This window comes from Tiliqua scincoides, chromosome 5 (assembly GCF_035046505.1).
Source record: "Tiliqua scincoides isolate rTilSci1 chromosome 5, rTilSci1.hap2, whole genome shotgun sequence".
In the NCBI taxonomy this organism is placed as follows: domain Eukaryota; kingdom Metazoa; phylum Chordata; class Lepidosauria; order Squamata; family Scincidae; genus Tiliqua; species Tiliqua scincoides.
In genome coordinates this window covers 67,120,012-67,241,907 of record NC_089825.1, presented here as the reverse complement: position 1 = coordinate 67,241,907, position 121,896 = coordinate 67,120,012, and the positions used below count along the sequence as shown (strand labels likewise).

The 121,896-nt window shown below is 43.0% G+C and overlaps 1 protein-coding gene across 8 annotated transcripts; it reads right to left on the bottom strand.

Moving 5' to 3' along the window:
* Positions 1 to 19,786: 19,786 nt before the first annotated feature.
* On the bottom strand, positions 19,787 to 109,172 carry IKZF1 (IKAROS family zinc finger 1). Of its 8 annotated transcripts, XR_010794514.1 has the most exons (9): positions 109,031 to 109,172; positions 87,329 to 87,382; positions 75,518 to 75,637; positions 43,976 to 44,230; positions 36,697 to 36,864; positions 35,468 to 35,593; positions 28,280 to 28,414; positions 22,222 to 23,480; positions 19,787 to 22,179 (listed from the first exon to the last, which is right to left on the bottom strand). XR_010794514.1 is itself a non-coding variant. In XM_066627722.1 (8 exons), the coding sequence occupies exons 1-8, from the start codon at positions 109,170 to 109,172 to the stop codon at positions 22,774 to 22,776; spliced, it is 1,707 nt and encodes a 568-aa protein (XP_066483819.1). In that variant the 3' UTR covers positions 19,787 to 22,773. The 8 variants fall into 8 exon arrangements, 7 of the variants coding, with proteins under 7 accessions (XP_066483819.1, XP_066483820.1, XP_066483821.1 ...); XM_066627722.1 differs by having other exon boundaries at positions 19,787 to 23,480; XM_066627723.1 differs by having other exon boundaries at positions 19,787 to 23,480; positions 28,310 to 28,414.
* Between the last annotated feature and the right edge of the window lie 12,724 nt (positions 109,173 to 121,896).

Below are 121,896 nucleotides of genomic sequence, written 5' to 3'. Positions count from 1 at the left end.
CCAGAGGCGAGCGTCTATCCAGCCCACGGCCAGCCTCTTGTCCCCTGAAAGCCCCTGGCCCACTTTGCCAAACATGACTGGAACTATGCTCTGGTTGCATCTGGAGAGTGTTCTAAGGGCAGAAAGGCTGAATGAATGAGCCCATTCATTCATTTATTCACACATCTAAGTTCCATCTCTAATTTATTTATATAAATTTTATATTTAAATTTTTTTTCCAGCCCTCAGTACTGTGCCAGACATTTGATGTGGCCCTCTGGACAAAAAGTTTGGAGAACTCTGCTCTAGATAGTTGTGTCTACCTAGAAATACAGGCGCAAAGCCTGCTGGAGCAGTGGGCCGCAAACATGACTGCTTAGTACAGTGTTTCTCAAACTGTGAGTCAGAACCCACTAGGTGGGTCGCGAGGCCGTTTCAGGTGGGTCTCCATTCATTTCAATATTTTATTTTTAACGAATTAGACTTGATGCTACCATGTTAAGTGACTGCATTTGGGAAAATGTTACAGTCCTGTACTTTTAACAAGCTACTATGTATATTCCTTTAACAATGATAGTCAATGGGACTTACTCCTGGGTAAGTGCGGGTAGGACTGCAGCCTAGGATTGTTAAAAATGTTCCTGCTTGATGATGTCACTTCCGGTCATGACATCACTTCTGATGGGTCCTGACAAATTCTTATTTTATGAAAAGGGTCCTGGTGCTAAATGTGTGAGAACCACTTAGAGTGTTGTGTTACAGCAATTGGGTGGGCTTCATCTAAGCTGCTTGATGGAACTGTAAGAGTGGGTCCGAACTGGGACTGCTTTTTCTGTGCACAGCTTCCTGGGTTTGGAGACCACTGACCTAGTGTAACATTTTTGCTCTTAAACATTTTTTGCTATTTAAGGATCATGACAAGAATTTTACAGTTTGCCACCAGGTGGAGATATTTTCTCAAAGAAGTGTTGGCTGGCCCTTAAATGTTTATAAAGGCTGTTCTTTCTGCTTTCAAACTTGAAAAAAATGGGAAGTGGCAGGCAAGAGTGAGAGCAACACACGATATCTTTAGACATGTTCTGGAAGACTGTCCTTCAGTGAAGCAAGTGAGGGAAAGATAAAAGAATTGCTTGATGGAAGGAAGCCATGTGTTAAATGCAGGCACTCAGCATGGAGACTGATGCAAGTAGAGAAGGGGTAGTTTGCCAGAAAAATTGCAAGCCTTCTTCCCTATGATTTGGGCTGCAATTCTATAGCACTTTCCTGGGAGTAACTCTCATTGAACACAATGGGGCTTCTGAATAGGAAGCAATAAGGTGATATAAGCATTGGCTCCTACAAAAACTGCCCCTTCTCTAGCTATGATTAAAAACGCTAACAAGGAAACATTTGTTGGTTATTCCAAAGAGGGCTTCCCCTTCCATCTCCTCTCATCCTCCTGAGATTCCAACCAATTTACAGAGAAAAACTTCAACCAAAAGCTACTTTTATTGCTGTCTCTCCTATTCGCTACAAGCAAGGGGGTGAAGATGGCAGTCCTTTAAAGCATAAAACCGGGGGGGGGGGGGCAGACAGTGGAGGGCTCCTCTGGGAGCCAATCTAGAGCACTGACTCTACTCCCCTAAGACTCAAATCTTTCAGATCTTGAAAATCATGTGAGTTTTCCTTAGTGTTGGGGAAACCCAGCATGGCTTGAGTCGAGTCACCGCCCCCCACAACTTGACTTGAAAAAGAGTCATAACAGGGGCACTTTCCGAGTTGCAGAGTCACCCTTTGGTGACTCTAATGGACTCAAGTCGAGTCGCCCCCCCCCCTTTTAAAAAGTGGAAAAAATGGGGCTGCTGCCAGGCAGTGTGTGTGTCTGTCAGAGCTCTCTGAACACTCCCCTGCTGTCCCCACCCATTTGTAAATCGGGCAAGGGGGTGGGAGGGACGGACAGATGGTGAGAGAGCCAGGAGAGAAGCTGCAAGAGGGAGGAGGAGGAGGGTCATTAGTAGCAGCTGGGAGGTTTACCAGAATGACCTGATCCTTGCAGCTCTACTCAGAAGTAGCCCCACTTTAGCCATTCATTCAATGAGGGTTGCTCCACCTCCTGCCCTCCCTCAGGAAATATGAGAGTGCGGATCCTTTGTCCAATGATCACCCATTCCTTCCTTCCTTCCTTCCTTCCTTCCTTCCTATCAGAGATGGAAAAAGAGAGCCCAGTCCTGCCTCCCCACTCCTGCTCGCATTAACCCTTTCCTGCTTCCTGGCTAGAACTCCCTACTGCTTGCCATCAGAATGCTTGCTCCACAAGGTTTTCCACGCTGCAAAAACAGTAAGCAGGCACCCCAGACACAGGCAGACTTGAGTCAGCAGTCGGGGGGGGGGGCCCTGACTCGAGTCTTTTTCAGAGTCATTGATTCATGAGTCGCCGAGTCAGCAAAAATCATGCATTTTCATTACTTGAGTCAGAGTCACTGACTTGAGTTCCCAACACTGGTCATGTTCTAAAACCATGTGATTTGGAACTCAGAGTAAAAAGTGAAAAAGGTATTTGGTGTATTCGGGGGCGGGGGAGGAATTCAAGGAAACCCACATGGGTTTTGCATCCAAACATGCAAATATTCATTGCACATTTGTTCTGGGCCTAAGACATACACCCCATGAGTCACAGGCATGCACTTTGGGGCTCATCTACTATAACATGCAATACATGTGGCTGTCCTTGAAAAGCTTTCAGAAACGACAACAGCACTGGGCTCTGATACGGCCCTGTCCTGGGTCTCCTCCAACCATGTCTCAGATCGTGGTGGGACGTGAAGATGATGAATGCAGAGAGTGGGCAGATCAATGTTGAAGGGGATAGTCTTTCAGGTACCTTAGTCCCAAGCCACACAGGCCTTGAAGGATTACAATTTACCTATTTAGAGTAAAAATAGTATTATTTTCCTGGTTTTTATCAGATTTATTGTTTTTAATCATTTTTTATTGTTCAATTGTCTTGATATTCTTATCAGACTTGAGAAGTTTGGGAGTTTTATTATTACTGGAAGTGTTAAATGTTAGGGTGTGTTAAATGTTTGTGTGCAAGCTGCCTGATAATGTTATTTGAAGAGTGGGATAAAAAACTGAATTTAAATAAATTTTGCAAAGTCAGACATTAGGCCATCTAGGCAGCTGCCCAGACCTCACAGGGGTGCAGTACTGACCTTTGAGGGCACAGTTTTATGCAGATTAGATTTTCATTAACCCATGTGTCGCCCAGGCCCTGACAACTCAGGTATTCTTGGGAGCAAGGGTCTCCTTGGGAGTAGGGAGCTCCTCAAGAGTAGAGGAGCGACCTGAGTGCTGCCTGTATCCAGCCCCCAGGCTGAGGGTTTCCCTGGGAGAAGCTACAGCAACTCCCCTACCCTTAATTGGCCTGTCAGTTACCTTGGATGGGTGGAATCTGTCCCTCTGTGTAGAGCTGGGCCCCAGGAGGGACAAGAACAAGAGGGGGTAAAGACACCCAGGGAAGGCAGCTGCAATACTCCCAGCTGTGGGGTAACCCCAGGGGACAGCCTCGCCCTGCAGTTGTGGGTTCAAGGGAAGACCCACCTAGCCGAACCCAGCTAGCCTGTGAGGCCGCAACCCCATGCCCCAGGAAGCCTCAAGGCAGACGTGAACCTCTTCACAGGGCACTAGCAACCCTGCCTGGGCAGAAGGACTTGCCTGCGGCAATACTCTTGTTGGACTTATGAACTGTTGTTGCACCACAAGCTGGGCCCCTTGTGGTGCAACAAGGGGTCTGATGAATGCAAAGGCAATTACCCGAATAAACAGCCTCTCTCAAGCAAGTAAACTGTCTCTGTGGTCCATCCCTAGGAGGCGTAAGTCATCTCCACCCCATACACCCTCCCAGTTAGAGCCAGACCCCCTGGGGGGAAGGCAAAGTCCCTCCATGGACATCATATCATGTAAAAAATGCAGCTGACAATTTATAGTGTTTTATTTTAAAATAAATGCCACAACAGTGCTATGCAATGCAGTTAATTATGGAGTCTTAAAGGGAAAAAATGGGGAGTGGGTGGGTTTGCAAGTAGTTAGCCTTGTCTAGGGTACAAAATAGCCTGGCCATACTTCCCATTATTTATTTCTTCTGGAAGTGGTGGGAAGCCTACCCTATTTCCCACTATGTGGGACAGGATATTGTGATACTGAAGTTGCTTTAATGCTAGTGCTAGTAAACCCTTAGAAATGAACAGTGTGTGTGTGTGTGTCATCTGGACAGAGCCGCTGTTCTATTTTATGCATTGTGCAGCCAAATAAAACACCCCTTTTGACTTGGCACATTTTAACTGGCATTGAAGTCAGCCAAAGTTATAAGGGGCAACTGTTCTATATGTGAATCAGGGAACAGGAAATTTTAGCAGATGTTCAATGTGCAAGAAAAAATAAGAAATGATTTGCATCCAAAAAAGGACAGGCTATACCACAAAGCAAACAGAGCCCAGTAGGTAAAGAGCATAACCAATTGTCCCAGGGAAAGTCACGTGCTGATTAGGAAGTGTGGGTGTGCATGAAAGTGTGCAATAGCCATTGCATCAGACATGATAACAAGTAGGGCTTCTGTTGAAATTCCTACAAATGCCAAAGGTACAGGTAGTCCATCACAGATTCTGGTTTCTTAAAGACCAAACTAGACAAGATGCATAATGTGGCATTGTTTTTCTATTGTTTGGAAGCTTTAATCTCTCTCTCTTTTTTTAAATAGCCACTGTGTAGTTCCAACCTGGGACAGTGGCATACAGAGAGGGTTAACCCTTCCCCTTTGCAATCTTTCTGAGAATCATCACCCTCCATCTTCTGAGTGTGCCAGAAGCAGAAACCTATGAGCACATCTTACTTATCATAGGGAAAAATGCCACAGAGGGGTGTTTGAAGGCCCAATCCTATCCAGCATTCCAGCACTTGATGCAGCTGTGTCAATGGGGCATGTACTTAATCATGGGGTGGGGGGTGCAGTCACAGAGGCCACCTCAAGGTAAGGTAACATTTGTTCCCTTACCTTGGGGCTGCATTGTGGCTGCATCCATGCTGGAAAGATGGATAGGACTGGGCCCTTAGTCCTCATGCCCCCTCATGTTTTACTCCTTACTCCTTTCTTTTTGATTTTTTTAAAGTGTCTGATTGTTTTTTTTAGTACCAAAAGACAGAAATGCAATGATGCATTTCTTAGTTGGCCCAAAGTGATGAGAACAAGCTTTATCTACTCCTTTTTTTAATTTTTTGGTCAGGGTCTCTTTAAAAGTTAAAGAACAAAACAGTTCCCAAAAAAATACTGTAGTTGGACAGCTAGGAATAGGACAGTTTGCATCCATTTTCCTTCCTATATTTATTTCCCTCTTCTCTCCAACTCACTTGTTAGTTACCTGCACTTAGGCTGCAATCCTAACCAACATTCCAGCACTGACATAAGGGCAGTGCAGCTCCGAGGTAAGGGAACAAACATTTCCTTACCTTGAAGAGGCCTCCATGACTGCCCCCCCCCCAACTGCAGGATGCAGCACATGCCCCACTGGCACAGCTATGCCGCTGCTGGAAAGTTGGTTAGGATTGCACCCTTAGTGTGTTGCATCCAAAGATTCCCTTCTTTTGATGCAATTGTTTTATTTATTTGTACAGTTTGGTTTTCTTTGTTACATAATGTACAGTGCAAAAATAAAATTTGTAACAGCCCAATCCAGTTGGTCTGCCCTGCTGGCAGAATGGATGTTCTGCCAGTGCTACTACTGAAAAACAGTTGTAATGCATGCTCTAGCAGTGCACAAAGTAGTGTGCTGCTAAAGCACCAGAGCCTTTCTTGTGTGCATTGACATATAGCTGCCCCCCCCCCCTTGCTGGAAAAGGTAAGTCAAAGGAGGACGCGGGAGAGGGTGGGGGGAAGACAACAGGGCAGAGAGGGAACAAAACCGAACAGGGAGAGAAGAGGACAAGGGGGAGAGACTAAGAGAGGAGGTGGATCCAGCAGCAATGGTGCAGTTCCTATCTCCTCTGGCAGCTGCCTTCCCACTCCCTTTCCTTGGACTTGCAGCAATTAAATGAGCCAGGGAGACCCATTGTGGAGCAGAAGATCTATGTATCTATGTATGTATTTAAAAGATTTCTACCCCACCTTTCCTCTGCTGAAAGCAGATGCCCAAGGTGGCTTACAATTTATAGATATAAATAAATACAATATACAATAGAATAAAAAATAGAAAAACCAAAATAACAATAGAAAATAAACTGGAAATACAATGGGAGGGGAAACACCAATTGGAGGATGGCAAAAATACTCAAGGAACTGCTATAGAGGCACAGGAGGCAGACATCCCAAATCAAAACGAAACAAAAATGTTTTAAGCCCTTGCCTAAAATGTCATGAGAGAGGGGGAAGATCTTATGGATAGGTAAGGGGATAAATCCTCTTTCCCTTCCAATGTCTCCCTATCTGCCCACCCCACTGGATAGAGCATGTGCCTTTTTGGCACAGCTGCACCAGTGGGGCAGGCAGAAGGAAAAGACTAGGCTGTAATGCAGGAATGGGGGAAATCTCCCAATCAAAGTGGCTGTCTAGGGTGACACCTGTCTCTTCATATGTTCTAGGCTGTAGGCATGTAGGCAACCTTCAGTCTCGAAAGACTATGGTATTGCACTCTGAATTCTGAATTCGCGCGTTCTAGGCTACTGATTCTCAAACTACAGAATCTGGTGTGGTGGACCAACAGTTTCCCCCCCCCCCCCAGTGTGCCGGGGGGAAAATATCTTTGCCATAAATCCATGGAAATTAACCATGGATTGGCAGTTGGTGGCTTGTGGACTGGCATGAGTCACAGACCACCACTTTGAGTAGCACTACACATAATTCCAAATATGAGTCTCAGATGCCATGAGAAAGGGAAAGATTCCAAATAGTAGAGATGTAGTTATAATTAATATAGTCTTGGAAAAGGTGTTATCTTTAAAGACATGTATGCATGGTTGAATTACAACTTCCTCCCAAAAGGGTGTTATGACTGGGAAGTGCCACATCATGTGCTGGATGTGCCCAGGCTCATCACACGCTGCCAGCATCTGGCATGAGACATCATTTCTGCAGTAAACTCACATGATTAACTTTTGCTGAATAAGCTGGACCTTCAAGTTGACTGAGCCTGAGGAATGTTTGTCACTAAGGCCATCTGCCATTCTTTTTACAAGTTGGACGCTCTAATTCCTCATTTTAGGCATCTCTCAAATATGAAATGTGTATCTGGTCACACCCTGAGAGCTGTTTGTATAGAAACTGTAGCAGTTTGGGTCGATCTTCTGCATTATACAAGACAGACAATAAAGGGGGTGTTCTCTGAGACAACATAAGAGATGCTTATCAGTCGATCTAAAGGCTTTTGTCCAGGCCTAGACTTGGCAGGTGTGGACCAGTGGCAGCTAGGCCATAGAGCAGCTTGGGCCAAAAAACCCCAAGCAGCTCCAGCTCTGCAAGCCTGGAGGTAGTGGCATGCTCATTTGTGGGTACCCTGCACAGGATGGGCCTTTTGAGTCCCTGGCTTCTCTCATACCAGGAATGCATGTGGCATCCATGGTATTCGCATGGTCAGCCAATCCACAGTGACGTCAATATTGGCAAGGAAGTACTCACCATGGGAGGTTTATAACCAATGTTACCAAGTGCTTGGGTCCCATTTCCTGACATCCGACCAATGGTCTAAGATGGTGGGATTCAAGGTGAATCCATGCTGGAGCCTGGGACAAAAGAGAGGCTTGCTACTGAAGCACATAGAGGAGCAGAAATATCCAATACCAGCAGTTCCCAAACTATGGGTTCGGGTCCCACCAGTGGATTGTTACCCAATTTGGGGGGGGGGTGGTCATGAAACTGACAGGGTAGATTAGGCTATGTGCCTCAAGGGTTAAACAAGCTACTACTTGGGGGGGGAACACTGCTTCCCAATCACCATTCTAGTCACACAACTTGACATTTATAAATCGGGTAGCAGCTGCTAGGGCAGTGGTTCCCAAATGTTTTAGCACTGGGACCCGTTTTTTAACATGATACTGTATCGGGACCTACCTAGCTTTACAAGACTTTAAAAAAATGATCTAGAAAGAAATAATGTTTTTATTTTTATTTTTATTTACTTACTTACAAGTAATATTTTATTTATTTATTTATTAAAAAACCAGATCCATTTCTCAAAATGGGGCAGCCCTAAGGAAAAGCCTCAAGGTTTGAGGGGCTTAGTTATGTGACCAAACCTTCACCTGCCCCATTATCTGTCATTGACAGACTTGGGGGGAAAAACATACCGGAAAAAGGACACTCAAACATTGATCTCTCTGTACAGGCATGCGCTGCTTAGCAACCTTCCACTTAATGATGGACTGCATAGGATGGTCAAAGCACAACAAAAAAGCTCTTAATGAAGAGTCAGGTCTCCTGTAGCTGCAGCAGAGTTTGTTTACACAACGAAGAGGCTCTTAATACAAAGAAAAGACAATCTATGTCCAGTAGCCTGTGCGGCCAGCTAGTGTCTGGCAGGGAGTGTCTGTCTACACAACAAAGGCACTAGACTGGGCTGAATGTTCACTTAATGACCTAATTGTGTAAGAATGGGGAGCAGAGAAATTGTTAAATGGTGCTCACCTGTATTAACACAAGCTTGCAAACTGCAGGAAGTCAGCTCTTTGTAGGGCAGCGTTAGGCCATGTTGCTCAGGAAGGGGATTAGAATCTGGCCTAAGTGCCAGAGGCCGGTAACGCTGGGGGGTTACCTGGGCCCACATTGCCCAGTGGTCCACCTGCCCTGGAATGTCCTTCCCCACCCTTCCCTAAGCCCTGCGTGGCAACCTGCTGTTGGTGCAAACTTACTTCCACTGGGTCTTGCGCTGGCTTCCCCAGCTTGAAAGGAGATGCAGACGTGCCTTATGGCACATTTGCAACACTCCTTGGCTGGTGCAAGAATCTTACACCAGCTAATTGAGTGCTCAGGATTGCATTCAAAGCCTCTTTTCTCCAACGACAGGTAGAATTTGTCTGTGGAAAAGTGTGGGGTGATTTCATGCTAAATAATGTTGCATACATAAAATGTAAGTTAGAACATTGACAGGTAGATCATGAAGAAGGCCGATCACGTGTGTAATAATATTCATCTTGACTGTGTTAACTCACCCCCACCTACTAAGTGATAGAGACTTCCATCTGTTCAATTCCCGATTTAACTAATCGATCTTCATAAACTTGGAGATGTCTCATTGCATTATCACATCTCAATAAACCAAGCTGCACAAGCACCAATTAAAGCATCATTTCTCAAACACTGACCTGTGGGTACTTTTACTCATTGGCATAAGATCTGATTTGGACCAGTTAATCAGATATCCAGGTGGACTGCCAAAATTATCAATCAATTCAACCAATTGAAGGATTGAAATGAACGAGTCACTGCTAAATAGAAAGGAATCATCTGCAGATTACAATTATCATATGCGCACGGTCATCCACACATATATCTTTAATCATATGCCAGTGGAAAGATATTTGCAGGCAATTATGCTGTAACACGCTCTGTGTGGGGCTACCCTCTAAAACAGTTTGGCAACTGTAATTAATAGAATGCTGCAGCTCAACTGGCTATGACTTGGCTGGACCACAGCTTCAGCAGCTACACTGGCTGCCCATTCTTTTCTGGTCCCAATTCAAGATACTAGTTCTAACCTTTAAGGCCCTCCATGATTTGGGTCCAAGCTATCTGAAAGACCGCCTCCTTCCATACACTCCAGCCCGACCTCTTACATCTCTGAGGAGGTTCTTCTACAAATTCCTCCTCTGTTCCAAGTGAGAGGGGTGGCAGCTCGAGGGCAAGCCTTCTCTGCAGTGGCACCTCAACTATGGAATTCCCTTCTAGGAACTGAGAACTAGTTCCTCCCTCATGAGTTAGGTGAGTCCTCAAAACATTCCTGGTTTGTCTGTTGTTTGGTTGCCAAGTGAATATTTGCCCTCTGCACCTCTGAAATACTACAGTGGCTTGACTGACTCCCCAAACGTATTTGCTCCCTGTAATGGAAGATCAGGAGATCACTGGGCAGATAATGTCGTGTTGACAGGGATTCCCATGTTTTGACAGTTGGTTGACAGCACTGGGAAGGGCAGGGCTTGTGTCCACAGCTGAAATTAATTAAGTCAAGATGGAGACTTTGATGGACATGGATGGAAGACATGGCTCACACCTGAGCCTCATTTTGGGTTGATGGGACACTGCAAGGACTAAAGGGGTGGCTCACACCTGAGCCTCATTTTGGATAACAGGGACTCTGCAAGAATAAAAGCAGTCCCAAAAGAAGCATAAAGAAAATGGAGGGGGATGTTGAGACTCTGACAGATCTGTGTTGGACCCATCCAAGGATGGATATGGGGCTGCTGCCAGGTAGCTACTAGGAAGATTATGTTGAATTGTGCTTTGAAGCTGCTTCAGACTTGCACTAAGTGAAGTTTGGGGGTTGGGAAAGCCTCTGGACAAGAGGAATTGCCAGGGAGTATTTGTATAGCAAAAAATGTTATTAATTGCTCTCAAACTGATAAGGGTGTTCGGTAGTTCCTTTGCACACCACAGTTGCTGTTTCTGGAGAAGGGGAGGTGTTTATTAGCCTGAAAGTGGGCATTGGAAAGGAGATGGAATATTTTGGATGGGACACATTGGCTCAACAGTATGTGTTAGGTTAGCCTTGTCTTATGTTTCTGTTTTTTATTGTTAAATTTAAAAACTTAAATGCTTTTTTGATATTTTTATTTTTACCTGTGGAGTTACTTGTACTTTTTGTTTATGGAGCTTTGTAAGCTGCCTTGGGCATTTGCTTTGGCATGGGAAAGGTAGGATATAAATTTCTCAAATAAATAATAATAATCACTTAGTTCAGTTACCTTTAGGACCAAAGTGCCTAACAGTGCAATCCTATGCATGTCTATTTAAGCCACAATTACTTAAATAGTATTTAGTCCCAGGTAAGTGTGTTTAGGATTACAGTAAGTGCTTTTTGAACTCATTGTAATGAGTTCAAAATGCAATGCAAATGAATTAAAGGAAAACCCTGATAAATGAATTAAGTACAGCATGGAACCTCCAAATTAAAGACTCACCCCTGTTGAAAAAGAGAGAGAAAAATAAGAATCTAAAGTTTATCTAAAATAGCAAACACTTTTATGCTTAATATTGTGCAAGAGTGTTGCTTCGTTGACTTCAGTGGATTACTGTATAAGCCTACTGTCCAGTGCAAATGCTTTGCAGAACGGAGAAGATTGGTGGGTAGATGGGTGGGAAGGGAGTAGTGGCTAAACGCTGTACAAAACAGCCACATGCGTACCCACAGGAAAGGCCTTACTCAACTGTTTTCCTGTTTTAAAACACAACAGGTCACTTGAGGATAGGATTGCAAGATTCCATAGAAGACAGGGCTCATATGCGTCAAAGAGTTGTTTAGAAGGACCAACGTTGACTGGCATAATTGTTTTCCGGATCAGGGCATGTGGAGCAGTGGATGATACTGTGTTTGCTAAACTGCTTCTTTGTAAACAACTCCTTCAGGGCCCAATCCTGTCCAACTTTCCAGCACTGATGCAGCTATGCCAATGGTGTGTACTCTACATCCTGCAGTGGGGGGGGGGGCATTCATGGAGGTCCCCTCAAGGTTAGAAAATATTTGTTACCTTACCATTGTTCTGCATTGGAGCTGCAGAGTTGGAAAGTTGGATAGGATTTGTCCATAAGACCCTTCAGGGAATCTGGTAGCTATATATGATCAGAAAGCTTTCTGACAGACATCCAGACAGGACAGGTAGCCCATCTCTGCTACTTTCAGAAGTTTGTAATGTCACAAGTAGCTGCACTGTCCTTTGGCCTACTTCTTGTACATCTTCTTGTAAATCTGTCTAGGCATCTAAGGTTCTCAAATATTTTTTTCATACAAGTGACCATGAAACCAAATTAGATTAGTACCAGTAGCCTGGCAAACAACAATTAGCACATGATGCTTTCTCTTGCCTCACAATAAAGTGATGAAAAGCCATCATGTGCTTAATTTCTGTGTGCCAAGAGCAGAGTCAGAAAAAGTGGTGGCAACAGTCCTGATTGCTCTGAGATGACTTTGTCCAGGTCTTCAGACAGGAACCAAGTCAGGCCAAAGCCCAGTATTAGGAACACAGACTGGCCATAGTTCTCCAGAATTTCAGACAAGCCTTTTTCTTTGTCCTGCCTGGAAATGCTAGGGATTGAACCCAAGATCTTTGGCAAGCAAAGCAACTGCTCTTCCAGTGAACGGCAGCCCATCCTCTGAGAACAACGTTACAGCCCTGCGGAAGTAAACTGCTTGCTTGTCTCATGAGAGTTGCATACTGTTTCCAATCTGTCCCACTGAAATCATTGCAAAGGCTTAATTATGGCTTGGGCCTGCCAGTGTTTTCAGAATGTCTGAAGCGGCTGATACCTGTGTGACTATCAGTTGCTAAAACCGAAGCTGGATTAGGTTTATCCCAACTGTGCATGTTTTGAAAACGCCTTTGTAGAAAATGTGCGTGCTACTGCGTGTGTGTCTGGAAATCAGTTTTTTTTTAAAAGGAGCATTTCTTTAATTGCAAAGGAAATTAGGCAAGCAGTTTCTTTAGGAGATCAGAAGCAGAGGGAAAGCTGTGGGGTTATCTTGTCCTTCTGCCTCAGGAGTGTAGCAAGTTCTTCCCTATTTTCCGGAAATCCCACCCCCTTCCCCACATCTTATCTTGTGCTACTTTTTGCCCGTTGGCATTTGTACAAATTCCTTCTTCTTTTTTTCTCCCCCTTTTAAATGTCCGTTATTTCTTATGTTGCAATCCAGCACTCTTAAACAAATCTGGTACTTTCTGGAGCTAATTTTTCCTCCCTTTTTCTCTCTCTCCCCTATTAAGGAAGCAATATAGACTTAATCAGGTTTATGTGCATCTGTGCACAGGGGTGTGTGATTGTTTGATGGACACCAAGTGAAAGAAAAGTCAATCTGCTTGACTTTGTGTTTTTGAACAAGAAAGAACTGGGTGCTTCACATGTTACACAATTCCTGAAAGATAGGAAATGGTGTGTATCTCATGAGCTATGCACAAGATTAACACAGGGCATGATCCTAACCAGGTCTACTCAGAAGTAAGTCCTATTTTCTCACTGGGGCTTACTCTCAAGAACATGTGGTTAGGATTGCAGCCAGAGTTGACACAGAAATGATACTCAGGAATTTAGGACCCTATCCAACTTTCCAGTACTGATGCAGTCATGCCAACCAGGCAGGCTCTGCATCCTGTGGGAGATGGTCACAGAGGCCTCCCCACAGTAAGGGAATGTTTGTCCCTTACCTTAGGGCTGCATCGTGGCTGCATTGTCACTGGAAAGCTGGATAGGATTGGGCCCTTAGAGTGTCAGAAAATGACTGTTTAAGTGGTGCATCCTAGCACCATCCAGCATTTTGCAGGGATGTGTAATCTCTCTAATATATAAAACATATATATATTAGAGCCACATATAAAAGCTTTCTTCTGATGGTGTGCAGTAGTAGTGTGGTCAGGAACAGAGCCAGTAAAAAGTTGGTGATCCTACCAGGGCCTCGGTGATACACTCTCTCAAGCAGGAATAATAATAATGCCATATTCTCTAATTTGGAGTAAGCTGCCTACATCAGAATTTGTTCTTTTAGAGAAGTAGCCAGTCTCTATTTGCTGTTTTGCCAACTCATTCACACAGTTAAGTCAGGTAAAAGCAAGAGGCCAGATCAGTTCATTTTCACACAAGATGCTGATTAGGTTTTGCAAAGTAGTGTGGGTCATTAAGTAAAATGAAAAAGCAACATTGGTTGTTTTATTTCAAAATTTCTCCTTCCTGTTTGGTATTTACCACTCATGCATTCTAGACAAAACATGTTCTTAGGAGTTATTAAAATATTATACTACTCGTAGTATTGTGATAGTCACTTGAAAACAGCTGTTTGGTTCCTGTTCCCATTTAGGAAATCACTACTTCCATAGTTTGGCTAATTTGAACCATGCCAGATGGTGAAAGATGTGTGTTGGAAAGGGAATGCCAAGTAAATGGTTTCCCACAAATGGTTTCAAATGGGGAACAAGTGGCTGCTGGGCTATGCATGTAACATACTGACGTACAAGTAATTGTAAAAAAGCCGTTAGCATTATGCAGGGAGTTATTTCAAGGACAAAAGTAATCCCGTTTCTTCAGTTCTACTCATTCTGACCAGAATATCCATTCTGGCATGGAGAGACACAGTGTTGAGGCCTCTACTCTACTTATGAGATGTTAATTTTCCACCCAATTTTCCACTATTGTACATCTTCCTTGCATTCTCTACATTTCCAGTACATTTCCTTTGCTTTGAGTAGTCGAAATATTGCTCAGTCATTTAAGAACTATGCCATAAAACCTATTAGAGAGCTTACAGTCAGTCTCTCCCTTCTGCCATTTGAGATGGTCTCCCTTAAGAATGGCCTCTGGTTAATTAAACATCAGTGGTGCTGCTAAGTCATTAATGGGGTTCTCCCCTCCCAAAAGAAAAAGAATCTCCCAAGTTCTCTGTACTACAGTTTAAGTTATTTGTTCTCCCCAAAGAACTCTTAGTAATGTATTGCTGTGTCAGTGGTTGGGAATCTCTAATTCTGCATACAGTTCCTGGGATTCTTTGGTTGAACCCCCTCAATTAAATTGATATAATGCCAATAAATTTAAGGTGATCTACCTCCTGCTAAGATTTTTATTATATATAGTGCAAGCCTGAATAGCTTATCTCTCTCACACACACATGTCCTACTCTTGTGCATTAATAGCAGCCTATGATAGATACATTTAAGAGGTGAAGATTTTCCACTCACTTAATTCTACATTAGGAAAAGCTTCATTGCTATGTTTTTGTGAGTCAAAGGAATGCTAAAGATGCAAGTGCAGAGTCAGTAAAAAAAAATGTTGCAACTCTCTAATCCCAAAGGTTTAGACTTTTTCTTTTTCTCTAATCCAAAGTTTACACTCTCAAAACTTATTGAGGGGTATGTGTGGTCCTTTTTTGGTTAACTAAAGTATATTATTTTGTGGGTATAAACATAATTATCAAAGGATACGGACAGATGTGAGACTGTCTCCAAGTTCACCCTTTTCTCTTGTCTTGAAATAGACAAGAGGTAGGCAATAGTGATAGTCAGGTGTCTCATGGTGGCATCTCCATTGTGATTTTGGTTGGATATGCTTGGAAATCAATATTATTCAAGCGCAGCTACACCTCTTGTATTATGACTGCTGTCATCTTGAATGTGTCCATATATGCAATATGGTTTTGCGAGAGCATCTCTGCAACCAGTGTGGTCTCCTTCCCAGGGTTTTGCCCCAATTTTGCTTGTTATGTTATTGAGATTATAAGCATAGGGAAGAACAGTGTGTTGGTCAAGAACAAGATCTTGCAAGAGTTCAACCCATCATAAAAAAGACTGGGAGAATTGCTGCAGTAGCCTTCATAGCCCAGCAAGAGGAATCTGACTTGTGGCAGCTTGCCAGACACCCATATTAGGCTATTTGGAATTTGTTGCACTACAATAGGGTCTTCTGCTCTTGTAGTTTGAAAGTTGCTGGCTTCAGAATGATCAGCAAGATTTTTGACTAGAATGTTTTCATTTTAATGAAAATGGAGAAGATCTCTGAATGAATGACATGAAGCACATTATGTTTGATGGGCAAAAACCAGGCAGTGCAAGCAGTGCTGCTTCTCTCAGCAAAGAGAGCCAGTTTTTCAACTGCAGCTGTATCTTTAAATCAGGGGTCTCTAAACTTTTCAGCAGAAAGGCCGCATCAAATATCTGGTACAGTGTTGAGGGCTGGGAAAAAAATTAAATAAAATTTAAATAAATAAATTGGAGATGGAACTTAGATGAATGAATGAACGAACGGGCTCAAATTTCCAGGATTTCTCCAAGCACCAACACAGCCCAAGAAATAACGCACACACTTAAATGGACCCCCATTCCCCCACCCCACAAGCACAACTCCAGTTGTGTTTGATCAACCGGGCCAGAGGCTCTCAGGGGATCAGAGGCTGGCTGCAGGCTGGAGAGAGGCTGACCACAGGCTGCATCTGGCCCCTGGGCCAGGGTTTGGAGACCCCTGTTTTAAATCATAGCTTGAAATGCAGACTCTAGCAAGTGGTAACCTTCATCTTTATGCCACTGTATGGAACTGGGACATGGTGATAGAGAATTGCATTGGACAAAAGACCATTCTGTCCAGAGTTTTCGGGCTGATTCTTACTCATTATAATATAGTAGGTTTATAGCTGCTTTGACTTAAAATACAGTTGTGCACCACTTAACAATGGGGATATGTTCTCTTATCTCTGTTGTTATATGATTAGGTCATTAAGTGAACATCCAATCAATTGCCTTTGTTGCACTCCCTGCCAGACACTAGCTGGCTGCAGAGGCTCCTGGAGATAGATCACCTCTTCTTTGCATTAAGAGCCTCTCTGTTGTGTAAACAGACACTCTGCTGCAGGCTATGGGAGATGTGATTGCTTCATTAAGAGCATCTTTATTGTGCTTTGACCATCGTCATGTATGCGGTCTGTCGTTAAGTGAATGGTTGTTAAGCAGCGCATACCTGGATATGGTTAAAGCTGAGCTGTATCCCTGGAAATGAGGAACAATACCACACGTCAGATCTAGGGCCTTCCTTAGTGTAAGCAACAGGCTGGACTTGTGTCATGGTCCTAGAGTTCCAATTCTGAAGAATTAAAAATGTCTGGAATACAGATCACTTTATGGAGGAATGGGCCATCACGTTACAAGTCATGATGACTGTATGCAACCTCCAATAGAGAGAGCCTATCTCTGAATGCCAGGGGGAAGGGAGTGGCAACAGGATGCAGGTATCTTGTTGGCTGTGTGCTCCCAGAGGCATCTGGTGGGCCACTGTGAGATAGAGGAAGCTGGCCTGGATGCGCCCTTGGCCTGATCCAGCAGGGCTTATGTTTGTTGCAATTCCAGAAATAGGGCTAGATTCAGAACGGAACCGCCTTCAGAGGCACAGCATTTTAAAAATATTGTTCAGATTCTGAAAAAGCATACATTTAGCTGTCCAGCTTGGATAAGTGGCACTTGAGGCTTAGTCAGCCCTGGGATTTGTTTTCAAGCCTCCTTGGGGCGGGGGGGGGGGGGCAAGTACACATTCAGCATGGGGCTTACAGGAGACAAATACATAAAAGATGTCTATCCATCTGAACTTGAAAGCCAATCTCGATTTGATGTTAAAATGACTTATCTAGTTTGGATAGCAATTAATTTGCAGTGCAAGCCTAGGCCTGTTTTCTCAGAAGCAAGCTCGGCTGTGTTGAATGGGACTTTCTGGTGTGTTTAGGATTACAGCCTTAAAATAACAGCAGTGGAGGAGCCCACACTGTGCTGGACCATGACATGGTGGTTGAGGGCCCTTGCCATTTTCCTGCCCCTAAATCCACCCTGCACATGCCCTGATCTTGGAAGCTAAGCAGGGTCAGGCCTGGTTAGTACTTGGGTGGGAGACCGCCAGGGAATACCAGGTGCTGTAGGCTTATACCATAGTCTTTCGAGACTGAAGGTTGCCAACCATCCCCCTTCAGCTACTGTCGGTTCCTAAAGGAACCTAAACTGTGAGTTATGGCTCCCTGGGGAGCTACAGAAACCAGCTAGGGGAGCCGCAGAATCCTTTACCCACCATCCTAGACAATGTATAGGATTCTGGTCAATGGCCCAGCAGGTCAAGGAAGCCACCAGTTTGGGAGCTATTGCCTAAAGGTGTTACTGCAGCAAATAGTACATATGGAGGCTCATAGTTGTCTCAGGGTGATGGTATTTTCAGTCATAAAATGACACAATAGAAGGGAACCATCCTCTACTTCTGCAGTGTGGTCATAATCCAGATTCAGCCCCCACACTGCTATTTTATGACATGTGCCCCCATCCCAGGTGATGACTGTTGAAATGCATGAATAGTTGTTCCAACCTTGGTTAGGTCACATTAATGAGCATGAGAATCCCCAACTAGCAATAGGCAAACAGGCTGAGCATTTAAATGCAGTCTGGCCAAACGCATAGACTGGGAAACAAGAAGTGAAAACAGTTGACTGCACCCAGATCCATGCAGATCACTGCAAGGGGGTAGTTTTGATACCAAATTATCCTTGTTATGCAAATTTCCTCCCCAACCGGCTGGTTCCCAGTTATGCATGGGGAGAAGCGGTGGCCACATCTGCTTCCCGTTTTGCCATTTCAGAGACTAACCATCTGTTTGGCCTCATCCCGAACAGCCTGCACTCTGCTGATTAACTTCCTCACCCAACCAGGCTAAGGCCCGCTATCAGCTGCAAGGTGTAGAAGTTTTTGTTTTTTTTTGCTTCTTTCTGAACTGCTCACAAACCAGAACCTTTACGATTCTCCCAAGGGACAGGAAGGCGTTGGTTTGTGTGATTTGCAACAGGGACAACATTGGCAGCTGCCCTCTGCTGCCCACGTGCCCTAGGCATGGCTGGGATAGATAAAAACTAGGATTCCTCCCATGGCTTTGGAGAGTTGCTATAGCAGGGAGACTCTGAAAAGCATAACCCTTTGTTAATGAGTTTATCTTTCTGTTTCTAATGCAGTAATTTTTGCTCATTTGTGGGATACAAAATCTAGATGATCATACCTGCTGCATTTCACAGAAGTGAATACAATATTCTTGGAAAGGTTCACAGAGACTTGCTTCCCAACAGTGTACTTGATCCAACTCTTGCCATGGGCAAGTAGACACTCATTGCCAACTGGTGGCTCAAAGGGGATGCCTATCTTAAAAAAAAAAAGCATTCAGCCAGTTCTTTGGGGTGTGTACAGTGATTCAGATGGGGAAATGTATCCTGATGTGTGTCTGAGTACATGTACTGTCTGCACACAGATCTCCCTTGATGAATTACACAGCATAATTGTCTTATGGGAGGGTACTAGAATGCTCTCTGGAGCAGAAGCCAATTTTCACTTGCTGCTTTAGAAACTTGCGTCTGGTGTTCCCGTTAATTTTCACAGGGATTGCACAGAGCTCTAATGGAGCTGTACAGGGACAGCGCTGGAGTGCCCTGACGGAAGCCATGTGGGGCTCATTTCACGTATGCAGCTTAGAGGGAATGTTGCCCATGTCCCACACAAAGCTATTGTCTATAGTAGGGTATGTGTGAGCCCAGTGCAAGAAGGATCTTTCCTATATAATAGCTTAATTTAAGATTGGGCTCAGATTTGGTGCATGTGAAATTATGAGTTCCTCTGAGCATATGCAAAGTGTTTTCTCTTACCCACTGAGTTTCCATAACCATTCCCACAACTTCAGAGCATGGGCATAAGGGCTTCTAATGCAGAAGGCATGAAGAATAGCCACAGAACTAGTTTCCCCTTGCCTCCGGCTGAGCTGCTTTGGGCCCCTATCCTGTGCTGGATACAGCGCAAGCCTCTTGGCTTGCCTGTTCTAGTGCAGGGTTGGATTGTGCCCTTGGGGTGTCATTGGCATTGAGAGACTTCTGGTTCCTGGCTGTCTTTTCACTCCCTCTTGTTTTTGGTGTTCCTCCTCCTTGCACACATATATTTGCACTTCTTGGCAAACAGTCAACCATATTCCTCAAATCATTCAATATGCCATGCCTTCTATTACCTAGAAGAAAATATCCAAGTACCCTTTGTTACAAAAGGATGTCTTCACCTTCAGACAAAAATTTTTACATTCCAATTTTGTTATGAAACTTGTTGCAATTCTTTTTAAATACATTAGTCTGAAAGATAACAGGGGTTACAATATAAAATCACAGCAAAAATGTGTTAAGTACAGGTATAAAAAGGCAGTGCCAGGGTAGAGATGGGATGTGAATTCTGAAAAGCTTTTCTTCATCTGCTGCTATTTACAGATGTGAGGCATTATAATAACAAACATCAATGTAAGCAATCCATCCAGTTCACTCTTCTGAGGGCAAAAATAGTCCAGATTAGGATTGGTTCCCAGAGTCCAGTTTATCAGAACCATTTTTTTTAAACAAAAGGCATCAGGACAATTTATTTTCAAACAAAACCAAGACCAAGTCTGTGAGCTTAGAAAAGAGAGCAGAAGTGATGCTTCAGCCACCTGCGGCAACAAACTATGCCTTCTGATACAGGGTTGCTTACTAATATGTTGGATCACTAAATTGTATTTGCTTTTAATATTAAGGGACTCAGTTACAACATAAATTTAAAAATCTAGAATCAAGAAATACAGCAACTCTGATAATGTATTACTTGACCTCAATATTATAGCTATGCTACATATAACCACAGACCTTTGTAAATACACAGGGGTGTCCTGTAGATGTTCACAGCTACACAAGCCAGCTTATAGATGCTTCATTTTGTGAGCTTTGTCACCTACACAGAGATCTTGCACATGTATAGGCTGCCTATTTAATCAGTGGTGACAGCAGAATCCCATGTCAAAGGAACAAATACATGATCTGCTTGCTTCTTGGAAATGAATGGAGTAGACCTTGCAGATAGGGAAGCTCTGTGTCTGCACTGATGTGCCTATGCCCATAAGGAATTACTAAACTGGAGTCAGAAAGTTTCTATGGTGACTTACTCATGTGACAAATTAGAAACAATAGTCAGAAAAGCCTCATGCTACCTGACTATGACAGTCAGATTAATAACTGCTATAAAATAGGTTGCTGGGTGTGAAGGAATGGGGTGTATGATGACATTGTACATTTCTTCAGTGACATCCAGTATAAGGGCCTTCTCATATATTGCATTTTTATGTAAACACACAGGATGTGAATGTGGTAAACAGATGTTTGAAAACAGATGCATCATATGCGTATACTTGTCCAAGAAGTGCACTTGGCTATAGCTCCTTGTTGATTGCAACAACAGTCAATGTGTGAAACAGCCACTATCTGCTACAAACACTCAGTCTAAGCATACCAGCTGGAGGGGAGAAATATTTGGAAAAGCAAAAGAAGCACTTTATACTGCAAAAATGGGCAACTGTGGGATTTGCAAATGTGGTTTAGCCGCATGATTGGAAGCCTCTCATCTCCCTGAAGAAAGAATGAAGAACCAAAAATCCCAACTACGTACTTTCCCTTATTTTTGTAGAGCAGCTTTATAGAAAGATGGTTCTTGCTTTGATTTTAAAAGTGGCTGATGAGTGCTGAGGCAGGCAGAAAGTTTATTAACCATCTGTTGGAATTGTCCGTCTTCTATAGATAATTTAACAGAGTGTTTGTATGAGAAACAGCCGATTCAATGCTGATGGATCAAAACAAAGCATGCTAGGACACATATTTTATTTAATCCAGAAAACTGGGGCTTTCTACGGCAGCATTATTATGTGGAAGCTGAGTGCCACGAAGAATGACTTCCATAAAATAGCTCTAAGGGTGCAATCCTAACCCCTTATGTCAGTGCTTTTCAGCCCTGACATAAGGGCAATGCAGCTCTGAGGTAAGGGAACAAACATTTCCTTACTTTGAGGAGGCCTCTGTGAGTGACACCCAACTGCAGGATGCAGCACATGTCCCATTGGCTGGAAAAGAACTGACATAAGGGGTTAGGATTGCGCCCTAAGGATACTAATGAATTGCACATGCACAGTAGGGTTCTTTACTTTTTGCTGAATAGCACCTCCTCTTCTTGGCATTACAAAATGCTTTATATGCTTACAAAAGTTTAAACAGTAGTTTATGATGCAGAGCAATTGCATGGCAACAGTATTACTGCACACGTACAATCCCTTGACCTTGCACAGAGGGACTGTACATGTAGGTGTTGCACACTCCCTTAGACTGAAGCAATGTCAATGAAGCAAGTCAGCTTAGTACGTGACTTAAGTTGAATTTGGAGTAGGATCTGGTAGAATTTTAAAAAAGAGACCTGTCATAAACCCCTGAGTTCTTCATGTGCACAGCCTGGATTTGACCAAAACAATTCATGCTCTTATTTGTTAATTGGTGTAAATGCTGAAACTTGGATTTCTCTGAGAATATTTAGATAAATCTCTGAAAATAATACCCATAATAAATGTAAGTCACTTTACTTGTCACTGTCTTTTACAGAGAACATTCTTTGATTCTTCTGATCATGCATTATGGATTATGCATTATGGATTATGATCTCTCCTTGTCTTGGAGAGATCATAATCCAACATACTCTGACCAGGAGGATTTGTTTGTGCTGAGACCATCAGCAATGCTTATGTGTTTTTCAGCTAATTCTAAATATGGATTATTGCTACTGGTTCTGAATGTACCAAATAATATTAGGAAGATGAAAAATATGTACGATGGAATAAGGTATTTTCAGAATATCAGCACCGAAAACATTAATTTTGCCTTTCTAGTTTCAATCAAATTTAGGTGAGTGTGTACAGATAACTGCCTCAGATGAAGGTGGCACAAGGGGGGGGGGAAGGTTTGTTGCAGGAAACAATTGCTTGCAAGGAAGGATTTCTTCTATTTAACTACAAAAGCAGCTACTTACTATATTAAAGTTCTGGATGACCCTAAATTTGCAAAAACTCCATCAATATTAATAGTATAAAACTGAATGATGTGTGCATGCTACTGGCAAGAGTTCTTTTTTGGCGACCCAGTCTTCTGATTTTGATTTTTACTGGATGCTGTTTGTAGCCTTGTGCCTTTATTTTATGTTTTTCCTGCTGTTCATGGAGCTTGCAGTAGTACAGGCAACTTCTTTACAGGAAGCATTTTAATTCATGTGGTAACGGTGTTCCCCTCTGGTGATGTGAGAAGAGAACTCATACCTGTCCGGGCTGCGGTAGCCACACATGTTGCACTCAAAAGGATCACGGAACCCATGGCAGCCCATGTGAATGGTGTACATGACATGATCTAAGAACAGGACTCTGCAATGTTCACATTTGTAAGCTTTCACTTTCTCTCCATTGCCATTGATTACTTTGAAAGCATCTTGGGAGCTGTCACTGCCTGCCCTCAAGATGTCATATTGCCTGTGTTCTTCCTTGATGGAGAGACCGTTCCGCGCGTGGGGCGTTATGTGATTTGTTAGGTAAATCAAGCCACTGCGTTCCTCATTATTGCTCTCTGTATCAGTGGAGTCTTGGCAGCTGTTGCTGGGTGAAGGGTCCCTTTCTGAAGAGATGGATTTGGCTTTTGAAAGCAAGAGCAAGTTTTCCACTGCACTGTCCTGGACTGTGTGATTGGAACGAGCCTGGCTGTCCCCAAGGGGCTTGTGAAGCTGATACATTGGGCTCATGACAGGCACTACTTCAGAGCCACCCGGTGGGGTCTGCACCAGAGGGCGCAATGATTCTGCCCCTAGATAGCTGATGGCATTGTTAATAGCCTGGTCTATGACATGGGTCTGCATCATGTCATTCTCCTTTTCATAACTGGTGGTTGCATCATAAGGAACATCAGATACACATTTCTCACCTGCAATCCAAAACAGTCAGAAGTTAGGCATGGGATTGAAATGCTCTTTAAAAAAAATTAGAACATTGACCAATTAGAACTGACAATGACACTGCAGAACAAAAGATAGATCTGCATCTGAAATAGTTGTGATATGAATGTTTCTCAATGACTGGTGGCATCTTCATGCTATTAATGAGAAAATATACACAGATGCAAATATTTTGCAATAGGAATTAAACATTTCAGCAATATCAGCACATGACATATGGCACCTAACAGCCCCATTCTATCCACAGTTTATGGTGGTGGATTGTGAGTTCTGCCAGCATAAACATCACAAACATAACTAGGCAAGGGTGTGGGGCCTGGCTGCCACTGCAAGTGGCAAGCAGCTGGGTCCACATGAACACAGATGCTGGTTGCCTACTTGTACAGATAAGCCAGGGCAGGAGGTTGGAAGGATTGTGGGGAGTGGGCTGAATGGGGTGAGAAGGGCAGTTTGGGTCCAGGACGGGGGTGAACTTGGCGGCAGCAACACTGAATCCTGACGCCCTTCCTGGGTCTGATCTGCCTTCATGGATCAACCTGGACTTGCACCAGCAATTGACTAATGTTCCCTTACCCCACCAGCTGCCAAAATCCCCCTATGAGATACAGCGGTAGCCACACTAGCACCGTTGCATTGTCCGCAGGGAGTTAGTTAGGACTGGACTGTAGACAATTCAGGTGTCCTATATGTTTCTTGTGTGATCATTGTAAGGCATTTTGAGGATCACTGTTGGTCAAAAAGCAGCCTAGTCGTTTAAAAACAAATGCTAAACTTACAACAAAATGAGTGCATCGTTCACAGGACAAATGGAACTGTTCTATGAAACTGTTCACTATTTTGGTCATTTAAGTAGCAATTAGCTTTTATTTCAGTCAGACCCTTCCTTAGAATCTCCAATAACAGATATTCAAGGTCAGACTTCTTCACCAAAATTCAAATATTAGCTTTGGGTTTTGTATCCAACCTTGTAAATTGATATTTGAAATTAACCGTGGAATAGGATACATGATACAGACTAGGCCAGTTGAACTCAAATGGTCGATTTTAACATTTTAATCATTTTTTTAAAAATCAAGTATTTCACTTCAAGCTTGCCATTCAATACGCAGCAGTGTGCCTATGTATCTGGTGCACTGTAAGTTAATACAGTGAACATCTCACATTTACATTGGCAACCTTCAGTCTCGAAAGACTATGGTATCGCGCTCTGAGAAGTGGTTCTGGAACAGCGTCCAGTGTGGCTGAAAAGGCCAATCTGGGAGTGACAATCCCTTCCATACCGGGAGCAAGTGCAGTCTGTCCCTGGTCTGTCTCCCTGGCTATGGGCCTTCCTTCTTTGCCTCTTTGCCTCAGACTGCTGGCAAAGTGTCTCTTCAAACTGGGAAAGGCCATGCTGCACAGCCTGCCTCCAAGTGAACATCTATACATTGGATATATAAGGATATTGTGAAATCTCCATATATAACATGTTTGCAAAGTATCTGGCAAGTCTACATCACCTTAAACCCTCCATTCCGTTCTGGAATTCCTTCTGTTTGCTGGTCTTCCCCTATGAGGAATGGAACTCCATATGCAGTTGAGTTGGGGGGATCATCCCAAACTACTGCCCCATTATGAAAGGATTAACACAGCCTGCTGACCTTGCACAGAGAAGGTAGCTAAGCTGAGAAAGCTCTTTCACCCACTTTGCCTCCCAGTAAAAGATCAGCAAAGATCAGATTCTCATCAGCGTCTGATGAGAAAGCAGCACAAAGGCCATAGACTAGGATGATCAGAAGCAGCAAAAGAAGGAAGTTTGATTCTTCATACCTCAACCTGCCATCATTTTTTCCTTAATCTGGGTCTTGACAGAAACAGGGACCTGGGAGATGTCCCAGGAATTTAATATGAGGACCAAATTGCATATCCCATTTCTTTTCCCCAGCCACTCCCTTTCATAAGCTTCCAGATATGTTTACAAGGATTAACACAGCTGGAAACATATTGTAAGAGACACAACTGAAGGGGAGCAGAAAGGAGGTGGTTCAAGGTAAGGGTTTGTGTCACTTCCCCCCCCCCAAAAAAAAACCTGTCCATCCCTTCTTTTTCCTTTAAAAAAGCAGCCATACCTGTATGTTTTCCCTTGTGGGGCAAATAACAGCTTCAGGGGGACAAACTTAAACAGAGAAAATGACAGGGGGGACAGTTTAACACCCTTCTTCCTCTCAGATTACTTTTAACTTTTTTTTTTTTAAATGTGGGGCATTTGATCACAGATAACCCGAGATCTCAACTAGCTTGGCCACGAGTATAAAGTGCATTCTTCTCACTCCTGACCATGAACCCCTGAGTCCCCACACACCGGAGATCATGGAATGTGGAGTGTCGCAAAGTCTTGAGTCCCTGCTTGGCTTTTGCTAGACATAAGTACTGAGTACACTACCCTATGACAGCATATTAAGATCATCCCAATAATAATGGTTGGCAACCTTCAGTCTCGAAAGACTATGGTATAAGCCTACAGCACCTGGTATTCCCCGGTGGTCTCCCATCCAAGTCCTAACCAGGCCTGACCCTGCTTAGCTTCTGAGATCAGATGAGAACAGGCATGTGCAAGGTAACAGTTGCTGCATAGATCGTCCCAAAAGAATGTCAAATCACCCAAAAGCCAGGCAGATTCTGCTTTTCGAGGACAGGAGAATTGACACTGATAGGTGAAAAATGTAGGGTGCTTTGATTGCTTTCAGATAAGGCTCCCTCCTGTTGAAGTTTAGTCTGGATCTCTCTAAATTTGTACTGTCATGATGGTATCTGCTTAGACCACACTCTGAATAACTGACAGGAAATGCTACCCTCCTAGTCTTCGTATCTAGCAGGTTTTCTTCCCTCTGAGAGTAAGGAAATGAGAGCATGAAATTTTTGAGGCTGCTCTCATTCCCAGAGCAAGACACATCCGTAACCAAAATATTCTTTGCAAACCCTTGAAAAAACTCTCCTTTCTCCCTAGTAAGGTCACAGGATACATATTTTAATGTACTGTAATATAATGGACCTGGCAAACCATTCAGGGAAAAAGAATAAAAGGTTAAGGGCACATTATTGAACTTGCAGAATAGTCCACTAGGAAAGGTGTTCATTGACTCGTACTTGAAGATGATGTGGGGAGTCTCTGCTGAAGGTAACACTATTGTAAAGTCCATAAGGTGACAACAGGGACTAAAAATTGTACCCCACCCCTGGAAGGGGGAGGTGCCTGGGGATACTCCGCTAGCCATTTCATTCTCCTCTTTTAGGAAATGATTAAAAATTGTCCTTTACAGGAAAGGGTTCTAACTTGTGAAGATACCTGAATTAGGAAATTGCACCCTGGAACCAGTGGCATAGCTAAGGGGAACAGGGACGGGGTACATTGCCTCCGGTAGCATGCCTTGAGGGGGTGTCTTATAGGCCTCCAAAAAACACTTCCAGTTTTTGCTGAAAACCTGAAGTGCCTTTTGGAGACCTCTAAAATGTTGTATGGGGACGTTAAACATTTGGGGGGGGTGTTATGGGGGTATGGGTGTTAAAATTTTTGTTCCCCTGGGTGCCAGATGCCTTAGCTAAACACTGTCTGGAACTCTGTGGTTTTAGTGTCATTTTATGACTTTTGTACTTTTTTTGTACAAAATACTTTATTTATTTGCAATGTATTTGCAAATACAAATATTGTATTTGCAAATCTCAAATGTAATGAGTATTACATTTGGATTGTTTTTCAGTGTTTTAACATCATGAAACATTATCTGTTTCACACTGTCTCATGTTTTATAGGCCACTTTGAAGGCATGGACAGGAAGTGGAGTGGAAACTGAATAATGAATTTTAAAAAATTAACAGTAATTTCACTGGATGCCTCTGTAGGATAACATTATTTATCCAACCTCTTCTGTGTACGAGACATATTCTTCTACATGCCCAAGGGCCTTGTTAATTCTTTTCTCAAGTGACATTACAAAAACAAACACATGTATGTAAATTGCATTTAATTTGTATGTCTGACTGCAAAAGCTGCATTCTGTCACCATGTAATTTTTTTTAAATAGAGATTGTGATGAGCTAAGCAGGGGAAGTCCAGTGAAATCCAGTGGGGAAAAAAGCATAAATGGGAAAACTTTTGGCAGAGAAGACCTAAGCAGGGACAGAGACTTCAATGAATGATCTGAAAGCAAACTGTTGAAACTAAGTAGACAAGGACCTGGTCAGGGTCTAGTTGAGAAACTACTAAAAGCTCCATGAAAGCACTGAGCTTTCTAAAGGAAATGGACATGAGGTGGATGGTGCCAAGTCAGAAAAATCTTCTGTGTACAATGTAGGAGGTCTTGCTTATGTCCCATATGTTCTTTATTATGTTGCAACTGTAAGCACTGTAAAGCGTTGCTGATTCAGGGTCCAATCCTATCCAAATTTCCAGCACTGGTGCAACCACAATGCAGCCCTGAGGCCTCTGTGTCTGCCTTCCCACCAAAGGATGCAGCACACCCACCATTGGCACCGCCGCACTGCCCCTGGAAAACTGGATAGGATTGGGCCCTACGGCAGCAATTCTATGAACATTCAGCTGGGATGAAGTGGGACACTGAACAGATATGCATCAGATTGTGCTATCAAACCGATGAATCCTAAAACTTTGCATCTGACCGATGCATCTGAAAGGAGCTAGGAGCTGCTTAAAGCCAGCTGCAACAAAGAAATAAAAGCAAAACTGAAAAATCCAACCATGTAAAGGAAGCAGCAAACATTTAACTCTTACCAACAAATTTCTGAGGCATAGAACTCTTACGTTTGGCGACGTTACTTGCTAGTCTGTCCAGCACAAGGGACCGCTCAGACCCCATCTTGCACAGGTCTTCAGCCATTTCACTCTGGCTCGTTTCCTCTTTCATGACTGCAAGTTAGAGGACACATGTCTTAGGCAAACAAACACAAACATGCTTCCAGATTTTGCTGAGATGTAGTCTACAGACAGGCACAAAAGAGAAGCCTCTTGGAGCACCAAGTGCAGCTGTCTTTCTGCCGATGGCACAATCTGGACAGACTGCTTGCCCGTCCATTACTTCTCAGCTCATGAATCAAGAGACGGAGACAAAAATGCACAACACCTCCATTTTTAAAAAACTGAACTGCTTTGTGCAGATTTTATTTTGGAAAAGTGGTGCATAAATATATTTTAGACATATGTTGATCACATAAATACATTAAATAACAACAAAGTTTATGTTAAGGAAACATATGTATTTATATATTTTATTCTAAAGCTGTTTCAAAACCAGGGCCAATTTTGTGGCTTAGGGGCCTATGTAATGAAGGACCCTTATATTATTGAAAAGAATAAGGCTACTGAGGACCCCAACAGAGACAGGCAGACAGAACCTATAGATCAATTATAGCTGCAAGGATGTAGTCCACCAGCTCTATATTGCCATTTGGCTAGTGCATGTTTGCAACAGATTCTTCAATTGCTATAGAACAGCAATGCCCATAAAATGCCATACGAAGAAACTCAGAAAAAGCACCACAAACCTTTTGGGCCGTGGTGAGAGACTGGTGCTTTTGAGATAGTGGGGCTGACATATTTAAACCCCCCTTTTCCTCACACCCGGACACTTACAGGTCTTATAAAATGAAAGAATGCCTCGAAGCATATGCAGAGGGCCATGGTGTCCCCACTGAGAAACAAAACCTATTCCTTACACACCCATAGATAAAAGGGAAGGGCTTCTGTGTGAAAGGGTGTCAGCATCACTTCTAGAGAAAGCTGAAACTCAGTACTTCTCATTTAGAAAGGAAGGCATGTAACTTCATTACATTTTTAAGGGGAACACCTTTTGCCTCAAATCAAACAAATACAACAAAGCCTTTCAACACCTGCTTCTGGTTGCCTACATTTTTCTCCCCAAAACCAATCAACTTCTTCAGAAAACAAACCGTGTATTTTCCTAAAATTGAAAAGGACCATTTTAGACATATTGACAAAGGATCCACCAAAGCTTAGCACTAGAACCTATTTTAGCACCTGGCTTAGGTGCTAGGCCAGGAGGAAGAAGAGGACTTCATTGCTAGGCACCGTAGATACTCGCCTATATGGCAAGAAATTTCTGCTAGTAAATCAACCTTAGATAATCTCCCTGCCTTATCTGCAGGTCACTTAGGAGTCAGGGCTGTTCACGCATGTTATGGCAGCCAGGAGAAGCCCAGAAGAAAGCAAGAAGACACAGAGGAGAATACAGAGCTTCATCCTAAGTTCTCTCCTCCTTCCCTCCAGGCTATTCCTTTACACAGAAGGGGGGAATGGCACACAGTAACTGCATAAGCACCTTGTTAACGTCTTCAGAAACAGTTCAGATACTTTCCCCCCTTTCAATCAGGCCACAGGGCAATTAGTCTCCAGGGTAAGCTGCAGCCAAAGTTAACATTTTCACTCCTCCTGAGAAAAAAGTAAGCCAGGGCTCAAGGCTTCCATTTAAATCAAGCGCACCTCATTCTCTTTGGCAGGATCACACCCCATGCTTCTACCTCCTCCTTCCATTTTGCAAATGTTTGGCAGAGGTCTAGTTTTTTAAACACCAGGCTGTAATCCTCATTTCCATCTGAAACAAAGTCTGTCAGCCCAATCCTATGCATGTCTACTCAGAAGTAAGTCCCATTCAAGTCAATGGGGCTTACTCCCAGGAAAGTGTAGATAGGATTGGGCTGTAAGCCTACAATTCAGTGCTCCTTTACTTAAGAATAACACCCATGGAAAGCAATGGACCTACTTCAATGGAAAGCAATGGACTTACTTCAATGGAAAGCAATGGAGTAAATTGGGTTGCAACTATGTGTAGCTGTGCTTGCTCATGCTCAGTCCTTGTTGCTTGTATCTCTGCTGTGAATTGAACTGCACACTCCCAGTTATGTGTCATATATTGCGTGTTATATATAGAGCCTCTGGCTTAACACACCAGGCACCTCAAAGAAGGATTTGATTAATGGTACTACTGGTATGTTGTTTACAGTGCACTTACTCTGATAGCATAACTCCATTAAGGGGAGGATTTTTAAGGTTATTATTTGTGTGTGAGAATGGGTAGGGGTGGTAGGTTGTTGACTGAAAACCAGTGAGCTATAATTTTGGAGCACATGGGGAAAATGATCTCAATAGCTGTCATTCATTTCTCTCCATCCCATGAAATAGCTATTGTATTTTAACCAGAGGGACTACAGGCAGGCAGGGAGAGGAACTAACAGCCAGCCACAATCAATACTGTACTTAGGATAGAAGAAAACAGATAGCCCCCATGTGAAAGGGACTTGTCTAGGTCTACATCCCAAGAGAATCAGCCACCAAAGTCCTCAGGTGACATTCCACAGGCTCTGCTATCTGACTACTGGCTATTTTTGAGTGGATGATTAGATTAGAGAACCAAAACAAAGATATAGTTGTCTTTAACCTTATTTGGACTTTGTTGGTGGGGCTCCACTCTTCTGCCTATAACAGTAAAGCTACTCTAGGTTATGTGATAGAGCTATGCCATGACAAAGACAGAGGTTGTGTCCCAGCAGCTTTGCGAGGGTCCCTTTCACTTGTGTCAGCACAGGGATGCTAGAATCCGATCTTGATAAGCTGCTGTCTCAGCAGGTCAAAAAATCAGGCTATAAGGCCCATCCCAGATGAGAAAAACATATGCTTAGCATAACAGTGTACTTGTAATTACAGTGTATTTTTTGCAGCATAAACCCTTTGTTCACAAAAGGCATATTCATAAAGGGAATGTCTGCTGTAGTTCATGCAATACACTTCTTTTCCTACCATGATTGGCTGGAAGTATTTGCACCACATCACATGTCCTGTCTCCCACATTACCACTATCTGTATTCCCTAGCTCTGTTCTGCAATCTATTATTTAAAGAGGAATAAAGAGGTGCATTCCACAATCTGGTGAGTACACATTCTGCTGCATGTTCCCCCTTTTTTTTACCCCGTTTTGCCCATGCCACTGTGCACCTGCAGAAACATGGTGCTGAATTCCTTTCCATATCACGTTCTTTTAAACAGGGAGGAACATATAGGACTTATGTGCTGACTCCTATGTGTCTTCTTCCAAAAGTGTCTTTGCTCAAGAGACTATTACAACAGTGAACCTCAGCAGAATATTCCACCCAGCACTTTGGAGACATACTGAGAGTCCTTTTAAATTTCTTTTATGAAATAGATATGGGGTTTGTGGCTAAAATATTTGTTGATGAACTGATTTCTTAAATGCAGAATGTGGGCTGACCAACTGTTCTTACAGGCAAATTATAGGCTGGCAGCTGGGAACAAGGACCCTGTTATTGGCCGATTATCCAGGAAGCACAAGGGTGCCTCCCTGAATGGGGGACCTGATTCTTGCTTGCAGGGGTGTCATGTCATGAATCTGAGGGCAAGAAGGTAAAATAACCCATTTCCCCATTCCTTTCTCAGATGGCCAGTGAAAGAAGAAGGCAGTGTGTGCTCACAGGTTTCCCAGGGGACAGAGAGACAAGAAAAGGTGATTTTGAGTTTTGGGTATCTAAGAGAAGGAGCTGGTAGCTACAGTAAATGCCTGGGACTCAGGTAATGCTGCGCCCTGTAACTTCTCCCCAGTTAAGGAAGTGGGGCAGGAGCATGAAACAAATCCAAATTTAGAAGATGCGAATGGAGAATGGTGCAAAAGGTAACTGGAATGAAACAAAGAAAGGTGGGGAGGTGTGACAAGAACACTAAAAGTATAGTGTGACTATACTCGGAGTCTTTTCCATTAGAAAACAGACAGACAAATTGAAACTTAAATTACTTTTTGTCCCTGCAATGATGTCATTGTCTCACAGCCATGTGAACTATGTCCCCCATTATAAACAGACAGGAGTTTTAATACAAGATTAACTGTCATGGCTTCCCTCCAAGAATCTTGCCAATTGTTGTTGGGTAAGGGTTCTTACTAGCAGAAGTATCTGCTAGCCCCATCCCCTTATCACAATAGTTCCCTAGGAAGAGGAATGACTGCTAGGCCAATATGTCTGCGGTCTAGATATGTCCTAGGTTAACGAACCAGTTAAATTGGGTACACACACACAAGCCCACTCTGTTTCACTCCACTTATTTTTGTCTAAGCAAAAGCTTTCTGGCATTCAAAAGCACATCCTGTTCCACCAGCAAAAGTTAACTAGTGAGAAAGATACTATCTTTTAGCCTACTCAATGAACCCCACAGATTAGTCAGACAAGGCTGTAGTTTCTTACCACCTGCAGCTGGTAGTTGTAGTATGACTACTAAGTCCACAACAGCCAAAGAGATCAGATCACAACATACTGCGGCATTATCACTGCTCTTCAGGATTCACCTTTCACTGTTAATAATGAATCTGTTCATCTGAAGATCTACTGGAGCAAAGGCAACCTTGATCAGAAGACAGACACCCTTCAACAGGGATGCAAGTGTTTGCTATTGGGGATTAATGCGGATAGGGCTGTAGCTTGTCAGTGGTACAGGACATGCTTTGCATGCAGAATGTTCCAGGTTCAATCTCTGATATGTTCATATTTATGGCTTTTTGAGCTGGGTTCTTTGTGGTGGCATCCCACTGTTGCTTTCCGTTTGCAGTGGCTTATGGAATTGCAATAGTCCTTCCACACTGCAGTAGATAAAGCATGTTTTTAGGACAGGGTAGACTGATTCTCCCTTCTTTACTCCTTGCTGTGATTGGTTTAGTCTGGGTATGTGCCTTTCAAAAAAAGGCAGAACAGTAGCTCTAACAACAGTCCACACCTGTGGTCACCAGGCTGCTTTATTGCTGTTCTCATCGTTAATGGATATTCACCATGAATAAATATAACCCATTTAAGTAACCGGAAAATACAGGACAATTGCTGAATTTCAACATCATTGTTAAGCCACTCTAAAGAGTAAGTGAACAAAGTGTGGCAATTCCAGATGAACCATCCAGTCTCAAAGAGTCCTTAGAACTAAGCTACATGTTTTGATAAATACAATTTAAATTATAGTACATGTTTTGATAGGATATCAGTCTTTTTTTAATTGAATAACACCTGGGGAATGCACACACCACTGCAAAACTGAAGGAGGAAGATAGGGACAGGGGGAACCATCTCATGGTTTCTGTTCTGTCCCCACACACTTTTGACATGTTTAAAAAAGCTTCAACTGGCTTTCCATTGAAGGGCCAAGTGGCACATTACCCTAAAAAAAAAAAGAGAAAGTGCCCCAGCTGTGGTCCCAGTTCTGGTTATGCTTTCTATGAAGGGGGAAAAAAGAAGAAGCTTTGAGTACTTTTATCTCTTTAAAATAAGGTGCAAGAGGGGGACGCGATTGGGAGTAGAATCAGAAGTGATTCGGTTCCCAACCCCTGGATGTGTTTTTGCTCCATTTCACGCCCTCCCCAGCTGCTTCTGCATGCCTGTGTGCATTGTTATAAATGCATTCAGATTTAACAGACTTTGGGCATTAACGGACACCCTTTCCCCACCATTCATCTGTTAAATTGAGGGTTTACTGTACCAGAATCACAGTTTCTCCCCTTGATTTAGATTAGCTCATTTCCTTCTAGTCTCCAGTATCAGCAAACTGTTGCTTTCGTTATGATCACTACTTTTATAGTTGAGTCTGTGCAACCTGTTTTTGTTTGTAAAGGGGTGGAACATCACACTGACAGGTGGAACCTGTACATTGGACATAGTCCTCAAGAGTGATATATGTGTGTAAATGTAGAACTACATGTTAAGTGTGATGCAGCTTTCACAGCCAGTTCCAAAGCTCACTCTTTGCCTATAACTCTTGGTTTAGGCTACAGAGAACCACCCCCAGCTACAGCCTTTTGCAATAGCCTGAACCTTCTCCTTGCATTCCTACAAATCTCCCTAATTTTCTTTCCTCTTTTGTCCTTCCTTGCACCCCAAAACTTTCCCTTTTTTCTCCAGAGTTCCTCTGGAAATCCCATCTCATTTACCTACAATTCCTTCTCCTCTCTTCATTCTGCTGCTTCTCCTAAGGAATTCCACTCTCTTTTCTTCTCCTCTCCTAACTGTTTTCCTTAAGGCTTAATTGCTCATGACTGTTAGTGGCAGATTCTCCCTGTATAGTTTAAGAATTAATGAACTAATTCAAAGAGTCCCAGTTCAAGCCTCCTGTTTTCGGTTTTTTGAGCACATTCCAGTAAGTGCACCTTCACCCTTCCGTATGTTTTCTTTTTGCTGACAAATTACATAGATATGCCACTGCCAATACACTGTGTTCCTGTACATGATTATTCCCCCACCCCACATGAACATGTTATTTGTTTTAAGTAATGCTGTTAACATATCCCATGTTGTAGTCTTTTTACGTACAGAAAGTCAATTCTGATGAGGGAACTGGGAAAGGAAAAAGGCCCGGATGAACTCAAGATATGTGAAGGCCTGGGCCATTGGGACATATGAGCAGAAAATGACAATAGGAGAAATCTTTGTGTCAAAGATGACAGGAACACCTAAACGCCTTCCCCTGAAGCTACAACTAGGTGAAGAGGACGTCGGAGCTGCAGATAAAACACAACTGAAAGGAAAAGCTGAAGAGAGATCCCTCAAAGGTCTACCCGGAATTGAAAGGACATTCTGGTAGGAAGAGGAAAAAGGGTACTTGCCAACAACCTCCATCTGAGGCCATAAGTAATTTGTTGGCCAGAGACAGGCCTACAGTAACCAGTTCCTCACAACCTCATAACATACTGATGATCTGATGACTGCTTCCAGCATTACCTGAGACTGCAAGGGATTCTGAGACATCCACCTCAATTCTAATGCTGCTTCATTGGTGGCCATAAATACTGGTGCCCCAATGATTATTTGGGTTATGTGCCCAGTTGAGCCATCTTGTCATGGCATCCTATCATGAAGGAAGTGCTAGGAAAGCACTTAATTGCATCTTTCTCCATAGTACTCTTACCCGGATAAAGGCCGCCTGAGAGGTTCATGGTCTGCAAATAGTTGTGACAGCGCTCCTTGTGTTCTTCCAAAGAACTGCGCTGCTTATAACTCCGGCCACAATATCCGCATTTGTGGGGCTTGCCAACTGTAGGGGGAAAATGTAATTTACTATATGAGCCAAATTAAATATTGGGTAACAAAATTCTGATAGTACCAAACACATGCCTACTGAACACCTAAAAACGGGCTCATTCCATGTCACTTTTAACTGTTGTCTTGACTGGTAGAAGAAAAAGTGAACCATAAATCAAAAGGACAAGGAACTAATTCTGATATATACGAACATTCTCATCTCTTGGCTCAAAGCTTGTGTCCAAATTAAATCAAAACTAATGCTGGTATTCAACTCAATCAAGCTGATTCTCTAAACTGTTTGGAAACTGTCACTCTGCAGTTCTTACGTATGCTCTGAGGTTTCCCCTTGGAAACTAATTAAATGCTGGGGTTCAACCATTAGCAAAGGACTCTCTGCTACTATGTTTGGCAGATACTGCCACTTCTCTGGAACAAGATAGTTTCTATCACATCCTCCAACCAGTTGTGTTTGACCAACTCATGTTCATAGCTAGATCAGCAGAAGAACCTGATTCAGTGCTTAAAACATTCAGCCCATATTCATCACACTACAGCACTTCAGAATCTTCTTCTGAAGCCCTGGAATGTGGGTCCTTCACTTAACACATTAACCAGGATCACTTCCCTTCCTTTAAATCCTTCTTCAAACTCAACATCTTCTCTTCTTTCTGCCCCGTGCTACTCAGATTCTGAGTGTGCTGAATAGGGCTTAAGACACTTTCCTGTTCTTTGACAAACTGTTGGCTCTAACTCAGGCCTGCACAACAACTAATGACCCAGCAAGGAGAACACAGTCCATTGAATGTGCATTGTGGCCTGCCAGATGAATGACAACCCTGCTGTTCATACAGTCCTAGGCAGGCAGCAAAAACAGGATCAAATAGATTGTCTGTGTTCAGCCTGAAGGGTTATGAAGAGCAAGAAGATGGGCAGGCCTACTCATAATCCAAATAAATAATACTAGTTTCAGGCATCTAAGATTGCCAGTGGACAGAGGAAACCTGAAATTAAATATCTTGCATCCGGAATCAGTTGCAGACTTAAGCACTTGATCTCTGGTCTGGCCAGGAAGCAAGCAAACCTTTTCTGCTTTTTTCTAGCATGGTCACCTACCAGAATGGGTCCTCAGATGGCCCGTAAGAGCATCTCTACGACGACAAGCGTAGTTACACAAGTGGCACTTGAATGGCTTTTCGCCAGAGTGTAACTTTATGTGACGGAGAAGGTTTCCTTTTTGAGTAAAGGATGCCCCACACTGATTACACTGGAAGGGGCGTTCGCCTACAGGGAGAATGAGAGGGAAAAATATGTGAGAACAAAACTCTTACATTGTAACAGGAGGAGGATTTCAGTGAGAAAGTTGTTTTCCAACTGGCGCTCTATGACTTCCACCGGCTGCAGGTTTGATATAACATGAGCCTTTCAGACTAAACCTGCCAGTTGCTTAACGCTTCACTGGCTGGGTCAATTTGATCTGAAAATCTAATTTTTTTTTCCTAAATCAGAATGGCACATCACAATGCAAATTCAAACTCATTTAAATAAAGTGACTGCAACATTTTGTGTTGAAGAGCCACTCTTCCTGATCAGCAGTTTTGGAATAAACCAATATCCAATTTTGCATGTTGTGGCATTTGGTGGGGTTTTTTAATGTGGCTTTTTTCAAAGGGTCTTTAAAATATGCCACTGAAGCAGCAAAATAAAAAGGAAACTCATTAAAAATGCATTTCAGGATCACAAGTTCATTTCAGCGTTACATTCTTATATTTAAATGAAAGGCACTTCATTATAACAGTTATAATAACTTCTTTTCATTTACATTTTCCCTGTATTTTCCCTTTCAATTTCTTCTCCATTACCTGGCTGTCCCTAAGCAGCCAAATCAGGAAAGAGACAGAAAAGTGTGGGGGTGAGTGCTGGGGGAGTGGACTAAAAAGAGAAGTTAAGACAGAGCAAAAGAAACTGTATCTTCTATACAGAAGTCCTGACCCCCCTTGTGGACAGGATACTTTTAATACTGAAATTGTGTTAATGCACTTTTAAAAAATCCTCAATTTTAGAAAAATCAGTCCAGTGCTATTGGTGTAATTTGCCATACATCATCTTATCTGAATGACAATAATAAGATTTATAAATGAGCTTATTTGATTATGATTGCCTTTTGAGGATGACACGCTCTTTTAGCTACACCAGGGGTCTTTGCTAGCACTGTTGATCAATGAAATAATTTTTCATTTTTCAAGATTAATAATTTGTCTTGTAAATAATTGGTATTAATTATTGAAATGTAAATATATGTGCATATCACCAAACACTCAATATAAGTGAACTCTGTGCTGAAGGAAGCAATGAAGCGGCTTACAAAAAACTAAAGTCACCATTCATAATTAGAAGGAAACGACATATTATCTTTTTCAGTCCCTGTTACAGAAACACATCAGAACCAAAATAGCCTTAAAAAAAACACAAACCAATAAACCACCCCACAAGTATACTCCTAATTCTCAGTCACAAGCAAAACCCGTCCTCAATGATTAATCAAGGCTTTAAAAGCTTGCATCAACCATGATGCAAGGCACGAACCAGTCCATTGTGTGTGCTACTGCACGAATGCACAGAATCACTTGAGGGCCCAATCAGCCCTCTTCCTCCTCCCCCTCTTCAACAGATTGTATACCAGTAATTAAGCCAAAGAGGAAGATGGTATGTGAATCCCCTGCAATGATTCCACCCTCTCTCTTCTCCCCAATACTCTAGTCCTCAAGTTACTATACAGAGGTGTAGAGCCCAAAGAAGACTGGCTCATGCTCCTACTTTTTACAAATGTTTGACATTTCTAATAATACATTTCTTCACAAAGTGTGCAAAGGCTGGCCAACATGGCAGGCAGCCCAATCCCATGGAGCACTTTGTGACAACGGAACAGAGTTCTGTCATTGCAAGATGGCTCCCACCAATGGTTGCTGACGGGTGCATAGCTGGACCCTGCCATAGCTGCTGGAACTGATGAGGCAGCGACAGGATGGGGAGGGCGGTGAAACTTGGTGAGGAGGGGGAGGAATGGAGGTGGAGAGGCTGTGAGAGGGGGTGGATCTGGTGGTGATGGTATGTGCATGATCCCATCTCCCTGGTCAGCCTCCCTACTCCCTTTCTCTCCTTGAACTTGGGCCAGCTAAAGAGGTGAGGCAGGTCTGAGGAGACCCATTGCAGAGCAGGGGGCTTAGGAAGAGCTAGGGGATTTAAATCTTCTTTCCCCCCCCCCCCCGAAGCATCCTGATTCCCCCTCCCCCCACTCCACTCAGCATGATTCTTTTTGGTGCGGCTGCACCAGGGGGCAGGAAGGATAGGATTGGGCTCACAGTTTATGTGACAAAGAAATATTTTGGACCTCCATCTTAATGGCAGAAAGAGCTTTCTGCAGGTGCATCTCCTGGTGTGTATTGGGCCATTAATGTAGCAAAGGCATCTAGCACAATTCTTGTGCAATTCTGCCAACCCAGAACGCATACAAAGTGTGTGTGCCACATGTTTGAAAGTGTCTCAAAATCTCCCTGCATCTGCAAATATAGTTGTGATGGCCACAAACACAGAAGAGACAGTTGTCTCATTTGGAACTTTAAAAAGGATTATATTAAATATATATTCTGAGTAGCTGGGGAGCTTCTCTAGCATGCTGTTTCGCAACACACATCACCCCACTCTGTCCAGCACAACCCTAACTGACATGCACAGTGTCCAACCCAGAAAAGATCTGGGTTTCCACTAAAAACAGGATATTACTTCCACTAAAAATAGGATACTACAATCTATTTCTGAGCTGTGCTTCCGTCTGCATCATATAAGAGAATTTAAGAACTTTAAAAAGACTGAAAAGTGAACTCCAACCTGGCCCCATGTATGAGTAGAATTCTATTCATGTGGGGGGGGGGGTATCCAATCAGTCCAGGTTGCTTTAGGACTTTGCTTTTTATGCAGCCTTAGGTGGAAAATATCAGGTACTTATTCTGCATATCTACACTTGGCAGGTGTGTCTATTAAATGTAATTATGGCTTTTTAACTAGGATCAGCCATTCATCACATTTGGCACTTATTATGCCAGAGTTTTATTCATTTATCAAATATTTTTTAAGAGAACGTCAGCCTATGTGATATACAGGATTTACATAAATTAGCAGCCCAGTTTTGCAAGCTATATACTGTCATCAGACACATGCTAAAATGTCACTAATAGTGCATTTCATTTCTACTTTTCATTTTCTGAGCTCAGCTGAGAAGTTGTGGGGTGGGGAAGAAAGAATGATAGCTGCTTGCTTATTATGTCCCTTTTAAGGTAAGAAAATGTAAGGGTTCACAAAGTTTAGAATTATCGGATCTAGATCACCACCTGAATAAGCAGCATATCTTTAAGGCTGCAGTCCTAAGAACAGATTTTGGATGTCAGAGAGAAAATCCCTAACGCCTTGGGTATAGTCTCCTACTTCCACTACTTCCAACACTACATTGTGGCTGCAATCCTATGCACACTTTTCTGGGAGAAGTCCCATTGAACACAATGGGACTTACTACTGAGTAGATATGCATAGGCTTGTGCTCTGTCACAAATACTAATCATAAGTACTCAAACTGAAATTGTAACAGTTTTCATTCAAACTAGGCTAACAGTTTTCAAACAGTGTCTCCTGGGGTTCCTTGGATAAATTTCCCTGAAAGCTTGCCCTCCATTACCAATCTTCCCCTGCAAACACAGGGGAAGGCAATGGTTAAATTCTAACATTCGTGTGAGTAGGATGACCAGATACAATGGAGGATAGAATGCCTATACTTTTAACCCCTGTATAGAAGAGGGAATTTTGGCAGCTGCAGCTCAACGTGGAAGGGTTTAAAAAGCTGCATCTGCCAAGTCTCTTCTATACAATGGTTAAAGGTATAGACACTCTGTCCTCTATTGTACCTGGTAACCCTGCATGTGAGGGCCCAGCAGATCATAGAACATGTCCCAGAATTCTCTGTAACACACCGGAGTCCTGTCTGTGGCATAAGTTCAGGAGTTCCTTTGTGGTACATATATCTAAAGTGCTGTTACATATATGGCCTGTAATGGAGCAATTCAGCTTCCTTTGGACACTGGCATGTGTGATTCACAGCCCAATCCTATGCATATCTACGCAGAAATAAGTCCCATTATAGTCAATGGAGCTTACTCCCAGGAAAGTGTGCATAGGATTGGGCTGCCAGTCTTATTGGGTGAAGGCATGTTAATAAAAATATGAAGGCATGTTAATGAAAACATGTCCTGAGATGACTGCCTCACTGTGCTTCATACTGGGTGACCCTGCTTCACAAAAGGCAAACAGCTGGGTAAAAATTAAAAAAAAAAAAATATATATATATATATATATAAAGTACACACATACAAAGAAGAATTCATTAATCAAGAAGCAAATTCAACGATTGGTTCTTCATCATGGGATGAAGATCATGAGATATCAAAGAAACATCGACAAAAGTGAGTCATGATGAAATAAGTCACCAAACATCTGTGTTTTGTTTGATATGGACACCCCTGACAGATACAGCTCAAAATCTGCTGGTGATTCTTTCTTAGAAAATTTACATTTTTGTAATTTGGAAATTGAAAACAAAAAATGTGGTAGGCAAGAACTCAGCATGTCACAGACTATCAAATATTATTTAAACCAAAATGTCAACACTGGTACAGATACGAAGATCCAGGGTACACACAAACATCGTAGGAAATTAGGCAAGTCATTCCTATTGCATAGCAGGAGTAATTCCTCAAAATGAACACATGAAATATTATGTCAGATTACACATATTTTCCGGTTTCTTTCATAACATTAATTCTTAAAAAAACAAAAGCAAAAAAACCAAGAGTGCTAGAATGTATACTGTTTCATCCCAGGGAGGAAATATTAATTGAAAGGAAAAACCCTATCAATATGTAAACTTTTCCTTCTGGAAATATAGAGATGCTGCCCTAAAACAGGGGTGGCCAATCTTTCAAATTTTGGGCTCCTAGACCTTTAACACTGGTGTAGAGGCAGGAATTTCAACAGGTGCAGTGTATCAGCTGTGAGACAAGCAACTGCAACAAGCTGTACCTGCTGAAATTCTTTCTTAAATTCTTTATTAACCCTAAAACAACCAAAATTCTTTCAAAAGTTTCTGAAGAGAATTCTGATAGTATCTAAATTAAAGACTGGTGATCAAACGGGGTTTCTGCCATGTGCTACACTGTTTCATCTACTTATATTTGTTTAACAGTTTCATAAGAATATTTCTGGGATGTTTATCAGATTGATTTTAGCCTGAGGAATGAAACATTTCTATCTCCTGCCTCTATCTGGAATAAAGAAGTTATTAGTTATCTGTCAAACAGTAGGTGCTCCCCTCAGTTATTCATTGTTCTGCTCATACCTTTTAATAAATTTATCTTTACAGCATCCAATTTATTTTTTTATTTTTTGTTCTGTCTTTAGCTTGCTTATCTGCTCTCTTGATCTTTTTATCAATATGATAGTAATTTCAGATAATGTTTCCTTGATGCTTGATCAAGAAACATTCTCTACTATATGTTTGTTTTGGGAAATTCACACTTGTGTAATCATCTTAATTACAAGAAGAGTCATCTTATGCTCATTATGTTGCTTGCTGAGGAGTACAAATTCCACCAGAAATCACCCTCTCACCTGTCATCACAGATATCAGAAAAGAAAAGTGTAATTTTGAAACTAAACACAAGAGGTACAATCCAACCAAAGCTAACACACTTTTTAGTCTCATTCATTTCACTGGGAGAGTTAAGCATGTGCCTGAAATTGTCAGCCCCAAAATGTAGTTTATTTTGGCTGGATTGCTTTTTACTTTGTGCCTCCTGGATTATGTCACAAAGTTCTTATTCTGACACCAGTAATGGTTTCCACAACCCTTATAAGAAACAATATAGACTTTCCAGCACAATCAATTCGTTAAATAATTTTTAGTAAATAACTTATATATTTTTAGTATATGTTGCTTTTAACTCAATTAAGCAATTAACTGTCTCTGGCTAGATGATATTGGCAGCATAATCCTATAGATGTCTACTCAGAAGTAGAACTCATTATAATCAATGGGGCTTACTCTCAGGTAAGGGTGAATAGCAGCTGAAACTATTAAATTAACGGTCTCTTTTAACCAAATAATGTGAACAAATTAGCAAGAGCATGATTTAGTTCTAGTGTGTAAGCAATGCTTACTGTGCAAGTGGATTATACCCTTGTTTTTAAGAAAAGCATTTTAAACAACATGCCTGAATCCAGACATAGATTTAAGACACTGCCATCAACACAGCACTCATAAAGAAGAGGGGAGATCTGCATTTTCAGTCTCTAATTAACCGTCAGCGCAAGCCTATGCATGCCTACTCAGAAATAAGACTCATTGAGTTTAATGGGACTTACTCTTGGGTAAGTGTGTAGGATTGCAGGCTGTATCTATTAACAGAAACTTCTTTCCACTTCAATTATTGTACTGGAAAATATGTAATAAATAATTTGCATAAAGTGGATTTCCCACATTACAGAGCTCTCAAAAATTGTGCTAATTTTGGAAATAATGGTAAAAATTGACAAAATCTCTGCTTGAAAAAGGAAGATATGAGAATACCAACAAAAAATTCTGCCCACAGAGATTTGGTTTCAGTTAGGTTTAAGATACTGTTAGAAGCAATATGATTGAATGGCAGGATAAAAAAATGGACAAAATAGAAATGGAAGTTTCTATACACATCATTAGGAACATTTTCAGTAGTCGTGGAAAAAAATAAAGTTGTATGGCTTAGCTTCACTCTGTGTGTGTGTGTGTGTGTGTGTGTGTGTGTGTGTGTGTGTGTGTGTGTGTGTGAAATGTGTTCCTTTAACACTTTTAGAAAAATTTGTCTGTAACAATATTTACACTAGTTGAACATGTTTGGGGTTCTATATTTCCATATGGATTGCAATGTAGATGGAAAGGCACGCCTCCTACCACATTGGATAAGTGCAGAGACCACACTGAATGCTTCCTGTCCAAATGTGCTTTGCATGAAGATTCCCATCTATATTGTGTGTGTGTGTGTGTGTGGTGACGCAAACACAGATATGTGCACAAAAACTGCCTCCACAAGCACCTCTCCACTGGAAAAGGGCATCTATAACTTTATGGAGTGAACCTGATTTGATGCTAGAGGAAGCCCATCTTTGTGTAAGATGAAACTGTGAAGTACATAGAAGTTTTACTTATCTGGCAAGAAATAACATGCTCTCTAGACTCAATAAATAAATATCTTCCTGTTGATGTGGCAAGTTTTTCAGTGACTTAAGGGGAAAAAAAAACTCCACTAGACCTTACCAGTGTGGCTTCTCTTGTGAACCATAAGAACATTGGGACCGATGCAAATTATCCCACAGATATCACATTTTAGCTTTCCGTTAGGGAGTCGAATGCCTCCAACTCCTGACATAGCTTTGCTGCCATTGTGTGAGCCATTCATTTTCTCTCCAGAGGCATCAAGCATTCGTAAATCCTCCGCACATTCTTCCCCATTCATTTCACAGGCACGCCCATTCTCTTCATCACTCTGTGTCTCTATTTTAATATTACTGGCTGAAAGAAACAATAGAGGGATGCCACTCAGTGTTTTTTTTTTAAACAATCAAAAATATTGTGGCAAAGTAACAATGAACACAAAGGAAAACAGTTCTCAGAATTTATAATACACTTAAGTGACGAATTACTGATGCAGTTACATTTCTAAGTGTGAAAAACATGTGCAATATTAAGCAATTATTATTACATGGATACCTCAAAGTGTCATATCAGTATTAGTGAGTCCTATTTTAGTATTGGGTGCCAAAACTGTCTAGATTAGAAAGTCACAATACATGGTGGCCTAATGAGCAACTGGTATTGCTTCTCTGTAAAGTGAGTGGATGAATCAGCCTCCATAACATGACCATCAAGTCAATCAACCCAAAAACCATGTATTGTGACCTGCCACTGCCCCCTGGCAAATCTTGCCTTTTTTCTTTTTTTTTTAAGTCCAGGGTAGGCAGCAAAATCTATTGTGCCCTGGTGGGCCACCACATATGGTTGGCAGATTGCTTTCGTTTTGGTGGACTACAACTTGTTCAGATTTGAGCTAAGGGAACTGATTTGTGCTTTAACTCTATAGAAAGGCTGGAAACAGACAAAATATTCTTTTTCTGTTTTTGTCTTCTTATCCCTTTCTCTTTTCATTGCACAAGTAATTGTGAAGACATTTGAATTACTTGCGCAGAAAAGGTGCTTCAAGTCAAATAACATAAATGGAAATGTTTCCCCTTGCAAATCTGAATGCACTAGAGGTAGAGCATTTTGTCACGTACAATATAATAACTGCTCCTGATAGGTGATTGTTATCTTACACGAACGCATTGCAGATCTCAAAACTTGGAGAATGAACTGAGTTTGCATTCAGTTACAATAACCTCATCAGAGAAAGCCAAACTACACAGTCAGGATAAGCTGGAGTTCAGCTCTTGCTGGGCTGCACCCCTTCAGATTGCTGGTCTGAGGAACTGTAATACTCACCCATATTAAAAAAAACAAAAACATGCACACACACACGCACACCAACCACACTTCTGAACATAGAAAAGTAGCACATCAGGAAGAAAACTAAGTGAAGCTCTTTCTCTCTGACATGCCTGTTTTCTATGTTTAGAGAGTTTTGCTCTTATTATGGGAGAACATTAAAACATGCAGTTCGCCACCTGCACAGCAAGAGGTGCACCATAGCATGCTGCTGTTCATATAACTTGGCTCTTACTCCTTTTATAGTGTAATCTGAGAGTAATCTGAGGCTATACATTATATTAAGCATATGCTTAATGTTGATTGCCTTCTGTTTGCTTCTTTTAAACTAAATAGTCAGGTCTATGGTGCTTTGGACCGTCACCACCATCTTGATCTGGATCAGTTCCACTGTCCCATCCCCACAGTTGCAATTTACTGTGGGAAACAATCTCCTGTCTCCACCAAGATTGCCACTTGGGGATGTTTTCCCTCTGTAAACAGCAAGGATTGTGTGTTTCCTGTGGTGGTAGGAGGGACTAAAGCCCCCCCTCTTCCCCATGCCACCATCCTGACCCATGGTGGAGGCAATCCAGTTGTGATTTAGTTCAGAAGAGATAAGCACAAGAAATAAGCACATCCGTATTTTGCACATGCTTAGCACAATGTGTAATTTGACCCTTAGTGTCATGTTTTCCCTTCATTTCCACAATATGGTTTCCAAAGTGAAGTATGACATTTCTCATATGCATTACCATTAACACAAATGTTAATGGTAATGTATTTGCAGAAGCTCTGCACACCATTATAACAGCACGATGAAGATGAAGTATATCTAGGGCTATTCATATTATGAACTAGAATCTGCCTTCTTGAAAGTTTCAGCTTGCTTTTCTAGCATTATAGGCAAAATTCTTACCCATGTGGTTGCCAAGATCAAGTAGAAAAAAATGTGGACATTGTCTCATGAATTAGAGAACTGAGAGGGGCATTCCATAATCATGGGATGAGATTGCAAATAGCTAGTTAAGGTACTTTCTTTCTGCTGGAAAGATATGAAACCGTCTCCTCCCTTCCTCATATATGGAGAGCCAAAAACGTTTCACATTTTGAAATTCTATTATTTACATTGTTCAACCAGGACCAAAAAGACTTCCAAAAATGTAAATAAAAGTTATTTTAAAATTTTGATGTAAAGGCTTTCAAGGGTCCCTTAAGTGAGACCAAAAGGCAGGGAAGAATTATTTTAATCAGAGCACAATCCTTACCTTTGGATCTGCCAGCGCAAGTCCCTTTCACCAGCCTAGGAGTGTTGCAAGTGTAAAGAAGGTTCGCACATCCGTAAAACATGTTGGCACCTCGTTTTGAGTTGCCCAGGCTGGCACAAGGATGCGCGCCAGCCCGTGGAGACTGCATCCAGCCTCCACGCCGCCTACAAAAGGCTAGGTTGCGCCCGCTGAGGTCGGCTGGTGCGGAGGGTTGGGGAGGGTGGGGGAAGGGTGGAACTGGTGTGATTCAGGGTGGGGGGAAGTTGGCAGGCTGGTGGGTAGACCAGGCCCAGGAAGGGGATGGGACCCATCCTCTGGCACTTAGGCTGGATCCTAACACTCCTCCTGAGCAGCCTGGCATTACACTGGGCTGCTTAGATCTGCACCAGCATTTTTGTTGATGCAGATTCAAGTAGCCCCATTGCAGTGGTTGGGGCATTCCTCGGGGTAAGGGGACATAAGCCCCTTACTCCAAGTTCTGCTCCTTCCAACTTCAGACCTGCACTGGATATGGAGTAGCCCATTTGCCTGCCTATTCCAGCACAGGTTAGGATTGGGCTGTTAATGCATTAATTAAAAAAAGAAATTAAAGTTGTGATTTAAAAATGAGATTAAACACTGTAATTTGGGGGAAAAAAATCTGACTTGGATTTTGATTTTATGCTCCTACTTGTTTCTTTTAATCCTTATCCAGAAACAAAATTAACATTGCTGAAACAATATAGATAAAAACATTGCTTTTTAGTGAGTTTACTGTAAAAAGAAGTACCAAAACTTTTTTCAAATTTTCAAAAAACTGAAAATTTGTTTCAGGAAAAGCCTTTTAATCATATAGCAATCAGTTATGATAAAAGGTTAATCTCAAACAATTTGTATAGCATTGCTCAATGCTGGTGTGGGAAACGATCCCTTATACAAATATACATGCACCCAGAGCACCAAACATTCATACATGCACACACGCACGCCACCTTCCAGGTTCAGATATTATTATTTAATATTATTCAAACAGGGTAGTTTGAGAAGCCACTTCTATAATGGAAGAGTTGCCTACAGGTTTGTACAGATTAGCGATGGGCAGAATAGCTTTAGTGAGTAGATTAAATTAGGGGAGTTTAGGTGATCATTACACACCGACACCATGATGCCACAAAGGTTAGTGCACAATGCGGCCCTACACTGCCCCCTCTTGTGAAGAAAGGCAGAGCTTTCACTCACTGGAATGCACAGAAGGCTCTGAAGCAGGGTGAATACATGGGTATATATGAAGCTATTTTATACTGAGTCAGGCCATCGGTTTCATTGACTGTGGCTCTTGAGGCTCCTACCTAACATTCATTAACTGGAGATTGAACCTAGAACCTGTTGTATGCAAGGCATCTGCTCTGCCACAGGCCAATGATCTCCTTCCCCAGATATTGCATTTACTTAATTTATGGGCACCCAATCCCAAAGCTGCTGGAACAAGCAGGCCAACTGGCCTGCCCTGTATCCAGCGCAGGGCTGGATCTAGCTGCAGTGCAAGTCAGAGTAAGAGGCATGAACTCCCTTTAGCCAGTTTCGCGCCACAGCCAGTCCTATGAAATCACTGGCACAAATTCAAGTAGCCCGGGTTGGACTGAACCAGTTGGGGACAGGAGCAGGGATCCGGCCTAAGTACCGGAGTCCGGTCACACCTTCCTCCCCAAGCCGATCTGTCCAAGAGGCCACCTGCCACCCGTTCTCCCCGGAATGCCTTTGATCTACCCTCCCAAACCCTCCACACCGGCCGTCCTTGTCTTTGCACCAGCCCAACAGACTGGAGGAGGCACAATCAACAGTATTGGGCTGGCGCAAGGGGCTTACACCAGCCCAGATAACGCTCAGGATTGCACACTGCTATTAATCACACTGCTATCCTGCCTTTCTTTCATGGGATGGCCTATGTAAGGGTCTCAGGAAGTCTCCCATCTAAGCATTGTCCAGACTCAGATTTGCTTAGTTTTAGCAAGGAGGCTGCACGGTGTGCCTTCAGGTCATGCACATTCAAAGCTGAATATATGCGTAAATATGTACATCAAAGATGGGAGCAGTGCACACTATTAATTAATTTTTTAAAAATCAATAATGTATTCTAACAACAAAACGGAGAGACAATCATAATCACCACCACCATCCATCAACCAATCAGAAAAACAATGAGTGAACCTGCTTTTTATCTTTTTCACTGAGGAAATCTTATTTTGGAAATATAGGACACAATCAGCCACTGCTATGCCCAAGTTAACATCAGCAGGAGGTGAAAGTGCTTAATGTTAATTCCACAACGTGCATGGTTCTTGAAAGTCAAAGGGTCTTGTTATCAGCTCTTTTTGGTAGAAAAGTATCCTATTATAAGACTCATTCCAGGCCTTTTTTATTCTCATCACAAAATAATGACAAATAACTCTCCTCTTTAAACAGGCTTAGCCACATGTAACCCAAAAAATACTTGCAAGCTGCTAAAAGAACCATAGAAAGTGAAACAAATGTGCAGTCCTCCAAATACAGCAGAACACAGACAAATGAAAACACAAGAGTGACAGTAACAACATGCGCACAATGGTGATGCTTGGCAATACACTGACAACACATGCGCAGTATACTTACGAGAAAAGGATTTGGGGATGATGGCCTGAAAATCCCTAAAGCCTTCAGCCCCATATGCAGCTGCAATAAAGAAGGCAAACAGGACACTAGATTGTAAGACGGGCAGCAGTGCAAGTCAAAGAGCAGTAAAAGACATTGCTTCCATGAAAGAGACAGGCACCACTACCAACAGAGGCAACATACAGAAAGGCATTTCAGGAAAGAAGCAACCCAGTAGAAAGCCTGACTACCCTTTGCATCTAACTCTGCAGTTACACCAGGGATGCCATTTCCAGTTTCAGGGTGAGGGATATTCTCAGCACAAGTTAAAGACCTGTGCTTGGATATCCTCAACTGCAAAATACAATGATCAATAGCTCTCTTAAGACCAGATTGTGGTGTGGCTATTTTTCAACACCTCACAGTAATTATAGCTGGGCTATCAGTACAAGTCAAACAGTCACTCTGTTTTTGAAGCAGGGGGACTTGTGGCTTTGGCATGCATGAATAGTACACCAGCCCATTTAAATGTTTATAATTAGACCTGCTCAGCACATAGAAGCAGTGAGTAGGCTAGAAATATAGGTACTCCGGAGGGAATAATCACATGTGGTCTCAGACACCTGGGCAACACTTAGGACCAAGCTAGGCCCTAGGCCATGTTTGGCTTCCTCCAAGAGCAGTTGAAGGAGCCCTGAACCAGACAGGGGGTGTGGAAGGCAAGGGGTTAAAACATCTCTAACCCCCCCCCCCAAATCCCCCCCACACATGGATTTTTAAAAGCCTGCACAGGACTATGATTAGTATCACAATTCAGTTGGCCTTTAGAGGGCATATCTACTCTATAAACGTACATTATTTTTATACCAGGCTATCAGTCTGTCATGATTCCCCTGAAAAATCCTAGGAATAGTTTAGTTTGGTGAGGGTGCTACAAGACTTTTCTGTTTGTTATCTTGCAATCCCTCTCATAGAACTACAGCTCTCAGGGCTCTATGGTAAGAGAGAATGTGTTTGACACCAAGTAAACATCGGCAATGTGGGTAGGTGCTCTTAGCTTCCCAGTGCTTGGCGATTCTGCACATGGAGGGAGCATGTTATGAGGGATAACAACAATTTCTGGTTAATCTTCCCAGAGAAAGCTGAATTCCTCTTAATCGTTAAAGATCCAGCCAATCAACCTTGTGCCTTAATTCCTTTCCTGACTTGGGAGTTCAACTTCCAAGTAAATGCTAATGATTTCTGTAAAGCAGCCTCCTGCAGATAAGTTATCTCTCACTGAACAACCAGGGAAATGAGCCCCACCCAACACCAGAGGTTGGTGGTTCCTTCCTCATAGCATACTCAGAAAGCTGAATTAGTACAGCAAATACACACCAAGGGAAGCAAGTAGGATACTCGAGGTCCATTGTTTGATCTGTATTTTAACCATTTCTGGCTTAACCTGATCTGGCTGAACCGTAATTATGATCAGACTATTCCAGCAATTTATTCTGAAGTAAATTAATGACAATGTCACAGTGTTTGAAATGGTGTACAGAAAATGTAAGCAAGTAGATGTGGCCACATGATCCATTGGGAAGTCTCACTGAAATGATTTAGAGGAGTTTGAAAGCAATACCAGTCTCTTGTGCAGCTCTCATTCCTTTCAATGGGGCTTGGGCAGGAGAACCTTCTGATAGATTGCCTCCATGAGCTGGAATTCTAAAGCTGTTCATTTCCAGACAGTGATTTTCAGTCAGTGATACTAGTACCATGAGTGCTAATGGCAATTGTGACCAGGTGGCTTGGGGTAACTTATATTTTATCCCCGTGGTATAACTTGTTGTGGTTAACTATTGTGGATACCCTCTAAGAATCTAGGGGACTGGATTCCAGCAAGGATGTAGAGAATTCTGTTAGAAATCACTCATTCCTCATCCCTAAGTAGCCAGAGCTCTCCAAGGAAAGGGAATAACCTGTTCAAGGCTGTAGATATGCCCACAGAGGAATAATTGGCACAGTCCCCTTAACCATCCAATCCTAACCAACTTTCCAGTGTGGTGCCAGGAGGGCATGTGCTGCATCCCATGGTGGTGAAGCAGTCACAGAGGTCTCCTCAAGGTAAGGGAACATTTGTTCCCTTATCTTGGGGCTGCATTACAGCTGCATTGGTGCTGGAAAGTTTAGGATTGGGCTCTAAATGAGTGCAGGAACAGATGCATCCATAAAGTTCAACAATGGCTGATCACTGAGTGTCATCTCCTACCCTTCTTCTCCCATGGTCCCATCACCCACACCCGACTCATGGAAGGATTGCAATGGGAGAAGCTGTGACTCGCATTAAAGAGACATGAGAGTCCTCTGGGTTGGGGGAATAATCATTTATTATAGTAGTATCAAAAAGATGAAGTGTTTGGGGGTTCCCACAGATAAGTAACATTTGATAATTAACAAAGCTTCATTTTGTAGAGGGGTTTATTTGATTGTTTCCTTACCACATGGTAAAGGACAACAATTGATTGCTAATAACATGTGTGTTTAAGTAGTTGTAGGCACTAGTTATCTCACTAGTACAAATTAGTGCCGATGATCTGGATGTTTCCAGAAGGTCAGACTGCGCAGCAAGGCTAAATCTAGACAACCCAAAAAAGCTGCTCTGAGGTGAAAGGCGAAAGCTTTGAGTTCCCTAGGGAACTGGGATAGTACAGCTGAGGCAGCACATCACAGCTTCCCCCTGTCTGGTTTAACAGGAAACCTCCATCGTTGTTCCTCTCTAGTTCCATCCACAAACACAGCAACTCTGGGCATTTGATGTCTTTCTCCACTCCCCGCAACTGGTTTTTTTTCCTCCTAGTTTTCTCTTCCTCATCAGACTAATGAATACAAACCTCGGTAGACTGTAACAGATGCCAAGTTGCACCAGAACTGCACCATGGTGTTCTGCGCTGAGAGAAGACAAGTGGTGCTATCCCTCCTTGCCCCTCCTCTTCCCAGAAAATCTCCTGTTGTTTTTTGCTGACTACATTCACAAAGAGTGGCAGAATTATTACTCATGAGTATGCACCCCTAGTGTCGTGGGAGGTGGTGGATTCTCCCTCAGTGGAGATCTTCAAGCGGAGTCCTGACAGGCACCTGCTGGAGATGCTCTAGAGTAGACCGTGGTTCTCAAACTGGTGGGTTACAGCCCACCAGTTTGTGTAAAGGTTCTCCTGTCCCTTAAGAGGCCAGGAAAGGGGAGAGGCAGTGAGGCGATCCCCAGGATTATGTTGCTAAGAGGGGGGCGCTTTCCACTTACTTGTAAGTAGGTAGGGCTGCTGGAGGCTGCAAGAGGTGTGAGGAGCTCCACACGGCTTTCTGCAGGGCTCTCCAAGGCTTAAAATGTTCAGATGGAGTGATCGCAAAGCACTTTCTGTATGCAGGAGGTTCTTTGCGATCTCTCAGTTTGAAGATTCCAAGCCTTGGGGAGCCCTGCAGAGGGTTAGGTGGAGCTCCCCACACCTCCTGCAGCCTCCATCAGCCTTACCTACTTACAAGTAAGTGGAAAGCACCCCTCCTCGCTCCCCGCCTTAGCGACACAATCCTGGGGATCTCATCGCTGCCCAGCCCCTCCCCCACAAAGACTTACTGAGGGAGTAAATCTCCCTCAAACTTTGAGAACCATCCTTCAGAAGGATTTCCCGCTACATGCAAACTAGAATACCTTGTGGGTCCCTTCCAACTCAATGATTCTAGGATTCTTTGAATTGATAGGCTGGGTGTTTTCTTAGGATTCTGTTGGCTGAAACAGTTCTTAGAAGCCATGTACCAAACAAAGGGCTGTAGCAGGTTTGTTAACTGGGCTTTAAGGCTTTATTTTAAGCAGCAGTCTTAAGGGTCACCCTTCAGTACAGGAGATCGACATGCGACAAAGCAACCCAGGCACCAAAATGTTTTGGGCCAGGCCTGTGGATCAGTTGAAATAAACACACTGTGAAGATCTGGACTCTTTGGGATCTGCAGAAGACAATGTTTATGGATCTTCAGTCACTCATTGCTTTAAGCTGTATTGGCTTCAGTATATGGAAGGGAGAAAGAGGAAAAGAACAACGTAAAAGTTTCTGAGCTGAAAACACTGAAGCAGATAACTCTTCCTGAAAAGATCGGCATCTCTCTCATTGCTCTTGTACTCTGGAAATACAAGATAATGGTTTCTGTCTCCTGGTTCTCTACAACATAAATTGTGCTCTTCAGCTACAATCCTATGCATATTTACCTGGGAATAAGCCCCATTGTCTAAAATGGGACTCACTACTCAGAAGTAAGTCCAACAGGCATTGGACTGTGCTCTTTGTGCAGCACTGAGAAACCACGTGACTGTCTCCAAAATCTCTCACTTGGTCTTCCCTGTCTATGTGCGTACACACCCCCTCCACAGTCCATATCAGCCATTCTGAAAGGCCCTGGAGACCCACTTGCTGTCTCCGTTTGCTGCTCATAATGTCACTGGGTTTCCACATCCTCCTCACATTGCTGAAAAACTGCTTAAAGAGGAAGAAGTTGCAAATAATGAAATATAGGAATGCAGGAAAAAGAGGAAGCAGCAGGCACTCAAGAGCCCAACTGAAATGTGAAGAGTTATGGAGAAGTGACAGAAAGGGAAGCCCAAGCCAGGAATTGTACTTGGTGGCTTAGCTCAGATGCAAAACAACAATAAACTCAGTAAAGGTGGCCTCTTCTGCCCTGAGCCTGCCATCAGCCTGCCATGCTAAAATCCCATTTTTAATGGCATACAAGCTACAAAAGAGCTGTATGACAACATGCAAAAACCCTGTACACCTTAATCCAGTATTTTTCAAACTTTCTATCTTAAGGGATGCTTACATTTTAATTTGGCAGCAACTGTTACCCTGCGCATGCCCAATCTCGTCTGATGTCAGAAGCTAAGCAGGGTCAGGCCTGGTTAGTACTTGGATGGGAGACCGCTTGGGAATACCGGGTGCTGTAGGCTTATACCAGGGGTGCTCAAACGTTCAACTTTAGGGATGCTGGACCTTTAACAAGTGTATAGAAGAGAGAATTTCAGCAGGTGCAGCTTGTCATCTGTGGGATGACAAGTTGCACCTGCTGAAATTCTCTCTTCTATACACTTGTTAAAGGTCTAACATCCCTAAAGTTGAAAGTTTGAGCACCCCTGGCTTATACCATAGTCTTTCGAGACTGAAGGTTGCCAACCAACCATTTCAATTTGGCTGTCTGAGAATCTGGCATAGAACCCTTGCATGTCCCATAGGATTCTGGTGTGTTCTAACGTACAATCCCATGGAAGTTACTGGCCAGGCCTGTTGGGCCTAGTTGTTGCATACACAGACTAATCATATGCCATAGAATCTGTCCACCATTCCCCTGCCCCATTACAGGGGAAGTCTGGTAATGGAGAACAAACACTCTTTCAAGGTAGCTTGATAAATTTTCCTAGGGACTCCAGGAACAGAGGCTGAAAAATATTGCTTCACGGCATGATACGCTGTCTGATTCTATAATGGACAATAGCAACTGTTGAATCAGAAAGGAACAAGAAAAAACAAAAGGATGCTGTTTATCCAGCAAGTCTACTTGTTCCCCACAGATTAATCCTTTTGCCATCAATGGTTATGGACAAGGGAACTACTGTATTATCACCTGTTATAAATGGACACAAAGGTTCTTCCAGCCCACAGTAAAATTCCCATTTCTGGAATGACAGACCAGCTATCCAGCAATGCTGCTGGTGCTATTCCACCTGTGCTGTACGACTGCAAAGTTATTCAAAGAGCAGCATGTGAATGCACTCTTGAGAACATTGCACTGCCACTTCAAAATGGGGTTTCTGGGCATACACATCCTGAAAGAAGAGGAGCATAAAATCCTGCATCTGTGACAACGGATGGAGATTGTGACATTTTGCATCCTGTAAACTCAGAATGAAACATCCATGCAGTAGGAAGGGTTTGAAGATTCTTGCTAAGCATTTTCTCTTCTCTTTTTTTTCCAGCACAGGAAAGGAAACAAACTGGAATAAAACTGTCCTTTGGGCCCGATCTAAACTCCCTCTTCACTTCAATGTACCTTAAAGTTTTTGTTTTTTTTAAATCACCACTCCTAACAAAACAACACCTGACGTTTTAGAGCTAGTCATAAAGGAAACATTTAAGAAGGCCCCATGAAGTCTTTATCAACATTTATAGGAATATTGATGTTGTTGGCCCATTACTACTGAAATTATCAGCCCAATCCTAAACACACAGCACTGCTAAGTTCAGCAGCGCCAAAAGGGCTTCTGCTTCACCCAGCAGCCCTGTGGAGGCTACTGGGGGTCTCCTAGGGAAAGGGGATGTTTGTTCCTTTACCCCAAATAATGACATGGCCCCACAATGGGCTTCCTCAAGTCTGTGCCAGATGTTTTGCTTGTACAGATGGGACAAGCTCCATTTTGGGCTTTTCAGCCCGACATGAAGGATAAGATCTGGCAAAGGAGGCTTCTGCCAGACCCAACCCCTTCCAAGGTCAATTCCTCCCGCCACCCCAAAAGGCCACACCAGTGGTCTTACCTCTGGTGGCAGCATGGCGTCTTCCTCCTGGCACTGGCCCAGCGCCAGCGCACGTTACTCCAAGGGTGCCGTAAATGTGCTTTATGGCTCGTTTACAACAACTAGTGCCACTGCTGAGCTTCAGCACCAGCTCTAATGGCCCACAGGATTGGGCCCTAAGAAATCCCACCAAGGAATCTTATTAGGATTCTCACTTGATCAGGATTTCAAGAATTTGAGGAAAGATCAAAAGGACATTTTAAAAGTTGTAATTATTTAACCATTGATGTTCTACTTCCTTCTGTAGAAAGCAATGTCACAGAGAACATTTTGAGTGTATTTAGGAACATAAATTGGTTTAGATGGAATTGAATTGATTCAGGATAGTAATCTGAAAGAGCAGATCCATGTCAGGCTGTGCCTAACTACATGAAGGAGAATTATAAGAGGAATGGAGGCGCAAAGGCGGGCTTTGTGCACTATAGAAGATTTTGTTTCAAACTGATTAATATTAAAAGGGCAAAGGACACTATGGAGCAGCAGGCAACAAATGTTCCCTTATCTTGAGGAGGCCTCTGTGACTGCTCCCCACCACAGGATGCAGCACTCATCCCATTAGCACAACTGCACTGGCACTGGAAAATTGGATAGGACTGGGCCCTTAGACAGTTATACAGGTTGAGTCTCATTATTTTCCAGCCAGAACTTACATGGATGGCAAAAAACGAACTAAAGCAAATCAATTTGAAAAACAAGTCCCTTTGCTCCAGTGATTTAAAAACAGCCTTGCTGACTGTAATGTAGTAATGCACACAGAGGCAATCAGTCTCTCCAGGTGCTTAGGCTTCACTAGGAGGCAGCAATCCCTCTCTTCACCAGGAACAGCAGTGTGTGGGGGGGGAGAAGAATGGAGGTGATAATCACTGCCATTTAATCTTCTTTCACATACTCGGGGAAGGGAGGAGTGAAGCCTGGAGAGAGAATGATTGATGTCATTAAGTCAGCTGGCTGCCCTCTCTGCTATTATTAAACTACTGTTTTCCTTTGATTTAAAGGGTACTTATCATCAGCATTGAGATAGAAAAATCAGTGAATTCCCCCCCCCCCTTGAAAAATCCATGGATAATTAGGTTATACCTGTAATCACTTGCATGACTGTCTCTCTACAACAGTAAAAAGCAGTTTTTTAAACTGTGATTTTAAAGGGGTGCATTTTTTCCCTTCTCCAGGGATCAGCACATTCCTTTCCATTTGCTGTGGCCATTCGTGTTGAGTCAAATCCGTGTATAAAAAATAGGCATATAACAAGGTTGAACCTGTATTTGATATTTGGGTTCATTTCTTCCATATTGGAATGCTAATTTTATCCCCCTGGTGTGAAATATCTTTGTGCAAAAAGCTTTGGGGGTTTTCATACCTGAAGAGGGATTTATACATATTTGTTTACATTTATCTGCTAATGGAAGTGCTATTTCTGTTTTATTTTTAATTTATATATTGGGGGTAAAGTTTTGCTTCTTGGGTAATTTCACTATGACAAAGGTTGGTGGCCTGTTCTGAAAAGGTCCCAACTGAGACCTGGGTATAACACCTAACTCTAAGATTATAGACCATCTGGTTCAGGCTCCATACATGCTTCCTCAGTTGGCTAGCTGCTTCCTCCACCACTTCCAGCTGTATCCCCCAAAATAACAGTGCTGGTAACTTTCTTCCTCTCAGTGACTTGACAGTACTTGGACATCTGTTTCAGATGAATTTTCATAAGTGTCAATTGATCTTCCCTTTTAAATTCTGTTCATGGCCGACACGAAGAAATCAGGATTTTTCTTTGTAACACATAAAGAAAAAATGAAGATATGAAACTGCCATTCATAAAAGTCAAACCATTTCATCATTGAGCCTAGAGCTATCACCTCCAACTGGGAGCAGCTTTTTGGGATCTCACACTAAGGCTTTTTTTTTTTTGCTTTTTTTTTAAACCTTGAATTCCAAAATATAAAACTTTGGGGGATTGGGGGTATCCACAGAGAAGAAGCCATTACTTTAACCAGCAAGAGGTGAAGATGGTAGGATGTGAAAAATAAAGATATGGCTATTTTTGGAAACAAGCCCAACTATATCATTGTTCTTATGTTTCTTTCCATTTCTTTCACTTAAGGGCAATAACAAGCTGAGTTAAGATGAAGGGGAAATCATGGTTTTTGAAGGTTTAGTCCAGCAATATCAGTGGCCCCCCTGTCGGCCTACCTCTCCCCCATCAGCTCACAACTGTCTAGATTAACAGTGTGTAATGCAAGGATGCATTTAGGAAACACGGCTAACAGCCATGGATAGATTTTTTCCCTTATCCCCTATGAGGGCTTCCCCTTTTTAGTTGGCAAAGGATTACAAGTAAATTGAGCCTACTCATATACATCCATGTGCATGAGATTCTCATCGCCTGTGTGGGGCACATGCAACCATTACTACACCATAAGAACAGGCAAGCGCATGAACCGATCCACAATGGAAAGGGTTACTTGAGAGTAGGACATTTGAAAACTACTGAACTAGAAATAAAGTAGTGATCCAGGGTAATGAAACAAAAAAGGAGGAAATGGATTTCTCTTGCTACTTGCTGGCCTTGCTACTGTGCTAGGTCTCTTTAGCACCACAGTGCATTGTGGCAAACCTTCCCTGCATGCCTTGTGCAACTGCTGCTGGCTGCCGCTGATGTGTAAATGTGTGATTTGCTAGCGTTCCCCAAGCCTATCTGAAGATCTCTCCCATCCAGCGTCTCAATATGAAAAACATTACCTAAGCAAAGCCACAGCCCAAAATGTGTGGATCACTCTGTTCTCAGGAAGTGCGCAAGTATCTGAGAATCTAAGTATTGAAGGTAAAAAAAAAAAGGAGGAAGACTGAATTTAACACAGCTAACATTCACATTCACACAGGAAGAATGGGGTTTTCTAGGAGTCCAGGGCCCACGTCATCAGAAGATGTTTGTTTAGCAGGTACTTTTTCCTGCAGAGTACCTGCTTTCTGCTTTGAGGCACACTGTGGCCTTGACTGAGTTGTTTGGCTTGTGGGAGACGGGACGGTATTAGTGACCAGGTGATGTAAATGTGCTCTTCTATGGATTTGAGAAATTCACCCAAGTAAAGAGTTGCATTTTGGCATGTAACACACATCTATAAGTCACAGTGCAATCCTATGCACATCTACTCAAAAGTAAGTCCCATTGTGATCAATGGGGCTTATTCTCAGGAAAATGTGCACACCAGGGGTGTCAAACATAAGGCCTGAAGGCCAAATGCAGCCCCTGGAAGCAATTTATCCGTCTCCCATTATGATTGGGCTCTCCCAGCTTGATCTCTCATATCTTGAAAATATGAACAATATTTACACATTTTCTCTTCTGTCATTTGCAGCTAATGAGTTTCTATGTGAGAACCAAGTATTTATTTCTGACAGTCATCTACTTCATGATGTCACTTTTGGCCCTCAGTAGGTGTCATGAATGCTAACTTTAGCCCCTCTGTATGAAACAAATTTGACAGCCCTGGTGTACACAGTTGTAGCCTTAGTTTGCAGTAATTTCTTTGTTGGAGAATTATTAATTCACTAAGGCCGCAATCCTGACCAACTTTGCAGCACTGACATAAAGGCAATGCAACTCCAAGGTAAGGGAACAAACATTGCCTTACCTTGAGGAGGCTTCCATGACTGCCCCCCAACTGCAGGATGCAGCACATGCCCCACTGGCACAGCTATGCCAGTGCTGGAAAGTGGGTTAGGATTGCACCCTTAATTGTAAGTTAGTGGAATGTTCCTTAGAAAATTATCCAGTTGGTTGAGAGCCATATTAGAGTTTTTAATGGGAAGTGTTATATCAAATGCTAGTGATATACCATTCATTATGGGGCTGTGTTTGTTGCATATTGCAGGGACCCCGGCAGTAATATATAGCTGCTCTATAGATTCCTGTTCCAGGGCCTTCCCTTCGCATTCTTATTCCCTGTTTCTTTAACCCTACATGTTTATTCACAGGCAGCTTTACTCCTACAGCATTATGTGTCCCATGGCACAATCCTAACCAATGTTCCAGCAGCAAGGTAAGAGCAATGCAGCTCTGAGGTAAGGGAACAAGCATTACCGTACCTTGAGGAGGCTTCCATGACTGCCACCCAACTGTAGGATGCAGCACATCCCCCAATGGCACAGCTGTGACAGTGCTGGAAAGTTGGCTAGGATTTGGGCCCCAATCTCTCTTCTCTAACGCATGATAATAAACAAAACATTCCAAATTCTGTGAAAAAGTCCTACCAGAACAAATTGTGCAAATTAATGGGAGTTTATACAATATTTACAGACTTTGCATAATTTAGGGCGCAATCCTTTCCAGCACTGGCATAGCTATGCCCCTTTGTTTGTTCCCTTACCTAGGAGCTGAATTGCCCTTTTGTCGATGCTGGAGAGTTGGGTTAGGATTTCAGCCTTACTCTAATTACATAATTTGGGGGACTTTTTAACATGCAAAATTCCATACGCATCTGCTGTCAGGACTGCCTGAACATGCTTAGGACAGACATCTACCAATAACTAAAGGCAAATTCCACTGGAAGATCTCTACCACAAGACTCACTGAAATAAATGGGACCTACATAAGACCACAGTAATACAGTAATGAAATACAACAGTGCTGTTGCTTAATAGCAATTCCCTTCAACAGGGCTGGTGTAGTAAATATCTTACTGGTTCAATTCAATCTGGAAAATTCAACATTTAAAAATAAGTTTATATCAACACATTTAGGGCACAATACAGTTCCTACTCTATCTGAGGCTTTGTATACACAAGCGGGGGCTGGAGCAGTAGCATAGCTACAGGGGGGCATAGCATTATGTTTTGCAGGGCTTCTCCAATGTGCTATGCAAGCTACCCCTCCCCCATGCCATCAGAGCAATTCTTGGTGGCGAGAGCCAAATGGAGGTGTCTCCTTCGCTTTGCTCTTGCTGCCAGGAATGCCTCCAACGGCAAGAAGGTGGGGTAGCTTACATGACGTGTTGAGGTGCCCTGCAAAACTTAGTCCTGAGGAGCCCCCCCCAGCTATGTTACTGGGCTGGAGAGTGAGTGGGGCACAGCTTTGTGAATATGAAGGGATGAATTCAAAGAGGAAACGGATTCTCCCATTAGCATACAAGGCACTGTACTGAAAAACAGAGAATAGCTGTTTGGCAAGAAAAGACTATAGTTTCAATGAGTGCAACACAAATTTATCAATAAACATAATAGGATCTGAAGGGAGACAAAATAGCCACCTGCTCTGGGTAATGTTTTAATAGAAAAACATCCTATGTTATAAAATAAATAAAAGGCCTTTGCCCTCAAGGTAAAAATTGGGGATCATATGAACAACTCTTATAGTAGTTGCTGTGGTGAACAACAGAAATACAATACTCTTGGGTTTCATTAAAGAACCAACAATGTGACACTCCTTTCCCCCCTCAAATAATTTTGTCTCAATCCATCTTGTCTCAATCTAAAGCCCAAGACAGAATACCAATTTCACTAGGATCTACCACCAACACAGAAGGAAAATTAAGAAAACGTGTTGCAGGCTCAGATAATACCTTATTATCTTTGTTATTCCATTCTTTCTGTGTTTGATGGCCTCCCAAAGCCAACCAAATCTTCTCATGAATTAACATGTCTTAATTTTATTTCTAGGCTGTTGTGTGGGCCAAAAGACAGCAACACTCTCCATGTTCCTTTTTTCCAAAAACTTTACTCACAGCAATTTGTAAAATGCAGTACATCTGCATCATAAAAATATCATAACGAATATATACAGTATTTAAATGTCATCGTTCCAACCCCTCCACCCCATGTCTAAGAATAAAGAGACCTTACTGTAGCAACAGTAGTGTATCCATGATATGCATCTCAACTTTTGTGCAGATGCTCAAACTGAGTAGGAATATGTGTACTGGGGGGAGGGGACCCAGGAACGCACCTGCTGGCCCTGCTCTCCATACACTGATTGTAACAACTGCACAGTGGCCTATGTGACCTATCCCAACCTGCAGTGGCGAGGAACAGGTGATAATAACATGTATCCACGGATGGTATAGAAAATGCATTGAGAACCTATGCCTAAAGTATGGTCAATTTTGGCATCCTTCAGTCTCAGAAGACTATGGTGTCACGCTCTGAATGGTGGTTCTGGAACAGAGTGTCCTCTCCAGTGCGCGAAGCCTGGGTAAAGTAGGTATGGAGGATAGGCTGTTACCCATGCAGCAAATCCCCCCTCTCCACGTCGCTGAAATGGTCCAATGGAAAGGCAGAGGCCAATACGGTTGGTTCCAGCGGCATCGCAGGAGTTGCCAGAATGTGACTGTGTTCAGCCATGAACTGCCTCAGGGACTCCGGCTCCAGATTTGCCTCGAGGTTGAATCCTGAAGCCTTTTCCATAACTGGATGTAGCCACAAGGCAGTGGAGGTTTGAGATCAGAGTTTTCCTTCTCTCAGATGAGCTGCCTTCCCAGGCTGACGAGTCCCATCTACCCAGTGGTCAATACATGGATGACAATGCCAGTCAAAGGCACAAGCTCAACTCTTCCCCTCCCTCCCCACACACAAATTGCCAGTTTGACTTTCTGCAGAAAGCTCCTGATAACTGAGATGTGCAGTGGTTCTGAATCTCCTGTTTATATTATTCCTAAACTACCGTATTTTTCGCTCCATAAGACACACTTTTTCCGCCCCAAAAAGTGGGGGGGGGGAAGTGTGTGCGTCTTATGGAGCGAATACTGCCAAAACAAAAAAAAAAACAAAACAAAACCTCCGCCCTGGCCCCGCCCCCTGCCCTCTCGCTCTGCTCTGCTCGGCTTCCCTGGGCAGTCAGAGGCTGAGCTGGCTGGGGGGCTCCTGCCTTCCCTCAGTGCCCGCGTGGACTGTGGCAGCGCTGGAGGGAACCCAAGCCGGTGTGTCTACTCAGAAGTAAGTCTCAGAGTCACTGGGGCTCACCCCCAGGAAAGCGTGGGTGGGGTGGCAGTCTCGCTGCCCAATCCTGTGCATGCCTACTCTGAAGTAAGTCCCATTAGAGTCAGGGGGGCTTACTCCCAGGAAAGCCTCTCTCTCGCCCCCCCCCAAGCCTGGAGCATCACAGCCTCTCTTTCCCCCCACCCCAAGCCTGGAGCATCACATCCTTTCTCCCCCCAAACCTGGAGCATCACAGCTTCTCTCTTCCCCCCCCAAGCCTGGAGCATCACAGACTCTTGCTCCCCCCCCAAGCCTAGAGCATCACAGACTCTTCCCCCCCCCAAGCCTGGAGCATCACAGCTTCTCTCTTCCCCCCCCAAGCCTGGAGCATCACAGACTCTTGCTTCCCCCCCCCAAGCCTAGAGCATCACAGACTCTTCCCCCCCCAAGCCTGGAGCATCACAGCCTCTCTTTCCCCCCACCCCAAGCCTGGAGCATCACAACTTCTCTGCAACACAAACACTTCCCCCCCTCTCTCTCACACACAGGCTGCCCCCTTCTCTTACACACACAGATGCTCTGCCGCCCCCCACACACTCACACAGCAGGGGAGGGGCGCTTTCACTCACCTCATCCAGCATCTGAATGTAAGCCCCCCCCCCCCCATCACAAAGAAAAAACTGTCTCCTTGGTCAGAATGCCAGTGTTTGCTTATTGCACAAGCCCCAGGTAAATCACCATAAATCCAGAGGTTTGTTGTGTCTTGAGAATTCAAGTTATGGTTGGACTTTCCACTTGTTAATTTGTATTGGAATCACGGAAGAACTGGCGAGGAGGTAGATGTGGTGTCAGCAGTGGCCCCTTTAAAGGTAAGGCCTGGGCATCCAGCAGAGTGTGCTGCACAGCTGCAGCCACTGCAAGGCAATAGGGCCCTCAGGGATATAAGGAGTACCTGAGGCAGAAAGGGTTGGTGGGTTTTGAAGGAGTGCAGGTTGGAGAGGAGACTGACTGGGTTTATTGAATTTGGAATCTGACTGTGGATTGTGACTGGACTTGGATACCCTGAAGGATTTGACTAACCTACCTGGAATCTGACCTTGGACTGTAATTTGGCTTACTGGCTCTGATTTGGCAACTCTGATTGATGGGACTGATTTACTTGGCATCTGTGGACTGGAACTGGACTCACTTTTGCTTGCTGCACTGGTGAGTTGCACAAGGGGGACTGATCAGCCTTAAGCGGGCACGAGGCCCAGTGGATTGGAATTTGGCAGAACATCATTGTAGCAGAAAGATAATCTGATCCCCTATTTGTGTGCACCTGCTTTTGTGAGCTTCATAAATTCTGACTCTAGCGATGATGAGTTCTTGGGGTTTCCAGAAAACTAGAGTACTCAAACCTTTAAGTCTCTCCATTTGTTAATGACAGTGATAATTGTTCTTAATGCCACTGTTGACTGCTGTTCACTTTACATGGTTCAAATGTTATTCTGTTATAGTTTATTAAATATTTTATTACACTATTTGGTTCAGAATATTTTTTTTCCTGTTTTCCTCCTCTAAAAACTAGGTGCGTCTTATGGTCAAGTGCGTCTTATGGAGTGAAAAATACGGTACCTTTCAACAGAAAATTAAGTATGCTTGAAGTAAATGGCTAATACAATCACGTCCCTGTAGTAGTCCTGTGGTGTTTAACAAGTCAGTTTGGGCACCTACAATAGTATAGCATAGTGCGGGAAGTAAAACATAAGGCCCATGGGGTGGATGCAGCTCACAGAAGCTCTTTATCTGGTCCACATTATAACTAAACTCTTCCAGTATCACCATCAGCTGCTCTCAGCTGCTGAGCTGTGCTGAGTTTTCACTGCTAAAAGTGCACTCTGTGTGATAATTGCACTCTCTCATATCTTGAAAATACGATTAAGATTTGCATATTTTCTCTTTTGTTGTTTGCAGCTAATGAGTTCCTAAATGAGAAAAATTATTTATTTATGGTCATCATCTGCTTAATGATGTCACTTCCTGCTTAGTGACATCACTTCTGGCCCTCAGCAGGCACCATGAATACTATTTGGCCCACTTTATGAAACAACATGTATGACACCCCTGGCATAGTGGATGACTGTGAACCAGAAAGTCCCTAGTTCAAACCTCACCTCAGTGATAAAATTACTAACAGCACAATCCTATGCGTGTCTATGGGGTTTACTCCCAGTGAAAGTACATATGGGACTGCAGCCTAAGATGTCCCTGGCAAATTCTTCTTATTGGCCTCCTCCTGTGCCTTTATTAGCAGCCTGACCTGAAGTAATTAAGCTGGTGACTTTTCTCCTGACATGAGACAAGTGACAATCTTTACGTGCAACATTTTGGCATGTCAGGGATGCAGGATACAGGAGGAGGACCAGTTAAATAGTTGGCAACCCTAAGGCATTAAGGGAATAATAATAAAAATGTTGTACAGATGTTCACCTCATCCTTACCACACTATAATGACCAACAGACTTAGGGAGCAATCCTATCTTGCACTGGAACAGGCAAGCCAGCACAGGATAGTGGCCATAAGCAGTTCAGCCAGAAGTAAGGGGAAACATTTCCCCTTACTTCCGGTAAGGGCTGCTGGCCCCTAAGGGAATCCTCAGACAAGTCCAAGGAGAGAGGAACGGCTTGAAGTCGCTCCGTTCTCTCTGGGAACAGGATTTGGGATCCAAGCTAATTGCTGGATCCCAGCCCTGCCTCCTGCTCCCAGTCTGCCTGCCCCCGAGGCTGCCCACCACCAGCCCTCCCCCCACCCAGGAACACCTCCCTCCCGCCTCCTCCCTGCCTACATTTTCTGCTTGCGTCAGCCCAGCCAGGCCAGCGCAAGCATCTGAGAGGAAACTGGCACGGTGGCTTATCTCAGAGCACCGGCCCAGCTTCCCCTTGAGGAGGCGCAAACATGCCTTATGGCACATTTGCAACCCTCCTGGGCTGGCGCAAGGAACTTGTGCCACCCAATCCCGGGTCAGGATTGCACCCTTAGTCTTAGTAAGTCTTAGTAAGTCTTTTTATTCTTCTTCTCTTTCTGACCACCGTATATATGAAGTTGTGTTGTACAATACAAACATGCTCTATCTAACGCTCTCAAGATCTATCAGCAAAATTGTTTCAGATCTCTTGAGTCCTTTGAGAGAAACAGCCAAACCTTCAATACAAAGCAAGCAAAACCTGTCTTCTCATTGCTTCAGTTGCTTTCTGCCAACAAAACCTGAAGCAGAAAGGGTCAGTTCGACACTGGCAAACTTTGGGGTGGCTGCCAGCCTAAGCATTTTATTACTATGAATAAAAGGGAGATGGCAATTCTGAATGGTGGAAAGGCCATTTCATCTTTTTTCTGTCCTGAAACTTCACACTGCATCCTGGCTTGCCCAAACTCTAGTCAGTTAGAAAGCCAAAGTTCCCTGTGGAAGTGTAGTTGATATAAAGTGAAAGCAAAAGCTTTCATGCTTCTCCTCTCTTGCATGTGAGATGTGGGAGAGAAGAAAGTACACAACTGAAGAAACTCTCAACCCAGACAGAACCATTGATTACTGAAATGGGAAAATAACCCATGAGCAAGATCTGCACAGACAAAAAGTGATCAAAGAAGCTTACCAAATGCAGACTGGAGTTGCTCTTCACTGACCCCCACCTTCCTTCCTAGCTTAACATCTGTATACTGTACTTGAAAGAAGCAAGAGCCTCAACCATCTCTAATCAGGCCAGCAGCTTTTCCCCAGTGTGTGCCTGAACAGACTTTCTGAGGCAAAGAGGTGGAGCAGAAATTTGCTGAGGTGGGTTGAAAAGAGAGGTCATTTTGTATATACTCTCTGCTGTAGCAGTGGAAGGAGATGACAGTGGAGAGTCACGGACCTGTATCCTGTGCCTTGGCATTCCAAGTTCCCCTTATGGGTCAGGTGTTGTGATGTTCTGGAGTTCTTTTGCAGCCAGTAATATAGTGGAACTTTTTGAAGTGCAGAAGCTTGTCACAACACTACCCACAACCACGTTCAACAATGATGAATCTACTTTAAATGTCTTCGCTCAAGTGTTTTCTTCTACTGCCACTGATTTGTACTTTGACATTTACTATACAGTATTTAAGAATGGAAAAGCAAGGACATAAGCTTAAATACCGAATGCAGATTAGTCCGAACTATTGCGTTCACCATCGTCACCCATGGCTGTGAAAGTTGGACAACGAAAAAAGCAAATAGAAGGAAAATTGACTCAATTAAGCTATGATGTTGGAGAAGAATCTTGCATATTCCATGGACAGCGAAAGTCACCAACAAGTGACCTAGAGCAAGTTAAACTGGACATGTTCTTGGAAGGAAGACTCACCAAACAACAGCTTGCCTATTTTGACCATGTCATGCAAACAAATTCAATGGATAAAGCAATTACGCTTGGAATGGTTGGTGGAAAAAGAAAGCCAGGTCGTCAAAGAACAAGAAGGCTGGACACCATCAAGGCTGACATTAATCAGAACATAGAGCAAGTGAAAGAAATGGTCCAAGACCAAAAACCTTGGCACCACTTAGTCCATAGGATCGCTGAAAGTCGGACCCAACCGAATACGACTTGAAGAAGAAGAATTTAAAAAAGTAGCTCATTTCATTTCAAACTCTTAGAAAGGATTGCAACAGTTTAAAACAAATATATAAAAACTGAAAAACTGGACACAAAAACATCTCACATAAATGTAAGAGTTGTATTATAGCATTAGGCATGTTTTTTCAGAAGTAACTCCCACTGAGTTCAAAAGAAGTTACTCCCAGGTAAAATTTGCATGTGATTGTAGACTTAACATAACATGCAATACATACTGTATCTCAGGTATCCCGTGAGAATGACAATGGCCTAGCCCTAGACAGTATCAAAAGCCCCGAGATCAGTGTTTCTCAAACTGTGGGTTGGGACCCACTAGGTGGGTCACGAGCCAATTCCAGGTGGGTCCCCATTCATTTCAATATTTTATTTTTAATATAGTAGACTTGATGCTATCTTGGTATGTGACTGTATTGGGGGAAATATTACAGACCTGTACTTTTAACAAGCTACTATGCATACTCTTTTAATATAATGATAGTCAATGGGACTTACTCCTGGGTAAGTGTGGGTAAGATTGCAGCTGAGGATTGTTAAAAATTCTCCTGCTTGATGATGTCACTTCTGGTCGTGACATCACTTCCAGTGGGTCCTGACAGATTCTCATTCTAAAAAGTGGGTCCCAGTGCTAAATGTGTGAGAACCACTGCCCTAGGCAATATCTCAGTCTGCTTCCTGCTGAGCCTGATGCTTCTTCTCTGATAAGGTCTTTGGGAAAAAAATGTGATACCTAAGCACTCATGTGGATGTCACCACTTCTGCAACTGGAGAAGTCCTAGTGCACGGTTCTCCCCAGCCCTTCCTCAATTTCAGCTCTGAGGAAAAACCTTTTGGGTGGCAACAATCTACTGATGTGATGCCACTGTGCCATGAAACCTAGAAGAAAACAGAGGCATGGTTTCTTCTACGTATTAATGCAAAAGCAGGGGTGAGAGTGAGGATTTCAATCAGGAAAATGGCACAGGGGGAAAAGTTAAAACCTGTTGCTTCAACACCATAGTCCACTGCTTTTAAATTAAAAAAAACAACAATCTGTTTTTTCATAGTTTCTCTCAAGATGGGAAAACATGAAAATACATTGTATCATACAGGTTTTCTCTTTCGGGGTAGTGTTAAGCAATTTTGTGCTCTTTCAAAATGGTCTTGCATCTTCATGAAAAGTTTCTACATCGAAGAATTTCCTGTCCCAGTTCTTGGGAATTTATTTATTTCGCTCAAGATTCACTGCCATGCAATCCTGGCCCTCTTTCAAACTGAAAATACAAGCAGAGCTCTTATCCTTACAAAATGGAGATGTTGCGTATACAGAATCCTGTTAAATAATGAAGTGGGATAAAATGGATAGCTCCCTTTAAAGCCATTGCAACACAGGTGGAACACTTCTTCAAATACAGTATATTCAAAGCGCATCTTTTCAGTTCATCATCAACATCATCAACTGTGTTATCTCACAGGACCAAAAATGAACTAGCAAACTAGTAGACTGAAGGACACTTTGAATGGTAAGTGTGGGGATGGATAGGTTCTCAAGTTGTTGATACTGTAAGGCAGTGGTTCCCCAACTTCTGAACTGGTGGCTTCCTTGATTTATTGGGCCATTGGCTGCAGCTGCCCATTAGTGCTACAGTCTTATGCATTTTAAAGGGTGGTGGGTTTTTCATGAGGATTCCGCAGCTCCCCTGGCTGATTTCCACAGGGACTCCTGGCTCCCAGTTTGGGAACCACTGCTTTAAGGCAAGAGACCCTATCCTAAAAGGGGAGAAATGGGGTATGTTCGCACCAATTTTCTCATAATTCAACTTTTCTTTTCAACTCATTTCATTTTCTTTGTCTCACATTGTCCTGAGACAATTTGTCACATTGTCTCCTTATATTGCTTGGGGACATGCTTGGGGACATTTTTAGAATAATAATAATAATAATAATACAGAATTTCTGCAGCTGCTTTTGTTCACCTAAGTAGAATGGTTTGAGGAAAGCACAGCAGGAAAATGATGTTGCACTTTAAACAATTTATTTTCCCTTATCAAACTCAAGAAGTGGAACACTAGCTGGTGATCTGAAACATGAATAATGTTGCCAGTTTCTCCTGGGAAACATCATGGGAAAATAGTGGTGCTAAATCTCTCCCATGTTAAAGAGAGCTAAGGCTTGGAGTTGGATTCATCCAGCTTTCCTACACAGATGCTGTTTCACTCACCAAGCCCTCCCTGAAGAACCAGTAAGGTGCTGTCTTTAGTAAAAAACCCTCCCAGGCAAAAATCACTCTCCTCATTGTAACAGCTCTGCATACCTGAGACTTGCTGCTGCTAAGCCAGAGATCCCGCTAGATAATTTTAACTCCCCAGCTAAAGAGGGACTTATCTGAACGGGAGAGATGTGCCTCTCAGATAAAGATGACTTCCTCCCACTGCAGATAAGATCAGCAGGCTTACTATCCGAACTGAAAAGCCACACAGCTAAGCACACGCTCTCATGTCTCCAGTTTAGCCAAAGCCCTTCCTTTTTCCTCCCCAACTGAGCACATAAGGCTCAAAAATGTTTGTTTGTTCCCTTGAGATTAACGACATTCATCACTGGACCTTTCCATTGCCCTTGGTATGATTCTGGCACCCAGGATAGCAGAGTTCCACATGCTTAACAGTTATGCAGAGGAAAATGTATGTGTGCATGTGTACTTTTTTAAGTGTCACCATATTTTGCAGCTGAACCAATTGACTAAAGAGGTGGCAAGCATCAAGAAGCTACTTGTATTTTCTTGCTTGCTGGGAAGGATTTCAGAACCCCCCTCCCATAAACCTTACTTCCATGTGCTTAATTCCACAACTGCCTTCTCCAGATGCAAAAAGGCCTTTCTTAGATGTTACATCTACATATTAATGTGCCCATGAACTGTATTTACACACATTCTCTCTTTCCCTCCCCTTTGGTTTCTTCCCTTCCCTTCTTCTTCTCTGAGGCAGGGATCTTCATCTCATATGCTGTAATGGGCCACATGCATTGATGGTGCTGTATGAGTATTAACATCACCATAGGATGAATTCTGCTCTTGGGCTCTTCAGTCATAACCTCACCTCTTGAAAGAAATATAGCATCCCAAACCACATTTTAGTTCTCAGGTTTGGCTCCCCATCTCCATATATAACACAGGAGCAGCTAGAGAAGAAACTGTTGAGAAATTTAGGGCAGCTGTGATAATCACACACACAGAGGAAGCCCTTGATGCACCCCTCCTAGGGCAGTTCCATTTCTGAATGAAGGTGAAGGATCACAGGACTGAATGCTTACTCCATGCTTTCAAAAAGCAGGTTCCCACATGCACACACTCACGCACAGAGAGAGAGATGCATATATCTTTTCTGCACTTTGAAAATTAGCACATCAGAGAGAAAACTAGGCTGAAATCCCTCTCCTTGGTATGTAATTCTTTCATTAGCTTTTAAACATCCATCCTCACCTGCATTCTAAATCAGGATAGTCTTAGGAAGGTTGACACACATGTTTGTTTGTTGGAAGCTGTAACTCACTGGTAGATAATTCTGAATATTCATTGCTGTGATCAAGAGAGCAGCTAGAGCAATAGCCTCTTGTCTCAAACAAGAGGATTATGTTTTGCAATCTGGGGTGGAGCACTTCCTCTTTCTTCTCCCTTAGCAGCTCTGCCTTTCTGCTCCCTTTCTTTCCAGGTCACCTTCCTTTATTTTGCCTTCATTTGTTAGATCAGGCCATTCTAGTACAGCATCTGTTGCCTGCAGCAGCCAACCAGATGCCCCCAAAGAGTTCAGAAAGCAGGACATGAAGTCTGTCCCCTGTTGCTTGTCCTTTGCACTACATATCTGTTGCACTGCCTCTGTACATGGAAACTGCATTTAACTATCATGGCAATCTTATGGTGCATCCACATAGTAGACTCCCACATTCTAAGCTTGGTATTATACTCACACACGGAAGCACAGGCACTGTTTCTCGAAAAAAAAAAATAGCAAGCAATGTTTCCGCCCATCACACACCCTTATGCTCAGAACTGTCTCCAGAAGGAGAAGAGTTGGGGAAGACTTCTCTTAATCTCCTTTAAGTGACATGGGGACCCTCATATCCAACTTTCAAGCACAGGTGCAGCTGCAATACAGCCCCAAGGTAAGAGAACAAATGTTCCCATACCTTGAGGAGGCCTCTGTGACTACCTTCCCACTGCAGGATGAAGTGCATGCCCCATTGGCACAGCTGCACCAGCACTGGAAATTTGGATAGGATTGGGCAACCTTCCAGCACTGATGCAGCCATGCCAACGGGGCATGTCCTGCATCCTACTGTGGAGGGACAGTCACAGAGGAGGCTACCTCTACGTAAGGAAATATTTGTTCCCTCACCTCACGGTTGCTCTGGTAAGTTAGATAGGATTGGGCCTTCATTTGTGCTCCTTATTCTCAGTTCTGGTTCAACATTTCCGAGTACCTAAGGGAGCATGCCAAATGCTACCCCCTTCTTATCCTGAGATGCAACAGCTTCTGCTCCTCCTATTTCTTGGATTAATAGAGGGGGATAGATTGGAAAAGGAAATGTGGAGGGGAAAAGAATGGTAGGTCAGAGCAGGGGTGTCCAAACATTTTGGCAGGAGGGCCACATCATCTCTCTGACACTGTGGGGGGGGGGAGCTGAGAAAAAGAATGAATTTACATTTACAATTTGAATAAATTTACATAAATGAATATATTAGAGATGGAACTTATATGAATGAATGAAGGTCTTGCAGTAGCTTAAGGACTATAAAAGGCCTTGCACAAAGCAAAGCCAGCCTCTCCTTCGCTGCCACTGCTGCATCACAGACATGAAACAGCAAGTAGTGGAGGGAGCCCTCGTTCCACACCTCAGGTGAGAGGTCGAACAGTCGTCCTCACACTGACAGCAATTACGTCAGGCCAGCACGTGCTCCAGCAAGCCTTCAGAAGGCCAGAGGTTCACTGGAGACTGGGTGCTCCCCATGGGCCAGACTGCGAGCCCACGAGGGCTGCAAGTGGCCCCCAGGCCAAGGTTTCGGCACCCCTGGGCTAGAGCATTCTCCTCTCTCCATGCATTGTCTTCTACTCTATCCCTCTCTCCCTTTCTAATCCAGGATGGGGGGGGCAGAAAGGGGAAGAGTAGTGAAGACAAGTAGATGGATGGAGGTGGATCTCCTCTGACTGAGGCAACTGCCTCAAATGACTTCATTGATGAATTGGTCCTACTTATTCAGAAATTACTCAGAGACAATCCAGCTGAAGTCCAGCTTCTTTTAAGCCTGGTTGAGTTCACTGGGAGAACAAGAAAGTATTCAGTTTTCCCCTGCTGAAAATGAGTTGGACATGGAAATGCAAACTTTGGGCCAGAATACTCCCACAATGTTGTTTTAAGTAGCCACTGTAAACCAAATCTCTACTGAAGCAATCCCAGTGAAATTAATAAGATCATCCCAGAAGAAGGGATTTTAGGATTTCAGTACAGTTCTGGTTCTGGCAGAAAGGAGGATTCTTCACATGGCAAAGTTGCAAATATACATTTCTCAGGGGAAGCAAGCCTGTTCTGAGGCAGCAACAGAAAGCAGAAGTAATGCACTATATTTCTCACAAAGCCTACAACCCCCATAAGTTTATGGGGATGGTAGGTTTTGTGAGAAATATAGTACATTACTTCCAAAGTGGCAGAACTCAGACTACAATTCCCTTAAGTGCCTTCTCTTCCTATTTGAAGAAGCTAAACTGGATATCTTTTTTTGTTTGCTTTCTGTTACGGCCTCAATTTTACCCCCAACTTATCTGAGGGTCATAGAAAATTCCATGATTTTTGGCTCAAAACCTGCCTTCAGCATCTGTGAAATCGACTTATACTTGAGTATCTACAGTGCTTGCACTTTCTCCTGTGGATATTTATGGCCAATTACCATGAATCACATTCCCCTTTCTCACCACCCCATTTATTTATTTATTTAAATAATTTATATCCCACTTTTCCCACACCAAACTAAATGCCTCAGGTGGCTAAATAAAAATTTAAGTCTTAGTAGACTACTGCAACAATGTGTTGCACCAGAGTTGGCCAGCTGGCAGTCTGTGGGCCACAGCTGACCCCTGCAGCAATTTTATCTGGTAGTTCCTAGTGGTACTTCCAAATTTTAATCAAGGTAAAAAAAAAAAAAGGCTCTTACTTCAATTTTTGTCAGAAACACATGAGATTGCATGTATACTCCAGACACTTGTTATTGCGTTGTTATTTCATGTACATTTTAGAAAGGAAGTATTCTGAGCAATGCCCACTGAGTTAATGACAAGACTTGTGTGTGGCTGTTTTGGATCTAACGCAATCCATAGTGCACCCTTCATGATGGTAAAAACATTAAACAGAAACGGAACAATCAGTACTTTGCTGTCCTTTAGCAATGCCCTCAAATCTGCTGCCTGAGGTGGATAGTCTCACCTGCCAATGGTAGGGCCAGACTAGTCAGAGACCTCACCTTGTAGCAGCTGAGTGTAAATCCTGACTATTGGTGATGACAACTTTATTCACAGAATGTGAACATCTGTAAGGGTCCAGATTGTTCCAGCCCTGAGACTGGTGCTCAGGAGAACACAATGCCCCACAGAATAAAGAAGTCTGCCAACCATGCATTATGCAAATCTCCCTTTGCCTGCAAACTATTCTTAAGCAGATAACTTGCTCTGATGATGCCTGTGGTAAGTCAAGAAAGAGAAGGGAAGAAACTAGGGCACTGTTGATTAAAAAAATGTATCTAGTGACGGCTCCATCCATCTGCTTTGCAAGAGTTTCCTCATGGCTGTGCTGCAGCTGCCAAGATAAGAAGGCCTTGTCTTGTTTGCACTGCTACTTATCTTAGAATCAATAGAAACACAGAGTGGAAAGGAACTATGGCAGCCAATTAGTCCATACACTCACACACACCCAGGCAGCAGTCAGTAAGCAGGAAATGGTCATCCAATATGGCTCTCATGATTTGGTAATGCAGTATTTGTGTGACTGCATTTTAAAGCCTTTGTTGACTTATTTGTTGAATAGATTTTTGTGCCGCATTTTACAAACGTTTTCAAAGTGGTGAATGGCATTTGACAGGACACTTCTGGATTTCTTGAAGCCAGATTTCATTACTGTACTGGGCTGGTCCAAAAATTCTTGTTCATCACTTGATAACAAGTTGTAACTTGAATTTGTTAGTGAGCTATGATAGATCAAATGCCCCAAGGCAGAGCTTTTGTGATGCTCTGGCACAGGCAAAGTTACTGGTACAACTTATGTGAATGTCATAGATGTTGCAGGCACATAAGATGTTTATGTGCTGAAATAATTATTCAGAATAACAATGAGCAATGATATTATTTATAAATTAGTAATTTCTATTCTACATTAATTATTATTAGCGGCTCTTCTGACAGCCCACTTCTAACTAGGATTGGGTTGGTGTTTCATAACAGCCGAAGACTGAACAGTGGAACACAGTTCCACTGTCATAAAATGGTCTCTGGCAATGGCCATTTTAGGTGCACTGCTGCACTGGGTGGCAGTGCTGGGGGCCTGCTACTGGACCTATAAAAGTAAGTGCAACAGTGATGAAAGTGGAATGAAGTGGGGAGAGGGTGGAATGGGGCCCAGGAGGGAGGTGGATCAGGGAGGTATCAGTGGCACTCGCATGTGCTAATATCCTAACTCCAACTGTCTCCCTTACCACCGCCATTACATGCCTCAGACTTATGCCTACTAAACAGCAGGCATAGATCCAAGGAATTCCATGGTGGCAGTAGAGGCTTTACCCAGAGTAAGTGAGCAAACATTCACTTCTTTCTAGGAGACCTTTCCAATTGCTCCCCCTTCCCGTGGATATAGCATGTGCTTCATGGTGCAGTAGAGATTTCAATGGGTGGTCTTCAGCCTACTCAGGGTCCCAACTTCTGACACTGGCCCCACTTTAATTTGCTTAGGTTACAATGCTTAGAGATACCAGAATTGTATTTTCAAAAAACTATCCAATTTAGCTCTGGGAAAGAATGTCACATACGTACTGTACTGTATCCCCCACTCCTTTCCTCAAAACCACATGTTGCATGCATTCACATCTCCATCTTGCAAACGTTTGAGTACAGAACTAAAAGGGGACAGTCTTCAAAGTAGATTTCATACACGAAAACTAGATAATTGGCTGGATCTTTCTTTAAAAGCTGAAAAGGTTTGTTGTAATTAAGACAAAAGAGCAACAAAACAACCCAAAAAGCCTGTGTCAGAAGTGAGGGCAGATCTCAGACTTTCAAGTGCATCAGGTCTATTGGCAGTAGCAGATACATCCATATCAGTGTTCTTACCCAAAGCTCTCTCGTTCCTAGAATTCTGCTGTCCTCCTGTGCTAGTTGAAAGATCTTCTGGTACTGGCATGGGTTCATCAGCATCATCTGGAACGTCACTTACAGGAGGACTGTCTTTTCCTGTTAACAAAAAGAGTAGTCCCAATGAGTTAAGAAGGACATCTGTTGGTGCCCCTTTCCAGGCAACATGTGGGTAATCTCACAGTTCTCAAATAATCAATGCATAATGAATTATCATGTTGGACTCCAAGTCCCTTTAAAGTTGACATGCTTTTGCCGTAGTGATATTGATGTCCTTGTCCAAGATAACCATGGTCTTCTTGGCAACCTGATCATCAATGCCCCATTTGTGATACAGCAGCGGGGAAAATGCCATTAGTAGGATGACTGAAAGTGCCAGCTGCTGCAGGAGATCCCACATACCATGACATCTTCCACAAGAGCACTAGGATGTCAGGGATGCCTGACCCAGGTCTTTCACTGGGGTGGGGGGAATGGCAGGGCACATGCAGCAGGTTCCATTGAGTGTAAAGGCCTAGAGTATTGTTGATGATGAAAGGTAGCTGACAGGAAAACAGAGGGCTCAAGGAACAGAGCCATGAGCTCTGAGAGGGCTGGCCATACTGTAAAGCAGTGTTATTCAAACTGTGAGGCGCGGCTCTTTAGGGCGGTGCCAGGAACTCAAAGGGGAGGCGCGGGATGTCCTCTCACAGTGATACAGTCACACCCCTGGGCAGAATATGAGCCTGTCTTCTGCCCGTCGTCTGCGTTTTTTTTAAAGCAGAAGAAACGGGAGTTGTTCAGCTGCGAGACTGGCTGCTGCCGCCCCACCCTCTTCCGAGCATGCTCGGCTTGCAGTCCTTAACCCTGGCTGATCCTTGTCTGGTTGGTTCCTAGTTCCCAGCCTGGGATTGCTTCTCATCAAAGTGAAATCTCTCTTTTCAATCCACTCCCCCCTTTCGATCTCCAAACCTTCCCGCTTTCCTCCCCCTCCCCAAATAAAATGCTTCCTATTTTATCAGTCACCAGGGGTCTTAAAGTTGTTTCCATGCAGTTGGTGGGGGGGGGAGGGGAGAGACAAGCCCACACTTTACTTGGCCAGGAGCAGAAAAAGGGTACTGTTTTTAAAGCGATTTATTAATCTTGTTGTTTGACTGAAGAGGAAAGGCTGTATTTTTAAAGTGATGAATCTTGCTATTTGAAGGGAATACTTATCAGCCATTGATGAAGTGATTGCCAGCCCAATCCTAGCCACACTTTCCTGGGAGTAAGCCCCATTGACTCTAATGGGACTTACTTCTGAGCAGACATGCATAGGCTTGAGCTGTGCATCTCCTAGTATAGGAGACAAATCAACTTCCTAACCAAACTCTTATCAGCTCTGATATATTTTCATGCTCTATTTTTGTTTTCCCCACCAGCTGCTGGAAAAATTTAATTTCATTAAATTAATAAAGGGTTCAATCCTATCCAAGGAGAATGGGAGAAATGACTAGTTGGATGGGGTCCACAGGGGTGTGTGTGTGTGTGTAATGTTGGTCAGACTGGTTGTTCACAAAGTTAATTTGATAAAACAATTCTATTGGTATGCTTACAAAGTTTAAAAAAATGAGTCCTCCTGGACCAGACAAAATCTACCTACTCCAGCATCCTGTCTCCAACAGTGATCAGCAGCTGATCATTTATAAAGCATGTATATTGCTGCGGATTAATAATATATTTTTAAGATCTGCATTTAATTAATGATATGATTAATATAATTAATACTAATATAGTTAATATATATTTAATATATATAATATTATAATATAATATTTAATATATTTAATATAGTTAATATTTCTGGCCACCCTGTTTAATGATGTCACTTCCAGCCCTCAGGAACACGTTGGGGAGTCATGGCCAACAGCCACGGGGTTTAAGGGAGCCACTGGCCAGAAAATTTTGAGTACCACTGCTGTAAAGAGATAACAGTTATTAAAAAGGCCTCTAACCACATACTCCAGACAATAACACAGAAATTGCAGGACACTGTGCAATTCATCTCTACAAGAGAGCTCTAACTGAAAACAGCAAACATCTGGATATCCTGTAGTCACTTTACTGATGTCCTCTTTAACACCTCTCACTAAAAAAGGGGTTTGTTTCTTCAGCCTGTCTATTTCTCGGTACAACCTGCCTTTTGAGAAAATAAGGATTATTCAAAGTGGTACATGTTAGCTCCTCTTCTCTTAGATGCCAGAGCATGATATTTCTTATTTCATGCCTTAACTGCATCTACGTTGTTATACCCTGATAAGTTCACTACTGCGTTGCAATTTTGTAGATATGTAATCACACTAACATTTTCTAGCAGATGACTTTCAAAGTGGAAAGATGGGGAAAAATAGCCATTCTCCATTTAATTTCTAAGATGCATGTCCAGAATATTAACTGTGGCTAAGTATGCAGTTGCAAACCAAGAAGCAAATACTGGGTCAAAATATTAAAATGTCATCAAAGTTTCAATCCCAAACTCATCCTTTGACTGCCTGATAAGACTAACACCAAACAGGCACATTAATTATCCTCTCTGTGTTAATTTTTTGATGTTAAACACCTCTTTACATAACAATAAATATTTGGGGGAAACTTGGATCCCATATCTGCCATTGCCACAAACTCTTAGCCTGGAATATCTTATCTTATTCTAATATTTGAAATCATTTTAATCATTGGAAACTTTTCTTAATAGTAGGGCTATTCATTTTGTAATAAATGAAAAAATGAACTGAATACAGCTCATTCATTTCACTTGTTACAAATTACAATACAAATGCCAATGCTCCTGAATAACGCCAAATAAGGCAAATATCATTTGTTTCATTCGGAACTATTTCAACATCTCAGGAGGAGGGACTTACTTGTTACTAGGGAGAGCAAAACTCATTTTGATGGCTGCCATTTTTTCTCAATGCCCCAGAAGATGGCAACATCTGGGATATTTTTTTTTGGGGGGGGGGGGGGGGTTGAAATAGTGGCCACCAGGGAGAAACAAAAATGAAAATATTGAAGAAAATCAAAATAATAACCGAAATGAATGAGAGCTCAACAAATCCACAACTAAACAAATGACAGCACAATCCTATCCTGTGGTGGAATAGGCAGGTTGGCTGGCCTGCAATATATCCAGTGCAGGGTTGGGGCTGGCTGTGGCACATCCAGGGGCAAGCAGAATCAATTACCTTTCCTCTGGATAATGTGGCAGTGGCCCAAATAGGGGGCCCTAAAGAGGTGGCACAGATCTCAGCAGCCTGGCACCAGGGGTTAGGATCTGGCCTAAGTTCTGGCTCCACCCCCCGGGCCCTGGCTGCCCATGGGCCAGCCCGTCACCCACTTTCTCCCAAAACCTGGAACTCCCCTCTCCTCCTTTCCCCAGCCTTGCTCAGACCCCCCACGCTGGCCGAGGCAGACCAGTGCATATTTACCTGTCCAATGATGCAACAGGGCTGGCCTACCTCTTCACATGGTGAAACTATGGATTGCTATAATGGTGCTCTATGGGGCTCCAAAAAACATGGTGAAGTATAGAAAATAAATAGGCCCTAATCAAAATGAATGCTAATCATTGTTCCATTGGCAAAAGAACTTTGTTACAACTCACAATTGTTGAAGCAGGGCTACAAGGGACTCAAAGAAGAAGAGTGCTCCAAAGATTGAAAATATGTATGTAGGGTTAGGTCAATCTTATTATCCCCATATTGCAGATTGTAGGAGCTGTGGTGAAAGTGGCTTGACTAAGGTCATCAAGTGAGTTCAATATAGAAGTGGGGTTTGAGTGAGGGACTTTCTGGTTCATAGCTTATTTGTTCAATAGAAAGTACTGTGCAACATAATGGTTCCCTGATGATGATTTCTCAAGCCAGACAATCTAGATCAGGATCATTAATTCAATCATTTTACAACCCACTTTTCCATTATAGTGTACAAAGTGGTGAACACTATAATAAAAATACAAATAAAAATAAAATGATAATAAAAGCAATGGGCATGAACAATTCAGTCAAAGTTAATTACTGTCAAGACTCATTAATTTCAATGGGAAAGGAACTGAGGGCCCAATTCTATCCAATTTTCCAATGCCACTGCAACTGTGCCCATGGGGCATGCGCTGCATCCTGTGGGGGTAAGGCAGTCAAAGAGGCCAACTCAAGGTATGGGAACATTTGTCCCCTTACCTTGGGGCTGTATTGCAGCTGCATTGGTGCTGGAAAGTTGGATAGGATTGGGCCCTCATACACTTAAATCGCTTCTCCTAAAATCAATGAAACTTAAAGGTGCTTAGCTATGGCTGCCTCATGCCCAATGACAACAGCATAAAAATAGTAAGAGATAAACCCTTGACACTCAGCTACCTAGGAACCAAAGCATCAGACAAAGGTTAACAGCTAGCATACCAAGGAGAACAATAAAAAGTTATAGGAACTTGGAGGAGGAGGAGCCAACAGTGGATGAACAGATATGTCTCCAGGGGCTCCTGAGAGACAGTCTGTTTTCTCCCCAAAAACTGCAGGTCTGAAGAGCATCTGAAGATCTTTATAGGAGAGATAAGATCTTTCCACTGTGCAGGGACAGTATTGGGGGAGGTGCAGTGTCTGCAATCAAGCTGCTGGCTCCGTACTAAGATACCATATGGAAGAAAAAGCATGAAGCGTAAAGTTTAAGTTGGAAATTTAAGATAAGTATGTGTTAATATTGTCCCCGGCTTTGATTGACTGATTTAGCTAAAAGCCCTGGATACACCGAAGGCATTAATGAGAAACTTTTTAAGGATGTTGAAAGTGTTCTTTATCTTTGTAGTGGAATAAATCAGTCGTGGATTATAATTATAAATATATTTTGGTGTGTGGACTAAAATCCAGAATTACTTGTGGACATAATTTTTATTAGACTTGAAAGAGTTTTGTCTCCTTGAGGCTGTTTCTTTCATTTTGTTCTTCTCCATTAATCACACTGTTATCTGTAAGAAAAATTTGAAAAATGCCTGACTGAAAAAACATGTGGTGGAAGTAAGGAGAATAATAGGCTGTGGACATCTTGTGGATCAGAGAGAAATTGCAAGATGGAGCCTGTTCCAGATATTTGGACTCAAATGATCCTCAAAAATTTGGAAAAATTGCTCACAATGAGAAGATAGCAGTTGAGTTGGTCCTTGCAGATTCAAACTTCTTTAAAGACTCTCTCTCAACAGATAGATGTGTGCAAGGAGCAACTGGAAGATGTGAAGAAAACAGAAGATAAACAGAAGGAGAAAGCAGAAAAGATGATGGTGAGGGATGAAATCATCATCAGAAGAGTGGATTCAGAAATTAGAAGAGTGGAAAAACAACAGGATGTAGAGGGGACGCTGATGGAGATTGAAATAGAGAAGATGGACAGAGTAACATGGGTGCACAAAATACAAAGTTTATTGGAACAAGAAGAAGAAATATCCCAGTTAATTGGAAAATACCTTATACAAGAAAGTGTGGGCTTATTGGATTCTGTTATGGAGATAAATTATTAAAGCTATTACAGGAGAAAAAATGGAAAGAAAGAAAGAAAAAGAAACCTCAGGGTTAACCTGAGGGTTAAAGAAAATTGGAGGATTTTATTTAGTTAACAACTGGTTTAAATTTACTTAAAAAATAAATATATACGAAATTGATATATATGAATTAGAATAAATTAGAAAAAATAGCTGGAAACGTTAGCGTGTGGATGAATTGTTTTTAGGTGGTTATGTTAAAGAAAAAAATGTAATCAGATTGGAGAATTAGATTGGAGAATGGTAAAGAACATATAAGAGATTGTTGGTTTTATTATAATTTGGAAATTAGATTATTATTATTTGATATTAATGAGTAATTGAACTAGTTGAGATGATATATGTTTGATAGAAAGTGAAAATTTAGAAAATATAGTACAGGGCATTAGGGAAAATTTAGTATATATTAAATAAATAAATGGATTAATAAGAGGCAGAAGTAGATGAGTAGTAGATTAGGAGATATAATATGATTAATGAGTAATGGTATATGGTATTTAGCACTCCTAAATGTATGTTATGTTTGTATGTCTGTGTGTGTTCATTATAAATAAATAAATAAATAAATAAATAAATAAATAAATAAATAAATAAAGTTATAGGAACCTGTGGCTCATAAGAAGTTGTGGCAGAAGACCATTCAAGATAGAGACTTCTGCCCTTTTTTCTCTGACACACATTAGAAGCAGCAAAGACTAGCACTACAATCCTAAGCAATAGGAAGCAACCTCTATCAAACTTAGTAGGTCTCACTTCCAAACAGAGATACATTTCAGATCAAACTTTAAGAAGAAAGTGACTGGGGGCAGCTGCAGTGGCAACCAGTACCACAGATGGACTGCACATATGGACTAGGACTCAAAGGAAAGAGCTGCTCACTCTGTGTGTGTGTGTGTGTGTGTGTGTGTGTGTGTGTGTGTGTGAGAGAGAGAGAGAGAGAGAGAGAGAGAGAGAGAGAGAAGCATCAGAAATTAGGGCCTAGGATGGCAATGTAGTGGTGGAAGCTGATGGGGTAGGAGTAGTAGAAATATGAGGATAATAAAATGATAGCTCCTATTCTAATCGAGACTATCCCGAAAGGGACGAAATGAGAAATACGTGGTTGGATTTCTTTTTTGTAATGTGACATAGGTAAGCATTCATACTTTTTTCTCTATTTGTATACTAGTTAGAATCTAAAAATTTAAAGAAAAAATAGCAGAGAAAATATCAGAGACATGATCCATACAAGTCAGATCATATCATCTCTGCTCCTTCTTTGTGGGTGCCATATATTGCTCCACTAAATGTACATTAGTGCTGCATCTCCTGTTTCGTTTGGCTTGTAATGCCTTGTCTCATAAAATATTGCTTTCAGGAGCGGGATGCAAGTGTGAACACTAAGGTTAGCAAGCAGCCTAGAGGTTCCTTTAGGAGCTAGCAATGGCTATATTCCAAGAAGTGGGAACAGATGTATTATAAATGCCATTCTGGTCTCATTTATGTTTGGCAGCTTGTTTCACTGTAGCTTCAAGCAATCCTGAATCAAGATCTACCTTAAGTCACAGATCAATTCAGATATCATAAATACTGATTTGATGTTGCTGGCTTGTTTTATACATTATCTACAAGCCTTGCCAGGAGTATAGCACATGGAAGTGTGAGTGAGGGAGAGAACTTTATGGAAGGAAGCAGCTGTGTGGGGGTCTTTTTCACCCAAGCAGTACTCTAATAGCCACTGTGGTTAAGCATGCGCGGTCAGGCTCCAGCCACCTACCTTCCCCCATGCATTTGCCTTTAGACTGGTTCCCTTCAATGCCCACCATTTATTTAGATCTAAATAAACCTAAGAGATAAACCCTTAAATTTAAATATATCTGCAGAGTATGCTCCATTTCTATATGCACAGGATCCGGGTTTAAGTTATGGTATATTACTGGAATAGATAAAATTTATCTTTTGTCATATGATTCTATCATTAGCTTTAGCTTTCAATCAATCAGTGTGATACATAGTTAACAAAATCAATAGGAATATCGATGTGTCAATCACCTCCATTTTTAAAAATCAGGATAAATTCCTTAATTAATTTCCCATTTGTGTGTCAAAAAGATCCCTTTTAAACAAAAATTAGAATCATACTGAATCTTTCAGATAATCTTTCTAAACAGCAAGTAACACTGCCCCAAACGCTTTGCAGTGCATGCTCTACCAGCACAGCCAGGGGGTGGGGACAGACTGGACAATGGGCCACTGCAGTTAACATAAGCATACCACCAGAAACAATACTGCCATATGAGGAAGGAGCGAGAGATTCCTTTTAACCTGAAGCTGCAAGGACAGAGAAACTGTAGCCATGGGATGAGGAACTACAAGTTGGGAACTACAGTCGGAGCAGTGAAATTCAACCCGCCCTATCCTCAAATTAAGGAAGGGACATTTCCCTCACCCTGATGTGTTTCCCTTTGTGACTACATCCAGCTGAAAGGGGTAATGTTTCCTTTGGGCTGGGTGGTCACAGAATTTTTAAAATGTAGGTGCCAGTCATAACAATGGTCATAACAATACCACGGTGCTATTTTTCTGCAAACTCTGAGGATGAAAAATAGATTTATTTTGGCAAAGATGTATATCCCCATACCGCATGTTTGCAGGGGTAACAGGAATGCAGAAGTGGAGGGACATTTACAGGACAGGCCAGCAGGAGGGAGAGGACCCAGACTGTCCCCTGCAAATGCCAACACCTCACCGTCCCTGAGGCTTTCATTTAGCTGGGCTCATTTTGTTGCAGAGCCCACCTGTTGAAAAAAGGATTAAAAAACAGCCTGGGGTGCATTTGCAGGGAGAACTGCAGGGGCAAAAGCTCACGCAACACCATCCTGTCTGAACAGTCATTCCTGCACGTGCCCATGCAGTCACTAGAGACATATGGGACTCTCAGCCCTGTTCCCCTTATAGCATCCATTTGTGCCCAAGCACAACATAGGAATGAAATGTTTTGGGTCTTGTAAAGTACATTAAAGTGGTATCTGCACACCAGGGTTAAGTTGAAAATAGGACATGGATAGCGTCACCTCAGCAGAAAGGTTAGCAAATCTCCCACCCCCAACACCAACTACCCTTCAGTTTGGTGGCCTGCTGATGTTCTTCACAAACCCTCTTGAGGGATTTGGTCTCTGCCAACCTGAGCTGTTTGTTTTACCTCTAGTTTCATAAGACTCTCTAGTCTAGGGCCAGCAAATGATATTCATCTAGCCCTCATTACAAGTGTTAAAATTCACCTGAGTTTGTGTGAAGCAGCATAACATAATTTACATACACGAAATACATACCTTCTTCCACCTCTACTTTGGTGGAACCAGAACCAGGTTGTGATTAATCCTATGGGTAGAGGTGTTTGAAAATGTGTTATTTATTTTATTCGGAAGTAATCCCACTGTGGCTGCAATCCTAACCACACTTTCCTGAGAGTAAGCCCCACTGAACAAAATAGGACTTACTTCTGAGTAGACCTGGTTAGGATTGTGACCTATGTTCCATAAGACTTAGGTTGTAATCCTACCATACTCACCGGAAACAAACACCTCTACCTATGAATAATGCCGCACAGAATGTGAAAGGTGAGATCTTCAGAAGACCTATATTTATCCTCTGACTTGCAAGAAGGCAAAAAGTCCAGCCCCTTCCAACACACGAGTCAAGGTACCCACCAGACATGGAGAAAAAAGGGGATCAATACCAGCTGCACTCCTATACTCACCAGGCACTCTGGGAATTTAGGTTGTCATGTATATGGCAGTGAAACCATAAGAGCAGCCCGAATGAATCTGGTCAAAGGTCCACCTACTCCTATATTGTGTATGCACAAGAGTAGCCAGTCAGTTGTCCCTAGGAAGTTCACAAGCGGGTCATTAAATGATGGCTGTTCCTGTTATCATTTTCCAGCACCTGCTTTTCAGAGGTACTTATACTGCCTTGTACACAGAGGTTGCATTTAACTAGAATTGCCTAGAGTTGTTGATAAGATGCATCTTCTGTGAAAATGTCTAATCTGAAGTGATCAACTTCTGTAAGTGGCTTGCCTTCAGCAAAGTGTGGAAATAGGGAAATAGGTGTTCACTGGGAATTAAGACACTTTCAGATGGATAACTACCCATTTCTCAAAATAGACGCTGGAGTGGATATCTGCTACCATGAGAACATTCTCCTCCTCCTCATATTCAGCCTGCTGAAGTTTTACACAAACTCTCCCCACCCCCACCTCTACCCTCTCCCTCTCATGCAGGTGTCTCTACAGGAAACCACAGACAAGAGGAAATACTGCAAACAGGGTACTTCATCTCCCCCTCTACTTGGTTTTAGTGGGATTAGCCAGTTCACCCAGCTAAATACCATCAAGCTAGTAGAAGTTTCATCTGAAAGAATTTTCTCTCTCTTTTTAAAGTTTGCATTAAATTCTGAATTAAAAGAGAGCCTGCATAATGTGTGACACAAAAAGTTGAACACAGCCATGGACTGTGGCTTGCCAGGTGCAGGGAAAGAGGTATACATAGAAAGGCAGAAAGTTGCCATAGTTAGAGTTGATTCTGTATACAAACTTCTGTTGTCGATACCACTGGGACTTATCCAGATTCTAAAATAAATAATTGTAAGTCACAGAAGCACAGTTGCATCACATTTGCAGTTACAGCGTAACAAAGGCAGTCTAGATGGTGTGGTACAACTGGTGCTGCGGCATTTTACTAAAAACATTTATCCTATTTTAATCTGTAGTTGAGAGTGGCCAATTATAGTATAATGGCTTTGTTTTGCGGACTCCTAGAACTTCAGATTTCAATTTGTGAGCACCCCATGAGTCTCCCAACATTTTGCTTTGTCTAGAGACGCTGGAGAGGGTCATTCAAAGATCTTTTCTGGGACACCCAGCCACATCTGCAGACACTTTCAAGATCCGGTTGCTGAACCTAGCACTGCCTCTGATAGGTCCCTTTGCTGTGCATGGTGAAAACCTTTCATCTGAACTTGGACAAGAAGCATCATTTAAAGTGGCCTGCTTCTCACTGCATTTGGTTCCAGGTGCTAGCTCTCCAAATTTTTTATACAGAAGCATGTATGGCAACAGAAGCCTACTTCTGATGAGGCCAAAACTGTCAATCCATCCTCAACCTTCTCATCAAGCCCTGTTTCATCATGGTGAAATGGTCAAAGAATGCACACATGGCTCTCTCCCTGGGTTTCCTCACAGTGATTCCCAGCACCAATCTGACAGTGTGCATGTCCACCCAATGTAAAAAGTGGTTTGCTGAGCTATGTTAGGAGCTGCTTTAAAAACAAAAACAAAAAACACCCACACCCACAGAAACACCTCAGTGAAAACTCAAAAATGTACCTGAATCTGTAACATGAAACTATAGGGAACACATCTTAACTCTTTTTCCTAAAATTGAAGCCAGGGGAGAAATACCAGTAATTTGGCAGGTAAGATACAGTCGTGCGCCACTTAACGACGGGGATGTGGACCAGCATTCCTGTTTTCAAGCGGTGCTTAACGTTATGTGAAGCCTCTGAAGGTGACGGGGAGCTGCGGTCACCAAGCCTCCAGAGGCGAGAAGAGTGAGACTCCCCTTGACTTTGGAGGCTGAGGAGAAGGGTTTGTGAAACTGACAGGACAGATTAGGCTATGTGAATCAAGGGTTAAACAAGCTGCTACTTTGGGGGGGGGGGAGCACTGCTGCCCAATCACCATTATAGCCACACCTCTTGGCATTTATAAATCAGGCAGCAGTCTTTAGGGCTTTGAGAACCGCTGCCACAGAATGAATGACCCAGTTTAACAAGGGCAATCCAAAACAGAAGTGTGCTCCCACAGTCCACAGCCATATCATGATGCTCCTCCAGGACTCATTTAACTGACCGGATGTATCTTTTGATGTTGAACTCCATAGCCACCAGTTGTTTCCCATGGCTAGCTACCCATGAGAGCTGGATTGGGGCCCTCATCTACAAATGATTGATCTGTCCCTACCCGTCCCCACCTTTGTTTGCTTTTTTAAAATTTCAAGTTACTTAAAAAGAAATCCATGCACTGCTGGGTTTGACATGAAGTGATAAACAGTAATTATATCCCGATTTCAGCTCTAGCAATACAAAATACCCAAAGCAATTCTACTGACCATAATAACAACACTGTCCTGGTACAGAACCGAATGAATTTCAGTTTGGGTCGCCCCCCCCCCCATAACACTCAAATTCTTTAGTGATCTCACCTGAAACTTGGGACATATCTTGAGCCTCATCTGTTTCCATTTTCCTCAAGTTATCTGAAAGAAAGAGAAAAGAAAAGCCTCAAGTTTAATGTGAAATGCAAAATCATAAAAAGAGAGAGAGATGGAGAGAAGAGAGAGAGGGGGGAAAAATCTTTGCTATTTAACTATGAGATTATCTGGCAGGACTAATGTATTTTTTCTCTCTTTCTTTCCCATCCTGCATACTTGTGGGGGTATCAGACTGGCACAGACCTTGATCCTTTTAAAAAGAGCATTACAAAGATTTATAAAAATATCATTACAAGCACAGGAGGACCAAATTTGTTATTTATTGTTAATTTCCTACTGCATAATAACCCAAAATGCAAACTGACTGCAACAAAATTAAGCAGAAAATTAAATGGCCCTGGGTCATTGTAGGCAAAGAATTCATTCTCTTGGCTGATCCATAGTTATGTTCTTTCTAATTTACTGAGCATGCATCGATGAACCTTGAGTCAGCTTGGTGACACGCGTACAATCAGCAATCAAAAAACGAAGCAATTTGCTGAAGAATGTCTCATTTACCCAGGCAGGCCTGCATATCTGAACAGCAACCGCCACTACCTCCATTAATAATGAATACACCTCAAGCAGTGGCAGATGGGCGAAACAGCAGCTTCAGTCTTTTGGCCCTCTCTTACGCAGGAGTCCTTTGCTCCAAACCACACCAGTTTTTCTTCTACATGGGGAGAAGAGACTCTCCCCAAAATAGTAAACCGAGCCCTGGAGAGAAAGGGAACCCAGGCCTTCCTGTTTTGCTGACAGATGGCTCGGCTCCACAGATTTGTAACAAATACTGGGAAGCTGCTTACCCTTCTGTTGCAACACATAATGTTCCAAAGAATAAAGTTGCAGAGTGACCACAAACACTAGGGAGAAGCATGCCCAGGGTTAGTGGGGTAGAAATAAAACTGAAAGGTCTTTGCTCGGCGCGTAAGACTACAGGTTTGGTATCTCCAGAGGTTTGGGTGGACATATGGTGGCTCTTTGGATAATAAATGCCTTGCTCAGGCAGGTATTCTCAGCATAGCCCGACCATGAACTCAGACTCAGCACAGTGTTGGCAACTTGGGTAACCTCCCTTCAGGAAAAGCAGCTCAGCCCAGGTTCTCTCACCTTTAACCCTTTGTCTGACTAAAGCAGTGATTTTCAATCTTTTTTGTCTCATGGCACACTGACAAGGTACTAAAATTGTCAAGGCACACCATCAGTCTTTTGACAACTGACGAGGCACACCATGCTGTTGGTGGGGGGGCTCACATCCCCCCCAATGGCCCTATTAATAAACTTACTGGAATGTCAAAAGTTGGTGTGGACAGTCATAGGTCAATCTTTATCAAGGCACTGGAAGCAGAGGAGGTTGTGACTTGCACCAACATCCAAAATGTTTCTCAATTTGTTGTTGTTTCCTTGCAGTAGTCAAATTAGCGTGGGGCGCTGTGGCAAGTTGCAATCCATAACTTGAAATCCATTAAGCCAAACACAGCCACTTATGACAGCCTAGTAGAGATTTTATAAACCTCTTATTTCTTGCTGGTTTCCGAGGGCTGTAAAAAGAGAAGGGCAGTCAAGCACCTGACAAGTCTCCACTCATGGCTGATGGGCTATGCTTAGGTTGATGGGTCACAAATTTAGGCCTGGCCTGGAAGCTGGGATTTGGTGCAGGGATCCTGAATTCAGTTTTGGTTCATTTATAAAGTGCACAAGGCAACTTGCCATCTCTTGACCTGACTTCACAGTTTATGAAGCTAAGATGCAGACCCTTTGCAAAGATCTAAAGTAATACAGTAATTAAATAGCCTGCTCAACTTGGGCCCCAGACAGACAGACTTCCTCTGGTTTCTTGTTGTGGATTTTCCCTTTCTCATCTTTGCTTCTCTGCTGACACCTGTACGCACTACTGACTCAAATATGAATCCCACCTACCACACACACTGTGCTCCTGGCAGCCTCTGAATTTTTTTAATGCCCCTTTTTCAGGCGATTGGCATGTCTAGTCATTTATTTGGGACTTTCTATTTTATTTTCATACCAAAAAATTGAAAGGAGAAAAAAACAACCGAGACTCCTGAAAACTGAAAGATTTGGACTCAATTCACTTTTGAAATGTCCCTAAATGGGTGACTAAGGGCGCAATCCAAACCCTGCATTTGGCCAGCCCAAGTCCCTTGGGGCTGGCCTGGGAAAGTTGCAAATGTGCTGTAAAGCACATTTGCGCCTCCTCGGGAGAAAGCCAGGCCGGCGCTCCCAGAAGCGCTGGCCTATGGAGGCCGACGGAGACCCCTGCACTGCCTTCCTCCCGGCTCCTTGCGTCCGCTCAGATGAGCCGACACAAGGGTGACAGGTAGGCATGGAGGAGGCGGGGAGGGGGAGTGAGGGAGGTGTTCCTAGGTGGGGAGGGAGGGCAATGGGCGGCCCCGGGGGGCATGCACGTGGGGAGCCAGAGGCGGAGCTGGGATCTGGCTGGGATCCGGCAGCCGCTCTGCTCTCCACGGACTTATGCCACCTCAAGAGCCCTTACCAGCAGCCCTTACCTGGGGGGGGGGAAGCGGAAAAGTTTCTCCTTGCCTCTGGCTAAGCCACTGCTGGCCACAATCCTGTGCTGGATACAGCGCAAGCCTCCTGGCTTGCCTGTTTCAGAGCAAGTTAGAATTTAAGGGCTCACTCTTCAAGAGATGTACACATGCCTTAGGCCTCAGTCACATTATTTCATGCTAGGGTTGCCAGGTCTCAGCATATGACCTGAAGTTGCAAGCTCTGTGCAGATGAAATATAATGGGAGTGCTCAAGCACTCCTTCAAAGCAATCTAGTCAGCCCAGTTGCTGTTGTTTCCTCCTGTTGAACAATGAAGTGCTCCACAGCCAGTTGGTGAAGACAGGAAAACATTATGCAGCTCTCAGGTAGTTGAATGTGGGGCACTTTCTTTCCCAGCAGCAGGAGGAGAACGGAGGAACAGTGGTACTGAGGTTGAACCAGCAGGATAAAGGTGCCCAGCAGCTGAGTGCCCAGGGTGAAAGTGGAAGCCAAGTGGAAGCCTCCTCCCATCTCAGGCAATTGGCTGGGGGGCACTCCATTCCCAAAGAGAAGGAGGAAGTGGCAGGTCATTTCCCCAGTGTGGAGGAAAAAGATGACACACCAGCTTTGGGCTTGCTGGTCTGCTACAGGCACACATACATATGCAAAGCGGCTTACTGTGTTGTGAAATGCACCCTGAGCTCCCTTTTTGACATTTTGCCTGTACACGTTCAAGGACACGTCACTTCAAACACAAGTGCTGGCCTTTTTTCTTCATGTCCCCACCCGCTGCAAGGGCTGCTTGAAGCAGGCCAAAACTGCAGTGTCGAGAGCTGGGTGGTTTTGCCTCCACCATGGTTCCAATCCTGATGCACGTTGCCCTGATGTGATTTTCTGATTAGGAAAACAGCTTTCATTGAAAGCTAATGGAAGCTTTCACTTAATTCAGTTAGCACTGGGGGTACAATCAAAATTGGAACCATAGTGTGGGCAAAGCGTTAAAGCCCCCCACAGTTTTGTTGCATTTCAGTTCCCCAGTGCTATTTGGGGGGGGAGGAAGAGGCCAGCACATAGAAGACAAGTGTATCCATGGCTACTGGTCATGATGACTATACTCTGCCTCTGGGTTCAGTGGCAGTGTGCCTCTGAATATCAGTTGCAAGGGAGACATGGTAGGTGAGAAATACTGTATGCCTTTCTCTCCTGTTTGTGGGCTTACCAGTGGCAGCTGCTGGGCCAATGGAGGAAACAGGAAGCTGGACTAGATGAGCTTATGGCTTGATCCAGCAGGGCTTTTTAAGGTAAAGATGGTTTTTATTTGGCTCCCTGTGTCTTAGAATTAGGGTATCCAGGTGCAGAATCTCATGGTGAGAGGCTAAAACCAAGAGGACAGGTTATTTTGTACTTGGCTTGAGAACTTTTGTCATATGCTTTGTTTCCTGCTGTGCCCCCTCACCCTCCCTATCTATCAGGTTTCATTCTGAGGCTGCAGAACCCCTGAGATGTAAGATTCTTCAGGGATCCAGGAAAGGCCAGATAAATATTTAAAATAAAAGTATGATTCACTGAAAAACATGGGTAACAAACAAACATTTAGAATGTGGCTTGTCAAACTTTTCATTGCTAGGAGACCAAGTACCTGGAGTGAGCTCAGTCCTGAGCCCATGTTTTCATGGGCTAGAGCAGGGATGTCCAAAGCTTTTGGCAGGAGGGCCACATCGTCTCTCTGACACTGTGTCAGGGGGCCAGGGGGAAAAAAAAGAATTAATTTAGATTTAAATCTGAATAAATTTACATAAGTTTACATAAATGAATATATTAAAGATGAACTTATATGAATGAATGAAGGTCTTGCAATAGCTCAAGGCCTATAAAAGGCCTTGCACAAAGCAAGGCTGGCCTTTCCTTTGCTGCTGCTACTTCATCACAGACATGAAACAACAAGCAGTGGAGGGAGCCCTCATCTCACAGCTCACGCGAGAGGTCAAACAGTCGCCCTCACATTGAGGGCAGTTGCGTTGGGCCAGTGTGGGCTCCAACAAATCTCTGGAGGGCCAGAGGCTCATTGGAGACTGGGGGCTCCCTGAGGGCCGCATTGAGAGGCCTCGAGGGCCACAAGTGGCCCCAGGGCCAGGATTTGGGCACCCCTGGGCTAGAGCTACTCCAGATTCTGGTGTGGCAAGAGCTACGAGAAAAAATGTTAAGTAGCTAAACATTATGTGACACTCCTCCACAGACAACCTAGATGACATCCTTTGCTGTCTCACCCAACACCACTAGATTGCATCCGTAGCCCAATGGGCTCTGCCCCCTCACCTTTCAGGCACCATACCAGGAACTACCCCTGAGACCCAGAAGTCCTGGCAACTCTTTTTCATACCCAATGATGGAGAACATCTTTTGATGTTAACCTCAATTATGGTTTATGAAAATGAATGCTCAGCTGTACCACAAACATTAACCAAGTAACATCATCCACCCACAATCTACACTTCCTCATGATGCAAGGAAAACAGTGTAATGGTATGTGCAAAATAATACCACTTGGCTCTTCCATTTAGATTGGGTTACCCTATCCCTAAAGTCAGTGCTTTTTTTGTAAAAGAAAAGGTGCAGGAACTCACAACTTGTTAATCTTTTATTTATTTATTTATTTTTAAACCATTTTTTATTGGAGAAATAAAATCTTTTTTATGTGCTTCCCCCCTAAAGATGAACTGAGTAGACATGCATAGGATTGGGCTGTCAATCTCCACATCCCCTTCCCCCAGCTACTTTTTCTACACTTGGGGAAAAATACTGTACAGGTGCACTTGTAGCGTGTAGTATGTAGTGTGGCACTACTTCAAGGAGAGGTAGCAGTGAATGGATTCTGAAAAATGGCTTACATGAGTTCCATGTAGTAAAATTACTCTAAGCAACTGTGGGAGTAAGAACAAAAAAGGAATTCTTACACGAGAGGGGTCCTTAGGTGCACATAGAAACAGCTACGTTTGCAAACAAGCGATTAAATATGGTTTAATTCAGGTATCAGAATACTCTGTGTCTTTGGGAAGGCGCTTGGCATGCAATTGTATGTTCTCTGCTGCCCAGAGCAGCTGCTGTGTATTGCTAGAGAGGAGCTGCAAGCGCTGGCTGGCAGAGGGCATGCTTGTGGGGGAAGGATGAGGAGGATCTCTGGCAAGGCTGGACAGCACGTTGTAGACACGTAGAATCCCTTTTCACCTGCCCTTAGCATGTGAAAACGGGTGCAGATATATATCTCTGCCAGGATTAAGAGCCCAATCCTAGGTATGTCTACTCTGAAGGTATGTCTACTCTCATTCTAGTCAATGGAGCTAACTCCCAGGACAGTGCCTAGGATTGCAGCGTAAGAGCCCAATCCAATGCATGTCTACTCAGAAGTCCACTTTAGTGAATGGGGCTTACTGTGCATAGGATGGCAGCCTCAGGGCCCAATCCTGTGCCTGTCTCCTCAGAAGTCAGTCCTATTAGAGTCAATGGGGCTTCCTCCCAGGAAAGTGTGGAGAGGACTGCAGCCTCAGAACCAAAGCCTAATGCCTGTCTCCTCAGAAGTCAGTCCCACTAGAGGCAGTGTCAGCACCTACCCAGCGAATAGCTCTGTCTTGCTCCCCCCCTGGAATGCCTCCGAAGGGGAGGGGCCCCTGCAAAAAGGTGCCGGAACTCCGTCCCCCCGCATTCCATTAGAAAAAAAGCCCTGCCTAAAGTACAAGTAGTATGTAACATGTAATTTTCATTCATACACTTGCTCAACAACAACTCTTGTAAAGTCGGCTTCTGTGATTCTCATCTCACAAATGGACAACAAAGTTCAGAGGACAATAGCTTTCTTAAGGCCGGTGCACTCAGTTGGGATTTGAACTCAGATTTTTCAAAATATATGCACAACATGTTATCCACTCAACCACACCAGCTTGGTTTGAAAAATTGTTCAGTCAAAAATGTGGGAGATTCTGACAGCATGCAGAGAAACAAGGTTGTACTTTTTGATCCCACAGGTGTAACAAGAACACCTCTAATGCTCCGCTAAGTGATGTCTAGTAATGGAAAATGATTAACCTCTGCTTATTTATCCATCTATCCTGACTTTCCAAGTTCAAGGAGGCCCCTCACAACAATTCCTGATAAAACACATCAATAATCACACACACACACACACACACAATAAAAGTCAAACAATAAATCCAATACAAAACAACAACTACTGCAGGTTATCATGCAGGCATTCTCAACAAGAAGACACAACATATATGATCTCCATTAAAGTGAATCACTTGGGTAGTCTCACTTAGCTGGTCATTATCTGACCTCTTGACTGGGCAATGACTGGTTCAGAAAGTGCTACTAGACTGCAGCATGCGGGAATCATACCACAGAATAAATGGCTCCTATGCTGTTATGTATGCATGTGAAGGGAATGTAATGTATGGATCTGGGTGGCCACAATCCAGCCATATTTAAGTATGTAAAGGCTGTAATTCTATACAGGTTGGCCCTTGTTATCTGTGGATTTGGTACGTCATAATCTGTGAGTTCCGAACCCGCAGGGGAGGGCCCACCTGGACCTCAACAACTTTCTTGACCCTCAGAATGCCTTTTAAAGGCATATAAACATCATTTCTGGTTTCCACAAGAAAATGGTAGTTGCAGGTTGTTGTTTTTTTTAGCCTGAAATGGGCATTCTGAAGCCTGCAGAGGCTGTGGGCAGACATGCACGGCCTCTGCGGATCTCAGAACAACCTCAGGAGGTTTCTGGGGGCCTGAAATCTACAGATTCAATTATCCACAGATTTCTGCATCTGTGGGGATTCTGAGAATGGAACCTCTGTGGATACAGATGGCCAACCTCTACACACTTGCCTAGGAGTAAGACCCATTAAATTCAGTTTACTTCTGAGGAAACATGCACAGGATTGCATTTATTTAAGTGCAATGATTTAAGTGCCGCTGAAGCGCCATATTTCAATACGGGTGCTTAAATCTTCATATTTATTTATTTGAAGACTTATATGCTGCCTTTCCACAGGTAACAACACGTGACGCACAAGGCCATTTACCACATAAATAGATAAAACAGTACATAAAACCACAGTAGCCTAAAAACAGCAGCTAAAATATTAAAGCATAGTACATAGACGATAAAAACTCTAGCAGACCTCTCCCAATTCCTTCCACTTTTCCCAATTTAAAAAGTGCATAACCTTGGCTGGAGGATGACATCAGTTTCCCCATACTCTTACGTTTCTGTTCTTAACTGGGTCTACATTGCATTCCTTTGTATCAGTGAGAATTTTATGCATGGAGGTACAGCAAAAGAGAACAATGGGGGAAGAAGACTTCTTTTTGACTAGTGGAACTTTCTGCCAAAACTACTTTTGGGCCTAGTCCGCTCTAGGCCAGTGTTTCTCAACCAGTGGTACTTGTACCACTGGTGGTACTTGAGGTGGTATCTGGTGGTATTTGTGGGACCCCCAGAGCCTTGCTGCCTGGCAATTAGCCCAGCAACGCAACGCAACAAGCAGAAGTAGGAAGCTTGTCTCGGCAATGCGGAGCTCCAGAGTGCACTTTTAGAGTGCTCGAAAAAGCTCTCTTGTCCACCCAGAGCCTCTTACCAGTCTTTGTCACATTGCATCTGGCCTCCCAATCCAGAAGTAACTGGCAATCATGTCATTAGCAGTTACTTCCTGTGGTACTTCCAATAGGTGGACCGTGTGAAGTGGTACAAATGTTGAGAAATGGTGCTGTAGACCATCCTGCTACTATGGGAAGCTCTTTCTGCAGCTATCATGAATACAATTATCTTATTTCTTTTTCCTTCTGTCTCAGTTTTCAATCTCTTCCCAACAACTGATAAATACAGTCAGCATTTTTCACATGGCAGCTTGGCAAAGTAGCCAAGTTCACTGCTGCTCCAAAACTGGCAAAGACAATCCTAACCTCAAGGAAGTTCACAGAGGGTGGGCATTTTTCCCCCTTGAAGTTACTCCAGACCAGACATCAGCGTGAAGCATACCCACTACAGCAGTAATTCTCACACATTTAGCATCGGGACCCACTTTTTAGAAAAAGAATCTTGTCGGGACCCACAGGAAGTGATGTCATGACTGGAAGTGACAACATCAAGCAGGAAAATTTTTAACAATCCTAGGCTGCAATCCTACCCACACTTACCCAGGAGTAAGTCCTATTTATTGTCATTGTTAAAAACATATGCATAGTAGTCTGTTAAAAGTACAGGTCTGTAACATTTCCCCAAATGCAGTCATATGCTACGGTCACATCAAGTCTAATCTATTAAAAATAAAACATTGAAATGAACGGGGACCCACCTGAAATTGGCTCACGACCCACAGTTTGAGAAACACTGCACTACAGTATTTGAGTGATTAAGGGCACAATCCTAACCAGGTCTACTCAGAAGTAAGTCCTATTTTGTTCAATGGGACTTACTCTCAGGAAAGCATGGTTAGGATTGCCGCCTAAAAGAAACATCTGACACTTTCTCAGAATCCAACCATCCATTATGGGCACAATCTAGTCAAAGTAAAGCAATTTTTAAACTCCTGTTGATTTCAATGGGAGAGACTTAAGCATGTTCTTAGTTTCTCATTGAAACTGCGTGACTTTAAAATGTGGTTAGAGTGTCGGATTAGAAACATGGAGGGAGAAGTAGGGATTAGTGTTTTAAACCCCCTCTAGCTATTGTACGGTTGTATTTTTAAATTGGTTTAGGGCACAGTCCTACCCTGAGCTGGAACAGACAAACCAAGAGGCTTGCGCTGTAGGGGCCCAAAGCAGCTCAGCCAGAGGCAAGGGGAAACCTTTCCCCTTACTTCCAGATAAGGCGCCCTCGCCCCTATGGGTCTCCTCAGACTTGCGTCACCAAGTCTGAGGAGAGTGGAGCGGCTTTAAGCCGCTCCGAACTCAGTGGTTGGAATCCAGCATAAGTGCTGAATCCCAGCCCCACCTCCCGTTCCCCACCCGCCTGTCCCAGGGACGCCCAACACCCACCCTCCCCCCCACCCAGGAACACCTCCCTCCTGCCTTCTCCCCGCCTCCTTCCCGCCCACCCCAGAGCCTTGCGTTGGCCCGGCTCGCCAAGGAAGCCAGCACAGAGGCTTGTGTCAGCCTCCACAGGCCGGTGCACCTCCGTGTGCTGACCCAGCTTACTCCCAAGGAGGCGCAAACATGCTTTATATGTTTACATGCGACCCTCCTGGGCCGGCGCAAGGGACTTGCATTTACCCAAGTGAAGGGCAGGATTGCGCCAGATATGTTTTTAACATAAGGTTGCTGTGTTACAGATGTTTTCAGGGATTTTCATTTTACATTAATAGGGTAGTTCTTTGGTTAAATATTTGTCTTATTATTAGTAGTATTTACCTTGTATCTTCTGATCATTTTGATTTATGTATTTGATAGAACATATAGTGGTTATATATAATTGTCTGTTTCCTTAGTGCTCCTAAAGAAGGCAGGTCTACAAAACATGTTGAGCTTTCAACAAGATTTTATAATAAACTGCCTAGAGAACTGTCCCTTTTTTGGTGTAGGTTGGCCACTGTCCTCTATTATGCTGCCCTTGATTCTTCCTACCTCTTGACCATCAAAACTATCTCTCTGCAAGACTTATCTGAAACAGTACTTCCTTTTGTTCATCCTGAACCTACTGCCATTCGGTTTCAGTAGGTACCTCAAGGTGCAAGGCTATACATGTGTACTATTTTCTGAGTAGACACACATAGACTTGTACCATGAGGCATCTACTGAAACAGACTAGCAGTAAGTTCAGGAGAGAAAAAAGTTGCACACTTGGCATACTTAACATAAGAAATTTACTGCTAAGATATGGTGGTGGCTATGATGGGTTTCAGAAACAGTTAGAGGGGGCTTATTGGATAATAGCCATGATAACGAAATAGAGCCTCCATGTTCAGAAGAAGTATATGACTATCAAATACTGGGGACAAAAAAACAGTACAAGGCTGTTTCCTTCATCTCTAAAGTCATCTGGCTGTCCAAGAGTAGAAACAGGATGCTAGACTAGATGGACCATTAGTCTGATTCAGCAGGGTTATGTACTTTGAAAGACAAAATGCAGTTTTCCTGAGCTGAAAATACAGTTTCTTCTGGATAAATGTGTTGGAAATCTTTGTCCAAAATTGAAACTGGTTTTAATTAAAAGTATTCAATATCTCCACCAGCTGCTGATAATTAACTTTATTATTGGATTTTAATAAAGTAGACCTCTCAATCCCTATGAAAGACACTACTTTAGAACCATTTTAATTCTATTTTTAATTTCCTCTCCTGCACACTACAAATAATAACGAACACAAAAAAGTCCATTCTAGAAACAAGAACTGAGAAACACACCAGTCTTTCTCTCATTTCCATTAAGTAGGTTTTTTCCCCCCAGGACTATCAAGATGTGTTAGAAACAAAGTTTATAATTAAGATCAATTCATTTCCTTCTCTTCTCTGTTAGCAACAGCTATATGAAACTTTTCTGTAGAGAAGAGGCAGGTTGTTTACTCTTTGCTTCTATCCTAGTTATAGGAATTGACAAATAATTATTCTAAGCATTCAGTCAAAATTCAGTGGAGAGCATGGACGGCACAGCCTTTACATTTGTAACCTTGGAAGTGGACATGAAAGTCACTGTTCTGCTCACAGTGAGTTGGAACAGAAGTAAGTCTCAATGAACTCAGTTGGACTGACTTCCAAGTAAATATATACACAGTTATATACACAGTTGGGCTGCAAATGTGAAACTGTTCTATGTTCACTAACATTGTAAAAATTGCTCTATTTTAGAGATCAACTGTAAACTCAAAAATATGTTATTTACAACAATCACCCTATATAATTATCTATAATACAGCCATCTGTTGCCACTGTACTCTCTTGACAAGAACTTCTAATAGGATTACTTACTAAAAGCACCTCCTTCTAGTCAGTCCTACTTCAGCAAAATATATAGCATCAGCAGGTACATATACTTGCTGAGATCATTTTAAAATCTCTCCTCTCTTTTTTTCATACCCCACTATTCAGAGGACTGTAATGTAAAAGGAATCATCCATTTTATGCATATACTACAAATTTACATAAAGGTCAGGTGTGAAGCTTGGCCCTGGAGAGAGCTGGGCTCAAGCACACATAGGATTGCAGCCTTAAGATTCTCACAACACCAATTTGTAAAGAAATTTGCTTCACAGTGGCGACTGAGATCAGCAACATTCTTCATCAAGGCCATGAGAAACCAATATGTGTTATATTTCTTCATTAACCCAAGAGATAAAATAAAAATAGAGTCAGCAGCGTACAAAAATAGATGTCCAGATCAGATGCCATGGAGAATGAGGCACTTGTATCTTGAATAGGTGCACAAAATGAGAGAATTTGGGCAAGTGCAGTTTTTCTCACCCCTACATAAACGTGTGTGCCAACATTCCCTCTTCTGTGCAACTACTCAAAGTGCAGACTCCTCTTCTGCTCTGCAGCTGGTCAACTTGTCCAGAAAAGTATCTTGATCAAGAAAAGTAAAACACTACAAGACACTGAACACCACACTTGTCTGAAACAGCTTGCTCACTCACAGAGGACAGATTTGTCTCAGAAGTGGACAGGATGAACAGGAAACAAACATGTATTTTGGGGAACGAGCAAAATAAACACTGAGATAAGAACAAGAGCTCTTGCTCTGCTTGAATTGTTCAGCTTCAAGGTGTTTTAGGAACTATGTTCAGTAATTCTGACACTGCTTCCTAATTTCTGTTTGGCAATTCAAGGCATTTCCAGGGGAAAAAAGGAAACTGTCAACTTGAAAAGCTCAACAAATTTTGTGCCTGAAACAGGTAAAAGGATTCCTAAACCAATTCCAATCAACATACTGTTTGCCTCCTCAGCTAGTTTCAGTTTGCTTACTTGAGCATCTGACAGCACTTCTGTGCATGCCAGCTCCAGTTTTCAAGGAGTGACATCCTATTAATTTCAATGGGCTGGATTAAAATGATTAATGCAGTTGTCCTCTGACCTGATGTTACATAAACAGTAACAGGATCCAAGGGAGGGCAACAGGAGGAGGTCTCTTGTTATCTGGTGTGCTCCCTGGGGCATTTGGTGGGCCGCTGTGAGATACAGGAAGCTAGACTAGATGGACCTATGGCCTGATCCAGTGGGGCTGTTCTTATGTTCTTATAAACAGTCTTTTTCACCATTTCAATTAGCCAGTTTGTTTTATTGCCAGCAGAAAAAGAATACACTATCAATAATTGAAATAAAAGTCATATTCATTTTTATTCATTTCTCTTGTAAGTTAAGCTGCTTAAACTTTTGATTCCTATTCCTATTCAATAGCACTTGACTCCTCTTTCCCTTAAACTGCCTTGAACTTTTGTTAGGAGAATGCCCGGTTTTAGAGCAATGCCATATGCAAAGTTTGGAAATGTATATATATCTTTTGTCTTTAGAGCAATATCCATACTCAAGTCAGGAAGCTGACCTACAGACACTACAGGATTATCAAAATACTAAAATGAATCAAATTAAAGATACAGTTTATCACTCAAATGAAGACATAGGTTTATTGCTGAGGGCAGGCTTGTAAGTAGCCACTCATCTGATCACCTCTGGTGAGTATACATTTCCTCTAGGCAATCAGGCAGGTAATCTTTTTTAATGAGAAGGAAGGAGGGTTTCCCTTTCTCTTTAGGCTGCTGTTGTTGCCAAAACTGACAGCAATATGGGGAGAATAATACCTTAAAGGGTTATTGTAAGGATTATATCTAAATATTACATTTGAAGTACTCTGATCACTTGAACTATACAAATGCTTATTTATTATTAATACATAATACATTATTTAATAATTATTGTCCAGCTGAAATGTCTGCGTGACTTCCTCTTTGCCGACGATGCAGCTGTCACTGCCCACTCTGCCAAAGATCTCCAGCAGCTCATGAACTGTTTTAGCAAGGCCTGTCAAGACTTTTTCTCTCGATACCGAGCTAAACAGACGCATCGGCAAAGCAGCTACCAAGTTTTCCAGAATCGCAAATAGAGTCTGGTCCAACAAGAAGCTGACGGAACATACCAAGATCCAGGTCTACAGAGCTTGCGTCTTGAGTACACTTCTGTACTGCAACGAGTCATGGACTCTTCGCACACAACAGGAGAAGAAGCTGAACGCTTTCCACATGCGCATGCCTTGGTCATGTCGTGAGAATAGGTGATCATCGGATCCCAAAGGATCTCCTCTATGGAGAACTTGTGCAGGGAAAGTGCCCTACGGGTAGGCCACAGCTGCGCTACAAGGATATCTGCAAGAGGGATCTGAAAGCCTTAGGAATGAACCTCAACAGATGGGAAACCTTGGCCTCTGAGCATTTTGCTTGGAGGCAGGCTGTGCAGCATGGCCTTTCCCAGTTTGAAGAGACGCTTTGCCAACAGACTGAGACAAAGAGGCAAAGAAGGAAGGTCCATAGCCAGGGAGACAAACCAGGGACACACTACACTTGCTCCCAGTGTGGAAGGGATTGTCACTCCCAAATCAGCCTTTTCAGCCACACTAGATGCTGTGCCAGGACCACCATTCAGAGCACGATACTATAGTCTTTCAAGACTGAAGGTTGCCAACAATTATTGACAATGATGGTTGATTAACTAGACAGTGCTATTTTCAAATGTCCTGTCCCTTTTCATTTTGTGGCATGGCCTGTCTAGATCAAGTAGATCCAGGGTGCTGTGTGAAAAGAGCCTAGAAACATCACAGTTTTGTTGTAGAACATCACACATACAATCTTAAGCGTTAATTATGCACAGACGTCCTAAATTCAGAGCAGATATAGCCACCTTACTACTGGATTCACATAACCGGCTCTCTCCTAGCCTCTAATATGACTTACAATTACAGAATGTTTTGCAGGATCTCAGTTTTGGCTAGCTCATGAGCCACGTGTTTAGTCTTGGGACTGATGGTAACAAGTTTCAGGTATTTTCACCATGTTCCTCACAGCAGAATATGCACAGAAATGTTGATACCACCATATCAATACGCCATTCTTAAGATGACTCCATAAATTAATATGGTTTAAAAAGAAAAAGACACATATGTGTATCAGATGAAAGCTTTAAAATTTCCAGTAATTCTTCTAGGAATTTGTAGCAAAATGTTACTAATGTTACTAAATTATGAATACAGTCTCTGCATAAAGCCTCTGCAATTATGAATACAGCAGTGATGAGCAGCCGATAGTGTTTTTCTACTCTTTGTAGGGAGTGCAGCAGGTTGCACAGAGCACTGTATGATGCTCCTAATTCCAGAGAAACAATGTAAGAACCAACTGTAAAGAATTTTACAATAGATCCCTTATCTGCAACTACTTTTTAACTGGGGGAGGGGGGGACTAGGATATTCTGAATTGAGCAAAAGCTGCAGAGAGGAAGATATTGGCTCCACTCACCCACATTGGCAAAGAGCTCTAAAATCCCCTCTTCATACCAGTGGGGAGGTTTTTCCAGTGGGGAGGAGGAGGTTCAAAAATCCATTGCTTGCACCTCAGCTTTTGTGATGTCAGCTCAGGTGCATAGCAGTGGCATCTCTGGGACTAAGGACAACACTGGTCTGGAAGAAAAACTCTCTTCAGAAACTCTCAGAAAAAAGGTTGAATGGGGCCCTTCACCACCAGTTATTTACCTTTATAATCTGCAGAAGAACAAAGATACCAGACACTAGGGGCTCAGTCCACAGATAGGCTTTGCTGCACAAGTCCAATTAATATTAGACTTAGAGAGTCCAACTCTCACGGACTATTAACACCAGCATGTTGATAAAAAAGGCACAAAAGTGGTTAGATTTTCTGGGGAAGCTTGGGAGGTTAAATTTGTCACAGCAGCTGCTTGTGTCTTACTATTGTTGCACCATTGAGAGTCTCCTAACCTATGATATCTTGGTGTGGTATGGAAACTGCTCTGCAGGGGACAAAAAAGCTCTGCAAAGAATTATTAAGATCGCGCAGCACATCAACCTTCATTTACCAGCTTTGGAGGACAAATATACATCTCGCTGTCTGCAGAAGTCACATAGTATTCTGAGAGACCTCTTCCATCTGGCTCATAAGTTCTTTGAACAGTTGCCTTTGGGTCGACGATGCAGAACTATTAGATCATGCACCACACGATTCCTGAACAGTTTTCATCCCACAGCCATAATTACGTTGAATAAGGTGATATAGTTGTTACCATGCTCCTGGGCATGATGGTTTGTTATACTGTTTTTATATTATGATGCATGTTGTATAGAATGTGTGGGTGAGCGTGTAGAGTGTGATTGTTGGAATTGTAGTATATATTTATGCTTGTATCTCAAAAGTGCATAAATTTCATTGTGCTGTAGCACAATGACAATAAAGTTACTACTACTAGAGGGAGAAATGGAAAAAAAAAATACTACCAGGGTTGATTCAGCCCTGAATTTCCACAGTGACCCTCATTTTTGCTGATATGACAACAGAAGGAAGAACAGGAACATAATGAGATTCTTTCTGACACAACATTTCTACAGTATAGCTGCATACAAGTTTGGGCTGATTACAAGAACAAAAAGAGTACAGATTTTGAGACAACCTCAAAAACTATTACCATTTATGTCATTCCAGCACTACTAATAATATATGGATGCATAGATTTGTATAGCGCTTTCAAAGTGCTTCGGAAGAATTATCTTGTTGTAACAAACACCCTGTAAAATGTATAAGGGAGCAATCCTAATGCACTTTCCAGCACTGACATAAGGGCAATGCTGTTCCGAGGAAAGGGAACAAACATTCCCTCACTTGGAGGAGGTCTGCAGGATGTAGCACACATCCCACTGGCACAGTTGTACCAGTGCTGGAAAGTTAGTGAGGATCTGGGTCTAAGTATTATTATTCCCCTATTGCAAATAGAGGCCACAGCTGAGGGAGTGGCTTGCCTTAAGGCCACCTAATGAATTCATGACAAAGGTCACAAATGGCTGATTCAAAAACTTCCTGATTTGGTCTCTCAGTCGCTGTATTACATCAGCTCTCAAGTGCTAAAAGAACTAAGCACTGAACTTAGGGTTGAATGTATTTTTAAAAATAAAATGCCAACAAAGGAAAAGTAAGTAGTTTGTGCCCCACATAAAAAAGGGAAATTGGGATTAAGCAGGCAAACATGCATAGCTGTGCAAGCTATACGTGCAAGCTGTAGCATATGTAGCTTGCACGTATACACAGCTATATGTGTGTAATTGCAAACCGTATGTGCTAACTTGCAATTTACCAATGTTAAACTGAGTAAAAGCAAAACCTGAGTTTAACATTCCTGTGGTTCAGTATAAATTTATCCCAAAGATAAGTTTAAGATTTGAGAATCAGGTATGATAATGCCTTACATTACAAGTTTATACATATTGTTTACATGCATACCTGAAAAGTTTAGGAAGCATCACCCTTGCAACCTCCAATAATCTTCCCTCCTTTTTTACAGGTATAAAATTTACCTACACCATCCTACTTTCATCAGTCTGACTCTCCTATCACTACAAATTTCAGAACAGCTATTTGTTGCAAAATAAATTGGAAGTTTCAGCTAAATTTTTTTTAAAAGCAATAAAAAGGAGATATACATGTTCCTTTTATGATGCCCACAAATAGCAAATCAAGTACACACTAATATCCTTCCGCATTCCACAATCATTCAAAACCAGTGTCCAAGAGTGGGTCGTGGTTGATAATGTTCAACTTTCCCTTTGCTCTATTGCAACTTCACTGCATCAGAAAAGACATTAACATCATCGTTCTAAGTATATTTCCCTGCAAGAGTTCCCCTGATTTCAAAAGGAATCAATTTCTCTTCAACTTCTAAGCAAGTGTGCTTAGAAGTTCAGTGCTTCATGTTGTCTTTTTTTAGTTTTTGCTCCCTGATGATCTTATTAAATAAATAGACCACAACATGTTTGTAGGTTTCCATACTGATTCTTAACAAAGAGTGTTCTCAGACAACCTTTTTTGTGATATTCTCCAAAATACATACCTATGCTGTTAAGGTTTAATTGAGCATTTCAACAGGTCACCCTGTATGAAATTGGTCTTTCTGATAAATATGGAGGGGTGCAAGCCTTAATACCTTAACCTTGGTGAATTAATCAACGATGGAAGCCAATTTTAATCAGTAAGGCTCAGGTATAAGGGCACACGTTTGTTTTTTTAAGCTATTATGCTTCCTGTGTGTTAGTGTAACAGAGAACATAAAACAAGATTATTAGAGGTGGCTTTTACTTCTAACAAAGAATGGTAGATTTGTATATTCAGTAATAAGTTCTCATCTTCAGTGCTAAAAAATGTAGTTATATTGAGGATTCAGAAATAAACATGTAAATATCTCTGATTGATGAAAGACACTGTTATGCAAGGAAAATTATTTAACAAGAGGATACCCCTAACATTTTGCAACTCAGCCAGCTGATGCCTTGGCTATATTGATACAACAGCAGTACACCAGACAAGCTGATGCATTTATATCTAGATCTATAAATGGACTACAAATGAAGTCCTATGTAGTATAAATTAAGGTTGCGAAACTATCTCCAATCTTGTGCACACAGTTACTTCAGCCCCAGTCACTTGCAAGAAGAATTGTAGGTGTGATGTCTTTAATTCTGGAATTAAGAATCAGAATCAAAATCTTAAGGTGAAAATTCACCAGAAGTTAGTACTTAGCTTGTTTTAATGTGAAATATTTATAACTAAGAATAGACATTATTACATGACACGCAATGAAAGCAGAAATAGCTGCCAAGATGCTTAACTTTTGTCATCATCAATTATGCTAATATGGACTGTAGTTTCCTAAACAAAATATATTCCATCTTCACACACATTTCTAATATTCTTGCACATTGATTTAAAAGGGCAGGGTGAGCTCTGGGTATTACTTTTACAGCCTGTGTTTTATCCAGGAATAAACATGTGTGCCCATAGTTTAATTTGGAAAGGATTTTGATATAAAATAAATTCCTATCTCATTTTGACACAGGTGCCTGATTCCAAAAGTATGAAGTTCTAAAAAGGGTTTATCTGACATCCTGTAGGCTATTTTTTAAGAAGTTTTGGTCATTATGGAGCAAAGTATTCTGGGCCCAGAGAAGTGGGAGTTATAAAAAAAAAAATCAGATGAATTAATAAGTCTGTTTTTAATTTTATTTAATGATTATATTAAAAACATTATTGAAAGGAATAAACAGGAGTAAATTTACCTGCCAGGCAACAGCAACTGAGAAAGTCAAGTTAAGTCAGTCACTTCAACCTTGGTTCATAGTTTTCTGCATAAAGAATTCTATCTTCACAGAGAAGTTCTGTTAAGATACTGCATCTCAAAGACTTAAATTGAAGACAGGATGCAACTCTTTTTCTAGAACTTCCTAATTTTATATCAACTGAGATCAATCAGCCCTTTTTGTGGAATTCATTGCAAACTGAAAACACAGCCCAGTCCTATGCATGTTTCATCAAAAGTAAACCCCATTTATGTAAATAGGGTTCACTTCCAGGTATGTTTGTACAGGATTGCTGTCTTACATCCAGATGATTTCATGAAGAGAGTTAAGGATCTTCTTAACTCGTTACTCTCAAATGTAATAACTTTGGCTTTGGCTGAAGTCTTCACATGTTTTAAAACTATCCTGGATTCCAATGATGCAAGGCTCTTAAGCATCCTAATCAATATCAAGAGTCCCCTGACTTTAAACTAATGTGCTCCTTTGTAGGACCATAATCATACAGCCCAACTGGTTCATTTTTTTTTTCTTGGAAGTAAGTCCCACTAAGTTCAACGGGATGTACTCTAGAGTAGGCATGCATAAGCCTGCTTCTTTGATTGACTGAATTTTAATTTTACCATGAAAGGTACATTTTTAAAGAGTGAATTCAATTGTGCTAATCAAACATTCCCTTTAATGAACTCAAAACAAAACAAACAACAACAACACACACAGTCTGATACACAGAAGGAAGCTAGAATAGTTAGAGAAACTTAGGACATGATCTGGTTCGAATCTTTCCTAGTTTATTATCAATACTTATATATAAAATGGTTTCCACAAAATAAGAAGACCTGTTCCTGACCCGAAGGAAGGCTCATCATCATTAAAAAACAAAAAAAGGTACAACCTAAACTTTGCCGGGATCTTGCTATTCCTGCTGAGTAGCTGAAATATATTTCCTTGCTGTTGGTTTTCTAAGGTTAACCTTGTGAGAGCTTTGCCTATAGAAGAAACAGAGATCATGCAGCTAGCGTCGTATTAGTAGCTATCTTGTTGACAAGTACAATGTATTTCCTCATTCTTTTCTTTTACTTCAAGTCAAGTAAACTTATCAGAAAAGATCTATACTACGTAGCACTTGTGCCTGGTGCAAAAACACTGCTTTTCAAAAATGACAGCCAAGTTTTGTCTTCTCAGCTGATGATTTGGTTCAGTGGTTTATCAAAATTTTTCAAAAGCTAATTTAGTAGCCCGTGACTGACAATATAAATAGCACGGAGTCTACAATAAAGAGCATTTACTTATTAATGGATAATATAATGCTTATAAGGTAGCACTTTCAGGAAACTCCGAAGCAACTTTGCTTTCTCTAATGGTATCAGTCTCGATTTATCTTTCAAAGATATACTCAGAAACATACACACTTGACTTTATTTCCTAGAATCCAACAACAAAACATTAAATGCTGTCTGGAAGATTTAAGTGTGAACTGTTGCTCAGCTAGATTGGTTAAGTGCACAAAGAAAAGTCAGTGTTAAAACACCTGCTTGACCCTGAATAAAACTTCCAAACCTAGTCTGCAGATAATGATGGTATGACCCAAAACCAGTATTCTGCTGGATTCTGTGAGTCTCAGACCACACTTACAACTTCTTTGGTAACGCTCTTGAATGCACAGATGAAAGTGCAGAAACTTGGATTCTGGTTAAAATGGTCCCAGACATTACTCTTGCATGTGGAAGGAAACAAGTTTTGTTTACTGTGAAATGAGTTCAGTTGTATAGACTCTTGCCTACACAACTCATCCCAAAGTAAATGTGTTCATCTGAAGGGTGCCACAAGATTCTTTGTGGGTTCCTTTCCAACCGGACAACACAATGACAAACTCCTTTTGGAATTTAGATTTGTGCTTGTTCCTTCAGGGTTAATTATCATTAACCTTTGGATATTTTGGTGAACTAAAGCGTCCTTTGGATATTTTAGTGAACTATTCTTTATTGGACAAAAGGAGACTCCTTTTACACATTTATGAAAATTGATAAAAATAAGGCAACTCTATCTGGGAGTAAGCCCCACTGAACTGAACTGAACTTATTTCTGAGTAAACGCGCATAGGATTGCGCAGTGACCTTTGGCTCTTTCTTGCACAGCCTAACTTAAAACAAAAAAGGAAAAGCACCTGGATTTCCCCAAAATAATAATGATATTTGGTAGCATTACACTGATTCCAAAACAGAAGATACTATTCCACATTTTTTAATGCTTTCTGAAATTCTGTGCTTTCATCCCCCCCCCCGTATAAAATTCCTTCAAGTTTAAACAGTACCCCCAGAGAAAGCCATCTCTTTCATAAATTCTCTCTTTCAGCTTTGAAAACAGTAGCGAACGCTCACCATCACCCCCCTTTTGGCAAATCACAGTCGATCTCTTTACTAGGACAAAAACCAACAACGCCAAACTCCGCAACACACAACCGAGCAGGCATCCCCTGAAGTTCAGAGGCAGCTGCCCCAAAGTTGCCAGAGCCAACTTCCCCCTTTTGCTCTGCGAGGACAGCACTGCAGCCTGTAAATTACAGCTCATTCAGCGCGATCATTGGCGGGGGTGAGTTGGAGCCCAGGTGATCCCATTCCTGCTCTGAAGGCGGAACTCCCCGCCACTTGATCCCAACACACGCACTTCACTGCCTGCTCCTCTCCAGCCAAACTTTTGCCTGCCCTCCAGAGCAACTGTGCCTGGGCAGAGCGAGCGGCTCCAACAGGTGTCAGTGCCCCCAAGAGCCACCATCAGCCCCTACAGGCGTTTTCCCCGCGCGCCGCGCACGGCAATACGGTACCTGCTCTGGCCGGAGCTGGATGCAGAGAACTCGCCCAGATCTCTCCAGCTCCATGTGCCGCCGCCGCCGCCGCCGCTCGGCCCAGCTCCGCCGCTCTCAGTCCCTCCCCTCTCCACTCCACTTCCTCATTCCAGTGCAGCATCTCTGCAGCCGGCCGGCGACTCCTGCGGGCATCTCGCCCCCGTGGCTCGCGGCGCGCGGCTTTTACATTTGTGGGCAGGAGGGAGACTGAGCGGTGGCTGTCTGCTGATGAAGGCAACACCCCCTTTTGCCGCCACCAACCCCTCTTCGGCAGGGCAGGGGCACCCTTGCCAAGCCCAGGAGGGTGAGGGGTGCGTGGGGCTGGGCCAGGGGGGCAGGCAACTATGCCTTGCTTCACTTGCCACGTTCAACCACTGGGTGATTTCTTCTTTTTGGTGGAAGAGCCAAAAAGAGCTCATTTATTTATTTAGTTATAAATATTCTTGATAAAAATTAACACTGGTATCTTTGCTTTGATCTTTAAAAATGGACTCACTCATGGAGATGGAGGAGGATAGGTCTATCAACAGCCCCAATCGCTAAATGGAGCCTCCATGATCAGGAGCAGGGTACCTTGGAACAGCAGGTGCTGGGGACCAGGGACGTGCGGTGGGTGGGGAGGCAGGTGAGGCAGAGCCTCCCCACCGGAGTCCTTCGGAAAGCGCCGCTGCCATGTGAGGCGCCCAAGCACCTGCAACCCACGCACGGGAGCAGGGTGACCAGATGTCCCAGGGCATGTCCTCTTTTTTAGCCTCATGTCCTGGAAAAGAATTTAAATGTCCTCCTTTTCCCCTGTGAGTGGGCCCCCGCGTAGCCTTCTTGTAATTAATAAATGCTTTCCAGCACTGTCTTAAGGGCAATGCAGCTCTGAGGTCAGGGAACAAACATTCCCTTACTTTGAGGAGGCCTCTGTGAATGACATCCAACTGCAGGATGCAGCACACATCCCATTGGCACCGCTATGCCAGTGCTGGAAAGCACTGACTTAAGGGGTTAGGATTGCACCCTAAATTGCTTAGAAGTCTAATTGATCTCACTAGTACATACTATACAGTACTTCTGAGGAGCCATACTTAAGTCTGATACTTAAGGGCTGTTTCCCACATTACAGAATTGCAGCTTGTAAGGAATTTTTGTGTAGGAATTACTGTGAAACCCACATGGAGATTGTCAGATCCGGTAGACTTAGGTATTGGGAGGGTTATAGTCTGTGTATGTGGTGGGAAGCTGGGATTAGCTGTCACTCACTGGTGTGCATACACTCAGGTAAGAGAACTCAAGCATGATGCATCCTCTGGAATAAGAGCCCTTTAAAGCATCCACTATCTGTGCAGGAGCTGGTTTTCCATAAGTGCCTTCTGCGTGGCTGGGGGAACATTTGAATGACCAACCACATGGATGGGGCCAATTATGTGACTCTTTCCTGTGGAACTGGCACCCATCCTCCTCTTAAGGTGTTACATTTGCAGTCAGGACCTGCCCACCTGATTACTTTATTTAAACATTGCCTCAAATGTGCTGAAGACACTGGTGGAAAAGCAACTCATCCCCATCTGTGGTAACCTTTAAAGGGCCTCTGAATTTCATGTCATTCATGGAAGTGACTTCCTTATAGAACTTTTGAATGCAGAGCCCTAAGTCTTACTTTTTAAACTGATGCTCATGAGCCCTTAACTGTGCAAAAACAGCCTGATTTTAACCATACAGATGCCGGGAGGGAATAATAAGCACTGTAGTTACTTATTATGTAACTGTACAAGATAGACTGACTGTCCATGAGGAAGTCAGAATGTGTCACAATATAACACGCTAATGTCTGGAGAGTAGCCGATCCCAAAGAATGCTGATGTAGACCACCCTTCTCTAGACCAACTACTTTGCATAAGATAGGCCCAGCTGACTCTAAAGCATCTCCAACAAGTGCCTGCCCAACCTTTTCTGGAACTTCCCTAAGCGAGGAAATCCCATAGTCATGCCTATCAGATGTTTCCATGACTGAATATATTTTACAATTAAGAAGGCTCTCTTAGCAGGCTGTACACTAATGCACTTGAAGAAGGAAGGAGTGGATTTTTACATTGTTCAATTGCATGCTTTGTGCAGGCATAGCACAGTTGCTAAACAATTGAGCTATCATTATTTTCCTGGTTTGAATCTTGCCTCTGTCATGAACTCACTCTGTAGCCTTGGGCAAGCCATTCCGGCTCAGCTGCAATATTGGAATAATAACAGTCATCTTGCAGGGTTGGTGTAAAAACAACATCAGGATAAACACATGAGGTTTTTTGCACAACATGAAAGTGTCATGCAAATACTAGTATTATTCTGTTCTTGTGTGATTTGAATCCACTTTGTTTTTTTATTCATAACTCACAATTTCTGCCATTAAGAAGCAGCCAAAATGGTGTAAAATTCACCATAAACCAGCCTACAAGTCATAAAATGCAAAAACAAAAAACAAAACAACACACCCAGAATAGTCAGATTTTAGCCAGAGTCACAACACTGACTCTGAATGCATTCCTAACTGCCATTGTTATGTATGTAAGTTATGCAGGATCGAAATCCTGCATAACTGATTGTCTTAGACTTATGGCTGGTCAATCGGGTGATGGATCAAAATCCTACCATCCGATTAGCCCTCTAGTTAAGGTTCCAATTGCACCAATCACGGGAAGTCTGGGCTGAGTTAAAGGCTATAAAAAGCCAAGGGTTTGCCTTGTATTTTGCTAGGTTTGGTTCTGAAGATGGAATAAACGTATTGACCTGTTATAACTATGCCTTCCTTTATTCGCATGGACCCACTATATAACACTGGCGACGAAGGTGGGATCCTATTCCTCCATGCTGAACAATGCTAGAACCAAGAGCTGATCCACTTAGAGCTGATTCATCACTGGGGAATTGTCACCCCAGACAAAGAAAGAAGACCGGCTTCCATACATCTGTTGAGCTGCCACCATGACCACCCAAGGTCACATTGGGGAATTCAATCCATCGTCCCCAGAGCTATGGGACACTTACGCAGAACATCTTGAGTTCTTCCTGCAGGCCAATGCAGCTAAAGATGCCCACGCAGATGTCAACGCAGTTAAAGACGTCCTAAAGCAGGTCAGCTTGCTCAGCGCCTGTGGCTCTGCCACGTTTGAAATCGCCCAGAATATGTGGCACCAGCAGAATTAAGGGATATCAGTTATAAGGATATCGTGGGCCTCCTGCAGAATCACTTCTTGCCCCAGCTGTCCCATATTGCACGCCGCCATGCCTTCTACAAGCGAGACCAGGTTGCCAGTGAGTCTGTTCCAGCTTACATGTTCGTGCTTCATCATCTTGCATGAAGATATGAATTCCGAGACCAGGAAGAAAATGCTTCTCAACTGGTTCATACGTGGCCTCCGGGACAAAAGGATTCAGAGGAAGAGCTGACCTTTCAAGTGGCTGTCAAGGAGACACTGATGTTTGAAAAAGCAGAAGATGCAGCAAGGGAGATTCGTGCCTCTCGCAGCCCAGCCACAACTTGAAAATCCGAGGCAGTCCACCACGAGGACATGGCCGCAGGTCGTTTGGAAGAAGGGGAGGTGCTACGAAGATGCCAATTCCTTAAGCTGCAGAAACCAACAGGGGCAATGCAGAATCCTCACGAAAACACGCCACCCTATAAAATGTATAGGATTGTAGCCTTAAGGTCAAGGGAGACACTAGTTGAAAAAGTTTGGGAAGCAGCATTGCCTCAAGCCCCTGGCAAATGGCAAGTGTCACCACAAGGTGCATAAAACAAGCAACTTGAACCGTTGCTGCTTCCTCAAGCCCTTCCTACCCTCAGTTGGGCTACCACTTGCTCAAGGGCCTCTGAGAAAGCCCATTTGCTAGAAGGCAGCAGAGCAGCTGCAGCACCGGATGCTTTTCCCTCTTCATGGGGCACTGAATGAGTGTACAGAAACCGCTCTCCTTTACCCTCCCAAGATGCCTGGGAAGGTAAAGAGAGAGTGCGCTTTCCTGCTGCTCCTCTCTCAGCACCGAGAAAGAAGTGGCCTGGACTACCCCCTTTTAACTTTCCCAGAAAGCTAGAAAAGGGAAAAGACAACACAGTCACTACTGTCTCTGTATAAGAGGGGTGGCCAAATTGTGACTCATGACCCACATGCAGCTGTTTGACATACCGTAATGTGCAGCTCTAGGAAATATGTTGGCTGAACTCCTTTTTGCATCACAATTTACAGAAAAGATGAATAAGAAATTTTCAAAGCTTTATAATGCTGAGATATAAAGCATGAGATTAAAACATAAATTTAATGTTCATGGTGAGTAAATATATTTAACAATTTAAAAGCTTCTTATATATTGCGGCTCTCAAACACCTGAAGTTTATCTTATGTGGCTCTTACATTAAGCAAGTTTGGCTGGAGAGGACACTGTTCCAGAACCACCATTCAGAGCGCGATACCAGAGTCTTCCGAGACTAAAGGATGCCAACTGAGAGAGATTATTCAATAGTTTGAAGTGTGTTCTTATCAAGTATGATAGTGAAACCAGCCTCTACTTTTCTTTTCTATCTAACCCTCAGTGACTTACATAAACACGGTTGTGGGCTATATGAAGGCTAACAAGTTGAAACTCAGTCCAGGCCAGAGTGAGGAAGGCCAACCCAGGAATGGAAGGATGGTGGTTTTACTTGTCCTAGATACGGTTATATTCCCCAACAGATATGTTTCACAGCTCCGGGGCCCTGCTGAATCCTGCATTCCTATTTGATTCTCAGGTGGCTGCAGTGACCTGGTTGCCTTTCACCAGCTCAGGCTGGAGAGCTGGTTATGTATACTTCTCTCAGACAGGAATTTGTCTCCAGTATATATATATATATATAAAAGAACAGATCACCCAACAAATCAGTAACTAAAAAAACCCAGTAAAACCAGTGGCCAACTTGATGGCACTCCCACAACTGAATATCATCATCATTGGCATCCTTCAGTCTCGGAAGACTATGGTATCGCGCTCTGAGTGGTGGTTCTGGAACAGAGTGTCCTCTCCAGTGTGCGAAGCTTGGGTAAAGTAGATATGGAGGATAGACTGTTACCCATTCAGCAAATCCCCTCTCTCCATGTCGCTGAAATTGTCCAATGGAAAGGCAGAAGACAATACGGTTGGTTCCCGCGGCGTCGCAGGAGTTGCCAGAACATGACTGTGTTCAGCCATGAACTGCCTCAGGGACTCCGGCTCCGGATTTTGCCTCGAGGTTGACTCCTGAAGCCTTTTCCATAACTGGATGTAGCCACAAGGCAGTGGAGGTTGGGATCAGAGTTTTCCTTCTCTCAGATGAGCTGCCTTCCCAGGCTCACGAGTCCCACCTACCTGGTGGCTGTTTAGTTGCCTTTTAGGACAAATACAGCCAAACTGGGGGCCTATTCTTGTCCCCCAGCCCTCGGGGGTACAACTGAATAAGAGTTATAGTATTAGCTCTGAGATGGAAATGAGAGCTGACTCATACTAACACCTTATTGCCTCCCTGCTATGTCATAATAGCACCTCATTGGCTCTCAGAACAATCAGTCTGATTGGTTAGTTTTGCATTAAGCAAATTCCCTATTTGTTACATAAGTCAGTTGCGTTTTTTTCTGATTATTTGGCTATAATTTTTGATCGAATACAGATATTTCAATGTGGCTTGTTTCACTGCATTCTGCATTAAGCTACATATTGAATTATATACAACATTATGGTATAATTTGAAAATACCAAAATTTTCACAGATTTGACACTAGTGGTGTCACCCTCCCCACCCCAGTTCATTACCCCCTAGCGATGCCAGTGCTGCTTTGTAACCCCAGTGAGAATGCAACCTACATTAACCTACAGAGCCCTATTCTGGATTCTGTCTCTTGGTCACACTGGAGTGTGACTGATTGCTGAGAACAGGTTTTGACAATATATAAAGATTCCATAATTCATTATAATAGAATCCAGTTTGGAGAACATGCAGCTCCCAGTCTCAGTACAGCCAGGTGAAGCTACAACAGCTTTTTACTAATTATTATCAGCTTTAAAAAAAATGGTATGTGCCACAAAGTGAAAGGTTTGGCTGGAACCTCCAGTTTAGGCTGGCATGAGAAACTTCCAGAATGAGCACAGTATTAAAGAGTGTACCCTTCTACAGATAGTTCAAACTTCCAAATTTCAGCATTGCCCAGAATGAAACCAGAGATCCTAATGAATTCATCTCAGTTTTGCAGTCACTCTCAAACCATTCAGGACCGAACATCTGTTACTGGCAGCGCTTTAAAAAAGACAATATGTGCACATGGGGGAGAACAATCATGTGGGGGACCCTGTGTATTGGCCAATGGCATATCTTTGTAATAACGTGGCAAAAGGAAAACAGAAGCAAAGGTGAAGATGCACAGTTTGACTGAAGGTGCTTAAAGCCAATAAAAGAGCTTGAATTGGGATCTGTCTAAAATAACTGACTCATAACTATATACAGGGGGACGCTATCTTTAAACACAATTAAGCCCTAATGAAAGCTATTAGAAGGAGGGGAGAAGAACAAGGAGGAGAACAGAACACCTTGGAAGGAAAAAGGGGCAGAGCAAAAGGGAGGGGGGGCAAGGGATGGAGGAAAGTTAGTTGGGCTTCCCAAAGGAACGCAGGAGAAGGGAAATTTTTGGGTGCAGAGAAGGAAAAAAGTGGGGAGAAAGAGAAATTAGTAGAGATGAAAAAAGAAGGGTACATATGGTTCAGGCTCTTGAGAGAGGGTGCTAGGGCAATTTGTACCTGGGCCCAGGGTCAAAACGGGGGCCCAGGAGGGGGTCCAGAAATTTCCTGGGATCTTACATTTCTGATCTCACCTGACTTGCTACCCACAAGGGATACTGGGGGTGCTACTGTGACTGATGCATACGTGACCTTCCTTAAAGCCATTTCTACCCAACACTGCATATACACAACAGGGATCAAATGTGTACATCTGTGGGCTGGGCAAAAATGGGTTAACACAGTGGCAAATTTGGGAGGAGACCGGCCTGCTACAGTAGCTCTTTGGCTTGTGGATCTACTTACTATGAAGCAGTGATTTTATCTCATCAAAGATAAAATCTTAAAACACATAGACGAACAAGCCTTGCTGAGGGAGAATGGTAAGTCTTGCCTCACGAAACTTTTAGAGTTCTTTGAAATGGTCAACAGGCATGTGGATGTGGGAGAACCCATGGACATTATATATCTGGACTTTCAGAAGGCGTTCAACACGGTCCCTCACCAAAGGCTACTGAAAAACTCCACAGTCAGGGAATTAGAGGACAGGTCCTCTCCTGGATTAGGAACTCGTTGAGGTCCAGGAAGCAGAGAGTGGGTGTCAATGGGCAATTTTCACAATGGAGAGAGGTGGAAAGTGGAGTGCCCCAAGGATCTGCCCTGGGACCTGTACTTTTCAACCTGTTCATTAACAACCTGGAGGCAGAGCTAAGCAGCAAGGTGGCCAAGTTTGCAGATGACACCAAACTTTTCCAAGTGGTGAAGACCAGAAGAGACTATGAAGAGCTCCAAAAGGATCTCTCCAAACAGGGAGACTGGGCAGCAAAATGGCAGATACGTTTCAATGTAAGTAAGCGTAAAGTCATGCACATTGGGGCAAAGAATCAAAACTTTACATATAGGCTAATGGTTCTGAGCTGTCTGACTGATCAGGAGAGAGATCTTGGGGTGGTGGTGGACAGCTCAATGAAAGTGTTGACCCAATGTGCGGTGGCAGTGAAGAGGGCTAATTCCATGCTTGGGACCATTAGGAAAGGCATCGAGAATAAGACAGCTAATATTGTAATGCCATTGTACAAATCAATGGTAAGGCCACACCTGGAGTATTGCATCCAGTTCTGGTCACCACATCTCAAAAAGGATATAGTGGATGGAAGAGGTGCAAAAGAGAGCAACCAAAATGATTACTGGGCTGGGGCACCTTCCCTATGCGGAAAGGTTACAGCATTTGGGCCTCTTCAGTCTAGAAAAGAGGCTCCTGAGGGGGGACATGATTGAAACATACAAAATCATGCAGGGGATGGATAGAGTAGATAGAGAGACGCTCTTTTCCCTCTCACATAACACCAGAACCAGGGGACAGCCACGAAAGTTGAGTGTTGGGAGAGTTAGTACAGACAGAAGAAAATATTTCTTTACCCACCATGTAATTAGTTTGTGGGACTCTCTCCCACAGGAAGAAGAGATGGCATCTTGCCTGGATGCCTTCAAGAGGGGATTGGACAAATTTCTGGAGGAAAAGTGCATTACGAATTACAAGTCATAGTAGGTATGTGCAAGCTCTTGGTTTTAGAGGCAGGTTGCCTCTGATTGCCAGATGCAGGGAAGGGCACCAGGATGCAGGTTGTGCCTGTTGTCTTGTGTGCTCCCTGGAGCATTTGGTGGGCCACTGTGAGATACAGGAAGCTGGACTAGATGGGCCTTTCGCCTGATCCAGCAGGGCTCTTCTTTTGTTCTTATGAGTGCATGAGAGCTCAGCCATATAGCTGTGGGACTATAGCTGCTGCAGAAGTTAAATGTTGGTACACATAGGACATTTTCCATTCTAGTGTGAACCTGCTATGCTGCTAATTTTCTGCAATGATTTTCTATATTTATAAGATGTTAGAGAGACTGACGAGTGTGTTTGATTTTCTGTACTACTGTATCTAGCTGCTGACATTGTGCAGGTGGGTAGACTGGGAAGCCAATTGGGAAGGCCAATAGAGCTATGCTCCAAAGACTTTTCCGGCTGTTACCACCACTATCCCCCTGTCCGGATGCACCTGCCCCCCATCCCCACCTGACTGCCCTGTTCCACCCTCTCCCCTCCTCTGGGGTGGGGCCCAAAAGAAACTCTGTGTGCGTGTGTGTGTAGAAACAAAACAAAAATGAAAATTAATATACAAGCTCCATTCACGCTGTTAGCTCCCAAGGCTCTGGCAAAACAAACAAAAAACCAAAAAAACCTAGCTCTAGCAAGCCTAAAGTCTGCCCACCTTTGCATTAAAAAATACAAAACAGGAAGTGCAGCTATTATGAAACTGACAAAATTACATTGCTACCTGCTTAGTTTCCTGAGAAATGTCTTCTTAAAAAAAAAAGTGAGAGAGAAAAAAATCCCTTGACTTTTCCTTCTAACAAATTTCCCTGAGCCAAGAAAAATGTTTCGCAATCCGCTAACATCACCAATAGAGCAATAGATGTCAATGGGGCTCATGCAACATTGTTCCCATGTGGTTTTAGTCTTGTCTTTTACCTTCTTTTTTCTGGCGTTCCTGTGAGTTGGCCTTAAAGTAACAATACCAATATATCACATTCACCTAAGGACAAATGCCACAAAAATCACATGTATATGAATTTATTTGAGGACCAATGTTGCAAAGATATGAATATGTACACTGGGCAATTCTTCTTTGGGCAGATCTGTCTCAACGCCCTCCCCCCCCGACCCTGTCTGCAGTTTGGACAGGTGTTAGTCAGCCAGCATTGTCCCCATGAGATCTGTGGTTCTCAAATGTGCTGAATCATTACGCTTAATGCCCCCCAAATTGTCCACCTGGAAGCACCTGTGTGCACTTATGTAAAGTTCAGCTGTGTGAGGGAAGGTCATGTGGCTTTGACTTTTTGTGTTGAACAGGGACCATTAGATTTAGGGATATGCAAAACAAAACCCTGAGAAATGTTGCAAAACTCCTTGAAAGTCTTCCACCAAAAGAAAGAACCTCCAACATTGTTTTGGCTTTCATATTAGGCAAATTCCAGTGACCAGCCTCAGAATGTGGGGAACCTTCCTGAGAAATGACATTATCTATACTGATGATTTGAGGAATTTCAAGGAACATGAAAAAGAAATTATGGAAACACTTTCTGGTTTCCCTTTGAAATCATCCAAAGCTTTCATGAAAGGAGGAACTTAAAAACTGGCTTCAAATGGCACTTTAAGCAATATTTCAGCTCCTGTCAGCTGTGTGTCCATCCTGAAGTGAGTTAAGCAACTCATATGGGCCAACCGCTGGAAGGAGAGTAGCAAGTTGAAGGAATTATGAAGCAAAGTCTGAGGAAGATAAAAGTTTCGTGTCTTCTTCTCACAGGGCTGGTGGTTTGGAAGAAGGCAGCCAAGCCGGCTGAGAGCCGAGGCTGTGCAGATGATTCTTATGGGTGAGAAAGTAGCTTGGGGTGAATGGGATTTGGAGCAGACAGATTGCAGGAAGAATAAAGTCCCTTTCACTCCCCTCTGCTGCTTTACTCTTCCTGATTGTAACCTCTGAGGCTGTTTTTCAGTCTAAAAAAAAAATCAAACCAAGCCAAGGTTCTGTTCAAGTGTCTCCTGTGTTATACACCGGAATTTCTCATTAGATATCCTTGGCACCAATGTGTGAAGAGAAGGGACGTGTACTTGACGGTATGGTGTGTGTAATTTATGTATTAGTATATCGCCTAAACTGCAAAGCAAGTAAAAAGATTCATTAGAAAGTAAATGTGAGCCCAATCCTATGCATGAGAAGTCCCATTATAGTCAATGGGGCTTACTCCCAGGAAAGTGTGGATAGGATTGTAGCCTTGATCCTACAATTGGATCCTCATTGGATGTGTGTGCTTGTATCTTCATCATGTGTACATAGGAGGCAGGTGACTGCAAGTGTTCTAGTGGGAGTGTTGGTGGTGTGCTGGGAAGCGTAAGTGACTCATACCTCAATCTTAACTAGCACTACATGCAGCAATGCAAATGCGGCTGTAACTGTATCCTGCAGGGGAGTTTTGGCTTTGGTAGGCTTCCTCAGACCAAGGAAACACTTGTTCTCTTGCCCTAGGGCAGGGGTGTCCAAACTTTTTGGAAGGTGGACCACATCATCTCTCTGACACTGTGTGGAAAAAAAAGAATAAATTTACATTTTAAATTTGAATAAATTTACATAAATGAATACATTAGAGATGGAACTTATATGAATGAATGAAGGTCTTGTAATAGCTCAAGGCCTATAAAAGCCTTACACAAAGCAAAGCCAGCCTTTCCTTTGCTGCCATTGCTGCATCACAGATGTGAAACAGCAAGCAGTGGAGGAAGCCCTTATCCCATAGCTCATGCGAGAGGTCAAACAGTTAGCCGTCACACTGAAGAGCAGTTGCATCAGGCCAGCACGGGCTCCAGCAAGACTAATTGGAAACTAGAAGCTCCTGAGGGCCAGATTGGGAGTCCTTGAGGGCCGCAAGTGGCCCCAGGGCCAGGGTTTGGGCACCCCTGCCTTAGGGTAAGCCCCAGCAGCCACTATGGATCAACTCAGACCAGTGCCAACTCTATAACTGGTGCAAATCTGACTTGATCTGTACCAATAGAGCAGGGTTAGAAGAGGTAGGCACTTCTGCTGTCAAACCTACCCTCTCCCGGGCCCAATCTACCCTCCTCCCTGCCCCATCTCCTCCTACCTGCTCCAATGGGCATCCTTGGTCTGTCAGAGCACAAACCTGGCTGCTCATCACTTGTCACTTGCCACTTGCAGTGATGGTCATGCTGCACACACTGGCATAGTCACATTTGGCATTTGCAGCTGCCGAAACCACATATTGGCTAGGTAGGATTCGGTTGTCAAAAAATTAGTTTTGTTTGCACCAGTTTGGAAGCCTGGTAAAGACTACATATTTCAAGGTGTGGGAAGATGGTGGACAAATGCTGGAAAGAACCTGGTGCAGGAAAGAATGCAGGAAGCCCTAGAAATCAACCACTGGCTTCCTGCCAGGGATGGGAACTTGAGTCAGGTGACTCAAACTCAACTTGCAAAAATGCATGTTTTTCACTTACTTGTGATTTGTGCACGTGGAAGACTCAGCAAAACACTCAAGGGTTCCTTAACTCAACACATGTCTCCATGCATGCAGACTCGAGTCTGTCTGTGTTTGGGTGTGCTTGCTTACTGTTTTCACGGTATGAAAAACCTCATGGAGCCATCATTCAGACTGGGTGAGCAGTAGGGAGGTTCCAGCCAGGAGGCAGGGATGGGCTAATGTTTGCTTTTACATTTGAATGGGGGGGAGGTGGGAGTGGGCTCTTTTGCCAATCTCTGATAGGAAGGAAAGGGACTGATGATCATTGAACAAAGGATGGGTGTTCTGATATTTTCATTGACTGAGGTAGGGCAGGAGGAGGAGCCAAGAGGGTTCTTGCCTTACAATGGCTAGCAAAGCCCAGGGAGGCGGAAGCAGGCTGTTCTTGTCTTATGATTGGCTGCAACTGAGGGAGGGCAACTGAGATGGGGCTATCTTGCCCAACTTTGAAAGAACTGATGGTCATTGGACAAAGGACGGGCATCTGATATTTTCTTTGGCAAAAGAAGGAGGGCAGAAGGAGGAGCCAAGGGCTTTCTTGCCTTACAATTGGCTGCAGAAGCCCAGAGAAGGGGAGGGAAGTTTTTCCCCTGGATGATTGAGGGGGAAAGGTGTGGGGGGAGGTGGTTTCTAGCCATCCCAGAGACAATTCATGGCATGGCTCCAGCAGGCTCATTGAATGACTGGCTGCCAGTGTTGGGAAAACCCAGCAGGGCTTGACTCAGGTTCAGTTGCCAAGTCACCGCCTCCTGTGACTGAACTTGAAAACAAGTCCTAACTTGGGCACCATCCAAGTCACCCAGTTATCCTATAGTGACTCTAACGGACTTGAGTCGAGTCGTTTCCCCCCTTTTAAAAAGCCCACTGTGGAAAAAACGGGACTGCTGTTGGGGTGTGTGTGTGTCTCTGTGTTGTCTTTGAATACTCCCCTGCTATTCATGCCCATCTTTAAAGAGGACAGGAGGAAGTGAGAGAGCTGGGATAGAAGCGGCAAGAAGGAGAAGGAGAGTCAC

What these genes read in the sequence shown, in the direction of transcription:
- IKZF1 (XM_066627722.1), bottom strand. Translation starts at nt 109,172, where the DNA reads ATGCTGCACTGGAATGAGGAAGTGGAGTGGAGAGGGGAGGGACTGAGA. An exon ending in TAGGAACGAGAGAGCTTTGG is followed by an intron (nt 44,231 to 75,517) that starts GTAAGAACACTG and finishes TGTTTCTTTCAG; the next exon opens with CCAGTAATATTAAAATAGAG. An exon ending in CCATCTGAGGACCCATTCTG is followed by an intron (nt 35,594 to 36,696) that starts GTAGGTGACCAT and finishes TTCCCCCTACAG; the next exon opens with TTGGCAAGCCCCACAAATGC.